Source organism: Elephas maximus, chromosome 3 (genome assembly GCF_024166365.1).
Source record: "Elephas maximus indicus isolate mEleMax1 chromosome 3, mEleMax1 primary haplotype, whole genome shotgun sequence".
Taxonomy (NCBI): domain Eukaryota; kingdom Metazoa; phylum Chordata; class Mammalia; order Proboscidea; family Elephantidae; genus Elephas; species Elephas maximus.
The window spans coordinates 89244520-89368085 of record NC_064821.1 but is presented as its reverse complement, the minus strand read 5'-3'; the positions used below and the strand labels follow the sequence as shown (position 1 = coordinate 89368085).

The 123566-nt window shown below is 42.1% G+C and overlaps 3 protein-coding genes across 7 annotated transcripts; 2 read left to right on the top strand and 1 right to left on the bottom strand.

Moving 5' to 3' along the window:
* The first annotated feature begins 24286 nt into the window (after nt 1-24286).
* Nucleotides 24287-59417, top strand: EFCAB14 (EF-hand calcium binding domain 14). 4 transcript variants are annotated; one of them, XM_049879205.1, is made up of 11 exons: nt 24287-25485; nt 26916-27064; nt 32550-32695; nt 41609-41707; nt 44922-45032; nt 47891-47995; nt 49021-49212; nt 50631-50717; nt 53311-53422; nt 54460-54585; nt 58404-59417. In XM_049879205.1, exons 1-11 carry the CDS (start codon nt 25304-25306, stop codon nt 58577-58579), a joined length of 1485 nt encoding a protein of 494 aa, XP_049735162.1. In that variant the 5' UTR covers nt 24287-25303; the 3' UTR covers nt 58580-59417. The 4 variants fall into 4 exon arrangements, with proteins under 4 accessions (XP_049735162.1, XP_049735163.1, XP_049735164.1 ...); XM_049879206.1 differs by lacking the exon at nt 58404-59417 and adding an exon at nt 57683-58314; XM_049879207.1 differs by lacking the exon at nt 49021-49212 and having other exon boundaries at nt 24289-25485.
* A 3935-nt stretch (nt 59418-63352) lies between these two features.
* Nucleotides 63353-65499, bottom strand: TEX38 (testis expressed 38). Its single transcript, XM_049879204.1, has one exon. It carries the CDS (start codon nt 64192-64194, stop codon nt 63490-63492), a length of 705 nt encoding a protein of 234 aa, XP_049735161.1. The 5' UTR covers nt 64195-65499; the 3' UTR covers nt 63353-63489.
* A 3262-nt stretch (nt 65500-68761) lies between these two features.
* Nucleotides 68762-114742, top strand: ATPAF1 (ATP synthase mitochondrial F1 complex assembly factor 1). Of its 2 annotated transcripts, XM_049879202.1 has the most exons (9): nt 68767-69596; nt 72351-72459; nt 76848-76898; nt 77946-78008; nt 86455-86505; nt 88670-88717; nt 91802-91897; nt 93874-93981; nt 111884-114742. In XM_049879202.1, exons 1-9 carry the CDS (start codon nt 68959-68961, stop codon nt 112076-112078), a joined length of 1359 nt encoding a protein of 452 aa, XP_049735159.1. In that variant the 5' UTR covers nt 68767-68958; the 3' UTR covers nt 112079-114742. The 2 variants fall into 2 exon arrangements, with proteins under 2 accessions (XP_049735160.1, XP_049735159.1); XM_049879203.1 differs by lacking the exon at nt 91802-91897 and having other exon boundaries at nt 68762-69596.
* The last annotated feature ends 8824 nt before the right edge of the window (nt 114743-123566 follow it).

Below are 123566 nucleotides of genomic sequence, written 5' to 3'. Positions count from 1 at the left end.
TGGCGTCAGGGAGAGGAGGTCAGAGGGAGGAAAAGCATGATGGGTGTTGCTTGTGGCCTCAAAGTTCCTGCATACCTTCTGCCAGAAACATAGCCCAGGACTCATGGTCTATTGGCACACACTCTGCTCCATGCCCTGGCTGAAATCTGGCAATCATTCACTCTTATGGGGCAAAGAGTAGGTCATCGTGTGGACAGAATTGGAGGCTGGGCAGAAGCCACATCCCAGATCTTGATCCTATCCTACCCCCTCCAGTGACTACTGGAAGCAATACATGTCTCCCTAAAAGTTCCACCCACTGGTCTTAGTTCTACTATCAAGAGCCCAGTAAAAAACTCAACTATAAAGAAAAACCTAGTGCTAATCCCCAACTGTAAAAAATGGCATCAGGGCACATGACCTTCTTTAACTTCACAAGGGGAGGAGAAAATCACCATCGACATCACCAAGAGGTGGAGGTCAGACATGCCTCTTCTCTCCAATCTTTTTACAAAGTCTGACACCAATCATCCCTCCCATGACGGCCTCTCTACTTCTCTGCTGGTTTCAATAATTTATAGCAATTGCCACATAGAACCCACAGACCATACTTAAAATTATGGGGTTTATCAGGGAAGTAACAGGTTACAATTCAGGACCAGGAACAACTCAGGATATAGTTTCTCAGTCAGGACAGCTCCTTCGCCATGCCAGCAGGCAGGCCTCTACCTCGGTCCCTGGGCCCCTCAGGCTGGCCTCTGCCTGGCCTCTGCCCTGCTCAGGCAAGTGTTACAAAGCTTTTTATCTCCCTGATAAGTGCCAAGAGGCACTTCATCCCACCAGGAAGCCTCTTGCCTGAAGGTACTCAGCTCTCTGATTCTGTGGGTTGGCACACCCACTGTAGCTGCCTCGCTCCATGGGATGGGAAGTCCACCGCACCATCTTGTGCTGATCTCCTAGTTCTGGTGCTGCCATTTCTCTGCCACTGCTTCTCACTGACTCATGCCATCTCCAGTGTTACAGCTGTCTCTCTCTGTCTCCTGGATCTAGGAGGTTCTCAGTACAGGGACGCTGGGTCCAAAGGATGTGCTCCACTTCTAGCTCTTCTTCTTGGTGGAGCTCTTCTTCCCTTTGCTCTGGGATTGGCTCTCTCTGACACATAGCAGGATGGCAAACCTGACCAATCCCCTCAACAGAGTTCCATACAACTTATTTGCATAGTCCAACCCCGGCACAGGTTCCATGCACCTTATCTGCATTATTAGAAAACCGTCCAATCCCCTTGGTGGATCACAAGCACGTTATTTGCATAGTCCCACCCAATGATTTTGTAGAAGTCACAAGACCATGGTAAAAAAAGCTGTATAAAGGTGACTCATCCCATCTTTTCTAGCCATGGTTCTTTCATATTTGAAGGATAACTTCCCCCTCTCAATCATTTTACCAGTCTAAAACAATCATTAACAATTAGTCCTTCCATTGGACAAGGAGTCCTCAGGGTGAGGTTACTCAGGTACCAGCCATTCAGGTTTGCTACAGGTGTCAATCTGATCTGATCAGTTTTCTCTAAAAGTTTGTCTCCTCTTCACCCTTTCTGGCCTCTGATAAAATTTAACTGAGAGATTATTCACTTGCTCTGAGCCTCTCTCAAGGTATCAGCATAGCAAGACCTTTAAGAGATTTTGGTTCAACCACTCTATTCCAGTCCAACAGTGCCTCACCTTTAGTCCAGTCTTTCATAGTTACAGCTTCTACAATTACAGATTTTACAATCACAATTAAACCTGTTAACAATTAACAGCTGACTCATATAATCCTATCGGCATCTTTCCCCATCCTGCCTTTCCAGAAAGATAAGAGAGGAATCTCTTCAGCGAAGATGGTTTTCAAAAATGGTTGCAGCAGTACATTGAGAGGGATCTGCCAGAAACTCAAGCCAGATTCAGAAGAGGATGTAGAATGAGAGATATCATTGTTGGTGTCCAGTGATTCTTGGCTGAAAGCAGAGAACTCCAGAAAGATGTTTACCTGTGTTTTATTGATTATGCAAAGGCATTTGTGTGGATCATAACAAATTATGGATAACATTGCAAAGAATGGGAACTCCAGTACACTTAATTGTGCTCATATGGAACGTGTTCATAGACCAAGAGGCAGTCATTCAAACAGAACAAGTGGATACTGTTGATGTTGTTAGGTGCTGTTGAGTCAGTTCCGACTCACTGTCTGGTTTTGTGGCATCCTCACAATTATTGCTATGTTTGAGTCCGTTGTTGCATCCACTGTGTCAGTCCATCTCTTTGAGAGTCTTCCTTTTTTCTGCTGACCCTCTACTTTACCAAGCATGATGTCCTTCTCCAGGGACTGGTCCTTCCTGATAACATGTCCAAAGTACGTGAGATGAAGTCTCGCCATTTTTGGTTGTAAGGAGAATTCTGGCTATACTTCTTCCAAGACAGACTTGTTCTTTCTTCTGGCAGTCCATGGTATATTCAATGTTCTTCACCGCTGCCATAATTCACAGGCATCAATTCTTCTTTGATCTTCCTCATTCATTGTCCAGCTTTTGCATGCATATGAGGCAATTGAAAATACCGTGGCTTGGGTGAGGCACACCTTAGTCCTCAAAGTGACATCTTTGTTGTTTAACACTTTAAAGAGGTCTTTTGTGGCAGATTTGCCTGATGCAATGCATAGTTTGATTTCTTGACTGCTGCTTCCGTGGGCATTGATTGTGCATCCAAATAAAATGAAATCCTTGACTTCAAACTTTTCTCTGTTTATCATATTGTTTATTGGTCCAGTTGTGAGGATTTTTGTTTTCTTTACATTAAGGTGCAATCCATACTGAAGGCTGTAGTCTTTGATCTTCATCAGTAAATGCTTCAAGTCCTCTTCACTTTCAGCAGGCTAGGTTGTGTCACCTTCATATTGCAGGTTATTAATGAGTTTTCCTCCAATCTTGATGCCTTGTTTCTCTTCATATAGTCCAGCTTCTCAGATTATTTGCTCAGCATACAGATTGAATAGGTATGGTGAAAGGATACAATCCTGATGCACACCTTTCCTAATTTTAAACCACACCGTATCCTCTTGTTCTATTCAAATGACTGCCTGTTGGTCTAAACCCTAGGTTTATGGCCTGAGAATTGGATTACTCTGCATACAAAAACAATAAGAATTACTGTAACTAAAGAGAGAGAAGAGAGTAGAAAGTAGGGGGAGAAAGAGAGGCCCAAGAAGATGTCAGAAAGCTGCAGCCCCACTGTGGAGAGGAGTGCAAGAAATTCCCGGTGTTGCGGGGTACCTGTGGATTTTCACTAAAGCGTGTCTAATACTCAAATTTACGTTCTCATTTGTTCTGGTCTGTGCTGCAATCCCCCTTTGTGGCCTGAACCTTCAATACCACCTGCCACATACAAAAGCCTTGTGTTAATGATGCTTTGCAAGAATAAAGGAGGAGAGGAAATGGTGTATGTGGAAAGAAGCAGCAAAGAAAGATGGTGGCACTCCTAGACATACAGTGTCTAGTGGAGAAGAATAATTCAGCTGAAGGAAGAAATCAGACTATTACAGCTATCTACAGCTGCTTTACAAACTACTCTAAACTTAGTGACATAAAACAATAAAATTTATTCTCATCGTCATCATCATTATCTCTCTCAGTTCAGGAGACTGAGTGGAGTAAGTAAGGCTGTTCTGACTCAGGATCTGTCACGTGATTGCAGTCAGATGGTGGCTGGGCCAGAATATTCTCAAAGGTTTCCTTTGAGCTCACATGTAGACTCACATGTCCACTCGCACGTCGTCTGGGACTTCATTTGAAGCAGTTAGCAGGGACACCTATGTAGAGCCTCTCCATGTACCTGGGCTTCCTCACAACACAGCAGCCAGGTTCCAAAAGCAAGCATCCAAAGAGAGAGTGGGCCTGGCAGAAGCTAGCCTCAGATATCATGCAACATCACTTCTGCCTCATTCTGTTTATTAGAAGCAAGTCGCTAAAGCTAGCCCATATTTCAGGGAGAGGAATTAGACTTCACCTCTTGATAAGAATAGCAGCAAAGAATTTGTGGGTATGTTTAAAACCACCACAAAGATCAAGACAGCACCAGGGGAACCTCTGAAAATATGAATGTGAGGGTGGCGCTAATTTTCCCATCACGTGGAATTTCCTACCCAGGTGATTCTTAGAGCCACCCCAGAGGCTGGAGGACTCTGGGGACTCAAGACAGCCACCCCAGTTTGCATGTCTGACACCCCCAATTAGAACTCATTACCTTCTGCTCCACATAGTTGACTGCATTGGTGAATGCATAACCCAGGCTAACTGAAACTGTTCAGGGTTTCAATTTCTACATGGTACACACACTTTGGTTAAAATCTAATATATGTATTAAGATACAAAACACAAGAAAGCATAACCGTAAGAGAGGGTACTGTAACTGGCAGGTGTAGGAGTGAGCGCCTGGAATTGACCTTGAAACTGAACCAGAATTCTGCTTGGACACACCGAGGTGGGTGATGATTCCTTCAAGGGATCAAAACTCCAGAGCTAAAGACAATTAAAATCAGCATAAGAATATTGATAAGTGAATCTCCCCACAACATGGATAGTGACTAATAATAAAATGATGAGACTATACATATTGCAAACATGTCTGTGAGTGAGAGAGGACAAGGCAAGGGCAGAAAATGTGAATCAGTTCTGCCAAAAGATGAGATGAAATTAAAAAGCCTCTTCAGGAGAAGGTGCCCTGCCTCTTATGACATGCCTGGGGCTGGCAGGCTCCAGGTGCCTCTGAGGACCCTCGCAGGGGTGATGCTGAGGTTCCTGGCAGTAAATCATTGGTCCCCTTCCCTGCAGCAAGCACTAAAGAGGAAGAATTACTTCTGCTTAATCAGTGCTTGCCACTTTGCTGAGAAGGTGGAAGCCCTAGAACACAAAGGCATTATTTACCCTCACAACCTTCACTCTGTCCTGTCTCCAACCTCACCTTTTCCCGCTCCATCTCTCCTGATAAATGACAGCCACGGGGATGAGTAATGCAGGAAGCCAGGATCTGCCCAGAGATTTTCTAAAGACTTACAGGTGGACTTCTGAAGAGGGAAGTGGTTGAAGGAGAAAAGTGGGGGAGCGTGCCTCAAAGCGTGTGTCGAGGCAGAACTCAAATCCAGGATCTTCCTCTGGCCATGGTGGGGAATGTGGGAGGATGTGTGGAGGAAGGAGGAGCCTGACCATCAGGGACACTGAGGCCAGATCTTTCTCCAGGACTCTATGCAGTTTTTCCCATTACCTAGGAGGAGACTGAAGCAGCCGGACACTGAAGCCACAAACCTGAGGGGTGAAACCATCTGAGGTCAAGTTCATACATTCAACAGGCATCCACTAAGCTGCTACTGGGTGCTGGACCCAGTGCTGAGGTCTGGGAACACGGAGGTATTTCATACATTGTCCCTGCCTTCAAGGAGCTCAGATAAGGAGGAGAGAAAGACATACAACAAATCAGGGCTGTCGAGTGTTTCAAGTGCTGGAACCATGGGGTGGGGTGGGGGTGGGGGAGCAGACAGGGGAAGAATAGAGGAGGAGTTTGTTCCAGGTAGATACAAAGTATAGAGGCTACTGGAGCTGAGTCTGGAAAGCTAAAGGAGTATTCACAAAGTATTGTGAGTGGGCAAGGCCCCAGAGACTGGAGAAAGCTTGCCAGCTGTTAGATAAAGCTGGGGCAAAGTGAAAGACGAGGCTGCAGAGGTGGACCAGGCCCAGATTGTGCCCAGCCTTGCAGTCCAGGCTGAGCAGTTGGAGTTTACCCTAGAGGCCATGGGGAGCACTGGGAGATTTTAAGGGAATTGCAGCATTGTAAGCAAGGCTCACTCTATTATGTGGGATTAATGTAGTGTGGTGGAAAGGACAGAGGAGAGGGTGAGAGGTCAGTGAGGAGGACTGGCAAGAAATGATGGAGCCCTGTATTAAGCCAGCGGCCATAGAGGAGCATCAGGCTGCAGAGCTAGCAGCAGCAGGACCAGGACAACCAGCAAGGGCTGAGGCCAGACGTCAGGACTCAGACCAGTCCAGGGTCCCAGATTTTAGCTCCAAGCACCCGGCTCCTGTCTCAGCTTTGGGTGGAAAAGAAGGGTTGGAGACAACACTGGGGAAAAAAAGGAGGAAGGCATCATGGGAGATGAGGAACAGGGACAGAATCTGGAGGTAGGAGGCAGGCAGAGCATGATTTCCTCCTCAGGCTCCCACACTCAGCCCTGTTGTGCTGGCTTGGAGAAGTAGGAAGGCTGAAAGCGAGGAGAACCTTCCCCCGCCTTCAGTCCACAAGTTTATTTAACAAACACTTTTCCTGGGCCTGCTAAGTGAGACACACCTATCCTTTAGAACCGTAAGACCTGGTTCAAATTCCAGGCATGCCATTTACCAACTCCAAGACCTCAGGCAAGTGACTTAATCTCTGAGTCAGTTTCCCCGCCTGGAAAATGGAGACATTTCTCCCATGCAGAGTCGTTCTAACGATTATAAATAATACATATAACAATGATTTAATAATGACTCTGGCACATAGTAGGTGTTCAGTAAATTATTGTCGTTATTATTTTTTGCCTAGAAGTGTGTGAGGCTCTAATCACATAAAATGACAACTAGCCCACACCAAACCTGGGCTTTAGAAGGTTCACCCTGGTGGCGCAGTGATTAAGTGCTACGGCTGCTAACCAAAGGGTCAGCAGTTTGAATCCACCAGGCGCTTCTTGGAAACTCTATGGGGCAGTTCTACTCTGTCCTATAGGGTGGCTATGAGTCAGAATCCACTCGAGGGCACTGGGTTTAGTTTGCTTTTGTTTTGGTGTTTCAGTGCTTCCCTCTGCTGGCCAAAGGGTGCATAGGCCACTGGAGAGAGAATCACAGGATGCTGAGACCACAGACAGCTCCTCGTCTCCCTACCGGGGCTAGGAATCCCCCCACATCGAGCCTTCTCTGGTGAGGGGCACCATCCTCAGCCTAGATGCCTCTAGAGGCAGCAGACATGGTATAGCACACAAACTGCCAGACACTTACTAGCAATGCAAAGTTGGATACATCACTTTACCTATGTGAACTGAGGAGCTTCCGTCTGGTGGGATAGACAGTCATGCTTTAGGGCAGGTGGTGATAGGGGTTGGATGGAGACCAAGTACACTCAGAGGAGTCAAAGGCCTGATCTCCTATCAGCCTGTTCCAAGGCCCCCAGTTTTCCAGCCCTGAAAGGAAAGAGGCTGAAGCCAAGTCCACAACAACCACAGGTCTCCAAACATCACATAACTTGGCATAATGCTTCTTTCTGCTCCTCAAGTCCATTTGCCTTGAAGCAGTGAGCAGGGAAATGTGGAAGGGGGTCACCAGGGTCAACTGGCTAAAATCAGAGCTGTTTCCAAGTATAAGCCCACCTCATATTCAAATAAGGCTCTCATGACCCATTACACTTTAGTAATACCCTCTCACTGGAATTTCTGAGCCAACTCCTGAAGGGCTTCACAACTATCCTCACCTCCCAAGGTCTGTTTTAACTTCATCTGGCTAAACTTGTTAGATCACTGAATTCCCACCAGGGGAATTTATCCTGGTCCCAAAAACCTATAAAAATTTCTGAGGAAAATTTCTGGCAAAGAATCACAGAGAGAGCAGCCGAGGCAGATAGGGACAAAAGTGGCAAGGAAACAGATATATTTGACTCTTTAGAATATAGCATTGGGACAAAACCTTTTTTGTCTGAGGAAGAAAACTATATAAACAAGCATTTTCCAACTTGAAATTCTCAAAATCCTGGTATCCTGCAGGATACTAATAAATTTTTCATGAAATAAAGGGTTCCATGAACAATTAAATTTGGGAATCTCTGGGAAAAAGAGTTAAACTTTGCTGCAAGATGCCTCAGAGCCTCCAATATGTAATGCCATTAGGAATCTTTAAGCATGATGTGGGGCGTACAACGCAGTGTTTCTCAGGCTTCTGACTAAAAAACATCTCATTCAAGGCACACTTACTAACCTCTTGTGGGACACGGTGGGTTTCATGAAATGAAATGCTGATATCTGTTATGATTCTCTTTGTGCCTTGGCTTCCAGGAAGCTTGGTACTAACGGAATTTGTAATTGTAGAGGGCATGGGGCTTAGATCTGAGACATACCTATCTCCCCCAGTCATGTTTCAGAACTTCTGGACAAGACATAGCTGTTTTTCCATAGTAATATAGGACAGATGTTGCCAGAGATAGGGGAACATTTCCTCCCACCTAAACCACTCCTAGGCTCTAGACTTGGCCCATTAATGTGAGCCCCCGAATCTTATGTCTGGCTACTCCCAGCCCTGCAAACTGCACAGCCTGAGGCTGGGAGGCAGCTTCAACTGAATTTCCGAAGCCCAATGCTAGAAGCCAAGGACTGGTCTTTGAGGGGTTGCCCACTGGCAGTTGTCAGTCTGAGGGCTCACAGGTCATCCGCTACCAAATATGTGGAGGATAGATGGTGACCTCATAATCCCTGAGGAGCCATATGCTTTTTCCCTTTAATGACACTGACTAGGGTCTCCGTACAATGTTGAACAGGAATGGTGAGAGCAGACTTCTTCGCCTTGTTCCTGATGTTAAGCCAAACCAAAGCCATTGATGTCAAGTCGATTATGACTCACAGAGCTGCCCTCTAGTGTTTCCGAGGCTGTAATCTTTATGGAAGCCGACTGCCACACCTTTCTGTGGTGGATTAGAACTGCCAACCTTTTGTTTGGCTGCCATGTGTTCAAGCACTGTGCCTACAGGGCTACTTACCAACCTGAAACTGTAAACTTTTGTATAGATCCAGATTTCCATTTTATTTCAGTCTGAAGAATTTCTTTCAGCATTTCTTATAGTACAGGACTGTTGGCATCAAATTCTTTCAGCTTTCGTTTGTCTGAATATGTCTATTTTTGCCTTCATTTTGGAAGGCTATTTCACTAAATGTAGAATTCGAGTTTGGATTTTTTTTTTTTTCCTTTCAGCTCTTTAAAGATGTTATTTCATTGTTTTTTGGCTTGCATTGTTTGTGATGAAAGATCAATGATCATTCTTATCAATATTCCCCTGTGTAAGTGTATGTCTCCTTTTCCGGCTAATTTTAATATTTTCTCTTTATCACTAGTTTTTTTAGTAAATTGATTATTATGTGCCTTGGTATGGTTTTCTTTGCGTTTATCCTCCCTAAGGTTTATGGAGCTTCTTGAGTCATTGTTTGTAGTCTTCAACAAATTTGAAAAATCTTCAGCTATTATTTTATCAAATATTTTTCTGCCCCTTCCTCTTTTCTTGCTTTCTGAAGCTGAAGAGGACTTGAAGCACTTACTGATGAAGATCAAAGACCACAGCCTTCAGTATGGATTGCAACTCAACATAAAGAAAACAAAATTTCTCACAACTGGACCAATAAGCAACATCATGCTAAATGGAGAAAAGATTGAGGTTGTCAAGTATTTCATTTTACTTGGATCCACAATCAACACCCATGGCAGCAGCAGTCAAGAAATCAAAAAAATGGATTGCATTGGGCAAATCGGCTGCAAGAGATCTCTTTAAAGTGTAAAAAGCAAAGGTGTCACCTTGAAGACTAAGGTGTGTCTGACCCAAGCCATAGTGTTTTCAATCACCTCACATGCATGTGAAAACCGAACAATGAATAAGGAAGACTGAAAAATAATTGACAACTTTGAATTGTGGTGGTGGCGAAGAATATTGAATATACCATGGACTGCCAAAGGAACGAACAAATCTGTCTTGGAAGTACAACCAGAATGCTCCTTGGAAGCAATGATGACGAAACTTTGTCTCACGTACTTTGGGCATGTTGTCAGGAGGGATCGATCCCTGGAGAAGGACATCATGCTTGGCAAAGTAGAGGGTCAGCAAAAAAGAGGAAGACCACGAACGAGACGGATTGACACAGTGGCTGCAACAATGGGCTCGAGCATAGCAACAATTGTGAGGATGGCGCAGAACTGGGCAGTGTTTCATTCTGTTGTGCATAGGATTGCTATGAGTTGGAACTGACTCAACAGCACCTAACAACAGCAACAACTCCTCTTCCTGGGACTCTGGTTACACATATATTAGACCACTTGATAGTATCCCACAGATACTGAGACACTATTCTTTTTTTTTTTTAAGTCTTTTTTCTCTCTGCGCTACAGTTTAAATGTTTTCTATTGCTTTGTATTAAAGTTCACTGATTTTTTTTCTTTTTTAGTATCTAATCAGCTAGTAATCTATACAGTGCTTTTTTTGTTGTTGTTCGGATATTACATGTTTCAACTTTAGAAGTTCCATTTGGTAGTTCCCATTTCTTTCCTCATTATGTCCATCCTTTCCTTTAAGTCTTTTAACGTATATTCAGAATATCTGCTTCAAAGTCTATGTCTGCTAATTCCATCATACTGTTGTTTCTGGGTCTGTTTCTATAGAGTGATTTTTCTCCCAGTTACAGGTCATATTTTCCTAGTGCTTTCAATGTCTAAGCATTTTTATTGGATTCAGGACATTATAAAAGTTCCATTGTGGAGGAAATGAATTTTGTTTCCTTTCTTCAAAGAATGTGAAGTTTCTTTTGTTTTGGCAGGCAGTTAGGTTACTTGTAAATCAATTTTATCCCTTTGAGGGTTGTTTCTGAGCTTTATTAGGGTGACTCTAGAGTTGTCCTTGGCACAGCGGTTAAGAGCTCAGCTGCTAACCGAAAGGTCAGCAGTTCAAATCTATCAGCCACGCCTTGGAAACCCTATGGGACAGTTCTAATCTGCCCTACAGGGTCACTATGAATTGAAATTGACTCAATGGCAATGAGTTTGTTTTTGTTTGGTTTGGTTTGGTTTGGTTTGGTTTGGTTTGGTTTGGTTTGGTTTGGTTTGGTTTGGTTTGGTTTGGTTTGGTTTGGTTTGGTTAGAGTAATCTTTAAGGCTAGTTTAGTCCTACTACTATAGTACGTTTTCTTTTTGGTACAATGATTGTGTATTCCTTCCATCTTCTTTTGATGCATCCTGCATCATTCAGTTTTTTGCTTACCCATTGCCCATTGCCGTCAAGGTGGTTCTGACTCATAGAAACCATATAGGACAGAGTAGAACTACCCCATAGAGTTTCCAAGGAGCACCTGGTGTATTCGAACTGCCAACCTTTTGGTTAGCAGCCATAGCACTTAACCACTACCCGACCAGGGTTTCCTAAACCAAACCCATTGACGATTAGTCATTTATAACTCATAGCAACCCTACAGGACAGAGTAGAACTGCCCCATAGGGTTTCCTAGGAGCCCCTGGTAAATTCAAACTGCTGACCTTTTGGTTAGCAGCCATAGTTCTTAACCACTACGCCACCAGGGCTTCTGCTATAGCATTTTTCTCTTTGCTACAATGTCTCTGTATTCCTTCCATCTTCTTTCCATGCATCCTGCATCATTCAATTTTTTGCTTAGAGTCCTTCAATATTGGAATTTGAGGCTTGAATTTTCTTTTCAATTCTTTCAGCTTGAGAAATGCCTAGCGTGTTCTTCCCTTTGGTTTTCCAGCTCCAGGTCTTTCCATATTTCATTATTATACTTTACCTTGTCTTCTAAAGCCACCCTCTGAAATCTTCTATTCGGATCTTATATTTCATCATTTCTTCTGTTTGTTTTAGCTACTCTGCACTTAAGACAAGCTTCGAAGTCTCTTCTGAATTCATTTTGTCTTTTCCTTATTTTTTTTAATTATTGACTTCTTCCAAAAGCCCATTGCTGCCGAGTCAATTCAGACTCATAGCAACCCCATTGGAAGGGATAGAACTGATCCATAGGGTTTCCAAGGCTGTCATCTTTATGGAAGCAGACTGCTACGTTTGCCCCCTCTGAGTGGCTGGTGTTCGAACCACTGATCTTTCAGTTAGCAGCCAGGTGCTTAACCACTGAGTCACAAAGGCTCCCTGCTAAGAGGACAGTGGGCTGCATGGGCCAGGAATTGAGCCCGGGCCTCCCACGTGGCAGGAAAGAATTCTACCACTGATCCACTATGTGCTGCTGATCTCTTACTGTACCAAAAAGAATTGGTCAATGTTCAATCACTTCAGGATGTAGTACGTGATCAAGAACCACTGGTACTAAAGGAAGACATTCCAGCTGCACTGAAGGTAATGGCAAAAACAAGGCTCCAGAATTGGTGGAATACCAACTGAGATGCTTCAACAAGCAGATGCAATGCTAGAAGTGCTTACTTGTCTATGTCAAGAAATTTGGAAGGCAGCTTCCAGGGCAACTGACTGGGAGAGATCCATATTCATGCCTATTCCAAAAAAGGTGATCAAATGGAATGTGGAAATTATCAAACAATATCATTAATATTGCATGCTAATTCAAAAAGGCTGCAGCCATACATCCACAAGGAACTGCCAGAAGTTCAAGCTGGATTCAGAAGAGGGCACGGAACGAGGGACATCATTGCTGATGTCAGATGGATCTTGGAGAAAAGCAGAGAGTACTAGAAAGATGTTTTCCTGTGTTTTATCAACTACACAAAAGAATTTGACTGTTTGAATCATAACAAATTATGGAAAACGTTACGAAGAATGGGAATTCCACAACACTTAAATGCGCTAATGCAAAACCTGTACATGGATCAAGAGGCAGTCGTTTGAATGGAACAAGGGGAGACTGAGTGGTTTAAAATTGGAAAAGATGTGTGCCAGGGTTGTATCCTTTCACCTTATGTATTCTATCTGCTGAACAAATAATCCAAGAAGCTGGACTATATGAAGAAGAATGTGGCATCAGTATTAGAGGAAGGCTCAGTAACAACCTGTGATATGCAGATGATACCACCTTGCTTGCCAAAAGTGAAGATGACTTAAAGCACTTACTGATGAAAGTCAAAGACTACAGCCTCCAGTATGGATTACAGAAGAATATAAAGAAAACACAAATCCTCATAACTGGACCAACAAACAACATCATGATAGATGGCGAAGAAAATGAAGACTTTCATTCTACTTGGATCAACAATTAATGTACATGGAAGCAGCAGTCAAGAAATCAGACATATTGCATTCAAGAAATCTGTTGCAAGAGACCCAGTTAAAGTGTTAAAAAGCAAAGATGTCACTTTGAGGCCTAAGGTGCACCTGACTCACACCATTGTTTTTTTCAATTGTTTCATATGCATGTGAAAACTGGACAATGAAAAAGGAAGACGGAAGGAGAATAGACATGTTTGAATTGTGGTGCTAGCAAAAAATATTGACTATCAGAGGAATGAACAAATCTGTCTTGATGGAAGTACAGCTAGAATGTTCCTTGGATGCAAGGATGGTGAGATTTCTTCTTGCTTGCTTTGGACATATCGTCATGAAAGACCAATCACTAGAAAATGACATCATGTTTGGTAGAGGGTCAGTGAAAATGAGGGAAACCCTTCACGAGATGGATTGACACGATGGCTGCAACGATGGGCTCAAATATACCAAAGACTGTGAAGACACTTTGAATACTTAATGTATTCTAAGCCCTAATCTTTGTGCTGAATCTACAACAAGGTACAAAATAGACAAAATCCATCCCTGCTAATGGAGGGAAATAATTTGTAAATGAGATAAGCAAATATATATAGTGTTGGAAGATGAGTGCTAAGGAGAAAAATGAAGCAGGAAAGCAGGACATGAAATATTATTGGGAAGATTGCAACTTTTGAAAAGGTGACATTTAAATAAAGTCCCAAGGGAGAATTTAAGTTTCTAGACACGATTGAGTAACTGGTACTGGACTTGCTCTCTTGCATGAATAACTAGGAAACAACTGTCAGATACTGGACAACAGTTAACACAGGACTACGATCCTTGAGAGAAGAAAAGCAAACATGGTAAGCCTGATGATCACTCAGGCAATGTTTCATTCTGTTACATGTAATGTCACCAGGAGTCAGAGACAACCAGGATAGCAACTAACAGCAACACTATGTTGTTGTCAGGTACCATCAAGTTGGTTCCGACTCATAGCGACCCTATGTACAGATGCACACAAATGGAATTTCTAGAGTTGAAACACTATAGCATTATCCTTTTGAGGTCTCTACTAAATGCTCCAAGGGTTCAACGAGTTCTCTCCATTCTGGCTATCTAGAACTTGAATATTTCCCAGGCTCAAGTGAAACTCTGAGGATTTTTCAGCTTATAGTTCCTCAGTAGTTATTATTTTCCCAGGCTAATGGAGTTTCACCCTATGGGTGCACAATTTAGTATTTAGGCAAGACTGAAGGGGACCCCTATACAGATTTCTGGAGCTTTTCTTCTGAGTAGCTCCTCTCTCTGGTACCCATCCCTGAAAATGTTAGTGCCTCGACCTCCCTGAACTCCAATATTTTGCTCTTCAGCACAGAAAAGACCTTTGTGCTCTGCTTGGGTTTCTCCTCTCTGCTGTGCCAGAAAATGCTTTCCAGCAGAAAGGTAGGGTGATCATCGAGCTTACTATGTTTGCTTTTCTTCTTTCAAGGATCGTGGTCCTGTGTTAACTGTTGTCCAGTATCTGACAGTTGGTTCCTAGTTATTCATGCAGGAGAGCAAGTCCAGTACCAGTTACTCAATCATGTCTAGAAACTTAAATTCTCCCTTGGGTCTTTATTTAAATGTCACCTTCTCAAAAGTTGTAATCTCCCCAATAATATTCCATGTCCTCCATTCCTGCTTCATTTTTCTCCTTAGCACTCATCTTCCAACACTATATATATATTTGCTTATCTCATTTACAAATTATTTCCCTCCATTAGCAGGGATGGATTTTGTCTATTTTGTACCTTGTTGTAGATTCAGCACAAAGATTAGGACTTAGAATACCTTAAGTGCTCAATAAATACACAATGTATGGCTAGATGAATGAATGAATGATTACCTTCTTTCAAATACCTTCCCCGAAGCCATCCCAGCTCCTTCTATACCTTTTATCTTGGTACTAACTAATCTTGCTTTATTCTCATTCTCTCTGTCTCTCTCTCTCCCTCTCCTTCTCTAGCTCTTTATCTCTCTATCTCTATCTTTCTCACACACACACACACACACACATATCATAAGCCCAAAAACCCGCTGCCGTCAAGTTGATTTCGACTCATAGCTACCCTGTAGGACAGAGTAGAACTGCCCCATAGGGTTTCCAAGGAACGTCTGGTGGATTTGAGCTGCTGACCTTTTTGTTGGCAGCCGTAGCACTTAACCACTATGCCACCAGGGTTTCCACACATATCATAGGAGCTCTTAAATAGCAGGAATATAATCTGGTCCATCTGTGTATTTTCACCTTCCAACACAGGGCTGGACAGGGGAGTGTCATTGTGTATGAATGGATACTGTTCTTATCTAAGAAGTGCAGTTGTCCAGGAAACCAGCAGAGGGCAGCACAAGGCCATGCATGACTTGTTTTTTTTTTTTAGTTCAGTCTTCCCAGTTTAGGAGGGGTTGGCTGGTATTGTACAGGGTTGGAGCTGCAGCCTTAGGCTGACTTAGACACACAGAGCCAGTGCTGTCCCTTCAGAAAAAGACTCAGGCGGGACCAGGCAGCCTCTCCTAGGGACACACACGCGCGTGCGCGCGCACACACAAACACACACACACCCCCCAGAGTTGCTGACTAAGCATCTCCCACCATTTGCACCTTCATTCACAAACACCCAGCATTGATGATGGGAGCAGAGAGAACCCCCCCCACCGCCCCGGCCAAAACACACATACATGCCAGGCCTTTAGGCAGCCCTTCCTCAGTTAGAAGAGCCCTTCACCATCCCATCACCTTCTCTCCAAGGCCTGTGCTTCTTAAGGTCCTTGGTTCTAATGGGATTTCTTGGAGGTCCATTTCCAGGCCTCTCTGTCCACTCGTGTGATTAGCAACTCCCTTGAAGCCCTTTAATGCTCACCGTTTTAATTTAGTCCTTACCACTGGCAGATCAGGAAGTGACAATTTTTACTTTCAATTTACAGATAAGGAAACAGGCTCAAAGAGGAAAAGAAACTTCCCTAATATCACACAGCTAGTGAGTGAGTGAAGAGGCTGAGATTCAATCCCAGATGTGCTAGTCTAGGGCTCCTTTCACGGCCAGTTGCAGCCTCCTTCCCAGCTCAAGCCCCAGAAGAAGATAGGAGAGGAGGTGTCTTTGTCATCTAGTGCTGCCATAACAGAAATACCACAAGTGGATGGCTTTAACAAAGAGAAATGTATTCTCTCACAGTCTAGTAGGTTACAAGTCCAAATTCAGGGTGTTGGCTCCAGCGGAAGGCTTTCTCTCTGTGTCAGCTCTGGAGGAAGATTCCTGTCCTCAAACTTCCCCTGGTAGAGGAGCTTCTCAGGCGCAGGGACCCTGGGTCCAAAGGATACGCTCGACTCCTGGTGTTGCTCTCTTAGTGGTATGAGGTCCCCAACTCTCTGCTCTATTCTCTTTCCTTTTACCTCTTGACAGATAAAAGATGGAGCAGGCCACACCCCAAGGAAACTCCCTTTACCTTGGATAAGGGAGGTGACCTGAGTAAGGGTAGTGTTATAATCCCACCCTAATCCTCTCAACATAAATTACAATCACAAAATGGAGCACAACCACAGAATACTGGGAATCATGGCCTAACCAAGTTGATACACACATTTTTGTGGGGACATAATTCAATCTATGACAGGGGGCAAGGGCAGGTAGGCTGGAGGTCACAGCTCAAGATCTTTCCTCCCAGGATTATTATTTTCATCCTAAACTAAACCCGGTCACTCCAGGCTTGCTTTTTTCCAGGATAAACATCTTCTGTGGTATTTACCCGGGGGGAACAATTGCTTGCTCCCCAGGAGCTCTTGCAGGGCAGAGCCAGTGTGTTATTGGTGCACCAGGGCATTTTACAGGAACTTGCACACAGTAGGGACTCACCCAGAGCTGGTTTATTGGATGGATGGGTGGGTGAATGGATGGGTGGATGGATGAATGGAGTGAGTCATGAAAAGGAAGGGCAAGGCCTGGAAACTCTTCAGGGTCTCATCTACTCCAATAATTTAATTCAGCAAACAGCCCCTGTGGTCCTCTCAGCACTGGGCCCTGTTCTGGGTACTGGAGACACAGTTTACAGATGGGGAAACTGAGGCTACTACACAGCAGAGGCATAAAAGCTTTCAGCAACTCAGAGGAGGCTGTGCCTGGAATAGAAGAACCCCAGCAGGGGCAGCCCCCACCCCTACCCACAATAACACTGGGAACAAGTTGCTGTTTCTGGCTACTTGGGACCCACTGGGAGAGAGACCATTGTTCAGCTTGGTGCCTGGCCCCTTTCCTACCACGGATCTTTCCCCTTCCCATTGTCCGTAGGCCCATGGTCAGCGTACAGGATGCAGCTGCCGGCTGCTGAAAGAATGGGGAAGGAGCAGGGGGAAGCAGATGAGGGCATCTCAGGGGAGGTGAGACGCTTCAGCTGGTGGTCCCTTCCCAGATGGGTGGCAGACAAAGGCCTGGGCGCAGGCTCCAGCAGCATGACACCGGCCACTAGGTGCAGAGCTCAGGCTTAAAGCCACACAGACCCAGATGCCAGTCCCAGCATCTGCCACTCATTCGCTGTGTGTCTCTAGGCAAGCCTTTTTCACTCTGAACGTCAACTTCTTTTGCAGTTAGAAGAGGGATAAGATGCTTGCCTAGAAGATTGCAGTGAGGATTAACACAAAAATGTCTGATACCTAGGTGTCTAAAACTGTTAATTTCCATTCCCCCATCCCCCATTTAACCATAGCTAAGCACCAAGAAAGGAGCCCTGGTGGTTCCGTGGTTAAACACTTGGCTGTTAACCAAAAGGTCAGCAGTTTAAGCCTACCAGCTGCTCCACAGGAGAAAAAGATGGCAGTCTGTTCCACAAAGATTACAGCCTTGGAAACCCTATGAGGCAGTTCTCTTCTATCCTATAGGGTCACTATGAGTCAGATTTGACTCGACAGCAATGGGTTTAGCTTGGGTTTGGTTATGATGCTGAACAGGATTCAGCAGAACTTCCAGACAAAGAGAGACTAGGCTGTCTGGAGGGGGGATGGGAGGATAGAGGGAGTTGGAAGCTGGCAAAATTGTCATGAGAGACTGGAAGGGCTGACTCAGTAGGGGGAGAGCAAGTGGGAGTATGGAGTAAGGTGTATATAAACTTATATGTGACAGTTTGACCTGATTTGTAAACGTTCACTTGAAGCTCAATAAAAGTTAATAAAAAAAAAAAAAAAAATACAGTCCTAGCAGGAGAACAGTGGGATGCAGACCCCAAATTCTCATAAAAAGACCAGACTTAATGGTCAGAGATGCTGATGAGGAGTGAGCTACTTGCATCAGGTGTACACTTGAGACTATGTTGGCATCTCCTGTCTGGAAGGGAGATGGGAGAGTAGAGGGTGTTAGAAACTGGCAAAATGGTCACAAAAGGAGAGACTGGAAGGAGGGAGCGGGCTGACTCATTAGGGGGAGAGCAAATGGGAGTATGTAGTAAGGCGTATATAAGTTTACGTGTGAGACTGACTTGATTTGTAAACTTTCACTTAAAGCACAATAAAAATTATTTTTAAAAAAGAGACTAGGAAGAAAGGCCTGGTGATCTGCTTCCTAAAATCAGCCAATGAAAATCCTATGGATCACAATGGTTTGATCTGCAACGCATCATGGAGATAGAACAGGACTGGGCAGGGTTTGGCTACCTTGTGCATGAGGTCACCTGAGTCAGGCCCAACTCAAAGGCGGCTAACAACAACAAGCACCAAGAAGTTCATGCAAAGAAGTTTCCTGTGGCAAATGGAAGCGAGATTTTCTATTAGGTAAATGAGGATATATTCCCACGAGTATTGGGTCATCATCAAAGTCACATTTAATAAATCGGTAATAAGTCATACTGAATCCTTAACAAGCACATTTGATGGAATACCTGATATTTATTAAGTACTTATTACGGAACAGCTGACAGTTATTGAGTACTTACTATGTGTCAGGTACATTATTTCTTCAGCTACTCTGTGAGGCAGGTATTACTGTGGCCAGCTCATGGGCATGCAACCAGTATAGTCACACAGCACTCCCAATTCAGAAGGGGACCCCCATACTTGGGGTTTAATGCTCTATATTCACCATTTCAAATTCTTGATAATTTTGTACTTGAATTCGTGTTTCGTAAGTGAAGTTCGATGGAACAATGGAGAATGAACCACGGACTTGGCCTCATGCATGGTCCTGCCTCTTGTCACCTCCCCCCCATCCCTGGGATGGGTCCTTGGCTGCCTTTCCCAGGCCCTGCCCAAGGACTGCTGCCACCCTCTGTCCCAAGGGAGGACCTGGGGTCACAGGGAGGGTTGGAGTCAGGTGTGCATGCCAAGTCACATTGAGAAGTTGTCTTCTACTCTTAATAATTTGCTTAGAGTCTTTATTATGAATGGATGGTGATGTTGTCAAATATTGTGATGATCCTATTGTTTTTCTTTTTATTCCATAATATGATGAGTTACATGGATTTTCAAATGTTAAATCAATTTTGCATTTCTAAAGTGACTCCCACTCTAGGCGTCTATAAGGATCAGCACTCACCCACGAGCATCACCAGGCCCAAAGAGTACATCATTAAATGGTAAATAAAAAATATCATGACATGTTGAGAAATTATGAAAGAAAAAAGCTTTATTCTTGTTTTTTGAACAAGGGGCCCTGCATTTTCATTTGTACTGGGCCCCACAAATTATGTAGCTGACCCTAGATACTATCATTACAACCATTTCACAAAAGTGGAAACGGAAGTTCAGAGAGGTTTAGTAATTCGCCCAAGATCACACAGCTGCCAAGTGTCAGAGTTCAGACATGAACTTGGATCTCAGATGAGACAGGATCCCATGATCTCAAAAAAAGAGCTTCAGCCCAGGAATTAGAAGACCTGGATCAAATTTCTGACTATAGCCCTGGGCAAGTTTGCTCCCACTCTGTGCCTCGGTTTCCTGAACAAAAGTACTCTGTGATATCTTCCAAGGTAGCACACGGTCTCAAGATGTGGCTTTGCCACTTAGACAGGCTATGACTTTGAGCACAGGGAAATCACCTTTGCCCACCTTCCGCACAGAGCTGATTTGGCAGATAATAGCACCCACTCTGCAAGACACTCTACAACATACAAAGCACTTGCATGCCCCTCCTAAGCAACAGTGAGCAGAAGGCTAGGCAAGAATGTCATTATCCCCATTTTACCTACAGGAAAGTTGGAGCACCAGAACTGGGAAGTGACTTGCTCAAGCTCACATAGGCCCCTTCTCTCTCCCTGATATATTCCACTGCATTTCAGGCAAGTTTGGAAAGATTAAGAGGACTCCACTGGCATAAGGTCATAATAAGAACACCCCCATATGAACATATGAGAAGATGGGTCACACCCTTGGAGAGTCCTGGGGCAGGGGGAGGGAGGGCTGGGCAACATGGGCCTCTCAGTGCAGGACCCCCAGCTCTGAGGGGCTTGGCTCAATCCCTGACCTTGAGGGTTCCAGGTCTGAGGGAGGAGGCCAGAGAGGTAACCAAGATCTCCTAAAAAAAGAGGAGGAACACCTGCCTAGCAACTTTCAAAGGGTGACTCAGTATCCTGTGAGATGTTTACCCAAGACAGGGTGGGATGGTATCTACACACCGATAGACAAACAGGCAGGCTGAGGAACTGAGGGACAGAACCAGCAGAAGCATCCCCTTAACTCTCGACTCTAGTCCTCAGCCTCCCCACCCACCAATAGTCCACTGGCCAGTCCTGGGAGAGGTCTCTAGCTGTGGAGAGGGCAGAGTCTGGCTAACCAGAAGCCATTGCAGCTGGGTGATGCATCCTTGGCCCTGCCTGGCTGCCCCGGGTTCCTCAGCCCCTGGTTCCTTCGGGGAAGATGTGGCATCTACACACAAGAGAGCCACAAGCCCAACCCAAACCTGGGGTTTCTCTACCAGTGGGACTGGCTGCCCTGGGCAGCCACCTCTTTTGCCTGGGGCTTCTGGTGACCACAAGATGTGTTTATATAGTGGTTCCTGAAGTCAGGGAACCGGGCAGAACAATCTGACCCAAAGGTTCTAGGTCCTCAGTCTCATGGGTCTTTGCACAGTTCACTTCCTCAATTCCTTCAGGCCTCTGATCAAATATAACCTTAACACAGAGACCCCACCCCCTTTTCTTTAGCCATCTCCTATCTCTCACCTGACACCATCCTCTCTCCTGTCCGTGCCCCGTCCTTACCAGAAGCTCTAGTACAGAGCTACCCAATAACACTTTCTGTGATGATAGAAATGTTCTTTTCTGTGCTGCCAATACGGTAGCCACTGACCACATATGGCTCTAGAGCATTTGAAATATGGCCACTGAGGAACTAAATTTAAATTTCTATTTAATTTTAATTAAGTGTAAATGTAAATTACCATGTGTGGCCAGTGGCTACTGTATAGACAGTGCAGCTGTAGAGACAAAAGAAGACAACAAAAACAGGACTGCACCATAATTTGGGGCTTCGAAAGCACTTACACAAGCATCTTCTTATTTGTCTGCCTGTAGAAATAGGTGTGTTTACTCCACTTTACAGAGAAAAAATACTGAGGCTCAGGGCAGTGAAATGGCTTCCAAGTTGACAGAGGTAGTAGGTAGTAGAGGCATAATCTAACCCCAGACCTCTTGATTCCAAAATGCCACTCATACCTCCATAGCACTCTGCCCACTTCCGTGTTGTTGTGTGCTATCGAGTGGATTCTGACTCATAACGACCCCACAGGACAGAGTAGAACTGCCCTATAGGGTTTCCTAGGCTGTAATCTTTACAGGAGCAGATCGCCAGGTCTTTCGTCCTGCAGAGCCACTGAGTAGGTTTGAACCACCCACCTTTCCATGAGCAACTAAGCACTTAACCACTATGCCACCAAAGCTCCTTCCCACTTAAGTAGTCATCACATATTTATTGGGTCATTGACACTAAGTACCTGCTCTGGGCTAGACAAGGTGAATTGACAAAAAGACATCTTGTCTGGTTAACTACAAGTCATTGTATCCTTGGCTCTGCCCCACTGCCCTGGGTTCCTGGTTATACATGTAAATATTATTGAATTGGCAGATGTTTTGTTATATATATTTTTACTACAATAAAAAAAATGTTTTAAGACAAATAAGATACAGGCCCAGGCTTTGAGTGGGAATTCCTAGGACAAAGTATAATTGCCCCCGTAAGAATATGGTATAAAAATTGCTTTGATTTTTTTCCAAGTAGCTGAAAGCACTTTGCTTTAAATACCATCTACATTTGATGGTTCCCATATTTACATTTGAGGTTCCAACTTCTGCCCAGAACCCCCAGCGTACATACCCAACAGCCTACTCCACATCACCCCTTGATTATCAAATTGGCTTCTCAAGCTTAACTGTTCACGACGAACTTTTAATTTCTCCCCATCCATACCAAACCAAAAACCCATTGCCATCAAGTGGATTCCGACTCAAAATAACCCTATGGGACAGAGTAGAACTGCCCCATAGGGTTTCCAAGACTGTAATTTTTTACAGAAGCAGACAGCCACATCTTTCTCCGGAGGAGTGGCTGGTGGATTCAAATTGCCAACTTTTCTGTTAGCAGCACAGCGCTTAACCTCTGTACTTAACTTTAAACCTGCTCATCTCCATCTCAGCAAGTGGCAATGCCATTCTTCTAGTTGCTCCTCCCCAAAACTTAGGTGTCATCTGTGACTCCTCTGTTTTTCATGCCTTTCATCTGATTTATCAGCAAATATTGTTAGCTCTACCTTCGAAAAGCATCCAGATCACTCACTACTGCCACTCTAGACTGTCATCGTGTCTAAACGGACTGTTGCAATAGCCTCCAGACTACTCTCCTTTGCCAGCCTCTCCACATTCAGTTTTTCATACAATAGTGAGAATGATCTTTTTAAAAACTAAACCAGAGCATGTTCCCCCTCAGTTTAAGCCCCACAATGGGCTCTCAAAGTCCTAACAGTAGTTCATAAGGCCCTACAAGAGCTGGCCCCTGATACTTCTCTGACTTCCTTTCCTAACACTCGGCTCTTTCAGGTCCAGCCACACCAGGTCTTCCTGGTCACCCCTTCCTGAGGGTCATTGCACAGTTCACTCCCTCACTTCCTTTGGATTTCTGATCAAATGTCCCCTTATTACAGGGCAGTCCCCATCCCCTTATCATGTTTTGATTTTCCCCATAATTAATTTTTTTTTGTTTGTTTTTAACGTTTAATAGAGGCCCTGGTGGTGCAGTGGCTAACAGATGGGCTGCTAACCAAGAGTTCAAATCCACCAGCTGCTCCTTGGAAACCCTATGGGGCAGTTCTACTCTGTCCTATGTAGGGTTGCTCTGAGTAGGAATCCACCCCACCGCAACGTTTGTTTTTTTTGACATTTATTATGTTTGCTTGTAGTTGCTCTCCTCCCTCCAGAGTTTAAACTGCAGGGATAGGGTTGGTGGAGAAAATACAGGGCGCCCACTTAATTTAAATTTCAGATAAACAATAAATAACTTTTTAGTGTATGTCCCAAACGTTGCATGAGCCAAAAAAAAAAAAAAAAAACCCACTGCTGTCGAGTAGATTCCGACTCATAGCGACCCTACAGGACAGAGTAGAACTGCCCCATAGTTTCCAAGGAGCGCCTGGCGGATTCGAACTGCAGACCTCTTGGTTAGCAGCTGTAGCACTTAACCACTACGCCACCAGGGTTTCCATGATCCATATTTATGCTTAAAAAAAAAATTGTTCGTTGTTTACCTGAAATTCAAACTTTACTGGGTGTCCTGTATTTTTATTTGCTTAATCCGGTAACCCTATGCAGAAAGACAGGGACAATGGTTGTTTCGTTCATTGCTGTATCCCCAGCGCTAAAATAGCTCCTGGCACCCAGTAAGCTCTCAATAAACATTTACGGAATGAAATGAATGTGTACAGTGTTTCGTTAATCTGAAACACGTCTAAACTTTCGGTAATAGCGAATCAGAAGGGTGGAGCCTCTAGCCTGGGTTAGCCCAGTTCACTAGTGAAGCAGTTGAGGAACTTTCGAAGCCTGCCAAGCAGCTGGATGTTTTCTTTACCCCGCCGCAGCTCTCCAGCGAACAAAACTCCGCCTAAGCTCTGGTGAGCCAAAGGTCCCAGGTGGCCCTCCCGGGGGCGGGGCCTCCTCTAACCGGTGAGCGGGGCCCAGACCTCGGCAGAGCCAGGGCCCCTTTAACGCCCCGCCTCCCCGCCACCACTCGGGCCCACGGGTGACGTCACCCGGAGGGAGACCAATGGGAGCGTGGCTTATTGGCAGGCGGCCCCAGAGGCTGCTGCCAAGGGGGAAGTAAGCCGGGGCTGGAGCGATGGCCCGGGTCTGGAGCCCGCGGCCGCCGCTGCCGCCACCAGCGCGTCGGGAGCAGCCGCGGCCCGAGTCGGGGCGGGGGTATGAGTCGCGGCTGCAGTGGGAGCGGTGCGTGTGAGTTGCCGAGAGTTGCCTGAGCCAGAACATCTCAAACTCTGGGCAGGAGCGCTTCAGGTGGGCTGAGCTGGGGTCACCCCTCAGCGCTGCGCCCCCCGGGCCCAGGCAGCAGGACTGGGTCTTCTCAGGCGCGGGACTGGCCCTTCTCAGGCCGAATCCCGGAGCCGGGCTCTGGGTCTTCCTCTCGTGGGCTCCCTTCAAACTCGGGACGGGGGCCGGGGAACAGTGAACACCCTAGACCAGGGCTTCCTGGCCCAGGCATTTTTCCGGCGCTTTCCAGGGCTGTGTCGGGGTGGCAGCCTCTAGAAGCCCCCTCCTGCCAGTTGTCCAGCCAGAGAGGGGTTACGCGCTCCTACTGTCTTCCTCTGCACTCCCCTCTGTGCTCATCAAAAACAAGCTTCTTTTTTCTCTCTATTGGAAATCCTACACTGTAGCTCCAAAACACTACCGGTGTGCCCTTCCCCAGCTCCTAGAGCACCCTTAGAAATACTACGGGCTTATCAGGGCTGAGAATCAGTCTTGATTTAGCTTTTCCTCTCTTTGGGAGATAAAAAGTTACTCTCTTTCCAGCCTTTTAACTAATTGATCTAGGGCCTTAACCATTTGGATCACCAGCTTCCTGGCTTCCCCTATGTGACTTACCCCACCTATCTGAGTTCCAGTTTTCTCTGGGCTCCAACTTCCAGTCCCTAGCGGATCTAGTCAGTCCCACCCCTGGGTGGGAGTGACTAGGGGGCTCCAGCCCAGAGTTCCCCACCCTGGAAGGCAGCTCCAAGGCACCCAGAGAATTGGGCGTAGGGTACGAACCTGGCAGCTCAGGAGTGGGTGCTCCACTCACCCCCCACAAGAAGATGAAAAAGCGCAAAGAACTCAATGCATTGATCGGCCTAGCTGGGGACAGCCGAAGAAAGAAGCCCAAGAAAGGCTCGGGCCACCGCCTGCTTCGCACTGAGCCACCTGACTCAGACTCTGAGTCCAGTTCTGAGGAAGAAGAGGAATTCGGTGTAGTTGGAAATCGCTCTCGCTTTGTCAAGTGAGTGAGGGGTGGGATGGGAAGAAGACATCTTTGCACTACCAAGGGGCAAATTTAAGAGAAGAAAAAAGGATATAAACCTTAGAAGGCAAAGAGGGAGAAAAGGTGTTAGGTAGAAGACAAGTACAGATCCTGAATGAGGGATAGATTAGGGATCTGTCTGTAAGTGTGAAAAGCTCAGAATCTAGGGTGAATGTGTGGACTTGGGGGATATGCCAAGAGCACAGGAAGTGCACGGTGGGAGAAGACATGCTAAGAACAGAGACATAGGGACAGAGGAGCTTTGGGGATAGGGTCTCTAAAAAAGAATGCAGGAGAGACGGGGACATTCAGACTGCGTATTACTTATTTTTTGCACTCCTAATGAACCTGAATCTTGGTAATGGGGAAATAGGATGCAGGACATAGTGTAAGAAGTATGAGCCCTGAGAGTAGATGAAGCGTGGGGACAAAAAGAAGAGGCAGCTTTTTCCTAAAACACTTTTAGATGGAGTGGCCACTGGACAAATCAAGTAGTAGTGAGCTTTAAGGACATTGGGAATGGGGCTTAGGGTATGAAAGAGCTGAAGGGGAGCTTTGAAAGTACCCTTGGACCCTTTCAGGGAGCAAGCAAGGACTAGGCAGAAGCTTGAGGTGCTAAAATCTTTTGTTTGAGGTATTTTTTTTGTTTAGAATGTCTGTTCTTTTATTTTGTTAAACAAAGAATTTGCTTTCTAAAGAGTTCTGTCAAGTTAGGTAGTTAAGGACCATCCTGGGTTTGGAGTGTGAAAGGCTGAGGAAGCATTAATCCTGAAAGTCACCCTACTGGATTAGTTCAGACCCTGAGTGCGGGTTGAAGTTTGGTGTGAAATCCAGCCCCTTTCTATGTTTCCTCTTTCTGAGCCAATAAGCTAGAGTGTATCAGATGTCCACTTAAACCAATAGATCGTATTTCTTTCATTCCATTTGCAGTAAAACTTGCTCAAAAGTTTGTGTAGTTTCAGTAAACTGAAACAGGGTCCCCTGGAATAAAGGCATGTGTGTCTGAGAAAGTGAAACAAATGGATGTAGGTAAATTACAGTACAGAGAAGCAATAGTCTTTACACTTTTCTGACCTGAGCGTCTCTCCAAAGACCCCCCTCCTGAATTTATGATGATGGCCATGAGCTGCAGTGCCCACAGGTGCTTCCTGTGGCCCACAGGAACTCCTGTTCCATGTGCAGTTTGAAACCTTTGTACTCGATAGATGAACTCTTCGTAGGTCGTATTATTTAGTCACGTTCAACCTGCAGTTCAGACTTAAGTGCATTACCCTATGCCCCACAGTAAGATTTAAAAAAAAAAAAAGATTAGGGAAGATAATTGCACGGCAACACATGCATACTATTTCTAATAAAGCTGCACTCGGAATCACTTCTGTACTCATAGTTGTATCTGTTCTTACAATCAGGGGAGACTATTTACGATGCTGCAAGATCTGTTATCCCCTCTGTGCTTTTGTCATCCTCGCGGCCTGTGTCGTGGCCTGCGTTGGCTTGGTGTGGATGCAAGTTGCTCTCAAGGAGGATCTGGATGCCCTCAAGGAAAAATTTAGAACAAGTAAGTGGTTACTCTTGCAGAGTGTAATCTTGGAATCTTTTCCAGGTCCTAGGATAAAGTGGACCAAATTGAATTAAATAAGCATTTCACCTAGTCTGATGAAGCAATTATATGTTGCTTCCATGTTTTTATACACTTTCTTAGCTGCCAGTTTGAATGCTTAACAGTTATTTGTTTTTAAACCCTCTAACAAAAAACAGTGCTTACGCACCATCAGGACAAATCACATCTGAAATCATGGCATTGCAGGCAGTGCTTAGAGTGCAGGAAGGGAGAGCTACGGTCCTGGAGTCCAGAGCCTCGGTTAACCTCCACCTGTGGCCTGAACTTTCCCAAGTATGAAGTGGTAATGGCAACACTGGGCTGTTTACTTCCACCACCCAGGGCCACTTGAGAAAGAATGTGGGCATGTCTGGGACATAGGAATGGTTAATGATAATAAATAGCCAACATTTGTGGAGTGCTTACTGTGTGCCAAATCACAAATAAATTATTTTATCCCCAAAACAATCCTGTGAGACAGGTATTACTTTTATTATTATTGTGCTCTTAAGAAAACAGGCTTAGAATGATTGACTTATTTAGTGATTAAGTATGACAGAGCTGAGACTTGTACCTGGTCCTCTAATCCCTCCCCCACCAAATTCATGTTTATAGTCACTACTACAACTGTATCACTATTTTCAGTGGCTTTGTAAGCTTGCAAACATTTCCCCTAGTACCCACAGACCTCTTTGATATCCACTTGGGTTAGTAATGTAAAGTTGAGTAGTACTGGAGGGTAGGTTTTCTGAGTATTTATCAGTTTTTTAAGTTTAGGGCAAGAACTGATAGATTTCTCTCATATCGTTAGCTGTGCTTGTATTTGTGACAGTATCTGTTTTCAAGGAAAAAAACCTTTAAATACCATTAATGAGCACTTCATTTTAAAGTTTTAGGAAATCTTTGTGATTCTTTGTACTAAATTACATATTCATGACTGGCTTACAGTAGCCCTAATAGTGTTTACCTAATAGTGCACAGCTAGTAGAAATATTTGTTTCGTGGAGTTTTAAAGTTTAAGGGGCTTTTTTTAAAGTTAAAGAGTTTTATATATTCTAAATTGTAAAGTTGTATTTTACCATCCAATCTACTTTTTTCTGAAAGGTCTATTTGCTTAGTAGCTTCAGCCACATTTAATGTAAATAATCTTCCTTCAGCAATACTGTCATCTTTGATTCCATGTTTCAGGGGTTAATTTTTTAAGCTAAGGAACCATTTTCAACTTAATCACGAGTACCCTAACCTTAATAGCGTGAGCACACCAAGAAACCGACAGAAAGGCTCTCAAGGTTGTGAAGAAATCCGGCCCCAGAGTTCAAGTTAGAGTTGTTTCCTTCCTTCTCTTTTTAAGCTTGGGAAATCGCAGCATCCTAGCTTCCCTTCACCCCAGCTGCTTTTTGCTGCCCATAGTTATTCAAGTTCTGAACCTGACCTGGGGACAGCTAATCCTTAGTTAATGTGATAATGACATTCTCAGTGGTGTTGCTTGAAAAAAAATGTTGAAATACTAACTTTAGTTTTCTTTTCTGAGCTTCTGATTCAGGGGATGGGACTGGATGAGTCACAATTCTCTGCCAAAATCATCCTGACCTATATGTTCTGTCAACTGGTTAAATCAGAGCACAGAATAAGAAAGAATGATACTTGTACTCTAGTTATTTTTCCTCCTTGATGGTTGTCCTTAGCAGTATTGCAAGGTGTGTTTAAGGCTGGTGTTTTCTTTGTAACGTAAGTAGTGATCATAAGTTGGGAATGAGATTCTCAGAAACAATGTTTAACATATAAATAACCACTGAAGACCCCTGACCATGCCATCATCTCTCTGTAATTAGTTGGGCCTCCTGAGCTTGTGCTATTGCTTGTTTTGATCACATATAGCAATTATTTATAAATTTCAAAACAATGCTCAATTCTACCCTCCAGGGATTCCTTTTTCTAACTGCTCTGTGCTTGTGTTTACAGGACACTGATGTAATTTATACCTTTGCTGAGCTTTACAGAGAATTTTTGTTTAGAAATGTGTATTTAAAATGTGGTACATGGAAAAGACCTGGCAATCAATCAGTCAACGCATGTTCATTGAGCACCTGTTAATACCAGTCCCTGGAGGCACTATATTTAAAAGATGCCAGGCATTGCACCCTGGCCCATGAGACCTGCTCTCTACCACTAAGCAACATTCCCCTGGGAGTCTGAGTGCATCAGTCAGCCAGCTGCATGAAGCTGATTTGGAAGTATCAGTCCAGCTGCTTTGTTGGCTTTGGTTTGCTACAATAGAAATGCCAGCACCTGTAATGTCTATAAGTGGGACTTCGTGACGGAGGGAAGGGGATGTGCCTGGAGCATAGCCAGCCCATAGCCTGAACCATTGTGGGCCAGTTTCCCAAGAGTGTTTTGTACTAAATGGGGTCAATCTTATTAAGCTTAAATGATCTTTCTTTGAATTTTGCTTCTACTTTAAAGATATTTCTATAAGTTGATTTTCATTTCTTGATTTTCAAGAGGACGGTAGAAGTCACTGACTCAAATAAGACGACCTGCTTGTCCGACTTTAATACCTTTTTGAGAGATTCAGAACCCCTTGTTCTTCATTTCGGTAAATTTTCAAGACACTTTTGAGGAAAGGAAGGGAAATTGCTTAAATATCTGACACAGAAAGAGAAGTGGATAGGCTTGGTATTTTTCCTTGCAGTGAAGGAGTAACTTGATCCTTACACTAAAGGTAGTGACTGGTCTTGAGACTCTTAGCTCAGTATTCTTTTTCCAGAACCAGCTGTGTTAAAAGAACTCAAACACTATTCTTTTCCCAGCCATGCCTCTCTGTCACTCAACTATGAAATGCTAGTGTGAAGGAAAAGAATTTGGAAAAAAACAATAAATCAGGCATCTCCTTTTCTGGTCATCCAGACAGTGACTTAGTGAAAAACAATAGTTTAAAGAAAAAATAAAAGTAGCAGTTTGGTCACTTTGTACAAAACTTAAAAATGGTCTTGTGCTAATGAGGGCGTTAGGATGTAAGTATCTGTGACAGCTGGAGTGTACTAGAAAGAGTACAGGTCCTACAAGCAGAAGGCTTGAATCTGGGGTTGCTCATTACTAGCTGTAAAATTTAGAACAAGTGACTTACTCTTTCCAAGTATCTGTTTCCCATCCAAAAAATGTGAAGATGTATTTGTGCTACCAGAGCATTTTGCGCATTCCTCATCGTACCATCTGTCACACTGTATAGTAATTCTGTGACCATACTTCACCCCTCGTTTGACCTAGAACTACAGGGTCTTTTCTGTATACTAGTGCCTAAAGAGCAGGGCTGGGTACAGGGTAACCCATTGCCATAGAGTCAATTCTGATTCATAGCAACCCTATAAGACAGAGTAGAACTGCCCCATAGAGTTTCCAAGGAGCGCCTGGTGGATTTGAACTGCCGACCTTTTGGTTAGCAGCCATAACACTTAACCATTACACCATCAGGGTTTCCGGGCACAGGGTAGGGGCTCAATAACAAGTTGGTGAATGATAATTACATAAAAATGTATTGCAAACTGTGAAATCACTGCGTAAATATAAAATATTGCTATCAGCACTTTGGCATACACCATTTTTTCTGTCAAAAATGGTGTATGCCAAAATCTCCATTTCCTGATCTTAAAGATCAGGAAAAGAGCTAAGTAAGTTGTTCTGAGTATTAACATACTAAATTTTAAATGAGTTGCTTTCCATGTGAAAGAGCATGAATTAGTAATCATAAGTTGTTTGCTCCACTTCCTCCCATTTATGTAATAAAAATGCCTCTACTTGGCTTGTCTCTTAAAAAGCCCAAAATCAGATAATAATTCAGATCTTCTCTCAGCTCACACAATCCTTAGGATCCAGAGTGCCTTCAGGGCTTGTCAGCTTTATACATCTATTAGTTAATAACTGTACCTAGGTTATTTATGTGTTTGTCTTATTTCAAGGAGCCCTGGTGGCACCGTGGTTAAAGCGATTGACTGCTAACTGAAAGGTCACCAGTTTGAAACCATCGGCTGCTCCACGGGAGAAAGATATGGCAGTCTGCTTTCGTAGAGATTTACAACCTTGGAAACCCTGCAGGGTCACTATGAGTAGGAATCAACTTGATGACAGTAGTTTTGGGTGTTGAGTATCTTATTTCCTCTTCCACTTCTCCGTTCTACTTAATTGGTGTAGACTGCAGGAAGGAAAGAGATCCTTTCTCCCCATAAGATGTTTGACCACCTGAAAACCGCAGGTGTGGGATGAGTTTCTCTTTATAACACAGCTGAAAAGAAATGCAGGAAGTGCTGAGTGCTGCGTTAATTTAGACTGATGAATAAACATTCTCGCTGTATGATATGTGTGTTCCTGCATGTGTGTATCAAATGTCACATTAAAAGCACTCACAGAAATCTATTATTTACAAAGAAGTTCTTTGGTAGATATTTTTGAAAAATGAATAAAAAATTTCTGAATTTTCGTATAGCAGACTTGATTGAGGTAAAGATATTTTTATGTTTATTAACACCACCACCTCCAACTTTACGGGATTTTTTTGTTTTTTGTGTTGCTTTGTTTGTTTAGCTTAATAAGGCAACATTAATTCCATTTCATACCCTGTCATTATTTCACTGGACATGTATTTGAGTGCTTCTGTGTACCTGGCCCTGGCTGGACACTGGGAATATCTAATCAAGTAAAGACCTGGTCCCTGTCCTCAAGCAGTTCACTGTCAGACTGGTGGAAGAGACAGACAAGTCAAGAGTTGCAGGACAGTGCATTAAGTGCTTGCTAGAATTTGGAGCCCTGGTGGCGCAGTGGTTAAGTGCTTGGCTGCTAACCAGAAGGTCAGTGGTTCACACCACCAGCCACTCGGCTGAAGAAAGATGTGGCAGCCTGCTTCCATAAAGATTACAGCCTTGGAAACCTCATGGGGCAGTTCTGTTCTGTCCTGTAGGGTTGCTATGAATCAGAATCAACTCAGTGGCAACGGGTTTAGAGTTTGGAGTAGTGAGGCGGTAGTGGCCCAAGGTAGAGGCGCAGCTGTTTGAGCTGAATCTCGAAGGAAATTAACTAGGCTAAGGTGGTAGAAATGAAGAAAAGGTAGGCCACAGAAATCCAGGCAGAAAGAATAGCCTGTGCCGGGTCACTGTGGCTTAAAGAGCTTGATATGTTCAAGAGATCAGCTTGGCACAAAAGGAGATTGAAGAAGTAGGTGGAGTGGTGAGAAATGTGGTTGAGAGGTAAGCAAAGGTCAGATTTATTTAGTCAATAAATATTTATTCAGTACCTAAAGGCGTATTCTAAGTGCTGAGTATACAGAAGTGGACAAAACAAAGTTTTGCAGGTTGTATTTTAATAAATCATTTTATACTGGTCCTTTCTGCCAGTTTTTGTTTCTAAGAAAGTTGATTTAATAACTAATCAGGCAGTCTTTTTTTGCTTTTAGTGGAATCTAATCAGAAAAGTTCATTCCAAGAAATTCCCAAACTTAATGAAGAGCTACTCGGCAAACAAAAACAACTTGAGAAGATTGAATCTGGAGAGCTGGGCTTGAAGAAAGTCTGGATAAACATCACAGAAATGAATAAGCAGGTAGCAAAAGTGTGATATTTCTATGTAAACCATGAGTATTTACTTTTGTTTCCATTTTTTGTTTGTTTTTGGTATGATTTTGTGGGTATAGGGAAGTTGCTTCAGTTTTTTTTTTTTTAAATTGTGTCTTACACACTATGATCCCAACACATTCAAGTGAGGTAAAATAGGTAATAGTGTGTATTTACCAAATATTTAAAATGTTAATCCTTTTTACAAAGAAACAGAGTTTTACCAAGCAGAGGGAGTTGGAAATTTTTAAGTCAGCTTCTCCTAAGGAGCAGTTGAGGAATCAAATTTAAAAAGGAGCATCATCTAACCCTCAGGAAAAATGGGCACCAACAACCAAACCCACTGCCATCGAGTGGGTTCCAACTCAGCAATCCTATAGGACAGAGGAGAACTGCCCCATAGGCTTTTCAAGGCTGTAAATCCCTACGGAAGCAGACTGCCACATCTTTCTCCCATCGAGCAGTTGGTGGGTTTAAACTGCTGGCCTTTTGGTTAGCATCCAGACGCTTAGCCACTGTACCACCAAAGCTCCTTAGAAAAATGGACAGCCTGTTTTTAGTAGCTAATAAGAGCTTTTTTTGTTTAACGGAGTTAACAAACTTACCGAAGCAGCCTTGGAGTATAGTGCTATACAGTATCATTATCAGTTAATACTAGTTGTTCTAGACTACAATAGGAACAGGTGGCAGAGCTGGTTAAATACCTTGGCCAGACAAACAAGTCTACAGCAAAAACTTCTTCAATCCCTAAATTGGCTAGAGCTCAGCAGGCATAGATTCTAAAAGAGGAACTCTGCCACAGGAAAGAAGTTGTTCAAAGGATATTGATTGAGCATCTCCTATGTATACAGTGCTGTAGTTGCCACTGAGTAACTTAACCCCTGTCTTCAGTTTTTATAGTTACTTAGGACATACGCATTGGGAAAAAAAAAATTGGGATAAAGAGACAACCAAGTACCAAATGAATGATGCATTTGCAGAGTACTTAAAAATAGGTATGTCATCCTTCTTGGGGCTAAGAGAGTATTATAGAGTTTACAATCAGTCAGTGGCAAGAGAGCACTGCGCTGCTCGAAAGTGCTTGCAAATATTTCTGAAGCCAACTCCACCTTTTGATGGTGGTATGGGAGTGGGAGGCAGTTCAGCCCTGCAGACCAAAATTCGGGGAATGGTCTGGGGCAGTGGCTTTCAAACTTTTGCCTAGAACCCACAGTAAGCAGTGTTTTACATCTTTACCTGCTAAATACATACACATAGATAACTGAAACAAAAGTTTCTATGAACTGAAACAAAAGTTTCTATGAACTATAGCTTATCCTTAATATGTAATGATGCCTTATAAAATTTTCTATTCAGTTCTATGTAGTTTTTTTTTAATTATTCATGAAATAATTGATGGGTTGCAGCACATAGTATTTACTAGTTGTCATATATCCTTGGACTCTGAGTAATTAGAGGAAAACAGGCATTCACCCTTGTTTTCAAAAATAATACAGCCTTGCTTACATTCACAGAGAATATGAGCAGTTTGGCCATAGATTACATCCAGGTGAAAGTAGACCACATTGAAGCACTGAGAAATAATTAGCATCTTTCACTGGGGCAAAACATGGATTCCATATGGACTGCCAGTCATGGAGTTTACCATTCTGAGAAGAGCATGAAATCATTCAGGGTGAGGAGGCAAAGTCAGTTGTCTGTTTCCCATCTCCTTGTAAATGAACATATAGGAAGAGTCAGAGGGGAAATTGGTACCTAGGGTCAGAGGACACACAGATTTTCAAATCTTTAGTACATATTTTGGATTCTGGGTTCTTTTTAACCAGAAATCTGGAAACAAATGAATCATTTTCTTCTTGACCTATTGTCTTGAATGCAAGAAGTGCCTGGGAAGGCAGGCATACATGAAAGTTTACTTCAGTGCTAGGACTGCATATTTGAAACTGGGAGAGAATGAACTGGAAATGTTCTCCATTAACTTTAATAGATGTTCAAAGATGATGGAACGGACTGTTGAAACCAACCTGATGCAGAGAAACTCTCTGCAGCCGCCCAGGATGACGAGTGGTGATAAAGCAGAGCTTTAATATTGTTTCCAAAGAAAACTCATCAGTCTTTCAGTGATTTTCTAAAATTAATGTTACGTATCTCTGATGGTCTTTTCAAGTAAGCAGCATTGGCCCTAAACCAAAATAGGTATGAAAATAAAATTAATATTTAACCATGTTTGTATATCTAAGGGCAACTGTGTCAATTAAGATGCTTTTAGTGGCAAAAAAAAGAAAAACCTCAACATAGCTTAAACAAGAAAGTACATCGCTTAATGAGAACCGTCCTTATCACAGTGTGAGTTTAAATTAATGTGGCCTGGCAGGGGAGGAAAGCCATCAGTTTAAAGAGTCAAAATCAAATTTTGCTTTGAAAATCTTTAAATTACTATATTTTTACACAAATAATCGACACCTACATTTGTTTGCCAAGTGTACCCAACTGCACAGCTGTGCAATTTTTTTTTACATGTTGCTGTTAAAAAAATTAGCATAACACTTGTGAACAGGCAGGGGTACTGGGTTGGCAAACAAATGTAGAAGGCACACATTATTTGCAGAAAAATGCAGTAGTCATTAAAATCTCACTTTTCCATTTTATTCATGAAACCTCTCACTTTGTACCCATTCCCTTTCAATCACTATAGTGAGTCTCCTCATCTCTCTTTGGAGACCATTAATTCAACAAATGTTTACTGACCTGCTTTTATGTAGCTAGGCCTTGAATTTAAAACCAAAAAAATTATGATCCCTGCCCTCAAGGATCCTACAGTCAATTTGAGGAGACAGAAAAGTAAACAATTATACAACAGGCTGACAGACAATAAAAGCAGGTCCAAACGTGTGTGGTGACTTTTAGAAGTATGTATCTAACCCAGACTGGTTATAGCTGAGTCCTGAAAGGCAAACAGGAATTAGCCAGGTGAATTCTGCAGACAGAGAGAAAGGTGTTCTAGACAAAATATTAATATGTACAAAAGCATAGAGGGATGAAAACAGTGTATTCAGGGAATTTTAGTAGTTCGTGTATAGCTACAATGTGGTGGAAAGGGGCTAGAGATGACGATAAATCAGCAAGAGCCGTATCAAGAAGGAGCTTGAGTACACTTCTGCAGCACTCTCTGTATCTCTTTTCTGGCGCTCGTGCAAATGCCTTATGTGATAGTTATTTGTGTATGCATCTAATTATAGTAGAAGATTGAACATTGTACCCTGAGCCTTAAGCATGATGATGAAGATGATAATGATGGCAATGATGATGATGGTCGTGGCTTTGAAGATGTTAACTACTATTCATTAAATGACTTCTTTTGTGCAAGGCACTATTAGGTGCTCTATATATGTGATCTCCTTTCTTTTTTATAGCCCTATCAAGTAAGAGGCGGTATCCCCATTTTAGAAATAAGAAAACGTAGGCTCAAAGAAGTTAGGTGATGCATTAGTTATCTAGTGCAGCTATAACAGAAATGGTATAAGTGGATGGCTTTAACAAACTGAAATTTATTCTTTCACAGTATAGGAGGCTACAAGTCTGAACTGAGGGCGCCAGCTCTAGGGGGAGGTTTTCTTTCTGTGATTGTTCTAGGGGGAGGTCCTTGTCGCCTTTCAACATCTGTGGGCCCAGTGTTCCATGGAGATCTCCATGTGTCATGGCTAGGAGGTTCTGAGCGTAGGGACCACATGTCCAAAGGACTCACTCAGCTTCCAGCTCTTTTTTCTTTGTGGCAGTGAGGTCCCATCCCTCTCTACTCAACTTCTCTCTCCTTTTATCTCTTGTAAGATAAAAGGTGTGACTCAAGCAAAGGTGTGACTTTGAATAAGGGTATGACTTAAGTAAAGGTGTGACATGAGTCATACCCTCTTGTAAGAGGGTAGCTCAAGATACACCCACCCTAATCCTGCCTCATTAACATATAAAAACCTGTTGCCTTAGATTCTGACTCATAGGGACCCTATAGGACAGAGTAGAACTGACCCATAGGGTTTACAAGGAGCACTTGGTGGATTCGAACTGCCAACCTTTTGGTTAGCAGCCGTAGCTCTTAACCACTACGCCACCAGGGCTTCCCATTAACTATAGAGGTTAAAATTTATAACACATCACAAAATGGAGGGTAATTACATCAGATCACAAAAATGGAAGACAGCCACACAATACTGGATGGAAACCATGGCCTAGCCAAGTTGACATATATTTTGGGGGGACCCAATTCAATCTATAACAGGTAGTTTGCCCAGAGTCACTATTAACATTGTAGTAGTGCTAACATTAACATACTCAAGTGGTAGGAGCCTGGTTTCTTTCCGGTTTTCCATTCTGCTTCTCATCTGTATATCCCCTGTAGGATTTCGTAGGTGCTCAATAGATACATGTTGAAAGAATGTGATGCCAGGTTCCTACTAGGACCCAAATCGTTTATCATTGGTGATTATCTGTTTCAGTTACCTTTTCCTGACTGTTTAAAGAGTGCTTAATTTCAATCCCAAAGCAGAAAGCGGCATTTCAGACTTTATAGTATAAAATGATCTAGTAAGCAAATGGCCTACAGTAGCTATTTTTAATTTTGCTAATGAGAAGTCATATAATATGCATAAAAGTTATGACTCATCTTTTGGCTGGAATGTGGATTTTTTTTCTTAATGGCTTCTGTTTAATTCAACTTTTTAGACTCTTTGAATTGCAAAATGACTCAGAGATAAGTTCTGTAATGTTTTAATTCTATCTGGCATTCTAGAATTTGCCAGTCAGAGGCCAGAGCAGTAGCCAGTAATGGGAGGATACCCCTTATCTCTCCATTGCAGTTATACTTGTAGCTTTGCTGTAGTTTTCCATAGATTTTGGCATTATTCCACTGAAGAGAGGAGTGCTGGAAGGTGAAATTCAGCTTTGCAGTCTGTGACAATATAGCTGAGTCCTAGTGACCAGTATGTGATCCAAATCTTATAAGTGAACAAGAAGTCTTAAGTGATGTTTGGTAACTGGAGAGTTAATGGTCAGCTCTCCAGAGCGTACTGTTTTCAGTGAGGCAGCTGAGGGCTTAGGCTTAGAGTAGGGCAAGGGCGGAGGGAGTGGGGAACAGTACCTCACTCACCTAGTCCTGCTTGCATTGGCTTTCAGCTGCTTCTCTGGTTTGTGTGAAATGGGAACTGCTAGCTAGCCACACTGGGCTCTTAGTGACACAATTAGCCATTTTGAGATACTTCTGATTAGCAATGAGTTCTATCATAGCCCCAGGACATTGCAATACCTAGGAGAATAATTTCCACCCAGAGCACAGCTTTTTAAGATCTGCGCAGTTGTCAATGGAAGGAGTTTGTTGTTTCCTCAGGTAGCCAAAACCACATAATTAATAGAACATTTGGAATAACTGTACTCTTGCCCAGGAAACTGGTCTTGAGTCAACTGTGTACATACTTTTGGGCACTAAGTAAAACTTTATTCCTGGGGAAGGGACCTCTTCCTAGCACTTTATAATTGGGCATGTTAAGGTGGTCTTGGAAGGCCCGGTAGAGGGTATGGAGGAAAGGGCCACCCAAGGAAACCCATCAAACCCGTTCCAGAGTTACATGATATCTTTTTCCTAGGTGTATATTTCTTTCCCAACTTTTGTCTTTTTAAAAATACCACAAATAATACTTGAATGTATTCTCATTGTGTAAGATTTAAATAATAAAATACTTATAAAGCTACTATGAAAATTCCCTTTCAACCCCTTCTTTCTGTGTGCCCCCCATCTCTCTCACACACAGACACAGACACAGACACACACACACACACACGCACGCACTCATTCTCCCTGTCCCCATAGGTGTTCACTGTCAATAGTCAGGACTGCATCCTTCCTGTCCCCTTTCTATTTACAAAATCATAATAACTTTTAATATGAATTAACTTACAGGTATGTGTGTGTGTAAATAAATGGGGTCATTCGATACATGTTCTACAGCTTGCTTTATTCATTGGCTATATCTACACCTTTGATGATGGACATTTAGATTTTTTCTAGCATTTTTCTATTACAAATAAGGAAATGAATATCCTTGTGTATACATCTTTGTGCACATGAGCGGGTGATTTTAGAATAGATTTCTAGAAGTGAAATTGCTGCATTAAAGGATATAAACATTTCAAATTTTGACAGATACTGCTAGGTAGCCTTCTAACAAGGCTTCTCTAGTTTACACTCCTATGAGCAATGCATGAGAATGCTTGTTTCCTTATGTACTTTCCCAACCTTGGTATTATTCATGATATCTTTTTTACAGGCCTGGATGAAAGCCTCCTTAATATTATTGCTACTCTTAAGAGGTTGATAGTTTGCTGAGAGTATACCTGTGGGTTGATGTTTCTCACCCATTTTTTTTTTTTAATTGATAGAATTGGAATGTTAGTGATTATTAATCTGAATATGTTGGAACACTTACAGAGAATTGCACATTTAGGTCTTATCAAATTTCACTGTTAAAGCACTACTGCTTATTATTTCATTTGTGCCAGGTACTATGGTAAGAGCTTTAGTTTCATATCTCATTTAATCCTCAAAGCCTGTATTAGTCATCTGATGTGGTAGTACATATTATCCTAAAACTTAGTGGCTTAAAACAACAAACATAGCTCACAGTTTCTGTGGGTCAGGAATTCAAAAGCAACTTAGCTTGGTGGGTCTGGCTTAGAATCTCTAAAGTTGCAGTCAGGATGTTCACCAGGGCTGCATCATCTGACGCTTGATTGGGGCTTGGAGGACCTTTACTCACATGACTGTTGGCAGGAGGCCTCAGTTCCTCCCAACGTGGGCTTCTGCATGGGACTTCTTGAGTGTCCTTAGAGCATGAGAGTTATCTTCTCCAGAGTGAGTGATCCAAAAGAGCAAAGAGGAAGCTATGGTGCTGTTTATGACCAAGTCTCCAAAGTTGCATGTTGTCACTCCTACTTTATTCGATTTACTAGAATTTACTACAACCAGCCCCTACTCCAGGAGAAGAGAATTAGGCTCCACCTTTTGAAGGGAGGAGTATCAAAGAACCTGTGGATATATTTCAAAGCCATCACACATCCCTATAAAGTGGTAGTGGTTGTTCTTGTTGTTATACCCATTTTATTGCTAAGAAAAATGAAATTACTAATTACCTAGCCTTATCTTTTACGTCCTGGCCTCTACCCTCTACACGGACTAGCCTTCTCAGCACTCATCCCAGATACAGCCATTCATTCAGTAAATACTTAATGTGACTCTTGTCTTTGTACTGGCATATTGTCGAAAGTAAAACAGACATGGCCCTTGATCACATGGAGCTCATAGTCTTGTAGAGGAAACAAACCTTAATCAAATAATCACACAAATCTCACTTTGAGAAATGCTATTTATGTTCTTGATCTTCCTTATTCCCCAGTGCTACTCTCACCCTTCTAACCTAGAAAGACCACCTGCTTTATATTTATATATAAACTTCTACTTTTCCATCATAGTCTATTTTGAGTCCTACTTAAGTGAAGTCTGCTGTTTTCAGCCTGTACTAGTATCTTTTTTTCTCAACTTTGTTCAGTATCCCACTTAATGCTCATTTTTTTCCATGTTCTCTCAGCTTGATTGAAAACTTGAAGTCAGAGATGTAGGAGTTTTCTTTAGTTCCCGCCCCACCGCCCCCCGTCTTGTCTACCGCAATGCTAGGCGTGTAGCACGTGCCCAGAAACTTTGGTGGTTAATCTGTGAGGGCACTCTAAATACAAATGGTATTGGTAGATCCTGTGTTCTCAACCTAGAATTTGGAATAGAAAAGCCGTTTAGAACTAAGAATTTTCAAGAATGTTTTTAGCCATACTGCAAGCCTTGCTAGAATATGATCTCTACAGCTTAGTATTAGGTATTATATAGATTTCCCGTACTCTTCCTTCAAGGGAGATTAGAAATTAAAAGAACCAAGAAGAGTTCATGATTTCTGCCCAGCCACACAGTTATATTGCATTACTGTGAGATTTCCATATATTTGAATTAGGGAAGTTTTTTAGGATTTTTTTGTTTTGTTTTGTTTTCCAGATACATCACAACCTCCATTTCCCCATCCACATACCAAACATACAGTCTACACATTCTAACATTTTTCATTGCCCTAAGTCCAGCTATTTAGAATTCTACCCCTAAATAGCAGAAGAGAAGCCACATTTTATTTTGATTCAGTTTCTATTTTAATACATTTATTGCATCAGTCAGTGAGTCAATGGTATTTATTGAGCCCCTTCAGGGTACAAAGTAGTGCTTTGGTTGAGCTATTGAGTTTGAAATATTAATCACATTGTTAAACCGAAACTAAATCCCCAAGTAGTTGAAAGTGCTGTTCAGGTTGTCAGGATACAGTTCTTTTAGACTGTATTTTGTGATGATGGGCTTTTACTTTAGAACATATGTTCCCACTTGGGCAGGAACAGAAGTTCAGTAAATAACTGAGATGTTATTTGTTACCAAAATGAAATCTTTGAGAGGTACCTCGATCATTAGTTTCCTTCCTGTCCATTTGTTGAAGGATTGTATTGTAATCACTGCATCTTTTGGGTAATTTTAAATTTTTGGATCTTGTAGCTGCCAGGGCTAGGGAGAGGAAAAGTACTTACCTTTCGCTCTCTGGCACTAGTGTTTAAATTGAGCAGGGAAAGAAGGGATATTGTCGTTACCTCCCAAATCTCAAGCCTGTCCAAGGTACTATAGTTCCTCTCCTCTGAGCTGACAGGGCATAACATCTGGTTCACAGAAAGACGTAAAAGCCAAGGTTCCTTGACATCATCTTCAGCTGTGGAGTTTAAAAGGAAGCATGCCCTCTACAAATTCTATTTCCATTGTTTGTTACTCTTTTCCTTTCAGATTGCTCTGTTGACTTCTGCAGTAAACCACCTCAAAGCCAATGTTAAGTCAGCTTCCAACTTAATTAGCCTGCCTGCCACTGTAGAGGGACTTCAGAAGGTAAGCACTGTGTGTGGGCACTGAGATTAACCTACTGCTATAATTCTAGCTTCTTAAAAATTTTCTTGCAAAGCTTGGCATTTGAAGTCAGCTGTTCCAAGAGAGTAGTAATAGATGGAACGTATCACTGTGTTCCAGAAATTTTAGGACAGCTTTGTTTTGGTCTGGTTAGTTGGGGCTTCAATTTGCAACTTCCACCATGGTTTATATGGATTCACACCTTTTTATTTGGTTCTGTGAGTCCCAGGGAAACCCTGGTGGCATAGTGATTAAGTGCTATGGCTGCTGACCACAGGGTTGGCAGTTCGAATCCACCAGGTACTCCTTGGAAACCATATGGGGCAGTTCTGCTGTGTCCTATAGGGTTGCTATGAGTCCCAGAATTACTCTGCTCAGTAAGTATTTGTTAGCATATGATGGGTTTATTTTTCATCATATGCCTTTTCAATTCATCATTCATAATGTCTTCAGGAAAGCAGACCAGTTGTACCTGAGAGATGCTCTAAAACTCTTATTTTCCATGATTGGGAGAGTTTTCTTTAAAAAATGATCTGGGGAAATGCAAAAAATTATAAAAATTCAGTAAGTGATAAGGATGTGGAACAAATGAAACTTTCAGACCTTCCTGGCAGGAGTGTAAATTGATAAAAATCACTTTGGAAAATAATTTGATATTATTTTGTAAAGTTAAACATGCACATCCTCTAAGAAACTCACTCCTACTTATATACCCTAGACTCTAGGATCTAGTCAGGCCATAGTTCAGAGTTTCTGTATATTTAACCTCTAGGATTCAGACTTAGAACAAGAGGCAGGGACCAACCAGAAGACTATTACTCAGGGATTCTAGGAACTAGATGCGGAGAGTGGATGGGACTAGAAAGGGAGAAGGAGGTGCCTAATTGAAACATAAGAAACATTAGCCCCTGCAGCAGGAAATGGAAGAAGGGACTCAGGAACAAAGGAATCCCAAGCACAGGAGTATCAAATCTGGGCTCTTTTGATTTTTAGAAGTCAGTGTCTGATATGTTTGATTTGATTATATTCCAGGCACTTTAAAACATGTAAGTTGTTTCTACAAAGGAGTAAGAAATTGAGTGAAAGCAAAAACAAAACTTGCTCTTTTATAGCCACACCACCTGTGTGTGCTCAGTCTCCATAGTTTGTCACTTGTCCAATATGGTCATTTGCTTTCACCTTTAAAAAAAAAAAAACAGAAACAACTTTCATAAGGCAAAGTTCTTCTTGCCATTGTTCCGAAAGGCCAAGTGGGGAAAAGGTAGCTTGTAATGCAGACTGGCTGTCTTTCGTTAGAAAAGAAAATTTGTTTATTCTTACACTCGTTAATTCCGTAAACATTTGTGAAGCTTTCTCCAGTATGTGCCAGGCACTTTGCAGTTGATGGAAATACTAGATTCAGAGTTCTGTCAGCTGCTTCTTAAAAAAAATCCTTAAACAACAGCTCACTATCTTCTTGCACCCTGCTGGGCTCATACACCCAGCCCATGAGGATTCTCTAACAGTAGGTGTCTTTGAGTGCCTGTGGCTTTTGTAACAACAGCACTTACATAGATAGCATCCCAGCTTAGAGATTTTTACCCAGGGTGTTGTCTCTTTGCAAATCTATGTGTTTATAATGCCAGACACTGCTTTTATTACAAGTGGCTGAGTTTCAAAGTGGTAGGCCATGCCAAATACTTGGTTTCAGTGTATCTCATGCAATTTCTTTTTTTTTTAATTTTGAAAAATGTCATCTCTTGTTCTCTTAGATTCTTAGATACCAGTATAATAAAAATGACCTTGTTTAAAAATACTAATATGGCACCATAAAATTGTCAACATATCTTAATAAAAGGCTAAAACCCACCAAATAGTACCATTCTTTTGGATGTTCCCTTAGGACAAGACTTTTTTTTAAAAAATAGATTCTGAATCATATCTCCAACTCACCAACCCACTTGGCCTTCTTAAGCCTGATGTAAACAAAGTAAGCTACTGGCCATTTCTAATTCTAGTCTGTAGTTGCTGACAGGTTCCCCAGTAGGGGAACAACAAATGCTGTCAAATGGAACTTTTTCTTAATCTTTGCAATTCTGGGTTTCCCAGAGCCAAAAATGACTCCCACCCATTTTTGCCTAAAAGTTATCATTGGCTTCTGACACAAGTAGCAATCTACAGCGTTAATTCTGGCCATCTGCCTGTCTACAACAGGGCTTGACAAAGGTAATTTATGGGATAACCTTACCTGTGGGTCCCAGATATATAAGCTCATATCTTTTTCTTTAGGAAAGGAGAGTTTGTTTTCCACTAGGAAAAGCCCTTTAAATTGAAAAAATTGCTTGTTGTTTAGGTAGATCGATTGATTGATTGATTCCTATTAATCATGTCAGTATAAGCTACATGGAATTCATAGTTTGAAGATATTTAAAATAATTTAAAACCCTGACCTAAGGAAGTTTAATGCAAATTAAAACCACGACAGTATACCACTACCCTCCCACTAGAATGACTAAAATTAAAAAGACTGGCATACCAGCGTCGTTGAGGATATGGAACAACTGGGACTCTGCCTCATACACTGCTGGTGGGAACATAAAATGGTAACCATTTTGGAACACAGTTTGACAGTTTTTTAAAAAAAGCTAAGCATTATCACAATGATGAGAAAGCATACAGTGAAGAGAAATGAAAGCATGTGTCCACATAAATATTTGTACATGAGTACATGAATGTTTATAGCACCTTTGTTTATAATACACACTGAAAACAACCCGAATGCCCATCAGCCCTAATATGGCTATACAATGGACTGCTATTCAGCAATGTGCTAAGTAGCTGCTACATGGATGAATTTCAGAGTAATTGTACTGAGTGAGAGAAGTCACACCAAAAAAATAGAGAGAGTACATACTGGTTCTATTTATATAAAATTCTAGATAATACACACTTTGATGTTTAATGACAGAAAGCAGATCAATGGTTGCATGGGAATGGGGAGGGAGAAATTGCAAGGGGGCATGAGGAAACTTTTAGGGGTGATAGATGTTTATTATCTTGATTGTGTAATGGTTTCACAGGTGTATACATATGTCAAACTTAGCAAGTTACATATTTTAAATATGTGCAGTTTATCAGATATCCATTATGTCTCAATGAAGCTGTTAAAAATTTTAAAAGGAAAAAAACACCAAACTTACTCCATGTTTGTGTTCAGAGTGTAGCTTCGATTGGCAACACTTTAAACAGTGTCCATCTTGCTGTGGAGGCAATACAGAAAACTGTGGACGAACACAAGAAAACCATAGAAATACTGCAGAGTGATATGGTAAGCAAATCTACAAATGCTGCAGAAAGTCTTAGCATACTCCTATGTACCCTTTGCTATATAACAGTGGTGATACCAATTTTCCACTTATCTCAACAGACCCCACTATGAACCTTTCAAAAGATATAATTTATTGATTTTTCTACAATCTGCAAATTTAGCAATTAAGGTAGATTGAATTAAAAGCTGAGTTTCTCTGCTAATGTGACACTGGAGGAGATATAGGGTTGAGACACAGTTCCTGAGAATGGAGTGGTAGGAAGGAAAATGGAAAGGGAGAGGGAAGCAGGAAATTACGTGTTGCTGTATTACAAACCTCCACATAAAGAAAACAAAAATCCTTACAACTGGAGCAATAAGCAGCATGATAAATGGAGAAAAGATAGACGTTGTCAAGGATTTCATTTTACTTGGATCTACAATTAACGCCCGTGGAAGCAGCAGTCAAGAAATCAGATGACGCATTGCATTGGGCAAATCTGCTGCAAAAGATCTCTTTAAAGAGTTAAAAAAGATGTCACTTTAAGGACTAAGGTGTGCCTGACCCCAGCCATGATGTTTTCAGTTGCCTTATATGCATGTGAAAGCTGGACAATGAACAAGGAAGACTGAAGAAGAACTGATGTCTTTGAATTATGGTGTTGGCAAAGAGTATTAAATATACCATGGACTGCCAGAAGAATGAACAAATCTGTCTTGGAAGAAGTACAGCCAGAATGCTTGTTAGAAACAAGGATGGCAAGACTTTGTCTCACATATTTTGGACATGTTATCAGGAGGAATCAATCCCTGGAGAAGGACAGCATGCTTGGTAGAGTAGTGTCATTGAAAAAGAGGAAGACCCTCAAGAAGATACACTGATACAGTGGCTGCAACAGTGGGCTCAAACATAATAACGATTGTGAGGATGGCCCAGGACCAGACAGTGTTTTGTTCCGTTGTTCATAGGGTCGCTATGAGTCAGAATCGACTCAACGGCACCTAACAACATAACAAACCACCCCAAAATTCAGTGGCTTAAAACAACAAGTTATTATTTCTCACTATTCTGTAGGCCAGGAACTTGGGCAAGGCTCGTGGACTACCAAATGATGAGAGGCCATGTGGAGAAGAGTCCTAGAGGATGATAGGCCGTTTCGAATGCTCCAGGCTCAGCCAAACGCCCAGCTGTGTACAGCCATATATGTGACCTCAGCCTACATCAGGTAGAGCAAAAGAACCACCCATATGAGCCCAGTCAACCCACAGAGTCATGAGAAATACATTGTTATTTTAAGCTACAAAGTTTTGGGATGATTTCTTATGCAACAACAGATGATTGAGACAGGAAGCCGATCTCTGCAGCGCCCAGCATTTGTTGTCAGATGTCTCTGGGTCTCTAGATGCTGCTGCAAACGTAAGCCTCTACAGTCGTTCAGAAGCCTTAATAAATCACTTAATGGGTACTCAGCTCCATGAAGGGTTTATGGAGGGGAAAAAGGATGGTACTGCTCTCAACTGTCTTGCTAGAGAGATGAGTTAATATGTACGTGAAATAGGACCATTTAAGGCACACAAAAGTTCCCTGGCCTCTCCACTAATTTCTAGATCTGCCCCACATGTTCCTTTCAAGCTTTGGAGTTCCAAGTTTGAGTTGGACAATTTGTACATAGGAGACCTGGGCTATATTAGAGAGCTCTAGCAGAGAGAGGTTTTCCTTTTCTTCAGAACCCATCCTCCTCACTATTATTTAATGAAGCTGATACAGAAAAAAAACAGGATTGCTATAGGTGTCCAGACACCAGTATTCTAGTTCCAACTCTGCCACTGAGTAAGTGTATCACCCTGGGCAAAGCTGAACTTAGATAGTAATAAAGACCTCAGCATTTCTTTTATTATTATTATTTTAGTAACTTGAGCATTTTCTCAAGTAATTAAGTATTTACTATTTTTTCCTTACCCAAAAATTTCTGCTCTTTCTAGAACCATGATTTTTTTTCTCTTACCCACCTTTTCTCTTTATTGTCAACTTTCATTTCTTATAAAAGCAAAGTTTCATATTTCAAGAAAACAATTTCTTTCCACCTATTACATTGTGTTATAATTAAATCTGCCTCTTTTTCACTCCCATGGCTGCCAGTAATAATACCCCTACTGGCCCACTTTATACTGAATAAGTCCTAGTAACAGTCGCTAAAGGATTACTATAAGCCTTGCAAAGTTTTTCCCACCAAAGGGAAAAAGTGTATATAAGCATGTTATACTTTAGTCTCTGCAGAGAGAGACTTGAGCAATGGAGGGGGAATGGAAAAGAATGGTAACCCTCAAACATACATCTCAACAAGTACGTTGGGGAAGAAGTAATAGTGTGCATGATTGATTGTTGTTCTCAATGCCCAAAGCCAGTGGTTACATAGCTGGCTATGCTGTGAACGTCCAGACCTCTTTAGTCCTGGGAAAATGTTGACACTAACCCAGGTTCAGACTCAGTGGTGCCTGAAAAGCTATAGTGATTCTATAGTTTTTCTTGACTTGTAGGTGATGAGAAAAAGGAAGATTGTTATCTAGGAATTCCTTCCAGTAAGAGCCTAAGAAGCAGACTAAGAGGGCCTCAGTTCCCTGAGGCAGTCTGCCAGCTGCTGGTCCAGCCCATGCTTTAGGAAGCTGATGATCCAACCCATGCTTCAGGCAGGGCATCCCCAAAGGTGCATGTCTCCTCGGGGCCTAGCGCAGGACTGGTCACACTATAGATTACTGGGAAATACTTGTTGCTTAATCTGTGGATGCTCCTGGAGGTGACCAGTATGTTCCGGGACGGTTCCAGATGGTTAAGTATATCTGATAATTGTAGCCTATGCTAACCTCCATTCCTGTTTCAGAATCAACACCTCTTGGAGGATACAAGTGGAAGCAACCAGATCACTCCATCACCTTCAATTACATCAGAACTTGACAATAAAACCCACAGTGAGAATTTGAAACAGGTGCTTTTTGTCTCTGGCTTAACTCCCTATGGGCTATGGAGGCAGCCTAAGTAGTTCCGGCCCAGTGTTTGGTGGGTCAGCAGGCACCGGATGCATTTATTTGCCTGAGATCTGAACAGAGAGGGATGTGTGTTGGTATCCCAGGGATCCAAAATGCTGTCCTGTCTCCTTGGCACTTTTTTTTTTCTTTTCTTGCATGTCAATAAGTGGAGTAAATTCCTTTTCACATCTTGAAAGACAAAGAATAACCAGATTATCCTGAAGCTATGGAAAATAGCAATCTGGACAAGTTAAAGATCAATGGATAGCAGATTAACTCAGAGTGATGGCTATTTCGAGCCATAGTAAATTCTGAGAATGTTAGAAAGCATATTCTTGAAAATCAGGAAAACTGCAGGCAAGAGGTGGGAAAAAAGGACATCAGGTTCAGAATCACATTAACTAAAGAGAATAAAGGAAATCTTCACTGAGAAGAATTCCTGCCCTGAGTTTAATACCCTTTAAAACCTATAGTCATAATTCCTTTTTAAGTAGCAATCAGTACTAGTGCATGTCGATAAAAATAATTGAATCTTGCACTAAATAATGCACTACTTGTTATGGTTTTGTTATATGAGCCAATTCAGTAATTGGTATTGTTCCTAAGGTAGTTTTGTTCTGACAAATTAGGTTAATGGCCTTTTCAGTTAATAACCCAGCAAGCATTCCCGCCAGCAGGTGAGGTAAACATTGGCAAATCAATTTGCAAGTCTCAGCTTCCTGGGACCAGAGAGTGAATCATGTAGGTAGAACTCTTCCCTCTCTCCCCCTCATGTCTGGCTGAGGTCAAACAGTTCCAAAGGGAGTAAACTGAAAACAATTCAGAATAGGAGGGACAAAGCAGAGACAGAGCAATTGATGGTCAACCAGGAAAAGGAGTTTACTTCAATAACTTGACATATTAATGGTGGTTAGGTGCTGCTGGCCAGCTTGCCTGGTATAACATCTTTAGCTGGATTCCACAACTTGATTTATTTCCACTCCAGGATGTCCTGTACCTTCACAACTCTTTAGAGGAGGTAAACAGTGCCCTAGTGGGGTACCAGAAACAGAATGACCTTAAACTCGAGGGGATGAATGAGACAGTCATTAGCCTTACCCAGAGAGTCAACCTGATAGAAAGCAATCTGGTTGCTCTGAGCAAGGTAGAAAAGAGAGCGAACCTGTCCTTCAGCATGGTAAGCCTTTTCAGATCTTTTCTGACGTGTTCTGTGTTGCAATGTGTTTTGTCTGTACGTGGGTGACATTCCACAACTTTTTGAAAAGGAGTTTTCTTCTGGCATAATTGAGAGGCTATACATTTGTGTTGTGCTTAATCCTTGTCTCCTTTAATCCTTACACTAGCTCTTTGATGTGAATGGCATAGGCAGTGCTAGTCCTAATTTGGAAAGAGAGATGTGGAGAGGTTAAGTCGCCTACCAAGTCCTCACCACAAGTTGTTGGCAGAGATGACAAGCCTCCTATTGTGTTACCAATAGCCCATCTGGTAGGAAAGCTGTAGCACATATTTCCAAGTGTAGTCTTCTTGATCTTTTTGTTTTCAAGTTATGTGGGGCAGGAGCAATGACAATTGACAATAACTGAAGAGTCTTTTGCCATTCCTCTAAGCCGGAACTTGGCTTTCAGATTTATCCTGCTTCTGTCTACAAATTAGGGGAACTGTTTTGTATATAATGTCAGAAAAGCTATTTAAAAAGCATCAGGTAATACCAGCTCCTTCCTGCCGGTGAGGGTTGGCAGGAACTTAAGAGGTCATTGAATCCAACCCCTCACTATACAGATGAGGAAATTGAATGGCCTACTAAGTCACTGATGCTGGTAGGCTGTGTGGTTTACTGGTTTCCATGTTACCATGAATGAAATGTGAGTTTGTTTGTTTTTCACTTGTATATTGTGCTGAGATCCAGGTGGATTAGTTTTTAACAGCTGCAGGCTCCACCCTTCAACATATGTATATAAAGAAATGGAAACCAAATACAGGAAATTGTACTATAAACTCAAGTAACCACCAAACCTGGAAGCAAGCCCACAAATAAAGTTGAATTCTGGCACACAGAAAGCAGCGTTTGAACACAGTGGAGCTTTGGCAATTTGCCTCGACTTCCTTGGCTTTGAAGGATGGATAGGAAGACCTCTTCCCCCTCTTGATTTACAGGGGTGTGTAATTTACTACAAAGCTGTGAAGATTAAAGGAGCTTGATTTTAAAAAGACCTTTTGAACTCCGAGAAGCTAAGTAGGAGCTAGGAATTTTGGATGAGTTGATGAATATTATGCCTTGAAGGTTTTCAAGGCCTTATTGTGAAAACTTACCACCTCAAAACTCCCCTAGCTGCCCTGCCTCCTTTATTTTTCTCCAGCAAAGAAAACTGGTAATAGTATCCATCTGTCCTATTTCTTCCAACAGCATACCCAGCATGATTCTGGGTAAAAGCTCGCTCGCCTTTTATACTTCTCCCACTCCTCTGGTATTTCTGTTGAAAGTGTTTTAAGACCCTTTAATTAAGTTTGATCAATTTGTTTAAAAAGTGCTGGATGTTAAAGTTTTAGTATTTGCCTTTTATCTTCTCTTCTTGTTCTCTTCGCTTTACCTTTAAGATGAGTGATAGAGCTGCCACTCTAAAAAGAGAATCTTTGGATCAAGTGACCAACAGAACAGATTCACTAAAGACCCAAAACATAAAGGTAAATAACAGGAGGCTTAACCCCAGACACCAAACCTGTTGCCATTGAGTTGATTGCAACTCAAAGCAACCATATAGGATAGAGTAGACCTGCCACATAGGATCTCCTAGGCTGTAATCTTTACAGAAGCAGGCTACTACATCTTTCTCCCACAGAGCAAAGGTCGGTGGAGTCTAACCACTGACCTTTCGGTTAGCAACTGAGTGCTTAACCACTGTACCACCAGGGCTTCTTACAGGAAGCTTATCCTGAAGCAAAAATAAATACATCAGTATCTCAGTACTCTACTACTTTTTTCTCAAAAGAAGCACATTGGTCTCATTTACTGAAACTTCAAGACAAAGAAATTAGAAAATTAGATTGTTGCTGTGTGCCGTGGAGTTGATTCCTACTCATAGTGACCCTAATATGACAGAGTAGAACTGCCCCATAGGGTTTCGCAGGCTGATATCTTTACAAGAACAGATCACCAGGTCTGTTACTACTCTGTGCCAAGCACTTTGCTAGGAGCTGGAGTGACCACAGTGAGCAGGACAGACATATGACCCTTAGTCTGATGGTGCTCAGAGTCCATCAGTCTGAAAAATCATTAACACATAATTGAATACATAATCTCAAATATGATAAGTGCTGCAAAGAAACAGTATAGGGTATGATGAGGACATTAACAGAGATAGGAAGGCTTTCCTAAGGAGATGACTTTTAAGCTAAGACAGTAAGTTATCTGTACTAATGATGGGGAACAGAGGCATAGATAATCTAAAAATGATGGCTAACCTAAAATTATTTCTTATTTTTAGATTGCAGTCTCAATGTATACCCTGTCCGTTAAAACCTCAGTCAGGTCCCTCCGCGTTGTACCTTCTCCTTTTTTATTCTTCTCCAGACTAGCCAAGCAGTCTGTAATATGCCTTGATAACCCGGGAAAGAAAGTTTAATTGCAACATTCTTTGTGATTAGAGTGTTGTTTAATGGTATAAGCCCTGGGCTAAAATAAAGAAAAAGCCAGAAAGATTGTGACTGAAAAATATCTTCTCAGGTACACACTGCATTTGAGAAGTTCAGAGGATATGAGATTCAGAGGAAATGAACTTGGACTGTAATCATAAGTATAGACCACTTTGGATGTAACATGTTCCATCTTTATTTTTTGTTCTTTACAGTTTTATGTTATCTAGATAAAAATCACACATACATTACACTTATAACTCTTCATAAGCTAGGCTTTGTTTTTTGGTTGCTGCTGCATATATTTAAAAAAAAAAAACCTCACCTAGAAAATAACAATAAAAATTTAAGAGCCATATATAAATGTTAAGCACAAGAAAGTAACAGGTGGTTACTGTTGGAAAGTAGTGATTTCAGCGACAGTTCAGATTTTAACAAAACAAAATACAGCCAGTACACACCTTTGCCTGAGTTTCTTGGCTTTACTTTCGGACCCTTTGTGTTTTTAACTGTCATCCTGATGTATTAGTCCCTTCGTCCTACCTACTACCAACGGCAGCGGGTTTGGTTTGGTTTTTGGTTAACCAGTTGCAGTTTCTCCTTACCATTATTTCTTCGAGCGTTTAATATCTGAGTCACCTACATGATGTTTGTCATACCATACGTCAGTTTAGTTACATGTATCCATATTTTGGCTCCCTAACTAAGAGCAATCTACTGGTGGTTTCAAACTGCCGACCTTTTGGTTAAGAGTCAAGCGCTTTAACCACTGTGCCACCAGGGCTCCTTACAGTAACTGTTAAGGTAGAAATAAAGATAGGAGATAGATAAATACATGTTGAATAAGAGAAATGTGTAATGAGTTGTCTTCTGATTAAAGATAGGATCAGGACCTTTCCTACTTGCCTAAGCAGTTATGGTGGCCTCATAGAAACCAGACTTCTCTCTTTATATAGTTAAATGTATTTTTGTATGTCACTCTAAATCCACCTGGCACTCAAGCAGAGTGTAAGGGGGAAACTAAAAAAAAAAAAGTATAAGCAAGTAAGACTTTGAATTAGAAATGTTGCAGCTTCTTTATATTCTTTACAGCTCCTTCCACCAGTTGAATCACTACCATGGTAGGGAGAGGGACGATTGGAATAATACTTGTAGTTTGGTTTATTTCAGTTGCTTTTTTTTTTTTTCCTTTAAGGTTTATCACCTTAAAGTGATCTAGTGGTCTCGCCATAAGGTGAAATAAGATATTGAGGAAAGTTATTAGTACGGAATAGCTGCTAGAAAATGATATCCGACTCATTTGGGAAATGGGTGTCACATAGGCACCTGAGCAAGGGTACATTTCCTTTACTGCTGACACATGCATACCTTCCCCCATCAGCTGAACGTTCACAGTGAATCAGGTCATCTGTGGCATAATGTTCCTTTAATGGTCTAGCCTCAAATCCAGTGAGGCCCTCCCTCACCAACACTGAGTACCAAAGACATCTCTAGTGTTTGTCGATTCTTTCCGTCATTGCCTTTATAGAGAACTTACCTACTGGGGGTCAGGCACTACATACTAAATAGGCTCTGGGAAGATGGTGAAGAATCAGATGTGTTCTTACTTCTACCTTAAATCTCCTGTGATCTTTGTTTTGGGCAGAAAGAAGATACTTCAGCTTCTCAGGTATCCCAGGTAAAAGAAAAACTGCAGCTGATCAGTGCTCTCACAGACAAACCTGAGAGCGATAGGCCTCCAGAGACTGCCGATACAGGTGAGAGCAGGGCTGGTTTCTGAGTATTTCACGCAGGCTTGGGCAGCTTGCCTCCCACACAGGGAGTGGGCAAAGGTGTTCCAGCAGTATTGATCGAGTCATATGAATGTTGCCTGAGCGCACCGAGATGAAGCTGATACACTTTGCTTTCATTTAGAAAAAGCCCATTTTGTACATGATTTGTACTCCGGTCTATTAAGGGAAAAATGGGTAATGTTTAGCTGGAAATAGACTTTTCCATGCTGTCTGCATCCAATTATAGGCAAAAATGTTACTGTCATGGCATATATCAAACCAGCCCTAAATGTTGTTTATGGGAGTCTTTTCATTTCTGTAAGTGCATAAGAATTACTTAAAAATGAAAATGTTGGTCCTTCTGAAAATCACTAACAGATAATGATGGGATCATTGAGTTGGAAGGGCCCTTGGCTTTAGGTAGGGACATACCTAATCAATACTAGGAGGTGCCTCAACCTCTGCTCATTTAGGCCCTGTGAGGATATAACCAAGATGCTGGACTATGTTGGCCTTGACACCCCACCCCCCACCACCACCAAGTATTACTCATTTTAGGAAAAACAATACAGTGTCTCTTGAAATCTCTTTTGGGTGGGAGGTAGAACTGCAATGGGAGGCCTTGCCCTAACACTGTGCTATATAATCCAATGGAAGCATTCTTTCAGCACCAGCACATGACCATGACCTGGCTTATAACAAGGCTCCTAGGATGTTTAAAAGATCTTTCATATGCAACCACTATGTTGTTCTCACTTACAGCTTAAACCCTTAAATATACTATAAGATCTTCCAGTGGGACAGCTGCTTCAAACCTAATATAATAGTAATTGATCTTCACTTGCCACAAAACATATCTCAATCCAACCCTTTAACTTTACATAGTCACTGTCCTATTTAATTCACAGCTCTTTCTCTTAAAGTAGTTAAGTGCCTATGCAATCGCCCTAAAAGGTGACCTTCAATATTAGCTTAATTTAGTATCAGATTCTGTAATATAAAACCATGTATTTTTGTTACAGAGCAAGTACGGAGTTTTACATCAGAGCCATCGGCATTGCCAAAATTTTCACAATCTCTTGGAGACCAAATTGAGAAAGCTGCGCAGCTAAGACCTGTCTCCCTACCAGGAATTTCAAACGTTAAAGGTAAATTTTTATCCTGCAGGGGTAGTAGGGGAAGTGTTCAAAGTAATAACTTTTTAATGTTTTTTAACTTATATAAACATAAATACCTAACATTTATAGAGTTCTTTATTTGCATTAAATCATATAATCCTTTTAACAATTCTATGAACATAAATATCCTTACCCATTTTACTGATTGGCAAACTGCCTAAGTTCACACAGCAAATAATTGGTCAAGGTAGAATTCAAACTAAGGCAGCCTGACACCAAAGCTTGTACTCTTAACCAGTACACTATATTGCCTCTCTGTTAATGTTTTTAGAATCTTTATTCGTTCACTGTGTGTAATTAGACCCACTGCTAAGCAATAAAAATACAGTATAAGATATGGTCTCGCTTTCCACAAGGATATTACAGCCTAGTGGAGAAGGCATACAAGCAAACACAATACTGTGAGATTAGCAACATAAGCATTGACGCCGTTTGTCAGGGCTGTCCAAAAATGAGGGGTCCTTTTGCTGAAAAATCAGCAAGATGAACATTACTGGGAAGGATATGATTCACAGAAAATGGGTTTGCCTTGTTTCCAAGAGTGCATGTCCTTTCCCTCATTGTAATGTTTAGAGCCCCCTGATTTTGCATTTGCTAACTACCTGGAAAATCACCCCATTCCTGCCCACCCCCCTTTGCGGGCTCTTCACCTTACCACCTGGAAAATCACCCCATTCCTGCCCACCCCCCTTTGCGGGCTCTTCACCTTAGTTTAGATACCATTCCTCCAGGAAATAGATCGTTACTTCCCAGCCACTGGATTAGGTTCCTTCTGCATGCTCTCGTAATATTTTGTTTGCCCCTGCTTAGTATGTGTCTGTTCACAGTATCTGGGGAGATGTAAAATTTAACTTCTTGTGGGTAAGGACTATTTCTTGTTCATTCTGGTGCCCTCAATTAGCACACTGCCTGACACACCGGAGTATTTGTTAAATGAGTTATTTATAGGCTACAATTAATGCTTAAAGACTTAAATTTATATAGTCATTTAAATGTAGTTACTTTTTTTCCTCTATCCTGGTTTTTTTCTTTGTGTTTCCTGGGGAGAAGGATGAATATTGAGTATTGCCTCCTCCCACTTTCCATTATTATGTCAAGAATTGAAATCTGAATGGGGAAAAGACTATTGGAGAAGATTAAGAAATAGCCATCTTAACATTTATACTTTATTCCCAATGTAGACCTTACACACTTTGGAATGACTATACTTTTAAAATGACCTGAAGCAGTCAGCATAGGAGCCGTGGTCACACAATGGCTAAACGCTCCACTGCTAACCCAAGGTCGGCAGTTCAAACTCACCAGTTACTCTGAAGGAAAAAGATGTGGCAGTCTGCTTCCGTAAAGATTTACAACGTTAGAAACCATATGGGGCAGCTCTACTCTGTCGTATAGGGTCTCTGTGACTTGGAGTTGACAGCAGTAGGGTTTTTTTTTTTTTTTTGGGAAGCAGTAATCAGATTTTTATTTTAATATTGCTACCAAGTACATAGTGTATTGTATAAATTCACACTGCCAGCAAATAAATGAACAAAAACACACACAAATGAAGAAATAAATTTTAAGAAACCATTTTCCAGCTAGCCACTTGGTGGCAGGCATCAGGAACAAGCATCCCACCTGCTTTTCTGGCTTTCAGAGAGCTTTTGAGATTTTATTAGCTGTATTGCTGGGGCTAGCTTAGGAGTGAAACTAGTACCACGTTCAGAAGCTTGTCTATAAGAACCCCTTGATGGACTGGAACTTGTACTGCAACTGTTCCCTGAGCTTTGGGCCAGTTCCATTCTTCCTAAATAGCAAAACAGCAAGAGGCTGACTGAATCTAGGTGAGGAATTGAGTAAATGAAGAAAAGAAAGGAATTTGAGAGGATGTTTAAAGAAACATAAGCCACATTGACCTTCTGGTATTATAGACTACATCTTCTACTAAGATGTTCTGTGGAGACACAATCAAATCCTTTTAAAATGTTATGTAAATAATTGGCCCTCCTAAGTGTTTTATGGAGCCCTTGAGAAAATACCAGAAGAGACAATTGGTAGAAATTCTCCAATCCTCTTGGCTTAAATAAGTGTCTTAGAAATAAAAAAAGATACAGATCAACTGATGATATTGCTATCTTTCTTATCCCCCTGAGGAAGAAAAAAAAAAAGTGCTTTGAAAAGAAAAATTGTGCTCTGGTTTTTTTTGTTGTTTTTTGATTGAGATATAATTCACATACAATAATATTCACCCTTTTAAAGTGTGTAATTCAGTGGTTTTAGTATGTTCACAGAATTATGCAACCATCACCACTATCTAATTCCAGAACATTTTTATTTCTCCCAAAAGAAGCCTATACCCATTAAGCAGTTTTCTCCCTCCCACCAGCCTCTGGCAACCAAGGCTGCTGTCTCTTTCGATGGCTTTGCCTATTCTCGGTGGAATCATGCAACATGTGGCCATCTCTGTCTGACATCTTTCACATAGCATAATGTTTTCAAGGTCCATGTTGTGACATGTATCAGTACTTCATTCCTTTTATGGCTGAATAATACTTCATTGTGTAGATATCCACAGTTCGTTTATCCGTTCATGTTGATGGACATTTGGATTGTTTCCACTGTTTAGTTATTAGGAATCATGCCGCTCTGAACTTTCATGTGCAAGTTTTTGTGTGGACGTATGTTTTCATTTCTCTTGGACATGTACCTAGGAGTTGGATTGTTGGGTCTTATGGTAACTCTAAGTTTTTAAAGAACTGCCAAACTATTTACCAAAGTGGCTGCACCGTTTTACAGTCTCTCCAGCAATTTATGAGGGTTCCAATTTCTCCACATCCTCGCCAACACTTGTTATTTTCCATCTTTTTAATTATATTCATCCTAGTGGATATAAAGTGGTATCTCATTGTGGTCTTGAGTCCCTGGTTCCTAAGCTGCTTGATTTCTGGATCGAGGGAGACAATGTTGTGTAGTAAAACAAGCACCAAACTAGGTAATAAGAAAACCAGTATTCTGGTCCTTACTTATGCATTTACAAGCGTGTGACCTTGGGCAAGTTACTTTTCTGTTTGATTTTCACATCTAGATGGAGAAAGCGATATCATTGTTTGGGATTATTACTGCTTAAGGACTTCAAGACACTCCTCCAATCCTCACTGAGCCATCTAACAAGAAACCTGAGAAGATGCCACAGTCCATTGTACATGCTTAGCTCCTATCAAGTAGCTCTTTCAGTCAGTTCAGTTAGTTGCTGTTGAGTGAATTCCAACTCAGGGCGACCCCCTGTGTACAGAGTAGAACTGCATTTCATAGGGTTTTCGAGTCTGTGACCTTCCAGAAGCAGATCACCGGGCCAGACTTACAAGGAGCCTCTGGGTGGGTTTGATCCACCAGCCTTTTGGTTAGTAGAACAGCACTTAACCATTTGTACTACCCAGGAACTCCTAAGTAACTCTCTAGGCATCTGCAATTCTTTTCTCCCTCTTCAACATACGAAAAAATCTGGAAAATCTAAAGAGAAGTCCCTGGACAGAGAGAAAGCCAGTCCTTTCATGTCACCTGCAATTATCTGTCACTGCTTATATTTTCAGGAGGTAGTGCCATACAGTATTCCTCTCATTCTTAAAGGACCAAGAATTAATTAATCTTCCTGACTTGGTGAAATCCTAAACCTTACCTTTGGAAACAAAACCTGTGTAGTAGCTTTTTTTTTTTTTAGTGCTTTAAATTCAGTTAAGGCTACTTTTTAACTTAACTAAATTTAGCCGTATGTATAGACAGACATTTTTTGTAATTCCTTTTGACAGATCTTCAGGGTTTATTCCAAAAGACGGGCCGGGACGTGGATGGGAAGCTGACCTACCAGGAAATTTGGAACTCCCTAGGTTCTGCTGTGCCAGAACCAAAGAGCTTGAGAGTGTTTGATTCCGATGGAGATGGAAGATATTCATTCCTGGAGCTAAGAGCAGCTTTAGGTATCTAGCCTCATCAGGCATGTTTTGGAAATGGATATGTACGTTGAACTACCTAATATTTACTCACCTAACAAAAACAACCCTTTTACTTACCCCATCAATTCTCCAGTCCTCCAAACTACTGTAGCAGACACATTGCCACCTTTTGACTTGTTTAAAAAAGCTATATAAAAGTTATTTTTTTAAAAAAACAAAGATCATTTTACTTATAATATGATGTTCAGAAACCTCTGATTTCCTGAAACCAGTAAGATCTTACCTTTTAAGGTTGAGGGGAGAAGACCTTATCTTTTAAAACTGGAAAAATGTATAGAGAGAATAAGCCACCTTTTATATTTCACATAAATTTGCCTTAAATTAGCTGCACTTTATAGACTCAGAAAATGTCTTTTCTCTAAAAGATAGACCTTTTCTGTTTGTAAATAGTCAAAATGAGAATAAGAATTGTGCATATCTTGTAAGAATGGTTTTAACAAAATCTGAACAAATGGCTTGTTATTAAAACTCACTAATCTGATCTGAGTAGCAGCTGAAACTGTCCACATCTCCTTAAGGCATCCCTTGAAGGCCCAGGTGCTGCCATGGGGTTTAGCCTGGTGAATGGGGGAATGGACACTGTGGGAACAGTGCCAACTACAGGCCCTAGAGGGTAAGATTCTGGTTCTTCGTTCCCATTCCCTCAGCTAATCTCAATCTCTGAATCAGAAACAGCTCATTGAGATTTTTTTTTTTTTTTAAGTCCTCCTTCAGAGTTTATGAGCATAAAAAGTTATCCAGTGGGGAGCTACATTTCCCCCGAGTGATCTAGATTATCTGCCTCTACCCACCCACCCAAATCTGTCTTAAAGCTGAGTTTATGAGCATAAAAAGTTATCCAGTGGGGAGCTACATTTCCCCCGAGTGATCTAGATTATCTGCCTCTACCCACCCACCCAAATCTGTCTTAAAGCTGTAGCTGGCTCCTACCTCTGCTGCTATCTCCATTTTGAATGGCAGGGCTGACATCCCTCATTCACTGTCTCAGCCCGGCCAGCAGGAGATTTAGAGGAGAACTATGCCTCTAATTTTGACCCAGGAAACTCCACTCCAATATATTTCTGTGTGGACTGAAACAAAAAAGGTTGTGAAATGAAACAAAGCTAACCACACATGAAATCACATTCCTTTTCCTTATCATTTTCAGCTCTTAATTAACTAAAGGTTTTCTGTCCAATTGATGCCACAGGCTTTCTGTCCCAAAGCAGGCAGCCTGGAGCAAGGGGCTTCATGTGATGGTAACAAGTTTCCTCAAATCTAATATAAGCAAATGCAATACTTTTCCTCCTTTTGAATACTTATGTGGGCCTGACACTGAAGGTCCATGGACTGGAAGGAATAATGCTGTATATTGAGTCTGGATTTGTGTGTTATTCCTAGAAGCAGTCTTTGGGCAACACAAAAGGAGAGAAACTTTGCAAAACTTTACTTTGCTGTAGGCCAGGTCAGGGAGAATTTAGAGAAGCTTTCATGACCCATGCTCCTTGAGTAGAGCTCATCTTCATCCTAACTTTGTCGAAAGTGCCCTGTCAGCCATGGATGCAATCCAGATCTAAACCTATTGCCATCGAGTCGATTCCTACTCATAACGACCCTATAGGACAGAATAGATCTGCCCCATAGGGTTTCCAAGGAGCAGCTGGTGGATTCAAACTGTCAACCGTTTGGTTAGCAGCTCTTAACCACGGCACCACCAGGGCAAGTCCCTTAAAAGTTTAAGAGCTGGTTTTTGTTTTTGTTTTTTCTGGAAGTACTAAAAGTTAGTTAAAGCAAGGTGAAGTCTTTTCCCACAAGTGTGTCTGCTTGCTTCATTATGGCTTATGCGTCTCAGTTTTTTTAAAAAACATTTTTCTTGCCCATCTGAACTAGTTCACTTTCTTGGAAAGGTTAAAATATAGTATAAAATTAGCTTAACACTTTAAGTAACTTGAAGATAACTCTCTTTCTGGCTGCCTTCCATGCCTCCCCCCCCCCCCCCTTTTTTTTTAATATATGCACCCTTACAGATTTTGTTAACAACCAAATAAAATTCTAGCAATAAATTGAATTGCACTACTATATTTGTATATAAAAGAAAAAAAATACCGTACCATAAATAGTATACCTGTATCTGGAAGGTATTTTTTTTGAGAACTGATTTATATGAAATATACTTGAGGGTAATGTAGCTTGTCCTTTTTAGTTTCAAATTCTTATTCATAGATACTTTGAGGACACCTTAACTCTTTGTTGTATGTACTTTTGCATCAGATAGCTGTTAAGTGGAGAAGTCTTATTTAAAGCAGTTTTTTTTGTTGTTTTTTTTTTTGTTTTGTTTATCTTATGTTCTTCCCACCTTGACCTTGTCTGGCCAGCAGCATCCCTGAGCCAGCTGTGTAGTACCGTTCTCTCTCCGACCAAGTCTGGTAAGAAGTGTTCGTGCTGCACTCCCAGACCTGTGATGCCCTTGTCTTACTGCAAGTTGAGCAGGCTGACTGCCTTAAGAGCCCCATAAGCCTGTTACTTAGTGTTTAATTTGGGTTTTTTAGTTGTATGTCGTCTTAGCCTCACCTGCCACATGACTCAGCTCTCAGGGGAGAGTTGGGTAGTGGTGGTGAGTGTGGCTTGTGTTTATGTCTTTTTACCTTTTAACTCTAGCAGTTTGTACTGCTGCTTTTCTAAGTTACCCAAAGCCTGGCTTCTCAGTCCCTTTATTCTTTTGCCTTCTGCTATTTTGGTACAGGGCCAGTATGAGTCAGAATCAACTCGATGGCAGTGGGTTTGATTTTTTTTTGTTGTCTTTTATCTGGCATTTTATTTATTTAAAGAGCCTCCCTGTAAGGCAGAGAGAGTTAAAAAAGGTAGAGTACAAAGAGAAGAACCAAAAGAAGAGAGTGCCTGGCTTAAGGATGATGATAGTGTCGTCCTAAGGGCAGAGAGGCACCTGGCTGAGAGGGATGTGTCTGCTGTAACAGCTGGAGAGTGGACAGCCGTCACCTGCTACTGGTATTTTCCCTTTCATTGGAGTTTCCTTACTTGGCAGTTGCAGGACGTAACTTCTTTAGGCCCCCTTTCTGGTCCTGCTAGTTACAGTTGAGGATTTTGACTGCAATGGGCTCATACTCATGATGGCCTGCTGTTGAGTTGTTTTTAGTGACATTTTGTTTGCTGCACACCTCATTGGCTTGCTAACCCACACCAGCTAGATGTGGTCCCTTCTTTCATATCCAAACCAGAGCACATTGGGTATTCCTGAGGCTTTATAGAGTGTGTATTGTTTGTTACATGAACCTAGCCTACCTTGTTGTTTTCTCATATTAAGAAATATAAATCTACTCTGTTTTCGTGGAGCTATTCTGGTAATGTATAAGCAATTTCAGTTCTGTTTAGGGAGTGACTTCCATGACTTGATTTGAGCTCTGCTTATTTCATATCAGTAATACAGCCATTTTAATTTATCTAAATAAAACATTTCCCTTTTCTCTCTCACTGTGTCTATGACTAAAGCCCCCCAGATTACTAAGAAAAAAAAAAAAGTTCCCTATTTTCATGGATTCCTTCCTCATCTTGAAAGCCAAGTCTAACAGATGGCGGGTACAAAGTAATGTTCACGAATTTGCTTTTAGAATCGCAATATTTGGCCTGAAGAAGCAAAGGTTACAGGGCTCAGATGTGGGTGTCTGCAGGGCTGTGGGAGATGGGGTATGTGAGGGAAGAGTGAGCCCCTGGTCTTACATAAACCAGAGCAGCTTCACTTAGGCCTATTTTATATTTTGAGATTCACTATAAGAACATGTTTGCAAAAAATGTTCCACCTTCTTTTTAAAAGAAAAAAGCTTGAAATCCATTGCAAGAGGGGTTTTACAAGGGCTGGGGCTTTTTCTCACGTTTGTTAGATTATGGAATTCCCTCTCAGAAAAAACTGGATGGCCCTCCTCCCTTACGGAAGACTAGCGTAGCTCATTTATAAATATGGTAAGTGGGAAGCATTTGCTTATTTCCAAAGTGAAAGAGTGAAATATATATCCCAGAGCAGAACTGGATTTTCTTATCTTTAAACTGGGAACAATAGCCTGTGGTATTATCTCTGTCTCTCCTTTTAGGATCATCTCTAGAAGATGCATAAGTTAATTGCAGCCTACACACACGCACGCACACACACATGAAGCGTTGCCGGGTGTTCTCTAACAAGACGTTAGGGAAGGGGTACCTTGGTGTATGGCGGGAAGATCAGACAGACATAAGTTTAAGTCCTAGCTGTGAAATAAAAATAAAGATAGGCTTTTAGCAGATGCCCTTTGAACCTTAGTTTCATCTGTAAAAGGGACATTATGATATACATTTGGCAGTTTTCTTGTATTAGAAATAATGTATAGAGACAACCACATAAAAACCCAGTATATCATAGATGTTAACAAGGAATGCAGTTCACGCGGTAGTTTCATGACAACTTGGTTTGCCTGCAACATGGCCACTGTGAATTGCCATAGATTGTGCAACCTCAGCAGCTTGCACTTTTGTGGCAACTGTGCTTAAAATCCCACAGAAGAGCAGCTCTTTTGGGTACCTAGCCCAGAGCTTGGCTGATATTATTGGTCTTTAATAAATACTGGAGGGATATTGAGCCCACTCACCCACAGTGCTGGTTTAGTTCCCTTCTGGGTTGGTGAAACTCAGTGACCTTCAGTTTGGTTTGCAAAGAGCCCTTATCAAAGAGGGGAAGGATATTGCCCTTCTAATAGCAAATGAGACACAAATGAGCCTTGGACTTTTTTTTTTTAATCTTTCATTAACATGACATCCATATGAGCACTGACCTCTGTGATGATACTGCCCCCCTGAGGTTGGCTCCATTTCCTACTCTGCCCCAATGCCTGCAGCTTCCACTCTCAGTGAGAGGATCCTACAGTTCTGAAGCAAAAGGCTTGGCATTGGCACAGTGGTCACCATGGGCCAATGTGGGGAGGGAATGGAAGTGGATGTTCCTCTCAGGACAGATGGCCAAAGGGTAGGAGACAGAATGGTTCAGCATGGGGGGTAGGTTGCATAGGGACAGAGCAAAGGGCACCTCCTCAAAGATGGGAATTGAAAGTGGGGAGTTGGCCTGAGGCTGCGGTATTGGGGTGGTTAGGGGCTGTTGTGGCATCAGCTGCAGTGCAGGTTGCATGGGGACAGGGGCTCCCACTTTGGGGCTACTGTCTTGGACAGCATGGCTGCTACCCTTGGGGACATCCAACTCCCACAGAGGATCTGGATTCTGGGCCTCAGTCTCAGTCTTGCTGACAGCAGGAGGAGGCCCCATGTTGATGGCTGCATTCATGCCATACTGCCGTCGCTTGTTAATCCAATACAACAGTGGGCTGTAGGTGAACGTGGCAGCTCTCATCACATCCACCCACTCCTGGGCACGCTCTTCTCGCCGCAAGTTCTTCCTCCAGTGCAGGAAGAGGATGCAGCCGCCGGTTACCAAAGAACACAGCCCCAGGAATCCAAAGTACAATGAGACCCACACTAAGACAGTAAGAAAGAAAAAGAGGCAGGCTGGCTGATACCTCTGGCTTGGAGCCTGAATTGTTTCGCGTTCCTCTCCTTGACTTAACTCATTCATCAATCACTCCATCCTCTTAACCACCCTGTGCATTCCTTCCTTCCCTCATTGACTTAACCTCATCATTCTTTTATTTAATCACAGCTAGATTTCCAGGGAGCTTAGAGGCTACCTTTATCTCTCTATAGAAAGGAAAACTAGGTATAGAGGGGACATGGCCTACCTAGGCTTAGACAAGCAAACCTCTGGTTCCCAACTCAAGACCCAACCAATCCATCAAACAGAAATCTCACTAAGGGCAGGGTCCATCAAGGAGGTAAAAATTCACCAGTTTAAGGAGGCACCAATCTTTCATACCATTCCACCACACCCCTTTACTATTCAGCTGTGATGGGCCTGGAGTACTCATAGTACTCCCTCTGGTCGGGATGAGAAACATGGTCTCTGCCCTCAAGAAATCATTTGTTTTCTAGAGGAAACCATATCTTAACCGCTTATCACTCCTCCACGCAGGCAGCCATCACCCCATCCATGCAGAGGGTCTTCCCTAATTGCCCCCAAGCCCAAGGACACAAGGCAAGAGGCAGGAATTGGAGGGGCATTTACCGCCAGGGAGGCTCAGGTCCTCCCGTGGGGAATCCATAAGGTTGAGCCTTGATACCCAGCTGTTGACTCTGAGGAGACAGCGTTCACCCACCTGCCCTTGTCCAGCCAATGGGACTCCCCAGAATGTCCAGGCCCCATTGTTCCCTAAGGGAGAGGTCACTGGGTTCTGAGCATCGGGTATTCCAGGGGGCAGTGCTTATAGAGTGGCCCTGGTTTGGTGGAAAAAAAAGGAAGGAGCTTTATCCAGTAGGGTCTCATGGATATGGTATTTCTCTACTGCTTCTATCAGACTGACTCAGCCACTGAATTGTCTGCCCCCAACCCTTATGGTCAACCCACAAAGCAGTCCCCCAGGAAAGGGTCCTAGCTCCCTTAGGGGCTTATCTATATAGCTGGTCTTTAGGGAGGAATTAATGGATACTTATCCCCAGTGGGCAGTGGAATAGGGAACACACAGTGTTGGCAATTCCTGCCCTCAAGAAGTCTATGACCAAGTTGTCAGGAGACAACCTGCTCAAGGGAACCAAGCAGTCAATACCTCCTTCCTTGGCTCCAGTCTCTCTTTTGTTTGGTTACCTTCCTTCAACAAGTATTGGCAAGTGTTTCCTGCACATCAGGCCCTGTGGGAGATCTGCACCATCTGGCCATACATTCCTTTCCAGTCTCATCTCTTTCCCCATCCTTCACACGTCTTTCCCTTCTGGCCAGGCCAGACTCCTTTAGAAACCCCACTTACATCTGTGGAGTTTTACTCACGCTGCTCCCTCACCCAGGCGCTCCCCTCCCCACTGAATACCTGCTTATCCTTCAAGGCTCAGCTCAACCTTTACTCTGTGATAGTCACTTCAATTGACTTCCCAGAATCACATCATCTTCTAATTCGAAGGGACTTTGAGAGTTGTTTAGTCCAACTCCCATCAGATATTTGAGTCCTCGGGGTAGATCTACCCTACTCAGCAACTAATCCCTCCAGGACTTGCTTAAGTCAGGGACTTATTCACCTCCTGAGGCAGTCTGAACTATTTAGGGGCAGCTCAGTTAGAAATCCCTTCCCTAAAAAAAAAAAGCCCAAATTAACCTCCCTGTAGGATACATTACTGGTCCTAGCTTGGCCTCTTGGCACCATTTAATTACTGCCTCTTATAGTCACTGAGCATGTGACGTGGGGCAATATTCACAATAAATTTCTCTCCAGGTTCTGCTTACCCTTGGCTCACGTCCTACCTTGTGGTTCCTCTTCTCAGTCTCCTTTCCTGGTTTCTCCTTTTTTCTCTGATCTCTAAATGCTAGAGTGTCCTAGGGCTCAATCCTCCATCTACATTCATTCCCTCAGTGATCTCATCCAGACTCATGACTTCATATAAACACTGGCAACTCCCAACTTTGTATCTCCAGCCTGCTCAGGACCACTCTGAACTCTAGACTTACGTACCCGACAGTCTGCTTGACGTGCCTCCTTGCCAATCTATTAAATATGTCAAACTAACATGTCCAAAACCAAACTCCTGATCATCCTCTAAAACTCCAACTGCAGCCTTCCTCCTCTCCATAAATGTCAACTCAGTCCTCCCAGTTGTTCATGCTAAAATCTTTCAAGTTATCTTTGACTCTGTTCATTCTCTCACACCCACATTCACTCCATTAGCAAAATCTTTAGGCTCAGCTTTCAAAATATACTCAGAGTCTGACTACTTTTCCATCACTACCACTTTAGTCCAAGCACCACCATCTCTCATTTGGATTACTGGTCTCCGTGTAGGATGACTAATCATCCCAGTTTGCCTGGGACTGAGGAGGCTCCTAGGCATGAGATTTTCAATGCTAAAACCAGAGACGTCCCAGGTAAACTGGGACAAGTTGGTCACCCTAGGGAGAGCTACCATCCTTGCCCTCTGTGCCCTGTATTCCATCAGAGGCCGGAGTGATGTGATCCTTTTTAAAAGTAGATCGTCAAAGGAGAATGAAGAACACCAAGGTCACACAACAACTATAAGCCCAAGAGACAGAAAGGGCCACATGAACCAGAGACTTACATCATCCTGAGACCAGAAGAACTAGATGGTGTCCGGCCACAACTGATGACTGCCCTGACAGGGAGCACAACAGAGAACCCCTGAGGGAGCAGGAGATCAGTGGGATGCAGACCCCAAATTCTCATAAAAAGACCAGACTTAATGGTCTGACTGAGACTAGAGGAATCCCGGCAGTCCTGGTCCCCAAACCTTCTGTTGGCCCAGGACAGGAACCATTCCCGAAGACAACTCATCAGACATGGAAGGGACTGGACAATAGGTTGGAGAGAGATGTTGATGAAGAGTGAGCTACTTGTATCAGGTGGACACTTGAAACTGTGTTGGCATCTCCTGTCTGGAGGGGAGATGGGAGGGTAGAGAGGGTTAGAAACTGGCAAAATTGTTACGAAAGGAGAGACTGGAAGGGCTGACTCATTAGGGGGAGAGTAAGCGGGAGTATGGAGTAAGGTGTATATAAGCTTATACGTGACAGACTGACTTGATTTGTAAACATTCACTTAAAGCTCAATAAAAATTATTAAAAAAGTAGATCGTGTTACTCCTGCTCAAAACCTACAGTGACTTCCCTTCTGACTCAGATTAAAGCCCTAAATGATCTTACAGTGCCCCCCACCCCCCCATACACTGTTCATCTTATCTCTGTTCATCTCTTTCATTCCGGGAACAATAACCTCCTCGATGTTCCTCAGGCAGGGCTAGCACGCTCCTGCAATGGGAATTTTGCACTTATTATTCTTTTTTTATTCTTTCTACATGGAAGGCTCTCCCTCCAGATACCCAAACAGATCATTCCTCATTTCCTTCCCATCTCTGCTCTCGTCTCTCTTTCTCCTTCCCTCCGCCCCCTTCCTCTCAGCCTACTTTTTTTTCTGCACAGCATGTGTCATTCCTTAACATTATATATTTGTTTATTCTGTCTCACCCCGCTAGAATGTAAGATCCATGAGTTAATGTAAATAAGGAAATACCTAAGAATATCAGATAATGATAACTGCTTTGAAGAGAATAAAATGGTAATGGAATAAAGTATTTAAAAGGGTGAGGATGTATCAAGAAAGGTGTCTTTGAGGTACTGGTATGTGAACTGAGCCCTGAATGGTGAGGGACAACCATGTGCAGATCTAAGCAGAGTGAGCAGCAAGTGCAGGGACCCTGAGACAGGTGCAGGCTAGCACATTTGAAGGACTTATTAATCTTAGGGTCCAACACACTTTTCCCAGCTCAAGGCAAGTCCCAGTGCTGATCTTCCTGAGTCTGTAAGTTTGCTTGAACAGAGATGAAAGATCTGCCCATACCCTTGAGAAGTCTACAATTCCAGGGGATTTCTGCAGGGTAAGACCCAGACAGGGCTTCCATGCAAGGCAAACTGATCAGTGCCATTGCAGAAGGTCTGCTCCAGGCCTGACCCTGTCCTGGGAGCAGCTGAGACACGGAGATGTTGGTGTCACTATCCCCGACCCCAGGAGCTCACAGTGCCAGGAATTCATACCTGATTCAGGGAGTGAAGATGGTAGCATTTGAGCTGATGGAGAGAAAGGAGAGAGCATTCCAGAGATCAGAAGCAGTCTGAATACAGGCTTGTCAAAGACAAATCCTGGTGTCTAGGAGAGGAGAGGGGCAGTGGTGGTCCAGTTGCAGAAGTCTCGCCTTCCACGTGGGAGACCTAGGCTGAATTCCTGGCCAACGCGCTTCCTGCACAGCCACCAGCTGTCTATCAGTGTTGCTATGATGCTTAGCCACAATTCAGTGGAGCTTCCAGACTAAGAAGGGTTAGCAAGAAGGGCCTGGAGCTCTACTTTCAAAAATCAGCAAATGAAAACCCTATGGGTCACAAGGGTCCGATCCCATTGTGCATGGGGTCATGAGTCCACTCACCGGCAGGTAACGTTTAAGAGAGGTGAGTAGTTCAGTTTGGCTTAAGTTTAAGGTGGATGTCAGGGGGCTAAGAGAGACAAGGCTTGTAAAGGCAAGGTTTGGGAAGCAGCTGGCATCCTGAAAGAGTTCAGCACTTGGCTAGAACTTGGACTAGTCACTTAAATGACCCCCAGCCTCAGTTTCCTTCTCTGTAAAATGAGAATAATACCTTCCTCACAGGATACGAAGCAGATCAAGTGTCCTGCACGTCCTTGCTCAGTAGAGACAAGTTGCCGCTGCGATTACAGTTGTCGAAAGGGCCTGGTTGCTGATGGAAGGCTACAATAGCGAGAACGAGAGCCAAGACAATTTAAATCGGAGCAAGCTCCGTGAGGATCTGGAGGTCCGCACAGGCTTTCATGAGGAGAATTGGTGCGCAGAGGATGCTGGTCTCGAGCGGGAGGGCGTGAATCCAGGCAGGCTCCCCGGAGGGGGAGGGTCGTGGGAAATAGGGCGCCGTGAGCGCGTGGGGCGGGAGCCAAAGCGACTAGCCCCCTCCTCCCCTACGAACATCGCCTCGCCCTTCCCCCCCGGAACTTTGGGCGCGCGGAACCTCGGTGCCGGAGCGCGGGCGCAGCAGACCCGGAGGGCGATGGAGCGAGCGCGCGGGCCGCAGGGTGAGACTGACGCGCCCGCGGAGGAGGGGGCGGTCATGGCGGCTCTGCCGGCGGCGGCTGGGGGTGCGGGCCCGGCCGTCCTGCAGGTGGCCGGCCTCTACCGGGGTCTGTGTACCGTGCGCAGCCGCGCCCTGGGCCTGGGCCTCGTCTCACCCACGCAGTTGCGCGTATTCTCCGTGCGCCGCGGCTCGGGCCGGCCTGCGGGGGGCGCGGACGGCAACCGGGTGGAAGCCGAGCTGGAAGCCAACCCCTTCTACGACCGCTACCGCGACAAGATCCAGCAGCTGCGCAGGTGCGGACCAGGGCCCGGCTTGCGGGGTTGGGTCGAAGAGCGGCGCCTGGCGCGGCCGTCTCTCTGGCCTGGCTCCTTCAAGCCTTACAGCAGGCCAGCGAGATGGGCACTGTTAGTGTCCCCACTCTTCAGATGGTGTATATGAAGCTCAGAGAGGCTGAGTCACTTGCTTAAGATCACACAGCTAGTTAGTGTCAGAGCTGAGAGTCTCTACCAATCCTTGGCACTTTCCTCAGTTTCTGTCTTTGTGCTTTAGTTCTCAAAATGCTCAGATGGGCTCTTATGACAGCCCCGAGATGCAGGCAGCTCAGGGAGACCTGTCCCCATTATTGAAATGAGAAAATGGAGCCTTCTGGGATTAGAACTTGACTTGCTCGGGGTCACATACTGAGTCAGCTGTGGCCTGGCCCAGAACTAGGATTCCTAGGCTTCTAGCTGAGGGTCCTGACTGCAGGGAGTGGGGGTAGAGGGTCAAAGACTAACAGTATCACAATTGGATCATCACCTGAACCCTCTCCTTCAGATGAAGAAACTGATGTTGAGAGAGCAGGAGATTTACCAAAGGTCACACATCTGATCGAGGTGTAGAACGTAAATCTGACTCTGAATCCAGGGTTCTACCACTTCCCTCTGAGATTCCAGAGGGAAGGACCTGGAGAGTGGAGGGGGTTGAGGTGGGTGTGAGGGGGCTGTGGGAGGATCTGAAGAGGTCAAGTGGGAAAAGCTCAAGGAGATCAACGGTGAAATGAAAGGGGCTTAGGAGAGAATTTGGCAAGTTAGGCAGGCAGTTGTCTTAGGAGAGGAAACCAAAGACTGAGTAAACCAGTCTTTGAGTTCTGTCTCCCCTCTGCTCCTACTGCCTTAATTTACGCCTCTGTCATCTTCAGCCTGGACTATTGCAATCACCCTCTAACTAATCTTCCCCACTTCCAGTCTTGGGCCCCTTCACCCCAGTGCATCTCACTGTTACCGTAGTGATCTGACTCACTTTTTGGAAGAATGATGGAATAAATGAATGAATGTGTATTTTTGCTCTCCTTCCAATAACATTCAAATATGCTCAAGTATCTGTCATTTTAAAAACCTTACCTTAACCTGCATTCCCTTCCAACCTGCTCTCTTTGATCCCTTTCACAAACAAGTATCTCAGAATTGTCTACACACGCTATGAACACTGTATCAGTTCCCATTCGTTCATAAAATACTCATGAACAAATGAATGACTGGCTTTGCTCTCCTTCCCTACTAGATCATTCCCATCAGCATTCTTACATACCCTATTATCTCCTGAAGCACGAGCTTTCCAGGGCACCCCATTGGCCTCTAGATAATGTTCAGATCCCTTCGTGTTCCACACAAGGCCTTCACACCCTATCTCTAGCCTCACTTATTACCAGAATGTCCTTGGGGGCACTATGCTCTAACACAAAGGAATGAGGGTAGGGGGAGCGGCAGTGTAAGTGAAAGTATAGAGATACGAAACCATCTCAACCCTTTGGGGGAAGTTTTAGCAGATTTTCATCTTCATACCTACCTATAGCACTCTACTTATTTACATGTCTGTCTCTCTCAACAGATACTAAACTCCTTGAGTAGAGACTCTGTCTTACTTCTGTATCCCTAAAGCCCAGCAAGGTAACCAAAAGGCAATAGACACGAAGTGAAGTTTGTTGTATGAATGAAAAGGAGAAGGGAGAGAGTAAGTCATAAAAGACACTGAGTGAGACAAGAGCGGAAAAGATGGGAGTGCTCTCCAGATTCAAAAAGGACAGTACAAAGTTGAGGTGGAAGAAAAGCAGGGCCAAAAAAGGGTCACCAGAACCTGGGCCAGGTTCAGGAAGGGGCAAGACAGGACCTGGCCTTAGGTCCTAGACCAGATGGGTAGGGTATCATGAAATGTTTAAAAAGGAATTGCAGTCCTAATTGGTTACATATACTCACCAATTGGAGCATACTCACTAAAGCCAGGCTCTTCGAGGACCCAATACAAGCCTGTTGTAAGCCACTGGCAGGACTACACTGTGTACCCTCCTGCCCTGTTCCAGCCCAATATCTGGGTTTTTGCATCACACTCTTCTTTGGTGAGCTGAGAGAATTGGACCCAGCTCCAGGCACCCAACTATATTTAGGGTGTAGATAAATTGGAGGATGTCCAGAAAGCAGGTCCACAATGAGGAAAGATATACAAATCATATATGAGGAGGGGCTGAAAAAACTGAGGAATTTACCCTAGAGAAGAGGAACTTAGGAGGTCGCATAGAAGGAATGAAACATTTTCTCTTGCTCCTGAGGGTAAGAGTGACAGAGAGATAGATTTTGGTTCAGAATGTCTTCCTAATAAAAGATGTCTGAGAACTGGATGTGTTCAAGTAAAAGCTTGACACCTAAAAGGGATGCAGTAGGATTCCTGCCTGAGGAGGCGACCCAGCAACATTACTCAAAGTACCCTTTCTCACCCTAAGAATTCTAAGTACCTCTGAGGGATTAAGCCCTTTGTCACCCTAGGGAATAATCTGCAGGGGGAATATGCTACACAGGCCCCTTGAGGATTGATAGTAGTTCGAGAACTGGATTTCTGTTTTCACTTCCTTGATTTCTGTGCTCAGTCTTGAGGCTCAGTCCTAAGTAACTGAAGGCAAGTCCTTCAGCTCTGAATGCCTCTGTACTCTCTCTGTGGAGGTAGAATATGATGCTTCGTTATTTCAAAATCGGATAAGGCCCAGGTGGTTTAACCTTTGGTTTACCTTCCATCAGGTCTGACCCCGCTGCTTTTGAGTCTCGCCTGGAGAAGCGCGGTGAGCTTCAGAAGCAGCCAGTGGGGCACTCCAGGCAAGGTGACTTTATCAAATGTGTGGAGCAAAAGGTAAGACCTACCCCTTCTGTTTATATGGTTGGCTCACCAGAGCTCTACCCTACTCTCCACCCTCCCCCAACCCACAACCTTATCCTGGGAGTGGGCTCCTTGATAGGCCAGGTGGATGACATGAACATAGCCTTTCTACTGGGCTCAGTTTCCATCTACAAATGTGTTTCCTACTCTTTCTGGGCAAGGTGCTGTGGCCATGGTGGAGATGTAGAGGGATGAAAGGGGTAGTTCCTGCTCCCCAGGGGTGCAGCCTAGTGGACCGAAGCAAGGCACACATGCAGCAGGTGGTAGGGACCAAGAAGATTTCCCAGGGGAGGTGGGATCTGACCTAGGCTAGGAAGGATGGGCGGGATTTTGATGTAGAGCAGTGGTTGGCAAAATTTTTCTGTAAAGAGCCAGATAGTAAATATTTTAGGCTTTGTGGACCATTTGGTCTCTGTTGCTACTACTCAGCTTTACTGTTGTAGTATGAAAGCAACCATAGACAATAAGTAAGTGATTGACGTGGCTGTGTTCCAGTATAACTATTTACAAAAACAGGTGGAGGTTTAAAATAAATAAATAAATGGAAGGCTGGATTTAGTTTGCCAACTCCTGATGCAGAGGAATTGCCTTAAACAGAGGAAGAGCTTTGAAAGTAAAGGTGGGTTCAGGAGGCAATCGTGTAGCTTGCCCAGTTAAAATGGAGAGGAAAGCACTGGGGCTAAAGAAATAGGTTAGGCATTCACCTCCAAGCTGAGGCATTGGGGCTTAAGGAGTGGAGGCAGGATAGCTTACCTGCTAAGAGAATGCTCTCTGGAGTCAAATGCCAGGGACTGAATCCTAGCTCTTCCACTTACTAGCTGGGTGACTATGCGCATATTATATAAACCTCTCTGTGCCTCGGTTTGCTTATCTGTAAAATAGGTATAATAACAGTACCTATATCGTAGAATCGTGATGATGATTGAGTGAGATAACTACATGCAAAGTCCTTGGCACGTAATATGTACTTAATACATATTAACCATTGTTATCCTTAAGTAAGAATCAAAGCAGGAGTAGAACATGTTGAAAGCTGCGCATGGGAAGATTAATTCAGTGTTTTTCAAACATTTTGACCATGACCCATAATATGAAATATATTTTACATTACAACTCACTGCATACGTATGTGTAGGGTTGTATTGTTTTCAAAGCAATGCTTGCTTTTACTATGTGTAATGTACTCTTTATTTTCTCTTCTTTTAAAAAACTCTGACCTCCATCCACTAAGTTGATTCCACAGCCTATGATTTGAAACACTAACCTAGGGTGGTTCACAGAACAAACTGGATTGGGAGAGGCCAAAACCAGGGGGAATGTGCTGCAGTAAGCCAGACGTGGGCTGCTGAGAGCCGGAAATAAGGTAGTTGGAGTGGAAAACCAGGATTCTGTGTTAAAGTCAACTCAAAGATGTTTATTTTACTTGAAAAATAATTTTTTTTTTTTTTTTTGCCTTGGGCATCCTATTTTTAAGAGAACTCACTCATTCTTTTAATAACTGGTTGAGTTAATTAGAACAAGGTCAGTAGTCAGTGAGTTAATCATCGCAAGGTGGGTGAGCAAATTCAGCCTCCTGTGACAAACATCATTTACAGCTCTGTAAACAAACAACTCTCTACTACAAATATTTTAACAAATGCAATTTCCGATAATAAACATTTATTGTACCCAAGTTACGAGTCGATAACTCCTGGACATATTGCGGTATTATAAGCTTTCAATATTATATAGGAAAGCTTTGTCCGTTATTGTAAACAGACTTAGAAACTCAAATTAATGATAATAAGATTCAGAGTAAGTAAAGATTTCATTTAAATTATGGCAACTCTCAGGTAAATACTTGCTTACTATCTTTTTTATCTAGATAGACGAAGGCTAATGACTAGCCCTATACTCTTCATTTCCAAAGCCTTTTCTTTACTTTCAGTCATTGATTCCTACCACATTGGACTCAGCATCCCCCTTTTATAAAAAATTTTTCTTTTAATTCTCACTTTTCTACCCTGAAATTAAATCTAGACAATATAACCCACACATAATTTGGGGGATGGGAAGAATCAATATAATACCCTAACTATAATATCAGGAAAGTATTTTTAGATAAAATATGAATTTTAATATGTAAATTCTTATTTTTGGGCACAGCATTATTGTGAAAACTAATGTAGTCAGCTACATTTCAACTATGCTGACTGGTATAGGGATGTTGGTGACTTCAAAACCATGAGCTGTGTTATCAGTGACCTGAGATTCCACAATGTACAGTCTTCTCTCAGTTGTATACTAGTTGCATTTCTGGCAAACTCAGTGTTTATTAAAGCCAAGTTTTTTTGTTTTTTGTTTTTTTTTTTAAAAAGGCTAAATGGAGTTAGGTTCTAGGCCCGAAAAACCCCATTGCTGTCAAGGCGATTCCAACTCATAGTGACCCTATAGGACAGAGTAGAACTGTCCCATACAGTTCTACATCAGGAGCACCTGGTGGATTTGAACTGCTGACCTTTTGGTTAGCAGCTGCAGCTCTTAACCATGCCGCCAGGGTTTCCATTCAAGGCCCAGGTAATTATAAAAGGTTTTTTACTTGTAAGAATGCCTGGCGAGACATTGAAAAGTTGTGCAGGATGAGGGAAATATTCTTCATTATTTAGAACTCGTCTGCAGACTGTAGCTCATCTAGTATCTGGTGGTACCACTGCCCCTCCCATAAATGCAGGTATTACCATCCATTCAGTTGTTATGACAACAACAAAAAATTGCCCCCCAGATTTCCAAAGCATCTGTAGGGGGCAGTAATACACCCGTTTAAATGTTGTGTGAAGTGCTCGACACTTTTGGCTTATACTTTCAACTCTAATTTTAATTACCTTATTTCATCTATTCTGAAGCCTACATTTTTGTTTTTTTAGTTTCACATTTTAATATCTCTGAAATTGACATGAAAGTATTATGTTATTGTTTAACTGACATCATTTTCTGATACATAAAATAATGGTGCATCTTAAATCATTGGCATCTTAGCTTTGATAAAATGTAATACACTTATACTTGGTAAAGTACAGGGTCACTGGAAAAGAGGAAGACCCTCAATGAGATGGATTGACACAGTGGCTGCAACAGTGGGCTCAGGTATAACAACGATTATGAGCATGGCACAGGACTGGGCAGTGTTTCATTCTGTGGTACGAGGGTTGCTATGAATCGAAACCAACTGAATGACAGCTAACAACAACAACATACTTGGGGACTTAAATTTTTTATTTCTACAAGTGAAAATGAAACAAAGAATGGTTTGGAGGGACATTGTGGGGAAAGAATACATGGAGTTGGATGCTTGGTGATTAAAGGGTAAAGGCATCTGTGCAAATGGTGGCCTTTGTTTTGTTTTCCTGGTACACCAGAGCATCAGTGATATGAAGATGAGATGAAAATGATTCTTTCTCCTTTGGATGTTACATATAGTGATGAAGCTGCATTAGGATGCTGCCTGTGTATAGGGGTGTGGCCAAAAAGACTAGAGTGTATCCAACAGGTTTTCCTACACCAATTTGTTCTTACAGGTTCTGTGGGCATTGTTTCTGAAAGGTTTGGATTCATTAAAGCACAGAGCAACAAAAGGCAGACTTTTATGCCTTAAGAGTTTTTCAGCGTCAGAATCTCAGGTGTAGACTGTACTCCTTTGCTCTGAAAGACCTGATCTTGGACTGTGTTACTAAGACTTAGGACAACCCATCCCTACAATTAGAGACAATTCAAAATAGGACTTCCTGGCAGTGGCCTTTATCGGAGATAGTGGGCTAGGAGGGAAAATAATCACTTTCAGTTGTTCTTGGCCTTTTCTAGGCAGAGTCTAATTTGAGAAGAGAATATTAAGACTGAGTAGTGAAAAACACTATGTAGTCAGCTGAAGGACACCTGCCCTCAGAAGTGCTGTCAGAGATAAGAAGCAGCTGTGAGAAATACATCTAAGTTTCTCATCTGTGCTGTGGCTCAGTGTGGAGCACATCAGAGGGCAGAGCACAGGTAGCCCAAGCAGGTCTTACCCTGGGAAGGAGACCCTCAGATCCACAGTAGCAAGTATAGAATGGACTCTCGGTACTGTAGATGGAGCTTACTGACTGAGAGAAATCCCTTCTCATCTCTGCATCTCAGAATCTCAGTCACTGAGGGAAAATACTCCAGAGGAAAGTTGTCTCACAAACGACAACTCTTAGAAAAGTATGTACAAGATATTATATAGAGTGGAGAGAGCCGAGTTCTCAGGTATAAAATTACCTAATGGGAAGTTGGGTACCTCATCTAGTGTGGTGGTCTTTTTATTGTGAGTAAAGTAGAAATTAATACCCTTGTCTCATCATGTATTTCAGACAGACACCTTGGGGAAACAGCCTATGAGCAGAGGATTCACTAAGGACAAGGTAAGTTTTCAATTAGATAGAGAGACCCAATTCCGAAGTCATGTGGAACATCTGTAACAAGAGGCTGCAGATTTGAACATATTTACTGTAGTTTAGTAATTTTTCATGTAAGGTGATTTTCTAGCCATAGAGATGAAAAATTTTTCATAGTTTTTTTCGTGTCCTTGACATGACCCCTAGCATAGTGTGGGTCCTGGGAGTGCTAGAGGAAATGTGAAGAAAATGTAGTGATGCCCTTTTCTATGGGGAGTAGCTTTAAAGACAAAAAAAACATGTTTACGCTGTTAGTGATTTGCAAATAAGGAGCCACCCCTTGATAGAGTAGCAGTTAAATTAAAAGTAACATCCAAGCTTCCTGCTCTCATCAGCTACAAAGTGCTGCAGGGCTTACTGATAAGGGTGAAGCATTTGGGAAGTCGTGTAATGTTGTGTTGTGTTAGTTGCCATTGAGTCAGCTCTGACTCATGGAGACCCCATGTACAACAGAAGGAAATGTTGCCCTGTCCTGTGCCATCTTCACGATCATTGGTATGCTCAAGTTCATTGTTGTGGCCACTGTGTATTTCGATTGCCTTCTAACATAGGGGGCTCATCTTCCAGAACTATATTGAACAATATTCTGTTGTGATCCATAGGGTTTTCATTAGCTAACTTTCAGAAGTAGACCTCCAGGCCTTTTTTCCTAGTCTGTCTTAGTCTGGAAGCTCTGCTGAAACCTGTCCACTGTGGTGATCCTGCTGGTATTTGAAATACAGGTGTCATAGCTTCTGGCATCATAGCAACAGGAAAGCCACTACAGTACAACACACTGACAGATGGGTGGTGGTAGGAAGTACATTGTGACTTATAAATACTCCTCAGAAATAGAAAAGTAAAAATCTGCCTGGGCTGGAGGGCTTACTTCCTCTGAGCATGCAGGTTTTCTTATGCTTATTCTCTACTTACAGCAGATCTGCTTAACTCTCATGACACGTTGCTTCCCAAAAGCTGATAGAATTAAACGGTTTTTTTAATTCGGGATATTAATTGTCTTTTATTTTCTTTCAGACTCTCAGTTCAATCTTTAACATTGAGATGGTGAAAGACAAGACTGCAGAAGAAATAAAGCAGGTAATGGATGAAAATCAGTTGGTATACCTTATGAAAATGTGAACCAAATCTTTTTGTAGAGAGGACCATACACTTCCTGACACCTAGCCAAAATGTCGTAAAAGGCAAAGGTGAATTACATAAAGAACGGTGGCAAAAGAAAACTTGCCTTTTGTGATCTCACCCTGTATGTCTTATCAGCTCACATTCCCCCTTTATTTTTTCATTCCTATTGCCCATATCTTATTTTAAATCACCAGTACTCTCAACCTGGATTACTATACTACCTCCGGATAAATTTCCCCGCTCCCACTTCTCCCATTTCCACTTCACTTATCAGATCGTTACCAGTTGAGTCCTCTTAAAGCTTTGCTTTCATTATGGAGAAGCATAGTGTGTTGGGTAAGAACACAGACTCTAGAACCTGGCTGCGAATTTTAAATCATTGCTCTGCCACTTGCTAACTTACTAGATGAATGACTTGGACAAGCTTTTCTGTCTGTAAAGTATAGGCAGTAATACTGCTTTTTTCATAGAGTTATTGGAGAGATTTAAACTAGTTAGTATTTGTAAAGCACTTGAACAGTGCCTGGCACAGAATAAATGCTATATTTGTGTTTTTAAATACACGAATAAAAATAAATATGTTAGTACCCTGCTCACAAATGTTTAGTGACTCCTCAGATTCTTTTTCTTGGCATTTAGATCCTTCTATTATCATTGGACCTTCTGCAGGAAGCTTCCTGGACACCTTCCTTCAAAGCATTCACAATCTATCCTGCCTGTTTGGTCATTCCATACATCTTGTTTTACATTGCCCTTCACATTTTCATGTCTGTGATTCTTTTCTTTCTAACTAGCCTACAATAAGCTATTTACTGGCATTCCTTATAGCTCCATGAATTATATTTTAGGTATATTAAGAGGATCAAAATAATAACAATTTACTATATGTCAGGTACAGTGCCCAGTGCTTCATATGCATTATTTCGCTAAATTCTCATAACCACCTGGTAAAGTAAGTGCTATTATTCCCAATTTACGACTGAGGAAACTGTGACTTACAGGTATTAGTTAACGTAGTTAACGGCAGAGCTGAGACTCAACCCCATCTGTTTGACTTTGCATGATAGGCCCTTATAGAAAGTTGTTCCAGTTGCCATGAGTTTCCTTTGGATGCTATGTCATTCACTTCAAACATTTATTGAATACCTATTAAATGTCAGGCTCTGTGCTAACACAGACAAATGAGAGGATCCCCCATCCTCAAGGAGTTTTGCCTAGTGGAGGAACAGACACAAAAACAAATAAGAATAGCACAGGGTTCTAACTTCTCTTAATAGAAGCTTATACAGAGTCTCAAGAACTCAGACTGTGCCTTTGGGAAGAAGTGCCAGTGGAAGGTGAACCCCAAGCATATAATTTATGGGAGAGAGAGACCTGGTGTAGGAGTAGCCCAGGTTCATATTACAAGTATCATGGAGACTTATAAATTTAGATACAAATTTGTATTCATTGAAATAATTTTTGGGTAACTAAGGTCAACTACATTAGGAATAATGTATCAGTCTCATATATTTCAATGTTGGTTCATAAATTGCTAATATCACAAATTAAATCAAAGTAAGCAGAATATGCTATCCTTAAAATGAGAAGATAGTATTTTGACATGCTTAAAAAAAAAGAGCTAAGCAACCTTATAGGCTGGTTTTATAGAGCATTAATAGAGTGGTTTGCCCAAGTCTGGAAGATAATAGTCCTGTGCTCTGTTAGCCCACACCTTGATTGGTGTCTTTACATGGAGCCCTACATTTTAAAATGATAGTTGAAAAAGCAGAACAACTGTAAAGGAGGGTGACCCAGTCTTCAGCACCAGCTCACTCAGTTGTCACTTTGACTATGATGCCTTCCCTGACCTATGCCTTTGCTAATACTATCATTCCCTTCTTTGAACTTGTCTCTTATCTCCTACCTGTCCATCTTTCCAGCCTCCTGTTCACCTGGCTAACATCTGATCATTTTCCAGGATAGAACCCAAGTGTGTTCTCCTCTCTGGCACTCATTCTCTAACCTGGGCTAAAGGCCTCTTCTTTGCCCTCAGAGCATCCTGGGCTATGGGTGTGTTACATTATAATTCTCTGTTGCCTAACCATAAGCTAGACCATGCGCTTTTCAGGAGTACAGATGGTGTCTTTTATTTCTTTGCCCCCTGTGCCTGGCATATAGGGTAATATATGTTCAGTAAATCTCTTTAAAATTAATGAATGACTGCTGGAGCCCTTGACATGTAGGTGATAGTTGGAGCCATGGGAGAAAGTGAGAAAACAAGAATAATAGGCTACTAAGGCTGGAACCTGGGAAACTTTAACAACTAAGGCTTGAGAAAAGAAAAAGGAGCCAGTGAAGAAATCTAAGAAGGAATACTCAGAAAGGTAGGAGACAAGTTAAACCAACTGCTGTCAAGTTGATTTCAACTCCTGGCAACCCCCTGTGTGTCAGAGTAGAAGTATGTTCCACAGGGTTTTCAGTGACTAATTTTTCTGAAGTAGATCACCACGCATTTCTTCCGAGGCATCTGTGAGTGAACCCAAACTTCCAACTTTTCAGTTAGCAGCCAAGTGTGTTGACCAGAATAGAGTTATGGAAGTTAAGGGAGTGGTTGATGCTATGAGATGTTGTGCAGAGGCTAAGTAGGGTGCAGTAAATGACCACTGGGTATGTTATGGGGTGCAGTGCTATGAATTGCTTTTATATGGCCTTTCTCGCCATGGTCTTCTAACTCCCACCACATGATTGGGTGAAACTATGCAAAGAAGGTGCTGTGGCCCACCAAAAGGATTGGACAGCTTGCAATAATGCAGAGAAGATGCATGGTACCCTTGTGAGGGTGGGCCATGCAAATAAGGTATGTGGAACCCTAACAAGGGGATTGGTCACTTTTGCCATCCCACTAGGCTTAAATGAGCCATCCCACAGGCAGAAAAGGGGGACCTCACTACCACCAAGAAGAAGAGATGGGAGCAGAGTGCATCCTTTGGATCTGAGGTCCCTATGCCAAGAACCTCCTAGACCCAGGAAACAGAGAGAGAGAGAGCTGTAACACCAGAGATGGTGCAAGATGGCAAGAAGGAATGGCAGAGAAATGGCAACAGCAGAACCAGTAGACCAGCGTGAGATGGCGCAGCAAGCTTCCTGGCCCACAGAGTAAGGTGGTTATTGTGGGTGTGCCAACCCATAGAGTGAGAGCTGAGCACCTTTGAGCAGGAGGCTTCCTGGTGGAGTAGGGGTGCCTTTGGGCACTTGTCAGCAGAGCTAGGCTTGGTGTCCCACCGAGCAAACAAGCTGAGTGTCTTCAGGCTGAGGATTGCTGGCAGAATGGTGTGCCCTTGGGTACTTAACTGGTGGAGCTGAAGGGCTTTATAACACTTGCTCAAGCAGGGCAGAGGTAGGGCTGCAGGTCAGAGGGAGGCCTGCCTGCAGGCACGGCAGAGAAGAAGTTGTCCTAATTGAAGAACTGTATCCTGAGTCATTTCTCATCCTGAGTTGTAACTTGTTACTTCCTTAATAAAACCCATAATCATGAGTATTGTCTGCGAGCTCTGTGTGGCCATTACAGTAAGTTATAAAATCCAGCAGAGAAGTAGAGAGTGCCATGGAAGGGATGGCTGGTTCCAGAATTGGTAAAAAGATGGAGAGAGGAGGTATGTCTGACCTCTGCTTCATAGGACTCAGCCTTGGGCTGTTGATCTCGATTCTCCTTCCCCCTTTTCAATTTAGAGAAGGTCAGATGCCCTTGCTATACCGCCATTTTTATATGGGACCACCATCTGTCTGTCAGTTTGTTGTACGGTGGTGGCTTGCATGTTACTGCTGTGATGCTGGAAGCTATGCCATCAGTATTTCAAATAACAGTAGGGTCACCTTTGGTGGACAGGTTTCAGCAGAACTTCCAAACTAAGACAGTAGGAAGAAGGGCCTGGCAATCTACTTCCCCAAATTAAGCAATGTAAACCTTATGGATCACAAGAGAACATTGTTTGACTTGTTTTGCTTTGGACACAGCATCAAGAGGGTTCAGTTGCTAGAGGAGGACATCATTTTTGGTGAAGTACAGGTCCAGTGAGTGTGAAGGGGACCCTCAGTGAGATGGATTGGCACAATAGCCGCAACGATGGACTCGAACATGCTGGCGATCGCAAGGATGATGCAGGACCAGCATTGTTTTCTTCTGGTGTACATAAGGTTTCCATAAGTCAGAATTGACTTGATGGCAGCAATCTAAATGTTTTGGGAGGAACAGGGGAAGGGGTAAAGGTGAGATTTTCGTGGGTTGCTCAAATGAGTATAAACTTTTTTTTTAATTGTGCTTTAGGTGAAAGCTTAAAGCTCAACTTAATTTCTCATACAAAAATGTATACACGTATTGTTATGTGACAGTAGTTGCAATCCGTGTAATATGACAGCATACTCCCTCTTTCCACCCCAGTGTCTGTCTAGCCAGCTCCTGTCCCTTCCTACCTTCTCATCCTGCCTCTGGACAGGAGTTGCCCAGGAGTTGTGTATCTGCTTGAACTAAGAAGCACACTCTTCACGAGTATTATTTTGTGTTTTATAGTCCACTCTAATCTTTGCCTGAAGAGTGGGCTTCGGGAATGGTTTTAGCTGTGGATTAACAGAGCATCCCGGGGCCGAGGCTTCAAGGGTTCCTCCAGTCTCAGTCAGACCGTTAAGTTTGGCCTTTGAGTGTAAACTATTTCTAAAAATGTAGTATTTGATGGACAGGGGGAAGAAGGGAAATAAAATTCAAGGAGAGTCAGAGTTGAGAGAGGAATTTTTAAGTTGTAGAGAAATTTGGATATATGGAGAAGGCGCTGATGAAGGAGAGATTATAAGAAGAGAAAGGAACTATAGTTGATGGTACGAAATTCATGAAGAAATGAAAGGATAGAACTGATGGCCCAGATGGAAAACTTAGCTTTTGGAGTATGTGGGAAATAGCTAGTTTCTCAGTCTAGAGGTTTTCAAGCACTATGGTATCATTTTTTGTGGTACCATCTGTCAGACCAAATGAGTTCTGAGGTGATTTTTGACTGAATTTTGTGATTTTAGGACAAATCTTTTCACTTGTTTTCCCAGTAACGGGATATGTATTACGAGATGATTAGAAGGTCAGTTTGTAGCTAGGTTTTGACTTCTTTTTGTCTGTTATTAGGTTGGAGGGTAGGGAAGGGTACAAAATAGTGTAGTGGTAAAAAGGCTTTGGAGTCAGACAGATAGGAGTTGGAGTCCTGGCATCATTCCTTACTACTTTTGTATCCTTGGGAAAGTAATATCTCTAAGCTTCAGTTTTCTTATCTGGCATGGGGAAATATTAATACAGAGTTTACAGTGCTATAGAAGGTGAGATTTGATAATCCACATAAATTGATTAACATAGTACCAGGAACGTTGTTATTGTTGTTGTTAGGTGCCGTCAAGCCGGTTCCAACTCATAGGGACCCTGGCTTGGGTCAGACGCACCTTAATCCTTAAAGTGACATCTTTGCTTTTTAACATTTTAAAAGGTCTTTTGCAGTAGATTTGCCCAATACAATGTGTCTTGATTTCTTGAACGCTGTTTCCATGGGTGTTGATTGTGGATCCAAGTAAAATGAAATCCTTGACAACTTCAGCCTTTTCTCCGTTTATCATCATGCTGCTTATTGGTCCAGTTCTGAGGATTTTTGTTTTCTTTATGTTGAGATGTAATCCATACTGAAAACTGTAGTCTTTGATCTTCATCAGTAAGTGCTTCAAGTCCACTTTACTTTCAGCAAGCGAGGTTGTGTTATCTGCGTATCGCAGGCTGTTAATGAATTTTCTTCCAATCCTGACGCCACGTTCTTCGTATAATCCAGCTTCTCAGACTTGTTTTAAGACCTCTTTAAAGTGTTGAAAAGCAAAGATGTAACCTTGAAGACTAAGGTGTACCTGACCCAAGCTATGGTGTTTTCAGTTGCCTCATATGCACGCAAAAGCTGGACGATGAATAAGGAAGTCGGAAGAAGAATTGACACTTTTGAATTGTGGTGTTGGTGAAGAATATCGAATATACCCTGGACTGCCAGAAGAATTAACAAATCTGTCTTGGAAGAAGTGCAGCCAGAATGCTCCTTAGAAGCGAGGGTAGCAAGACTCGATCTCACATACTGTGGATATGTTATTAGGAAGAATCAGTCCCTGGAGAAGGACATCATGCTTGGTAGAATAGAGGGCCTCTGAAGAAGAGGAAGACCTTCAATGAGATGAATTGACACAGTGGCTGCAGCAAAGGGCTTGAGCATAACAATGATTGTGAGGATGTTGCAGGACCAGGCAGTGTTTCATTCTGTTGTATGTGGCATCACTATGGGTCAGAACTGACTCAGTGGAACCTAATAGCAATAACATCATCATCATAATCATTGATGGTGGTGATGGTAGTGGCCATCATCATAGTGATTCTGCAAAAATCTTCCAGCTGGTATCCCTGGCTGTAGTCTCCTACCTCTTATTCTGTTATGCAGAAAGCCACCAGTTAGCTCTTACCATGCTACACCTTGCTCAAAAGCTCCAGTGACTCTAAGTAATTTGGAACTCCTTACCCTGGTTCTGAAGGCCTCCAGTGATATGATGCTAAGTGATAAAAAGCAAGACACAATATCCCATATATATGCTATATACACTATGAAAGAAAAAATATTCTGAAGAGGACATACTAGAAATAATTATATAAAAATAGAAACTGATTTTGTTAGGGTGGTAGGACTATGGATATTTTCTCCCTTTTCCCTATTTTCTAATTTTAAAAATAATTTCATTAACTTCTATGATAAAAACATATTAAATAACAAAGGCAAAGAAGCAGAAACATACAAAATGTAGTAAGGAAATCATGAGTTGTTGGATTTAATCAGAGATTAGAAAATATATTGGGAAAGAGTAGAATGAGGCCAGAAATATAGATTGAGGCTGGATCATGGACACGCTCTGTGTTCATGTTTTTTCCTACTGTTATTTTGATTGTCCTTCGTGCTTTTGCACGTTATTGTCTCTGACTGAAAAGTCTTCCTCTCCTCATCTGTGACTCCCAAAATGCTTCCCGTCCTCTAAGGCTGAGCTTATATACAGCCTCCGTGTAGTCTCCCTTGATCATTTCAATCAAAAGTTATCCTATGAGATGCTTTTGTACTTTATACCTCTCATAAAGTGTCTAGGATATGCTGTGTCATAATAAGGTCATTTACTTATGGCTTTATCTCTGTCCCTAGTTAGCAACCCTCCTGTAAACAGAGTCTCTGGGTTGTATGCCTTGTAACCCAAAAGGTACTCAGAAAAATGTCTGCTGGATGATGAGTGATTGGGAATACACCTACTCCACACTTATTGACTATCTCATTATCCGACATTTCACGTTTACGACAGTAGTAAAAAATCTACTATCTATTTGTGCATTAACAATGTATGTCAGGCAGTAACAAACACAGAGGTGTGAGGCAATAGTGATGCTGACTGTGATGGTTATGGTTATGATTTTCGGTAGTTTGGCAGTTATGTAATGATGTACTTTGGCAGTTATGTAATGATGTAGTCATCCTCCATTTTCACAAAATGTTGATTTTCACATAATGACCTGGTCTTGGAACCTAACCATGTTGATAACTGAGGAGTGGGTATATTTTCTGCCTTTTGGTATTTGCGTGATGAAGGTCATCTGTGCCCTTCTCATTCTTTGATGCCATCCTGAGGTGGGACTTCTGATCCAACAGAGCCTATTTCTTCCTCACATGGAAGACTTTGTGGAAACAGGATTCCAAGAGCTGCGTATTAGAAGGCAGTGCTAGCTAATAAAAGCTGCCATTTATTTGTAGTGTTTACTCTGTGCCAAGCACAAATCTGTGTAATTTTAGTTAGTCCTCATAATAATCTTGTAAGGTTATTGTTGCCATTTTTATGGTGTTATTTAGAGATTTTTTTGAAATTTTCCCAAGGTAGCATGGCCAGTAAATGATTGGAGCTGGGTTCACACCCAGGTCCAAATGACTGCAGATCCTGGGCTCTGAGCATTTGCTGTCTTGGTCTCTGGAAGAGTCCACAACTGGCTAGGGAGGTGTGAGTTTGGGGAGGGAAGAGAAGATATGGAAAAAAAAAAAAATAGATTGTCATACACAAACCACATCTTGAGTGGAATGATTAACAAGGTTATTAGAGTCAAATTCTCTGACAGGAATTTGTTATTAAGGGTCACAGTTTAATCAGGTAGAAGAGAAGACGGTATTAAATCTTTTGTGTAATCATATACTAGTAATGAAAGCGTTATGTAGGATTTTTCCTCCCCATTATCAAATAGCATATTATGCTAAGAAATAAAAGCTGTCACCATTTCTTGGTGCAGGTTGTGAAGATTACCCACATGTCACAGACACTCTCTTTTTTTTTTTTGGTACAGATTTGGCAGCAGTATTTTGCAGCAAAAGATACAATCTACGCGGTTATTCCTGTAAGTAGTTTGGAGGGGAAAATGAAAGTGTTATAATAGGAAGGTCAATGCTCTAACCTTAGCAGGCAGTTGCCTTTACTTTTCCTATGTTTATTTCCTCTTGAGAACTTGTATATTACCGCTCTGAGGGTTTTTATTATGCCCTGAGCACCAGAGATTGGAAGCTCCATATGGTATATTTATGGTTCTTGTTTTCCCTCCTTCTGGTTTAGAAATGTCTCTTTGAGTCAAGGCTTGGACAAGGGAGCATGGTGTAAGTTCATGTTGCCAACCAATTTCCAAATGCCTTTTATTTCTTTTTGGTGTTTTCCAAAAGACAGGGCCTCTAGAGTAGCTTTCTTCCCTGCTGGTATGTAAGTGACTATGCCCGAGCTGACTCGAAGCCTCCTCGTAGGCTTTTTCTGGCATTTCCCTAAGCAAGTGGCATTTTCTTGGTTTTTCCCTTCCTGAAATTACTGTCTTAGATATTGTCACTCGCCACTGCTTGACCATTGAGATCTGTGACTGGGAAGGAGTGCCGCTGGCTTTCTCTGGTTTGGTGCCCTTCTGCTGACCTCCACTGTAAGAAAGCATTTGAAGTACTGGGTTGTCAGTCAGCTAGATCATCTTCTTCCCTGAAGAAGTAGCTTAAGTTATGTTTATATCAAGCACACAAATACATGCTAAGCTTACATGTGTAAGTGTAAGATTAAAGAGGAAACATTATAGGTGGAAGAGTAAAGCCAGGCCCTTTGCTTGTTAGAGGATATTGTTATCTCTTTTTCTCCCTCTTGCACATATATACCTTGGCTCTTCATGAGTTCAACAGCTAAAAGTTCATGATGCTTTGGATCTCTGATACTGACTCATTGTTTGGACAGGTTGTCTTAGCCTGGCTCACTGGCCTGATGTCAATGACATTTGTCAGAATCCCCTGGAGAGTTTGGAGCACATGGAGTATCCACTCTTCACACATAATTCTGACACTGAATAGCAAAGCATATATCTGGTTTTTCCTCCCTCTCATAAGAATGGCTCATAGCACAACAGAGAAACCCCTGAGGGTGCAGGAGATCAGTGGGATGCAGACGCCAAATTCTCATAAAAAGACCAGACTTAATGGTCTGACTGAGACTAGAGGAATCCTGGCGGTCATAATCCCCAAACCTTCTGTTGGCCCAGGACAGGAACCATTCCCGAAGACAACTCATCAGACATGGAAGGGACTGAACCTTCCATAGGAGAGAGATGCTGATGAAGAGTGAGCTACTTGTATCAGGTGGACACTTGAGACTGTGTTGGCATCTCCTGTCTGGAGGGGAGATAGGAGGGTAGAGAGGGTTAGAAACTGGCAAAATTGTCACGAAAGGAGAGACTGGAAGGGCTGACTCATTAGGGGGAGAGTAAGTGGGAGTATGGAGTAAGGTGTATATAAACTTATATGTGACAGACTGACTTGATTTGTAAACGTTCACTTAAAGCTCAATAAAAATTATTAAAAAAAAAAGAATGGCTCATAAATTATGGAACTTAAGGGATTGTGTTAGATATATTTTAGTTCTGGAGCTCAGTCTTGATGAATTTAAATGGGATTGAGACCTTTTGTTTTTGTTTGTGAGTTAATTTTTTTTTTAATTAACGTAATTTTTATTTTGTAAATCCTGTATTTTTTTTATTGTGCTTTAAGTGAAAGTTTACAAATCAAGTCAGTCTGTCGTACAAAAATTTATATACACTTTGCTATGTACTCCTAATTGCTCTCCCCCTAATGAGACAGCACATTCCTTCCCTCCGCTCTCCCTTCTAGTGTCCATTCCGCCAGCTTCTGACCCCCTCTGCCCTCTCATCTCCCCTCCAGACAAGAGATGCCAACGTAGCCTCAAGTGTCTACTTCATCCAAGAAGCTCATTCTTCACCAGCATCTTTTTCTAACCCATTGTCCAGTCCAGTCCCTGTCTGAAGAGTTGGCTTTGGGAATGGTTCCTATTCTGGGCTAACAGAAGGTCTGGGGCCTGTGACCACCAGGGTACTTCTAGTCTCAGTCTGACCATTAAGTCCGGTCTTTTTATGAGAATTTGGGGTCTGCATCCCACTGCTCTCCTGCTCCCTCAGGGGTTCTCTGTTGTGTTCCATGTCAGGGCAGTCATCAGTTTGTGAGTTAATTTTATTCCTTTCCAACCCACAGGAAGAAAAGTTTGATTTGATCTGGAACCGGGCTCAGTCATGTCCAACAGTAAGTCTCCAGTGACCATATGAAGATTGCTTATCAATACTGTCAAATAAGGGTGTTCCCTAACTGTCTTCGTAATCTAGTGTTGCAGTAACAGAAATACCACGAGTGGATGGCTCAAACAAACAGAAGTTCATTCTCTCACAGTCTGGTGGGCCAGAAGTCCAAATTCAGGGCGTTAGCTCCAGGGGGAGGCTTTCTCTGTCGGCTCTGGAGGAAGGTCCTTGTCATCAGTCTTCCCCTGGACTAAAGTTTCTCTGTGCAGGAACTCCGAGTCCAAAGGACACGCTCTGCTCCCAGCACTGCTTTCTTGGTGGTATGAGGTCCTCCGTCTCTTTGCTCACTTCTGTCTTTTATATCTCAAAAGAGATTGACTCAAGACACAATCCAGTCTTGTAGATTGAGTTCTGCCTTATTAACCTAACTGCCACCTGTCCCACCTCATCAATATCATAGAGGTAGGGTTTACAACACATAAGAAAATCACATCAGATGACAAAACAGTGGACAATCACACAATACTAGGAATCATGGCTTAGCCAAATTGATACACATATTTTGGGGGAGACACAATTCAATCCATGACACTAACCAGTTCCGTTATGCGCCGTGCTGTCTTACATGTTATAGTGCTCTGTTTCTCTGACAAAGATGCTCTAATGCTGATTATACTAATCAGCGAGATTTTCAGCCCCATGAAATCATATGGATTTGGCCCAGTACATCTCTGGCTATTTAGCTGTCTGACACATCTCAGCCCTTTCTGATCTGGACCTCAGCCTGTCACTGTAAGTGCATATTGGAATGCACCTGAGGCCTTAATCTTTCTATCCTCCTTAAAATATTGGCAGTTTTATTTGCAACTTTGGCCATGCTATCCTGGTAATATGCGCCTAAAAGCAATCATGAGGTTATTGCTAGGATAATGAGCTACCAGAAAGCCTAAAGGGAAGAGAATAGGTAGACCAGCTGACATGGCGTCAGTATGATTTCTAGGGTTCTCAAAAAAATTTCCAAATATGGCTGAGAGAAAATCAAACCTAAATAAGTGGAGAGATGTATCATGTTCATGAATTGGAAAAGTCAGTATTGTTCAGATGTTAGTAGTCCTCCCCAAGTTGATCTCTAGATTAAATACAATCCAAACCAAAATCGCAATAGACTTTCTTTTGTTCGTTTTTTAGAAATTGACATGCTGATTCTAGAAATTTATTTGGAAATCCAGAGGACCTAAAATAGCCAAAACTATTTTGAAAAAGAAAAAGCCTAGAGGACTTATATTTCCTGATTTCAAGACTTATTATAAAGCCAAGGTAATGAAGACAGTGTGGTACTGGCATAGAGATAGACACGTAGATCAATGGAACAGAACAGAGAGTCCAGATTTAAATCAGCATATATGTGCTAGTTGTTTTTGATAAAGGTCACAAGGTAATTAAATGAGGAAAAGATAATCATTTCAACAAATGGTGCTAAAACAATTGAATACCCATATGCCAAAACCAATGAACCTCTACTCTTACCTCGGAGTCCCTGGGTGGTACAAATGATGAATGCACTCTGCTGCTAACCAGAAGGCTGGCATTTAAAGTCTGCCCAGAGGTATCTCAGAAGAAAGACCTGGTGATATGCTTTCAAAAAACCAGCCATTGAAAACCCTATGGAGCACAGTTCTGCTCTGACACGCATGGGGTCACTGTGAGTCCAAACCAACTCGACAGAAACTGGTTCGTTTTTCACCCTTACCCGCCCTGTACAGATGTAGTCCCATTCCAATTATTTCACCGTAAGTTGGTTCTGATGTAAGTCAAATACCTCATTTGTTTTAGTTTTCATTATTATTGTCTTTTATTATTAGTATCTTTGTAAATCTAATCTTGATTTGTCCTTGAGGGTTAGAAACGTTACGTATAAACTTACAAATAAATTTTAATACATACATACCTAAAAAATATATAAATAGCATTTTGTCAGTTGCGGTAATAACTCCACTTGTGGAAGGCTCTGGATTACCTGGATTGTCCCTGGGAATGGGGATGGCATTTCTAGTCAGAAAACTAGTGAGAGTTGTCTATATGGTCCTTTTCTTTTTTTCATGTATTTTGCAGTAACATCTCACTGCTTCCCGAATCTGTCTGTCAACTTTAGCAAAGCAATCAGCCTTTGTGTCCATGTTTTCAAGCAACTGAAGCCCCTGATTTAGTTTAGAAAAAAACCTTAGCTAATCCTTTCACTGTAAAATTTTTTGACAACTTCTCCCCTTCCTCTTCCTCATTATTTCTTTCTTCATCATTTTTTTCCTCTGCTACATGGCCGTGTTTTGTATGAATTGTTGAAGGGGAAACTAATTTGCTATGTAAACTTTCACCTAAAGCACATTTTATTTGACAATAAGAAGACAATTTCATGACTAACGTATGTTAAACTGATTATACTTTGTTTTGTTTTGGCACTATTATCTTCACTGATCACCAATTTTAAACATCTCAATCGTAAAACTAATCATTTCTTGGTATTTAGTCTAGAGCCATGCTCCAGTGTCAGCCTCAGCTGATAGAATATAAAATGATTAAAGTAATCGGACCAAAAGTTAACTCAGCAGTATTAGAAAGTTTAGAAATTGGAAAAGATGCAAATATTCCTAAATAAATTGTGGTATATATCTGCAATAGCATTCCAGACAACAGTGAGAAGAAATGAATTAGAGTTATGTTTATCAACATGGATAAATCTCAAAAGCGTAATGTGAAGTGAAAAAATAAGTTGCAAAGGGATGCATACCTTTTGATAATATTTAGTTTTTAAACATTCAAACAGAACTATTTCTTACTTATGGATATACACATTTAAAAACATGAATGAGAATGACAGACATCAGGGGAAGCTTCAATTGTATCTCTAATGCTTTCTTGGGCAGGTTATAGGAAGTATATGAGTGTTTGTTATATTACCACTTATGAATTTCACAATTAAAAAAATATATATTTTTAAAACCAAACATTGAAGAAATGGAGGGAATGATACAGGTGATTGGGCGTAGACCAAATGACTTCAGTTATTTATCTCTTGTATTATGTATCTCCACAGTTTCTGTGTGCACTACCAAGAAGGGAAGGTTATGAGTTCTTTGTAGGACAATGGACAGGTACTGAACTCCACTTCACTGCACTTATAAATATTCAGGTAGGTAGCTTGTTCTCTTCCCCTAGAGGAAGGCCTTGATGAAGTTTTAGATCACAAAGTATCTACCAGCTCCAGCAAGACTTGCTGTGGCACTGATAAATTGGCATGTTCTGTGAGTTGGACTAGCTTTCTAGGTTTCTAAGTTCCCTGCTCAATAGCTAGAAATTGGAAAAGACCCAGAATCACCTGGCACTTTCTTGTCTCTTCCTCAGACACCTGTAGAACTTACTGCATGTGCCTTACTTAACAAACATGGGAGAGTTGTGGTGGTTATCTTTTTTAACCGTTAAGGAAGGCGCCATGTCTTACATGTTTTATTAACAAGTCCACACCTTCCAGGGTGCTAAGTACATAGGTTCTATTCAATAGGTGGTATTTTATTTGCGTCCTTTCTTTTTCTTTTTTTTATTCCAAATATTAGTTTAAGGAGTTAGATCTTTTTACCAAATGATACAATAAAATATTTTTTTTTAAAGTTAGATCCAAAATAGTCAAAGCTTTTAAAATAAGAGTCATTATTCAAAATCAGATCATGACTGGAATTGGCATTCTATATTAGGGAAGCAAATATGGCAAAAAAAACAACCATATATGACAATATTGGAAACCCTGGTGGCATAGTGGTTAAGTGCTACGACTGCAAACCAAAGGGTCAGCAGTTCGAATCCACCAGGTGCTCCTTGGAAACTTTGTGGGGCAGCTCTACTCTGTCCTATAGGGTCGCTATGAGTCGGAATCGACTCGATGGCACTGGGTTATAACAATATTGAAGTTCAGGGAAAGAGGGTGAAAGTAGAATGAGGGGACAGCTTTTCCCTTCATTATTTTTATAATTTAACGATGATTTATTGAGCACATACTATAATAACGAACATTTGATATACTTACTATATTGCATGCCAGATGTTTTACATATGTCATTTAATCCTCACAAATGTTTTATGAGGTAGTTAATGTTATTATTTCTATTTACAGAGAAGGAAGTGGGCTTGGAGAAGTTAGTTTATGCTGCTAATAAGTGCTAGAGTTTGAGCCCAGGTTATCTGACTCCAAACCCTGTGGGCATAATAACTATGCTGTTGCATTAGGAAACCTGCTAGGGCCTGAAGATCTATGAGACAAGGTCCCTGCCCTCATGAAGCTCATACACAAATACAGGAGAAAGATCCAGAAACATAATTGTGAGCAAAATGATGACTATAATTTTAGAAATAAGCTTGGGAAAACTGAAAAGTTGAAATATTAAGAATACCTTAGCTATAGTTAGGTATTGATAATTAAAGGAATTCTTGCTGAAATTTTAGAGATGAAACCCAGGAATCTTTTATTTGAATGTGTAGTTGTTCCCTCCTACACTGTGTGAGGGCTTTATCTTTGAACCCAGGCCTCCGACAGTAAACTCTTCCTAGTCTAGACTCGAGGTCTAGTAACGAGTCCATTCTTTATGAAATTCTTATCTCTGATTTTACACCTCCTCCCTCCCCAGATTGTATTTTAGAACTGCATATTACAAATCTGGCCCATGTGCAGACTCTTCAGCTGTATGCTACAGCTTGGAAGAGCTCAGTCTTCAGAGCCAGGCAAGGGGAGTCGATTTCAGCTGTGAAATGCACTAGTCCATAAAAGGGGCAATTATACAGGCACAGCGCTTTCTTTAGAACTCGATTTGGTAGCTTCTTGTGCTGTGTTGTTTTTAAATGTATGGCCACAATGAAGGATTCACTGCCTACTGTAAACATTTTCTGGGAAGAAAGCCAAACCTTTTCCAATTGAAGACACAAATAACACTATGCAAACTGTCAGTTTCATCGGGCCTCAGCAGGTGTGCCCTTCCTTCCACATTCCAGTCCTCCAACTCACTAGCCACCCAAGGGGCTGTTAAGAGCCAGCATTTTCTCTGGACCCTCTATTGCTCTGAAATTGCAGTTTGTTGTGGTACTGCCTTATTGAACCTTGATATGTGTTCCTCCTTGCAGACCCGAGGGGAGGCTGCAGCCAGCCAGCTCATTTTATACCACTACCTTGAACTTAAGGAACAAAAGGGAATAGTGTTGATGACAGCAGAAATGGACTCCACATTTCTGGTAAGAGTCAACTTTTACATCGTTGGATTTACCTGGTAGCCCTGAAGGTATTATTTTTCTACCAAAGCTCATGAGAGGTGAAATTCCAAAGACCTACATGTACCTTCTTACTTAATTTAAAGTTGACAGTAATTTTGTCTTGCGTAAGTTCTTCTATGTTGATATTAGTACAAATCCTCAGCCACCTTTTCGGAATTCTAAAATCAAAAAGGCCTGAAAACAAAGTTTTTTTGGCCACAAAACCTCATCTGACTTGAACTCATTTTACTGTCGTTGTTCTTAAACCCAAACCCCACTGCCGTCAAGTCGATTCCGACTCATAGTGATCCTATAGGACAGAGTAGAACTGCCCCACGGAGTTTCCAAGGAGTGCCTGGCAGATTGGAACTGCCGACCCCTTGGTTAGCAGCCGTAGCACTTAACCACCATGCCTCCAGGGTTTCTGTTGTTGTTCTTAAACCCACTGCCATCGAGTCGATTCCGACTCATAGTGACCCTATTGTTGTTCTTAGGTGCTGTTAAATCAGTTCTGATTCATAGCGACCCTATGTACAACAGAATGAAATGTTGCCATCCTCACAACTTGAGTTGTGAGGTATGTTAGAGCCCATTGTTGCAGCCACAGTGTCAGTCCATCTCATTGAGAGTCTTCCCCTTTTTCACTGACCCTCTGCTATACCAAGTGTGATGTCCTCCTCCAGGGATTGGTCCCTCCTCATAACATGTCCAAAGTATGTGAGACAAAGTCTCACCATCTTCACTTCCAAGGAGCATTCTGGCTGTACTTCTTCCAAGACAGATTTGTTTGTTCCTCTGGCAGTCCATATACTCCAAGAACATATTCAATATTTTTTGCCAACACTGCAATTGAGATACATCAGTTCTTCTTTGGTCTTCTTTATTCATTGTCCAGCTTTCCCACTCATATGAGGCAGTTGAAAACACCATGGCTTGGGTCATGCACACCTCAGTCTTGAAGAAGACGTTTTTGCTTTTTTAACACTTGAAAGAGGTCTTTTGCAGGAGATTTGCCCAGTGCAATACATCATTTGATTTCTTGAATGCTGCTTCCGTGGGCGTTGGTTGTGGATCCAAGTAAAATGAAATCCTTGACAACGTCAGTCTTTTCTCCATCCATCATGATGCTACTTATTGGTCCAGATCTGAGGATTTTTGTTTTCCTTATGTTGAGGTGTATCTGTACTGAAGTCTTTGATTTTCATCAATAAGTGCTTCAAGTCTTCTTCCCTTTCAGCACGCAAGGTTCTGTCATCTGCATAACGCAAGTTGTTAGTGAGTTTTCCTCCAATCCCGATGCCGCATTCCTCTTCATATAATCCAGCTTCTTTGATTAGCTGCTCAGCATACAGATTAAATAAGTATGGTGAAAAGATACAACCCTGACACACACCTTTCCTGACTTTAAACCACACAGCATTCCATCATTTTGTTCGAACAACTGCCTCTTGATCTATGTACAGGTTCCCCATGAGCACAATTAAGTGTTCTGGAATTTTAATTCTTTGCAGTGTTATCCATAATTTGTTGTAATCCACACAGTCAAATGCCTTTGCATAGTCAATAAAACACAGGTAAACATCTTTTGGTATTCTCTGCTTTCAGCCAGGATCCATCTGACATCAGCAGTGATATCTCTCGTTCCACATCCTCTTCTGAATCTGGCTCAAATTTCTGGCAGTTCCTGTTGATGTACTGATGTAACCGCTTTTGAATTACCTTCAGGAAAATTTTACTTGTGCGTGATATTAGTTATATTGTTCAGTAATTTCCACATTCTGTTTTATTCACGTTTCTTTGGAATGGGCACAAATATGAATCTGTTCCAGTCAGTTGGCCACGCAGCTGTTTTCCAAATTTCTTGCATAGATGAGTGAGTGCTTCCAACATTGCATCTGTTTGTCAAAACATCTCGGTTGATATTCCCTCAGTTCCTGGAGCCATGTTTTTCACAATGCTTTCAGTGCAGCTTGGACTTCTTCCTTCAGTACCATCTGTTCTTGATCATATGCTACCTCCTGAAATGGCTGAATGTTGTCCAGTTCTTTTTGGTACAGTGACTGTGTATATTTCTTTTATTTTCTTTTGATGCATCCTGTGTCATTCAGTATTTTGCCAGTAGAATTCTTAGTATTGTAACTGTAGGCTTGAATTTTTTTATTCAGTTCTTTCAGCTTGAGAAATGTCAAATGTGCTCTTCCATTTTGGTTTTCTAACTCTAGGTCTTTGCACATTTCATTATAATACTTTGTCTTCTCGATCCACCCTTTGAAATCTTCTATTCAGGTCTTTTACTTCATCATCAATTTGCCTTAGCTACTCTACATTCGAGAGCAAGTTTCAGAGTCTCTTCTGACAATCCATTTTGGTCATTTCTTCTTTCCTGTCATTTTAATGACCTTCTGCTTTCTTCGTGTATGATGTCCTTAATGCCATCCCACAACTTGTTTGGTCTTTGGTCAGTAGTGTTCAGTGTATCAAATCTGTTCTTAAGATGGTTTCTAAATTCAGCTGGGATATACTCCGGACTGTACTTTAGCTCTCATGGACTTGTTTTAATTTTTTTCAGCTTCAACTTGAATTTGCATTTGCTGTTGATGGTCTGTTGTATAGTCAGCTCCTGGCCTTGTTCTGACTGATGATATTGAGCTTCTTCATCAACTTTTTCCACAGGTTTTGTCGATTTCGATTCCTGTGCATTCCATCTGGTGAGGTCCATGTGTATAGTTACCTTTTATGTTGTTGAAAAAGGTATTTCCAATGAATAGGTTGTTAGTCTTGCAGAATTCTATCATGTGATCTCCAGCATTGTTTCTGTCACCAAGGCCATATTTTCCAACTACTGATCCTTCTTCTTTGTTTCTAATTTTTGCATTCCAATTGCCAGTAATTATCAATGCATCTTGATTTCATGTTTGACCAATTTTAGACTGCAGAAGTTGGTAAAAAAAAAATCTTCCATTTCTTCATCTTCGATCTTAGTGGTTGGTGTATAAATTTGAATAATATTGGTATTAACTGGTTGTCCTTATAGGGGTATGGATGTTATCCTATCACTGTTAGCATTGTACTTCAGAATAGATCTTGAAATTTAAGCATCAACTACTAAGGCCAAATATGAAGAAATCAAAGATTTTTACCAACTTCTGCAGTCTGAAATTGACCAAACATGCAATCAGGATGCACTGATAGTTACTGGTGGTTGGAATACAGAAGTTAGAAACAAAGAAGGACTGGAAAATATGGCCTTGGTGATAGAAACAATGCTGGAGATCGCATGATAAAATTTTGCAAGACTAATGAATTCTTCATTGCAAATACCTTTTTTCACCAACATAAACTGCGGCTGTATATGTGGACCTTGCCAGATGGAATACACAGGAATCAGATTGACTACATCTGTGGACAGAGACAATGGAAAAGCTCGATATCATCAGTCAGAACAAGGCCAGGGGCCAGCTGTGGAACAGATCATCAATTGCTTATATGCAAGTTCACGTTGAAACTGAAGAAAATTAGAACAAGCCCACAAGAGGCAAAGTACGACTTTGAGTATAGCCCACCTGAATTTAGAGACCATCTCAAGAATAGATTTGACATATTGAACAGTAATGACTAAAGACCAGAGGAGTTGTGCAAGGACATCATATATGAAGAAAGCAAGAGGTCATTAAAAAGACAGGAAAAAAAGAAAAGTCCAAAATGGATTGTCACAAGAGACTCTGAAACTTGGACTTGAACATTGAGTAGCTAAAGCAAATGGAAGAAATGAAGTAAAAGAGCTGAATAGTAGATTTCAAAGGGTGGCTGGAGAAGACATAGTAAAATATTATAACAACATGTGCAAAGACCTGGAGATAGAAAATCAAGAGGGAAGAACATGCTCAGCATTTCTCAAACTGAAAGATCTAAAGAAAAAATTCAAGCCTCAAGTTGTATAATTGAAGGATTCCATGGAGAAAATATTAAACGATTCAGGAAGCCTCAAAATAAGATGGAAGGAATACACAGAGTCACTATACCAAAAAGAATTGGTCGACATTCAGCCATTTCAGGAGGTAGCATATGACCAAGAACCAGTGGTACTGGAGGAAGAAGTCCAAGTTGCACTGAAGGCATTGGTGAAAAATAAGGGTCCAGGAATTGACAAAATACCACTTGAGATGTTTCGACAAACAGGTGCAGTGCCCGAAGTGCTCACTTACCTATGCCAAGAAATTTGGAAGACAGCTGCCTGGCCAGCTGACTGGAAGAGATCCATATTTATGCCTATTCCAAAGAAAGGTGATTCAACCAAATGCGGAAATTATCCAACAGTGTCATTAATATCACATGCAAATAAAACATGGCTGAAAATAATTCAAAAGTAGCTGTAGCAGTACATCAACAGGGAACTGCCAGAAATTTAAGCTGGATTCAAAAGAGGTTGTGGAACCAGAGATATCATTACTGAGGTCAGATGGGTCCTGGCTGAAAGCAGAGAATACTGAAAGATGTTTACCTGTGTGTTATTGACTATGCAAAGGCATTTGACTGTGTGGATTGTAACAAGTTATGGATAACATTGCAAGAATCAGAATTCCAGAACACTTCATTGTGCTCATGAGGAACCTTTACATAGATTGAGAGGCAGTCATGCGAACAGAACAGGGAATACCACGTGGTTTAAAGTCAGGAAAGGTGAGCATCAGGGTTGTATCCTTTCACCATACCTATGCTGAGCAAATAATTCAAGAAGCTGGACTATATGAAGAACAGGGCATCAGGATTGGAGGAAGACTCATTAACAATCTGTGTTATGCAGATGACAGAATCTTGCTTGCTGAAAGTGAAGAGGACTTGAAGCACTTACTGATGAAGATCAGAGACCACAACCTTCGGTCTGGATTACCCCTCAACATAAAGGAACCCAAAATCCTGACAACTGGACCATAAGTAACATCATGATAAACGGAAGAAAAATTGAAGTTGTCAAGGATTTCCTTTTACTTGAATTCACAGTCAACACCCATGGAAACAGCAGTCAGGAAATCAAAAGATGCATTATATTGGGCAAATCTGCAAAAGACCTCTTTAAAGTGTTGAAAAGCAAAGACATCACCTTGAAGACTAAGGTGCGCCTGACCCAGGCCATGGAGTTTTCATTCACCTCACATGCATGTGAAAGCTGGATGATGAATAAGGAAGACCGAAGAAGAATTAATTGATGCCTTTTAATTGTTGTGTTGGCGAAGAATATTGAATGTACCATCGACTGCCAAAAGAATGAACAAATCTGCCTTGGAAGAAGTACACTCAGAATGCTTTTTAGAAGCAAGGATGGTGAGACCAAATCTCACATACTTTGGACATGTTATCAGGACGGATCAGTCCCTAGAGAAGGTCATCATGCTTGGTAAAGTAGGGGGTCAGCAAAAAGAGGAGGACCCTCAACAAGGTGGGTTGGCACACTGGTTTTAGCAATGGGCTCAAACACAGCAAGAATTGCAAGGATGGTGCAGGACCAGGCAGTGTTTCCTTCTGTTGTACATGGGGTCGCTATGAGTCTGAACCAACTTGATGGCATCTGACAGCAACAACAGTTAGATAGTATCTGCAACTTTTTAAAATCCAATAACTCTGAATCCAAGACACAGCTGGCACTAGGGCTTTCCTTACCTTCTTTTCCAATCTCCAGGTGAGAATCATGGAATAGAGAAGTGACCACGTGCCCATAACTAATGATGTTGATCGTATTTGTTTTCTGTGCACATCAAGGTGCCAGAAACAGTTTTATGATTACTGTACAACCTTGTTTGTCTAGTCCTTGCTCATTTCAGTCTCACTTACCTGGCAGAGTTTAAGTTCAGGATGTCCTCAGAGTAGTAGGCACTTCAATGCCTCTTCCTCCTGAGATTCTTTATTATAATACTGACTTCTTTTTCCTCCCCTTCTTACTAGTTGCATAGAGGGAGGTAAAAGTGATGGCATTCAGCTAGTGTCCCACAGTAGGCCCCAAACTTAGGGCACAGTAGAGGCTCTCCTTCCCTGTTTACTATTCATAAAATTGTTCAGTCCCATTTCTCCCGTTCTCCTTTCTGCTTACACTTCTGCATACATCATACTCAACTGAAAGTCACCCAAAATCCTGTCCAGAAGAATGGAGTTGCCATTAATTGAGATAGAAAAGATAATAGGAGCATCAGGTTTGGAGGGGAAATTAGAAGTTCAGTTTTGGACGTATTAAGTCTGAGATGCCTATTAGATATCCAGGTAGTAGGCAGTTAAATATATGAACCCAGAGTTCAGGGGTGAAGTCTAAGCTGCAGATAAAATTATGGGAGTTGTCAGTGTAAGGATTGTATTTAAAACCATGGGACTAAATAAAGTCACTAAGGAAGTAACTGAAGGTAGAAAAGGTATGAGGTCCAAGAACTGAGTCTTGGAGAGATGGTAAAGAATCAGCAAAGGGTATTAAGAAGGAACAATCAGTAATGTAGAATGAAAACTAAGATGGTAGACTGCCTTAGAAGTTAAGAGAAGAAAATGTTTCAAGGAATGCTTAACTGGTCAGATTTCATTTGCCAATAGGGTGCCAAAAGCACTCAAAATACAACTGGGAAAGAGCTGCCTCAAAGTAAAGTTGACCAATAGGGCAAATGAGATGAGAATTGAAAATTTATTAGCTTTCCCAAGAAGTCCTTAAACCCATTGCCATCGATTCCAACTCATAGCGACCCTGTAGGACAGAGTAAAACTACCCAATAGGGTTTCCAAGGAGCACTTGGTGAATTCAAACTGCCGACCTTTTGGTTAGCAGCTGTAGCTGTTAACCACTATGCTACCAGGGTTTCCCGGAAGTCCTTGGGGGCCTTTATAAGAGCAGTTTTATGGGAGTGATGGGGTAAAAGCATGATTGGGGTAGATTTAAGAGAGAACGGAAAGGGAAATTAGAAGGAGTAAGCATAACTCTTTCAAGTGGCTTTTCTGTGAAGGGAAGGAGAAAATGAGGCATTAGCTAGAGGGGGAGAAGTAGGGACACCGGTGCCTTTTGTTTTGTATTAAATATGGGAGAAGTAACATCATATTTGTATGCTGATAGAAAGATATAATAAAAAGGGAAATATTGGTAATACAAGAGAAATGGGAGGGAATTGTTGAAGTAATAATTTTAAGTGAGCAAATCTAGGAATGACAAGAGTATAGATAGTTCATCCGTTAGAAGAGGAGAGAAATCAGGGTAAAAGGACATAAAAACATAGATACAGTTAAATGAAGAGAGGTAGTATTAGCTTGTCGAAGTTCTCTTCTGATTGCCATGGGAAAGAAAGCAAGGTCATCAGCTGAGAGTGAGGATGTAAGAATAGGTGTTGGACGTTTAAGTGAAAAAGAGTAAGTATGGAATTATTGTCTAGAACAGGGGTTGGCAAATTACAGCCCATGGGCCAAATCTAGCATATGGCCAGTTTTATATGGTTATGAGTTCAGAATGTTATCTACATTTTTAAATAGTTGAAAAAATTTAAAGAATAATATTTAATGATACATGAAAAGTGTATGAAATACAAATTGCAGTGTCTGTAAGTAAAGATTTATTGGAACACAGCCATGCTCATTCATTTACATATTGTCTCTGACTACTTCTACACTACAACAGCAGAATTGAGTAGTTGCAACAGAGACTGTATGGCCCAAAAAGCTTAAAACGTTTACTGTCTGGCGCTTTAGAGAAAATGTTTGCCAACCCATAGTATTAGAGAATGCGAGAGGAAAAGACTGTGCAGATACAGGCACATAGAGAGGAAAGAAAGTTGAATTTAACTAGAGTTATATTTTAGCCAAGTGGTCATTTTGAATTGGACAACCATATGGTCTACTATGCCACAAATGACAAATTGAAGAGGCGCAGCATTGCATTCATCATCAAAAAGAACATTTCAAGATCTATTCTGAAGTAAAATGCTGTCATTGGATAGGATAATATCCATATACCTACAAGGAAAACCAGTTAATACCGATATTATTCAAACTTACGCACCAACCACTAATGCCAAAGATGAAGAAATTGAAGATTTTTACCAACTACTGGTGGTCTGATATAGATGAAACATGCAATCAAGATGCATTGGTAATTACTGGTGATTGGAATGCAGACACTGGAAATGAAGAAGGATCAGTAGTTGGGAAATAAGGCCTTGGTGAGAGAAATGACACAGATCACATGATAGAATTTTGCAAGACTAACAACCTATCCATTGGAAATAACCTTTTTTCAACAACATTAACGGTAACTATACATGTGGACCTCACCAGATGGAATACACTGGAATCAAATCGACTACAGCTGTGGAAAGAGACAATGGAGAATGTTGATATCAGTCAGAACAAGACCAGGAGCCAACTGCGGAACAGACCATCAATCGCGCAAATCCAAGTTCAAGTTGAAGCTGAAAAAATTAAAACAAGTCCATGAGAGCCAAAGTACAATCTTGAGCATATCCCACCTGAATTCAGAGACCATCTCAAGAACAGATTTGGTACATTAAACACTAATGACTGAAGACCAGACAAGTTGTGGGATGATATTAAGGACATCATTCATGAAGAAAGCAAAAGATCATTAAAAAGACAGGAAAGAAAGAAATGACCAAAATGGATTGTCAGAAGAGACTCTGAAACTTACTCTCAAATGTAGAATAGCTAAAGCAAATGGAAGAAATGATGAAGTAAAAGACCTGAACAGAAGATTTCAAAGGGCAGCTCAAGAAGACAGAGTATTACAATGAAATGTGCAAAGACCTGGAGTTAGAAAACCAAAAGGGAAGAATACACTCGGCATTCCTCATGCTGAAAGATCTAAAGAAAAACTTTAAGCCTCAAGTTACAGTATTGAAGGATTCTACAGGCAAAATATTGAACAACACAGGAAGCATCAAAAGAAAATGGAAGGAATACACACAGTTGCTGTACCAAAAAGAATTGGTCAATGTTCAGCCATTTCAGGAGGTAGCACATGACCAAGAACCAATGGTACTGAAGGAAGAAGTATAAGCTGCACTGAAGACACTGGTGAAAAACAGGGCTCCAGGAATTGAGGGAATACCAATTCCAGTGTTTCAACAAACAGATGCAACGCTGGAAGCTCTCACTCATCTATGCCCACAAATTTGGAAGACAGCTTCCTGGCCAACCAACTGGAACAGTTCCATATTTGTGCCCATTCCAAAGAAAGGTGATCAACAGAATGTGGAAATTATCTAATGATAACATTAATATCACATGGAAGTAGAAGTTTGCTGAAGATAATTCAAAAACAATTGCAGCAGTATACCAATAAGGAACTCACAAATTCAAGCTGGATTCAGAAGAGGATGTGGAACAAGGGATATCATCGCTGATGTCAGATGGATCCTGACTGAAAGCAGAGAATACCAAAAGATGTTTACTTGTGTGTTACTGACTATTCAAAGCCATTCAACTGTGTGGTAACAAATTATAGATAACATTGCAAAGAAATGGAATTCCAGAATGCTTAATTGTACTCATGTGGAACCTGTACATAGATCAAGAGGCAGCCGTTCAATCCGAACAAGGGGATACTGCGTGGTTTAAAATCAGGAAAGGTGTGTGTCAGGGTCATATCCTTTCACAATACTTATTCAATCTATATGCTATGCAAATAATCCAAGCAGCTGGACTATTTGAAGAACAGGGCACAGGATTGGAGGAAGGCTCATTAACAACTTGCGTTATGCAGATGACAGAACTTTGCTTTCTGAAAGGGAAGAGGACTTAAAGAGCCTACTAATGAAAATCAAAGACTACAGTCTTCAGTATAGATTGCACCTCAACATAAAGAAACAAAAATTCTCACAACTGGACCAATAAGCAACATCACAATAAATAGAGAAAAGATTGAAGTTGTCAAGGATTTCTTTTTACTGGGACCCACAATCAATGCCCATGGAAGCAGCAGTCAGGAAATCAAATGACACATTGCACTGGGCAAATCTGCTGCAAAGGACCTATTTAAAGTGTTGAAAAGCAAAGATGTCACCTTGAAGACTAATTTGCGCCTGACCCAAGCCATGGTATTTTCAGTCACATTTTATGGATGTGAAAGTTGGACAAACAATAAGGAATTCAAGAATATTGAACATACCATGGACTGCCAGAATAAACAGATCTGTCTTGGAAGAAGTACAGCCAAGGGAGGATGGTGAGACTTCGTCTCATATGTACTTTGGACATGTTATCAGGAGGGACCAGTCCCTGGAGAAGGACATCATGCTTGGTAAAGTGAGGGTCTTAACAGGAAGACCCTCAATGAGATGGATTGACACAGTGGCTGCAACCGTGGGCTCAAACGTAGCAGTGATTGTGTGGATGGTGCAGGACCAGGCAGTGTTTTGTTCTGTTGCACATAGGGTTGTTTTGAGTTAAAATTGACTAGATGACATTTAACAACAACAAAGTTTAACCATGAGAGTGAGTGACACAGAGATTGTACTTTGTTTTCTGCACAGCATTTAGCAATAGTAAAGGTGTACTCTAGAGTTTGGAAGTTCTTTTTTTCTTTTTGTGATTTTTACCACCTCATTCCAGTGGTATTAAACTGCTGCACAGTTCTCATCTTCATTAAAATTTGCTCCCTGGCCTCCAAGCATTCTGCAGCATACCAGTCAATATACACTTGCCTTGTATAACTCAACATGATTGTGAGTTTTCAGTGTACTATACAACTAAACACATTAGAATTTATTCTAGAGTTGCATGATATAGAAATGGAAAAACTGGAAACGTAGTATAAACATATGACCCCCTGCGTACTCATGAATGAAATGTGTACTTTGGGCATAGTATTTCCAAATATAGTAGAGCATTAGTCTCAAATGAATAGAGATATTGGACACTAGAGGTTTCTTCTGAACTAACTTTAACACTCCCCACGTGTCTGTCAGTTTGTTGTACTGTGGTGGCTTGCATGTTGCTGTGATGCTGGAAGCTATGCCACCGGTATTCAGATACCAGCAGGGTCACCCATGGAGGACAGGTTTCAGCTGAGCTTCCAGACTAAGACAGACTAGGAAGAAGGACCTGGCAGTCTACTTCTGAAAAGCATTAGGTAGTAAAAACCTTATGAATAGCAGCAGAACGTTGTCTGATACAGTGCTGGAAGATGAGCCCCCCAGGTTGGAAGGCACTCAAAAGATGACCGGGGAAGAGCTGCCTCCTCAAAGTAGAGTCGACCTTAATGACGTAGATGGAGTAAAGCTTTCGGGACCTTCATTTGCTGATGCGGCACAACTGAAAATGAGAAGAAACAGCTGCAAACATCCACTAATAATCGGAACCTGGGATGTACGAAGTATGAATCTAGACAAATTGGAAATCATCAAAAATGAAATGGAACACATAAACATCGATATCCTAGGCATTAGTGAGCTGAAATGGACTGGTATTGGCCATTTTGAACGGAACAATCATATAGTCTACTATGCTGGTAATGACAACTTGAAGAGAAATGGCATTGCATTCATCATCAAAAAGAACATTTCAAGATCTATCCTGAAGTACAACGCTGTCGGTGATAGGATAATGTCCATACGGCTACGAGGAAGATCAGTTGATAGGACTATTATTCAAATTTACGCACCAACCACTAGGGCTAAGGATGAAGAAATAGAAGATTTCTATCAGCTGCTGCAGTCTGAAATTGATCAAACATGCAGTCAAGATGCAGTGATAATTACTGGCAATTGGAATGCAAAAGTTGGAAACGAAGAAGGATCAGTAGTTGGAAAATATGGCCTTGGTGATAGAAACAATGCCGGAGATCGAATGATAGAATTTTGCAAGACCAGTGACTTCTTCATTGCAAATATCTTCTTTCACCAACATAAACGGTAACTGTACACATGGATCTCGCCAGACGGAACACACACAAATCAAATTGACTACATCTGTGGAAAGAGATGATGGAAAAGCTCGATATCATCAGTCAGAACAAGGCAAGGGGCCGACTGTGGAACAGACCATCAATTGCTCATATGCAAGTTCACATTGAAACTGAAGAAAATCAGAGCAAGTCCACTAGAGCCAAAATATGACCTTGAGTATATCCCACCTGAATTTAGAGACCATCTGAAGAATAGATTTGACGCATTGAACACTAGTGACCAGAGACGAGATGAGTTGTGGAATGACATCAAGGACCTCATACATGAAGAAAGCAAGAGATCACTGAAAAGACAGGAAAGAAAGAAAAGACCAAGATGGATGTCAGAGGAGACTCTGAAACTTGCTCTTGAGTGTCAAGCAGCTAAAGCAAAAGGAAGAATTGATGAAGTGGAAGAACTGAACAAAAGATTTCCAAGGGCCTCTCGAGAAGACAAAGTAAGGTATTATAATGACATGTGCAGAGAGCTGGAGATGGAAAACCAAAAGGGAAGAACACGTTCGGCATTTCTCAAGCTGAAAGAACTGAAGAAAAAATTCAAGCCTCGAGTTGCAACAGTGAAGGATTCCATGGGGAAAATATTAAACGATGCAGGAAGCATCAGAAGAAGATGGAAGGAATACACAGAGTCATTATTACCAAAAAGAATTAGTTGATATTCAACCATTTCAAGAGGTGGCATATGATCAGGAACTGATGGTACTGAAGGAAGAAGTCCAAGCTGCTCTGAAGGCATTGACGAAAAATAAGGCTCCAGGAACTGATGGAATATCAATTGAGATGTTTCAACAAACAGATGCAGCACTGGAGGTGCTCACTCATCTCTGCCAAGAAATATAGAAGACAGCTTCCTGGCCAACTGACTGGAAGAGATCCATATTTATGCCTATTCCCAAGAAAGGTGATCCAACCGAATGTGGAAATTATAGAACAATATCATTAATATCACACGCAAGCAAAATTTTGCTGAAGAGCATTCAAAAATGGCTGCAGCAGTATATCGACAGGGAACTGCCAGAAATTCAGGCCGGTTTCAGAAGAGGACGTGGAACCAGGGATATCATTGCTGATGTCAGTTGGATCCTGACTGAAAGCAGAGAATACCAGAAGGATGCAAAGGCATTCGACTATGTGGATCATAACAAACTATGGATAACGTTGCGAAGAATGAGAATTCCAGAACACTTAATTGTGCTCATGAAGAACCTTTACATAGATCAAGAGGCAGTTGTTCGGATAGAACAAGGGGATACTGATTGGTTTAAAGTCAGGAAAGGTGTGTGTCAGGGTTGTATTCTTTCACCATAGTTATTCAATCGCTATGCTGAGCAAATAATACAAGAAGCTGGACTATATGAACAAGAACAGGGCACCAGGATTGGAGGAAGGCTCATTAACAACCTGTGTGATGCAGATGACACAACCTTGCTTGCTGAAAGTGAAGAGGACTTGAAGCACTTAACTGATGAAGATCAAAGACCACAGCCTTCAGTATGGATTACACCTCAACATAAAGAAAACAAAAATCCTCACAACTGGACCAATGAGCAACATCATGATAAACGGAGAAAAGATTGAAGTTGTCAAGGATTTCATTTTACTTGAATCCACAATCAACAGCCATGGAAGCAGCAGTCAAATCAAAAGACGTGTTGCATTGGGCAGATCTGCTGCAAAGGACCTCTTCAAAGTGTTGCAGAGCAAAGATGTCATCCTGAAGACTAAGGTGCCCCTGACCCAAGCCGTGGTATTTTCAATCACATCATATGTACGTGAAAGCTGGACAATGAATAAGGAAGACCAAAAAAGAGTTGACACCTTTGAATTGTGGTGTTGGCGAAGAATATTGAATGTACCATGAACTGCCAAAAGAACGAACAAATCTGTCTTGGAATAAGTGCGGCCAGAATGCTCCTTAGAGGCAAGGACGGCGAGACTGCGTCTTACACGCTTTGGACATGTTGTCAGGAGGGATCAGTCCCTGGAGAAGGACATCATGCTTGCCAGAGTACAGGGTCAGCGGAAAAGAGGGAGACCCTCAACGAGGTGGGTTGACACAGTGGCTGCAACAATGAGCTCAAGCATAACAACGATTGTAAGGATGGTGCAGGACTGGGCAATGTTTCGTTCTGTTGTGCATAGTGTCGCTATGAGTTGGAACCGACTCAACGGTACCTAACAACAACAACAACAACAACTTTAACCCTGAATATTTAGTAGAATATTCAAAACCCTAGCTTTGAGGCAACAGATGATTGCACTGGAATGCAGTAAGTGCTAGGCCAGTGACATGTACAGCATGCTGGCAAAAGATTGAAAAAGGGTCCTCTCCCGGAACAAAGGAGAAGGCTTCCTGGAGATAATACCTGGGCTAAACCTTCAAAGATGAGCAGGAGTTAGCCAGATAAAGGAAGAGGGGAAGAATCCTCCAGAGAGAGGAGATAGCTTAAGTAAATGTTTTGTTGTTATTGTTGGATGCCATTGAATTGATTTTCGACTCCTAGAGACCCCATATGACAGAGTAGAACTGCCCCATTAGGCTTCTTGGCTGTAATCTTTACGGAAGCAGATTGTCAGGTCTTTCTCTTGCAGAGCTCCTGGGTAGGTTTGAACCACCGACCTTTCAGTTAGCAGCCAAGCACCTAACTGTTGCATCAACAGGGCTCCTTATGTAAATGGTAGGGGGCATAAAATGACTTAAACATTGCCAACTAGTGGGTATCTCTGGTATATTAAAAAAAAAAGAGGTTTGGTGGGTGGTGTTTAGAGGCTTGAATTTATTTACCCTGCGGGCACAAAACAATCATTAAAGGGTCTTGAACAGGGAATGACCCAGTCAGAGTTGGAATTCAGGACCATTAACCTTATTAATTTTGCTTGGGATTGGTTTGGGGTACATTCTGTAGTTCTAGCCTGGTCAGTGTAATCATTTAGACGACAGTTGCAAAAGTCTAGACAAGAGGTAGTGAACACCTGAATTAGAGCAGTGGTAGCATGGATAGAGGAGAGAGAATGTCCCCAGAAATATGTAGGGGATAAAATGGAGAGGACTTGGTAAGTTGATTGTAGATATGAAGATTGAGAGAGAGGAAGGAGTCAGGCTTGTCAGTATACCTCCTTATTGAGCAACACAGGGAGTTAGTATGTTATCTTCTTAGGCCTTAGAAAAGGAATAGACTGCTGCTCCATGTTGAGTCAAGAGAATAGGAGGCAGAGGACGAGTAAGGAGAGGGACCTTTCCATATTTTCCCTAGTCCTCCATGAGAGACAGACCCAAACCAAAGCAAACCCATTGCTGTTGGGTGAATTACAACTCATAGTGACCCCGTAGGACAAAGTAGAACTGCCCCATGGGGTTTCCCAGGCTGTAAATCTTTACAGAAGCAGACTGCCACGTCTGTTTCCCACGGAGCAGCTGGTAGATTCGAACCACCAACCTTTCAGTTAGCGGTGGAGCGCTTAACCACTTGTGCCACTAGGGGACCTTGAGAGACAGACAGATGCACATATCTCCCTGTGTCTTAACTCCCTACCCACCATACTAGCAGTCTTCAAACTTCTTTTTAAAGTAGTGAGAGGAACCCTTCATGCAAATAAAATCTTATTATGTAGAACCCCAAGATATAGCAGCTACACAGAGGTGGAAGGACCCAAGGTACCGCCACAGAGCCACTAGGACTGAAGAATGAACAGCACTGTTGTAGAGTGAACCCGAACCCACTGCCGTCAAGTCGATTCCGACTCATAGCGACCCTATAGGACAGAGTAGAACTGCCCCATGGAGTTTCCAAGGAGCGCCTGGCAGATTCAAACTGCCAACTGCTTGGTTAGCAGCCGTAGCACTTAACCACTATGCCACCAGGGTTTCCGTAGAGTGAACACAGCTGAAATTGCCCCTACCCCCACCACCCCAAGTCTCGGGTAAAAGTTGATGTTAGAGGCCCTACAGCTCAGGGGCTCAGAGAGTTGGTAGTATCTACCACAGGTTATAACAATATACCTGCTTTAAAAACAGTTTGCTCTTGAGGCATGATTGAGTTTAGGAAAAGTCAAATTGATGAGGTAGAGTTATATACCTCAATGATAGCGACACTATAGGACAGTAGAACTGCCCCACAGGGTTTTCAAGGCTATAATCTTTATGGAAGTAGAGTGCCACATCTTTTTCCCACAGGGCAGCTGGTAGGTTCGAACCACTGTCCTTACATTTAGCAGCTGTAATCACTGTACCACAGAGCTCCTCCCAGAAACAGTAGCAGGGTGAAGTAGAGGGGATATTGCCTGGGTGTCCAGAAGCCTGAGGTCTGGTCCTCGCTCTGCGGCTTGCTAGCCACATGACCTTGGGCACGTCCCTGAACCTCATCTGCCTTGGTTTCCTTGCCTATTAAATGAGGACTGGGTGATCTCTGAGGCCCCATCCAGCTCTAAAATTCTATTAATGTGAAATAGCCAGCCTTTTGGAAAAAGGCTTTTGATTAAAGATCCAGTCTCAGATTAGTGCCTGCTTATGAGAAATGACCTGGAAGCCCCACAGGAGGGAGTAGAGGTGAAGCAGCCTATGGTATTTATAAACTCATCTTCATCATTCTGTAGGCTAGACATAGCACACTTTTGATAGTTTTTAGTGGGAATTTTCCATTATCTTTTGGGGTTTGATTTTGACCATATGAACACAGTGATAATGGATATTTGCCTCTGGCCAGCTAAAACTGCAGGATGTACAGGAAACAAAAGTTAAGAGCTTTTTGAAGTAACGCTTTTGTAAGGTTTCAAGAGTGTAGCCTGTGTCCTGACCCGCACCTATGTCACATAGAGTGGTCTGGTCACCATTTCCCTGCTCCTTAAGTTTAGAGCAGGGTATGTTAGCTAGCCCCTTTTCTTCTCTGGGGCTTTGCTGGTGTATTAATTATCAATTGCTGCATTAAAATATGCTCTAAAACTTAGTGGCTTAAAACAACAAACATTTATTACCTCACAGTTTCTCTGGGTCAGGAAATCAGGAACAACTTAGCTGGGTAGTTCTGGCTCGGAGACTCGCATGAGGTTCACTAAAGACGTTGGCCAGGGCTGCAGTCATCTGAAAGTTGATTGGGGCTTAAGGATTCACTTCCAACCCCACTCACATTATCTTGGCAGGAGACCTCAGCTCCTTGCTACATAGGCAGATTCTCCATAGGGCTGCGTGAGTGTCCTCAAGACGTGACAAGTGGCTTTCTCTAGAGCAAGTGTTTCAAGAAAGATGGCGAGACAGCTTTTATGACCTCCTAGCGGAAGTCATTCTCCATCATTCTGCTAGTCTGTTTTTCAGAAGTGGTTCACTAAGTACAGCCCATACACTCAAGGAGAGAGGAATTAGGCACCACAAGGGAAGAGTATTAAAGAATTTGTTGACAACTTTTAAAACCACCACAGCTGGCTTTGGCACTAGCTTTCTAACTGAGTAGTGTTAGGAACAGGCTTTATATTCAAATATATGTCTGGCTAGTCAAGAATTTAGTACTCACTCACAAACTCATTCTTGGAGCTGGGTCACGATGGCCCTTTTTTTCCCCCATGAGCTATATACTTAATAGTTATTAAAGAACTGAACAAAGAGGGAAATTGTGAATATATGCATTAAATATTCAGCAAACATTCACCAGATGCCACTACATACAAGGATATAAAATAAGCCATGATCTGTATCTTTGAGGAATAATTTAGAGGGAAGACAGACATGGGGAAAAAGGACAAAAATAGTGCTGAGAGATAAATGCTGTTATAAGCATGGGGTGATTCAGGTATACAGAAAAGAGACACCTAACGCAGACTCAGGAGGTCAGGGAGTCAGGGAAGCTCTCTAGAAGCAGTGACTCCTAGATGAGCACCCCTAGTCACCACAGCACCCAAACAAAACTCCATGGCCCTGACCAGGGAAAGACCTTACTACTCTTTTTTATCTTTCAGAATGTTGCTGAGGCGCAGTGCATTGCCAACCAAGTTCAGCTCTTCTATGCCACTGATCGGAAAGAGACCTATGGGTTAGTGGAGACCTTTAACCTCAGACCAAATGAGTTCAAATACATGTCTGTCATTGCGGAACTGGAGCAAAGTGGACTTGGAGCAGAACTGAAATGTGCCCAGAACCAGGATAAGACTTAAAGCTATAAAAGTTGGCTCCACTCAGGGTCTGCTCAGCCCTGGATAATGTAGAGCCCACCCACTTGAACTACAGAGAACTCAGCTTATAACCGTGAGCAATCTGTAATGAGCTGTCCTGTGTGCTTATTGCAAGAAATGATCATGGAGGCGAGCCCTACTGCTTGATATTCAGGTACAAAGGTACCCAAACATTCTGATAATTAATTCCCAGCATACTTGAGGTTTCCTTTTAAGAAACTGAGGTCATAACAAGAGATAACCAAGGATCCAGAGGAAGGTTTACCTGATTTTACACGGTAGAACAGTACAGTTGTATTCTGGCCGTTTCAGACCTTACAGCTCTGGCATGATCAGTTCTTCCTCTTCATAAACTTGTGACAAGATAATGAGCTTAGAGGCCTGCTATGTTTAGATGTGGCCTTTACATACTCTTCCCATGCACTAGACACAACCTGGATATCCTTGTTTAGATTCTAGAATAACCAGATATTGCCATCAGAATAAAGATTTCATCCAGATGCCCCCCAGAGCTGCCTTTAGAGTAGCTGGTGTGGAATATCAGCAGATTTCAGGTATGATTAGATACACAGGTACAGGTACAGGTACAGTGCCTGCATGTTATTAAGCCATGTCAAGTGGTACTTGTTCCTCTAACTCTGCCTGTTAGAAGCTGTGTATTTGAAGGGGATATATCAGTGTAGTATAAATAAATCAACACTTTTGTAAGGGGAAGATTAATCCAGATTTGCATGATTTTTTTTTAAATAATTCTAAGCAATGCCATTATTATATGAAAAAGTGGGTAGAAGCAAATGTTTCCAGATTGGGCGTAGGAGAAATGTAACAATAAAATAAAGTCTGGTTTACAATCTTTGTTACACAGAGAAGTGAAATCTAAGCTATGTGTTCTCCATGGTGTCAGTCTGTGGGCTGATTGCATCAACACCAGTCTTGGGATGCAGAGCAGTTGCTTGAAATGCCAAAAATAAGAAAGGAGCTCTCCAGAATTGGAAATCCATGTTTGATTTGTAGTGTCACTGCCATGGCTTCAAGCTCAGTGATAGAAAAGGATGATGGTTACACACCAGCTCTCTGAACCCAAAGGTCCAGGTCTCCACCAGGATTGCTGTCTGCTTTGCCTGCCTACTATGCTTTTCCTGCTTTTGAGTTAACATGCTCCTCTTCCTCTCCTGAATATGGTGAGTGGGAATTTAATCAGCGTTTGCTCTGTGTGTGTGTGTGCGTGTGTGTACGTGTGCGTGTGCGCGCGCACGCACTTTCTCCAAGCACCTTAATGGGATTATATTTACCATTATACTTTGAGCTGTATCTGTTTTGTTGTACCTCTGAGTCTGTGTAGAGAGAGAGACAGATAGGGTTTGTTTAACCTGGAGAACGTGCTAGCCTTTCACAATTTCTCTAAAGGTTGAGGTGTTTCCTAATGAAAATTCTGGACCTCTGATCCTGGCAGTTTATCTTTTGAGAAACTTTGGTCTTATCAGCCCTGCCATCTTCCTTAAATGCCCCCGGACTTTCCTAATATTGAGGCCCATGAATCTTTGATAGCAGGCGGGGTTGCTTTTGTGAGTATCCATTTCTTTTTGCTTTTCCCTCCAGATGAACCCAGTTCTTAGTCATAGTATATTTTCATAACACCTGCACCAGAGGGTGAGAAAATGATGGAAAAAGAAGAAATAGCTATTCATTTTATTACTCATCCCAGCTTTGCCCTACACCCCCACTTGCCAATGCAGGATTCATCTATGGATAATTACATTGGACATGACCAAAGTACCATCTGACTGTTCTTTATATTTGCCTAGAGAGGTCTGGCAAAGAACTAAAAATCATAACATTTAATCAGTAAATTTGTCCCCTGGTGCCAGCATTTTGTTATGGAAAGTGGACGGTCTTTAAAGTTGAGTAAATCTGGGTTCAAATGTCAGCATTGCTATTCATTAGCTATATAACGTTGAACAAGTTACTTAAAGTCTGTTTCTTCATCTGTAAACGGGGATAATAGTGTCTACCTCATAGGATTTTGTGAGAATTAAATTAACTCACAGAGCACAGTAGTCCTTGATAAATGTTAACTCCTTCCTCTTCTCTACTTCCCTCTGTTCCTTCTTCCCTTAAAGACCAACACAGATCAGCATCTCAGATGTGCAGATCATTCTTCATTCCAGTTAAAAGGGTAAGCCTTATCTCGCTGGTTCTCAAACTTCAATTTGCAGTAGAATCACCTAGAGCACTTTAAAAATGCAATTCTCAGACCCCACACCTAACCTAATGAATCAGAATCTTTGAAGGAGGTGCTGGGAATCTGCATTTTAACATGCACTCCAGATGACTCTGATGTAGGTAATTAGCCAGCCACACTTTGAGAACCACTGCCTTACCTGTTCTTCGCAAAAATGCTCAGTAGCCAGGTCTTTCTTTCCTATAGGCATTTAAATAGAATTTAGGTTTCTCTGCTCTATAGCTCCCATGTGGCATCCTTTGCATAATCCAGCTACATTATATTTATTTATGTGTCTTTCTCTCCCACTAGACTGTGAGCTCCTTAAGAGCCAGGATTTATCTCCACCCTTAGTGCCAAGGACATGGCCTGAAACATAGAAAATGCTCAGTTGTTTGTTGAATAAATAAATGACATGGGTTCTAGCCAAAACATTATCTTGTTGTTGTATGTGTGCCTATATTTAAATACTTTGGAGTCTTAGTCATCTAATGCTGCTATAACGAAATACCACAAGTGGATGGCTTTAACAAAGAGAAATTTATTTCCTCAAAGTAAAGCAGGCTGAAAGTCCAAATTCAAGGCATCACCTCCAGGGGAAGGCTTTCTCTGTCTGTCAGCTTTAAAGGAAGGTCCTTGTCCTCAGTCTTCTCCTGGTCGAGGACCTTCTCAGGTGCAGGGACCATGGATCCAAAGGATGCGCTCTGTTCCTGGTGCCACTTTCTTGGTGGTATGAGGTCCCCAACTCTCCCCTTGCTTTTCTTTTATCTCTTAAGAGATAAAAGATGGTACAGGCCACACCCCAGGGAAACTCCCTTTACATTGGATCAGGGAGGTGACCTCTGTAAGAGTGGTGTTACAATCCTACCCTAATCCTCTTAACATAAAATTACAATCACAAAATGGAGGACAACCACACAATACTAGGAATCATGGCCTAACCAAGTTGATACACACATTTTGGGAGGGGACATAATACAATACATGACATTTGGATTTAAGAGAATCTCTTAATTCATATAAACTCAGAACTTGGTTTGTAACAAGATACCAAGTTATACATAAAATCACTGTGTCTCACCTAACGTACTGGCATTACTTTGGTGGGTTGTCTATTCAGTGCAATTCTACAGTCACTCACAAAGCACCTACTCTGCACCCACTGTGCCAGTGCTGGGTACAGGAAGTGAGTAGGACATGATCCCTGCCCTTAAGCTCTCTCTCTGGCCTCTGACTCTGTGCCTCACATCTAGCACCTTGTCATGTTGTCAGGGTGCTCTTGCTAGGATTTCGTTCTTCAAAGAGTTTGGAGGCAGGAGCCACATGTTCTGTTTTTTTGCACTCTCCACAGTACTAACTTTTGTTCAGTCTTGCAGAAGAGGTGCAAGTGCCTATTCCTCCAGTCATTTGATGATTGTTTCAACATTCTTCCACTCATATTTATTGAACACCTATTATATGCCAAGCATTGTTATAGGCAAATGAGGAATGCAGCAATGAACAGGACAGATAAGACCTCTGTTCTCATGGAGACTATATTCTTGTGGATAAGACAAACAAATAAATAATATTTCAAATACTGATAGGCTTTATAAAAAGAAAAACATAGCATGATGTGATAGAATGTGAAATGGAGGGCAATAACTTAATGGTTAGGAAACACCATCTCTGAAGAGGTGACAGCTGAAACTTGAGCGTGGAAAGCGTACCAGGTAAAGGGGATAGCAGGTGCACAAGCAGTGAAGCAGGGCCAAGCTAAGCATGTTGTTTCTGGGCACAGATTTAAAGGTTCAGTCCTTGCCCTTGAAAAACCCACAGTTCAGCAAGGCAAGGTACTGACAGGCATAATTACAATAGAAGGCAAACTGACCAGTGGTATCTCAGAAGAGGGGGCAGAGACCACCCACTAAAAAAAAGGAGTGGGATAAGGATGAGGAAACTTACTGGGTGCTACAGGAGACATGAAGCTTGCCAGGCCATGGTGCCTCCCCGTGCAGAACTTAGGGCTTACTAGGGAATAACAGACAATACTGAAGTCTCAAAGGGTATGTGTTCCATGCAAGAGGCAGGAGGCCCTGTGAGTTCAGAGCTAGCTTCACGATACATGCATGTTAACAATAATCACCAACATTTACTAAGGGCTTACAATGTTCCAGGCACTGTGCTAAGCCGCTTATGTGAATTATCTCACTTAAGCCTTCCAACACCCTTATAAGGTCGGTAGGAACCTGCTGATCGGTGAGACATGCTGCCCTCCTCACACCCCTTGCTCTGCTCCAGCTCTCACAGTCATCCCTAACCCCAGCTCCAGCAGCCAGCCCAGGTCTTAAAAAGGTACAGACAACTTTCAGACTAGCCCTTGCTCTGAGAAATATGTCTGCCCATTTTCCTTCCGGCAACTAAAGAACAAAATTCATGCATTATACATTTCTGATTCCTCCAAACTTTATTTCGAAAGGCGTCGTGTTCTAACAAGGGAGGGTTTTTGTGCTCTTGTGTTTCATGCTGCATGGAGCACTTTGGCCTTGGCAATTCTAATGTGTGAGGTTGGTGGGTTGGTGCCATATTTTTATCACTTTTCTGTAAAAGGAGAGACTTTAGGGCATAGAAAGGGGAGAGATGGCTTAATGAAGGTTGCTGCCTGAATCAGGAGCCGAGACAGGAATAGAAGGCAACTGTCCAAGCTCCAGACTTCACAGAATCATTTGTAATGTCCACTGAGCAAGCTTATCCCCCACATTCACTCAAACAGAGCTACTTCTGAGCTCTTCAGGCCTCAGGAACTAGAGTATCTACAAGAAAAATTGTTTCAAACCACTTACAAATCCTCCCAGGATCCCCAGGGCACTCAGGTCTGGGCAAAGTCTAGACCTCTTAGATCAGCTCACAAGAGCTTCAGGATCTGGTACCTGGTTACATTTCTTGGTAGGCTCCCACCCATTCACTCAGCCTCAGCCATTCCAGATGACTGGCAATTGCCTGAATATGCTGTGCTCTTCCTACCTCTGTTCCTACATTTTCAAATGTTTTTGCCTGCCTCAAATGCCCATCCTCCTTCATCAAGTTAATTCTTATTTTTCCTTCAAAACTCCTGAAACATCTCCTCTACTAAAGCCTTCTGATACCTAGCCCCCCTCTCCACTGCCCTTGCCTGGACCATGTGCCCCTCTGAGGTTCCCCAGCATCTTATGCTAAATCTTATTGAAATACCAAGGCTGTCTCCTCCACAGGACTGGACACTCCTTGGAGACAAGAATTGTATCTTACTCAAGATTGTATTCCCAGTGTCCAGCGTGAAGCCTAGCAGACAAATGAGATACCCAGTGGACGCTGAATAAATTCCTCTTCGGTGACTACTAAATTCAGACCACCTGTGTCTACAAGCTTCACTTTCACAACGAGATCCAGCCCTAGCAAACACATTATGATTATGTCTCAGCCCCAGGCAGTGACCACTTTGCTAGCTCTGATTGCTGTTTTCCCATGATCTGTTTCCAAACATGGTTTTTTTTTACCTGGAGTTTTAAAATTTAGGGCCTCTATACATATCCCTGTTTCATTTCATTGGGCTGTTTTTAACCCAGTGTTCCTATCACATTTTGGCTTGAATCTTGACTCTGTTGCCTAGAACCTGTGCCACTCCCAACAGATGTAATAACTTACTTCTCCTTTGTCCCCTTCCAAATCTGCCATGACAGTGATCAGAGGTAAATGGTGCCCCCTCAAGCTCTTACCATCCGCCCCCCCCCCCCAAAAAAAAACCTGCCTTGCGGAATGGTGGAACATCACTGCTGGTTCATGTTTGACCTGTGGTCTACTGTGATCCCCAGATCACTTTTGGTTGTTACTACATTCATGATTTGGCGTGAATCCCCACTTTGCATTCTCATTTCCTCAACCCACATTTATTCTTCCATTTTGATCTTGCCTCTGGTCATGTGTGAAGTAGGTGACATCTTATATTTTGACACTGGATTTGCAAGGGAAGGGAAGGTGCAGAGAGATGGTTTTCTGAGCCTCTCTTGGTGCAAGATTCCCAGCAGACTATCTGAGATGTTTGCTTCCACTAAAGTTTCTTCCATTTGATCTTTACAACAATAATACTATGAGGGTAATATTGCCATTTTACAGATGAGGGCACTGGGGAGACAGCATGTTGTTGTTAGTTGCCGTCAAGTTGGCTCTAACTTATGAAGACCTTGTGTACAACAGAATGAAACATTGCCTGGTCCTGCACCATTTTTATGATTGTTGGTATACTCTAGTCCATTGTCGTAGCCACTATGTATTTTGAGTGCCTTCCATTCTGAGCGCTTATATTCCAGCACTATATCAGACAATATTCTCTTGTGATCTATAAAAAACAAGACAAAACCCATTGCCATCAAGTTGATTCCGACTCATAGCAACCCTTTGGACAGAATAGAATTGCCCCATGGGGTTTCTAATGCTGTAATCTTTACAAAAGCAGACTGCCACATCTTTCTCCCATGGGGTAACTGGTGGGTTTGAACCAGTGATCTTTCAGTTAGCAGCCAAGCACTTAACCACTGCACCAGCAGGACTCCTTTTTTGACCTATTAACTTCTCATTTTCAGAAGTAGATTACCAAGGCTTTCTTCCTAGTCTGTTTTAGTCTGTGTGGTGCAGTGGATCGCTTTTGTGTGGCTTTTCTCACCATGGTCTTGTAACTCCCACCCAAGTAATTGGGTGGAACTGTACAAATAAGGTAATTGTGGTCCACCAAGGGGATTGGTCAGTTTTGCCATCCTGCTAGGCTTAAAATGAGCCATCCCAGAAGTGGCAAGGAAGGGATCTCACCACCACCAAGGAAGAAGAGCCAAGAGCAGAGTGCGTACTCTGGACCTGGGATCCCTGCACTGAGAGGCTCCTGGAACAGGAGACGGAGAGAGAGAGAGAGCTGTAACAATGAAGACAAGAAGCAGTAGCAGAGAAACTGTGACAGGAGGGACCAGCAAGAGAGACTGTAGTGGGCTTCCCTGCCCACGGAGCAAGAAAGCTGAGTGCCCTCAGGCAGGAAGGAGTCTTGCTGGCGGAGTAGGGTGCCTCTGGGCACCTAGTGGAGCTAGGTTTGCTAACCCACAAAGCTAGAGTTGAGCATCTTTGGGCTGAGGCTTACTGGTGGAGTGGGGTGCCTCCGGGAACTTGCTGTTGTTAGGTGCTATCATGGATTGAATTGTGTCCCCAAAAAATATGTGTCAACTTGGTTAGGTCATGATTCCCCGTATTGTGTGGTTTTCCTCCATTTTGTGATTGTAATTCTATGTTAAAGAGGATTAGGGTGGGATTGTAACACCCTTACCCAGGTCACATCCCTGATCCAATGTAAAGGGAGTTTCCCTGGGGTGCAGGCTGCACCACCTTATATCTCTCAAGAGATAAAAAGGAAAGGGAAGTGAGCAGAAAAGGAGGACCTCACACCACCAAGAAAGCAGTGCTGGGAGCAGAGCATGTCCTTTGGACCCAGGGTTCTTGCATGGAGAAGCTCCTAGGCCAGGGGAAGATTGATGAGAAGGACTTTCCTCCAGAGCCGACAGAGAGAGAAAGCCTTCCCATGGAGCTGGCTCCCTGAATTTGGACTTCTAGCCTACTACCAAACCAAACCAAACCCAGTACCATCCAATCAATTCCTACTCATAGCAACCCTACAGGACAGAGTAGAACTGCCCCGTAAAGTTTCCAAGGAGTGCCTGGCAGATTCGAACTGCCAACCCTTTGGTTAGCAGCTGTAGCACTTAACCACTACTCCACCAGGGTTTCCTCTAGCCTACTAGACTGTGAGAAAATACATTTCTCTTTGTTAAAACCATCCAATTGTGGTATTTGTTATAGCAGCACTAGATGACTAAGACAGGTGCCATCAAGTCAGTTCTGACTCATAGCGACCCTGTGTATAACAGAACAAAACACTGCCCTGTCCTACACCATCCTCACAATCATTATGCTTAAGCCCATTGTTGCAGCCACTGCATCAATTCATCTCATTGAGGGTCTTCCTCTTTTTTGCTGACCCTCTACTTTACCAAGCATGATGTCCTTCTCCAGGAACTAATCTCTCCTGACAACATGTCCAAAGTATGTGAGACATAGTCACGCCATCCTTGCTTCTAAGGAGCATTCTGGTTGTACTTCTTCCAAGACTTATTTGTTCGATCTTTTGGCAGTCCATTGTATTCAGTATTCTTCTCCAACACCACAATTCAAAGGCATCAGTTCATCTTTGGTCTTCATTATTCATCATCAAGCTTTCACATGTATGGGAAGCAATTGAAACTTATAGGCAGAGTTAAAAGAGCTTTGTAAGTCTCGCCCGAGCAGAACAGAGGCCAAGGGGCTAGAGAGAAGTGTGCTTGTGGGCACTACTAAGAAGGGGCTGTCTTGATGAAACAACTGTCCTGAGTATTCCTGAACCTGAATTATAACCTCTTACTTCCCTAGTAAGGCCCATAATCGTAAGTATTGTCTGTGAGTTCATTGTGGCCATTGCAATGAATTGTCAAACCCAGCAAAGTAGAAGTTGCTGTGGGAGGGAAGGTTGGTGTCAGAATTGATAAAGATGGCGGAGAAAGAAGGCATGTCTGACCTCTGCCTCATAGGAATCAGCCCTGGGATGTTGATATTGATTCTCCTTCTCCTTGTGAAGTTAGAGGAGGCCAGACGCCATCCCCATGCCGTTTTTACAGTCTGAAAGCTCTGCTGAAACCTATCCACCTTGGTGACCCTGCAGGTATTTGAAATACCAGTGGCATAGCTTCTAGCATCATAGCAACACATGCAAGCCACCACAGTATGACACACTTAATAAACGGGTGGTGAGGAGACAGCATAGTAGATTTTAAAAGTCAAGTCTAAATTAGAATCCCAGCTCTGCCTTTCATTAGCTGTTTGACCTTGGACAAGTTAACTCAATTATCTTGGCCTCTGTGTTCTCGTCTATACATAAAATAATAATAGTCCTATCTCAAAAGTTGAGGATTAAATGATATCGTTTAGCACTATGCCTCACATGTAATAAAAGAGCAAAACAGTAGTTCTAAGATTAACTGCTTTACCTGTTCAAGGCACATATCTCTTATACAGTGAAGGTGGGACTGAAATGAGGACCTTTCTCTAGAACACAGGTTTTTATGGTGCTATTTTCCTATACCATGTTGCCATTTTCAGAAATTCTCTTCCAGGACAGAGGTTTGAGCAGTAGTAATCATGCCAGACCACAGAGTTAGAAGTTTCAGAGCCTCAAGACCAGATTCACAAGCTGGAGGTGGGAGCGAGGAGGGGAAGACTGGGTTCAGCCCAGACTAGATCATACAGTTTGTGTGAGCACCATCTCTCTCCTCAGTCACCAGTGGCTAATCCCAGTGCCCACACCTGGGAGAGGACCCTGGTCAGACCCAGAGCCTGGGAGCTGTCATCTGAGTCCGAAGCCAGGTGACATCTGGAGCTCTAGGCCAACGTGCAGTACACACCTGATTATTTCTGAGCGGCTTATCTAAGAACGTTACTGGGTGGCTTTACTGGAGAACTCTACCAGACTTTCAGAGAAGAGTTAACACCACTACTACTAAAGGTATTTCAGAACATAAGGATGGAAAAGGATGGAATACTCCCAAACTCATTCTGTGAAGCCAGCATAATCCTGATACCAAAACCAGGTAAAGACTCTACAAAAAAGAAAATTACAGACCAATATCCCTCATGAACTTAGGTGCAAAAATCCTCAACAAAATTCTAGCCAATAAAATTCAACAACGTATCAAAAAAAAAAAAAAATTCACCACAAACAAATGGGGTTCGTACCAGGTATACAGGGATGGTTCAACATTAGAAAAAACAATCAATGTAATCCATCACATAAATAAAATGAAAGACAAGAACCACATGATCTCATCAATTGATGCAGACAAGGCATTTGACAAAGTCTAACACCCATTCATGATAAAAACTCTCAACAACATAGGAATAGAAGGAAAATTCCTAAACATTATAAAGGGCATTTATACAAAGCCAACAGCCAATATCATCCTAAACAGAGAGAGACTAAAACCATTCCCACTGAGAACAGGGACCAGACAAGGATGCCCTTTATCACCATGCTTATTCAACATTGTGCTGGAGGTCCTACCCAGAGCTATTAGACTGGATAAAGAAATAAAGGGCATACAGATTGGCAAAGAAGAAGTAAAAGTATCTCTATTTGCAGATGACATGATCTTATAGACAGAAAAACCTAAGGAATCCTTAAGAAAACTAATAGAAGAGTTCAGCAGAATATCAGAGTACAAGATAAACATACGTAAATCAGTTGGATTCCTCTACATCAACAAAGAGAGCGACAAAGAGGAAATCACCAAATCAATACCATTTACAATAGCCCCTAAGAAGATAAAGTACATGGGAATAAATCTAACCAGAGACGTAAAAGACCTATACAAGGAAAATTACAAGACAGTACTCCAAGAAACAAAAAGAGGCCTACATAAGTGGAAAAACATAGCTTGCTCATGGATAGGAAGACTCAACATATCCTACCCAAAGCAATCTATAGATACAATGCAGTCCCGATCCAAATACCAGTGACATTTTTTAATGAGCTGGAGAAACAAATCGCCAACTTCATATGGAAGGGAAAGAGGCCCCAGATAAGTAAAGCATTACTGAAGAACAAAGTGGGAGGCCTTACTTTACCTGATTTTGGAACATATTATACCACCACAGTAGTCAAAACAGCCTGGTACTGGTACAACAACAGATACATAGACCAATGGAGCAGAATTGAGAATCCAGACATAAATCCATCCACATATGAGCAGCTGATATTTGACAAGGGCCCAAAGTCTGTTAAATGGGGAAAAGACAGTCTCTTTAACAAATGGTGCTGGCATAACTGGATATCCACCTGCAAAAAAATGAAACAAGACCCATACCTCACACCATGCACAAAAACTAACTCAAAATGGATCAAAGACCTAAATATAAAATCTAAAACAGTAAAGATCATGGAAGAAAAAATAGGGGCAACACTAGGAGCCCTAATACATGGCATAAACAGTATAAAAAAACATTACTAACAATGCAGAAGAGAAACTAGATAACTGGGAGCTCCTAAAAATCAAACACCTATGCTCATCCAAAGACTTCACCAAAAGAGTAAAAAGATTACCTACAGACTGGGGAAAAGTTTTTAGCTATGACATTTCTGATCAGCGCCTAATCTCTAAAAGCTACATG

Coding starts and splice junctions, on each gene's coding strand:
- TEX38 (XM_049879204.1), bottom strand. CDS start 64,194: ATGAATGAGTTAAGTCAAGGAGAGGAACGCGAAACAATTCAGGCTCCA.
- EFCAB14 (XM_049879205.1), top strand. CDS start 25,304: ATGAAAAAGCGCAAAGAACTCAATGCATTGATCGGCCTAGCTGGGGAC. Junction 27,065..32,549: donor CAAGGAAAAATTTAGAACAA/GTAAGTGGTTAC, acceptor TTTTGCTTTTAG/TGGAATCTAATCAGAAAAGT. Junction 54,586..58,403: donor AGGAATTTCAAACGTTAAAG/GTAAATTTTTAT, acceptor TCCTTTTGACAG/ATCTTCAGGGTTTATTCCAA.
- ATPAF1 (XM_049879202.1), top strand. CDS start 68,959: ATGGAAGGCTACAATAGCGAGAACGAGAGCCAAGACAATTTAAATCGG. Junction 78,009..86,454: donor CTGCAGAAGAAATAAAGCAG/GTAATGGATGAA, acceptor TTTTTGGTACAG/ATTTGGCAGCAGTATTTTGC. Junction 86,506..88,669: donor CAATCTACGCGGTTATTCCT/GTAAGTAGTTTG, acceptor TCCAACCCACAG/GAAGAAAAGTTTGATTTGAT.